Consider the following 144179-nt stretch of genomic DNA (forward strand, 5'->3'; position numbering starts at 1 on the left):
AGAGAGGCTGAAGAGAGAAAGAGGAAAGAAGAAGAAGAGGAATCGTGGAAATGGGACAGCTCAGAGGACGAAGGCAGTGACATTGAGAAAGAGGTAAAGAAGGAAGAAAGAGATGAAGATCTGGTGGAGAGATTCATGAAGGCCATCCAGAAGGAAAAGGAAGCAGAGGAGGAGGAAAAGAGAAGAGAAGAAGAAGAGGAATCGTGGAAGTGGGACAGCTCAGAGGACGAGGGCAGTGACATTGAGCAAGAGGTAAATAAGGAAGAAAGAGATGAAGATCTGGTGAAGAGATGCATGCAGGCCATCCAGAAAAAAAAGGAAGCAGAGCAGGAGGAAAAGAGAAGAGAAGAAGAAGAGGAATCGTGGAAGTGGGACAGCTCAGAGGACGAGGGCAGTGATATTGAGAAAGAGGTAAAGAAGGAAGAAAGAGATGAAGATCTTGTGCAGACATGGACACAGGAGTTTGAGAAGGAGGCTAAGAAGATGGACAAGTCAATCTCCTCCTCAGCAGAAGATGAAGATGAGAGCTGTGCCAGTGAGCCGGTGGTGGAGATCATAGAGAAAAAGCCTCCAATGGTTAAAAAGAAGGAGGTAAAGGAAGTGATGGGAGACAATCTGGGCTGGGCGGTCCCCCGAGCCGAGCTGGAGAGACAACAGAGGCAGGAGGAAGAGGAGACAAAGAAGAAGCTGTCCTTCAAAAGTATGGACAACTTGTCCTTCTCCTCAGAAGAAGATGAAGATGAGAGCTGTGCCAGTGAGCCGGTGGTGGAGATCATAGAGACGAAGCCTCCAATGGTTAAAAAGAAGGAGGTAAAGGAAGTGATGGGAGACGGTCTGGGCTGGGCGGTCCCCCGAGCCGAGCTGGAGAGACAACGGAGGCAGGAGGAAGAGGAGAGAAAGAAGAAGCTGTCCATCAAAAGTATGGACAACTTGTCCTTCTCCTCAGAAGAAGATGAAGATGAGAGCTGTGCCAGTGAGCCGGTGGTGGAGATCATAGAGACGAAGCCTCCAATGGTTAAAAAGAAGGAGGTAAAGGAAGTGATGGGAGACGGTCTGGGCTGGGCGGTCCCCCGAGCCGAGCTGGAGAGACAACAGAGGCAGGAGGAAGAGGAGAGAAAGAAGAAGCTGTCCGTCAAAAGTATGGACAACTTGTCCTTCTCCTCAGAAGAAGATGAAGATGAGAGCTGTGCCAGTGAGCCGGTGGTGGAGATCATAGAGACGAAGCCTCCAATGGTTAAAAAGAAGGAGGTAAAGGAAGTGATGGGAGACAGTCTGGGCTGGGCGGTCCCCCGAGCCGAGCTGGAGAGACAACGGAGGCAGGAGGAAGAGGAGAGAAGAAAGATCTTAATGCAAAGGAGGCTTGAGTCGCTCTACTTAGACAGAGAAGATGAAGAGGAGAGCAGTGCCTGTGAGCCGGTGGTGAAGATCACAGAGAGGAAGACTCCAGAAGCGGCCAAGAAGTCGAAGGGCATCAAAGGTCATATGGTAAAATTCTGTAAAAAGGCCTATCAGAAGGTCACAGATTTAACCAAGAGTGACAAATTCCAAAGCATACAACACCACTACAACCCGAAGAAGAAGATGAGCCAGGACGACATCCAATGGCTGCATGTGCTGGAGCTTCTGGAAAAGAGAAACCAGCTTCAGACAGACAACACAAAATATATGGATTGATCAGTTAACTATCTAATAAAATCATTGTAAAAAGTTTAAACATTGTAATGTGCAGTTTCTTTTATTAATCGTATTAGTAGATCGATAGATTAAATAAAAATTATAATACAGTACTATAATATGCATATCTTGGTATGCTTAAAATAAAAAAAAAACATCTGATATGATAAAAAACAAGAAGAATGACATGAAAGGCAGATGGAGAAAGGATGTGGTGGAGGAGGAGGAGGACACCCTGAAGGGGCTGGAGAGATGTAGAGGATGAAGAGGATGGAGGACGAACATCTGAGGAATGCTCTCAGAAAAGAGAGAGAAGCAACTACCTCAGGATTCAGCATGAGTTTAAAATCATTAATAAAAAGAGCAGATTAGACTTTACCAAAAAAAAAAAAAAAAAAACAGAAACATCTCAAGACGCCAAACCAGTTTATTTAAAATTAATTGTACTTAAAACATATTGAGAAATGTCTAAGGATGCTATAAATATAGTAACAGATTTAAGTACCTAATTAAAATCCAAAGTACATTAACATTAATTAATAATAATACAATGCTTTCATCTGCGATGGATTGGCGTCCTGTCCAGGGTGTATCCTGCCTTCCGCCCAATGCCGGCTGGGATAGGCTCCAGACCCCTCGCGACCCTTAACGGATAAAGCAGTTGACGATGAGTGAGAGTGAGAGTAATGCTTTCATCAAATGTTTGAAAGTAAACTTTGATCATACTTTTTAAAAAGTACAATATAGTATACTTTTAGTATAATGTAATTCAAAATACTTCTACAATACTTAACTACCAAATATACTTTTGTACATTTTTAGCAAAGTGTGTTAAAAACAACTGAACTGTTACAGTAGTTCACTTAAAGTACAATGTATCATGTAACTTTTTAGTAAGTAAATTAAATTACTACTACTAATTTAAAAATTGTAAAGTAAATTTGTAACATGCTAAAAATTGTAGTAGAGTATATTTAGATTTATTTTTATACCCAACAAAGTACACTAGAAGTTTAATACATGTCTAATATACCTGGTGTATAATAGTGATACAGTTTTAATACTCCTTAAATGTATTATAATTTTACTGTATGTATAATTAAAATATAGGGTTACATACATGAAGTAGTGTGTTTGAATGTTACTTATATATATTTAACATGGTTCCCTTTTAGTACAGTTAAGTACACTCAGACTTTTGTACTATTTTTATATAATTAAAGTTTAATAAGTACAAAAAAGTTGTTCCATTTTATCACTCTTTAAATATACTGTTCAATAATATGGCTACAAGTGCACTTAAGTGTGCTATAGCATAATAATGCTTAGTATACTTTAATATACTTTTTTCACTAGGGTGTACATGGTTGTAATGCCAATTTTTTGTTCCTCATTCGTTTCATTTCAAATCCAGTGTTTTTTTTTAAACTAACTGTTCTATTCTGAATTAAGTTTGGCTTTATGAGATTTACAAATGATCACATTCTGTTTCTGTATATACTTATTTACACAGTGTCACATAATTGTTGGTTAATTAATCCATCATTCTTCAATGTCAATTTACCACTTATAGATTCAGACCTGTTGTCAATCAGAATAGATTTCTTTTATTTACCTTATCTTCTCCCACTGCATTGGAAAAATACAGATCTGCACATAGATGTAAGGCATTGGCAGCATCCCAGCCCTATCATGTTGGTAAATTAGTTTATTTAATTGGATAGGGATGAATTGTTAAATAAAATAAGGTCTATAAAATGTATTTAAAATAAATATAACAATTAATTAAATTATAACACAGCAGTAAATATAGAAAATGCAAATTACATGGGATTTTCATTATTATTATTTTTTTTTTACTGAATCATTTTTATACTGTGTGCATAAGAGAGAGAAAACAGCCCCAGCTGGCACACAACCGACCTTCAACGTTGAAAAGTGGTTGAAATATGACTAAAGTAATGTATGTTGTTGTTTCAACGTTGAAACAACATTTAATGTTCAATGGTTGTGCTAACGTGGAAATTGTAACGTTGAATCAACATAATCTCCTCACCCTTTTGCCTTTTGAATTAGCATTTTACATTTCATCACCATATCATTTCTAAAAACAGCTGGATGGAGGAATGAAACAGTGTTTTATTTCTATTTGCAGTAACTGCTTTTTAATTTAACACCATGCTCATGTTGTAATAGTTTTACTGGTTTAGTGTTTTTGAGATCATATGTTGAATTAGATTGGTAGTGTTTCGCGCAGATTTACTGCAGTGATGTAAGTTTGTTGTTAACACTCTGTTAATCATAGTATTTTCTCATTTTGTGAGCTACGTTTTTTTTTAAAGGTTGAACGTATGACGTTGAAACAACGTTGCTATATCAACGTTGGTTCACTTTTCAAAATCAACAGTTGATTCAACGTTTATTCAATGTTGAAATGCCAGCTGGGGCATTCTTATATATTTCATCACTGAAGCATAATTCAGGTCTGAAAAGGTGGATGCAACACAGACCGTTAGAATGCCATTCATAAAGAGACTGTCTGCCCCCTTGTGCTCATAGATGAGCATGACAAATCAAGCAAATAAAACAGAAATCTGGTATTTAAAAGAGTTTATTATTATTTTTTCACAACAGAAATGCAAAACAAACTAGAACAACTGTTGCCCTGACACTATTATTAGGTCTGCACGATATAGGAAAAAATGTACATTGTAAATGTGTTTTTTTCGGCAATATATCTATCACATTATTAAACAATGCAGGGCCCATGACGTCACCAGCTCCGCACTCACCCGTGTGCTGTCTGGTGTCAGGACTGATCACGAGCTGAGTCTGAGTCAGCGCCGAGCACTGCAGCAAAACAACAGTAGTCTGCCCTTTAATTAGGCAATTAAATGGCTTTTTAAAATGTAAATTAGAGCATTTTTCTGCCATTAAAAGCGTGACTTCAGCTGCAACTGGAAATATCTGTGCAAAACTGTGCTGGACTGAGGTGCGAAGCTTTCGACACGTGCTCACGTTTACAAGCACGTGCCCAACCATGTGGATGGAGGCCATGCGGTTACCTCGTGTTTACTCCTGCAACCCACCCCCTCTCATGCTTCTCAGGCAGCAGCAGCCTGTCACTCACACACACACAGAGACAGCACTGTGTATCTACTTCTTGTGTCAAGAATCAAAACATTGCAACATGACGTGTTTGATTTAATTGCCTTAAGTGACATCACACCTCCTGTGATGACGATGCTTAAACAATATATCGTGCAGCCCTAATTATTATTATTATTATTATTATAACATCTGAATCCTCCTGGGTGTATATTAACAGCTGAGCTTCCAGTATAAAACACACAGTCTGCAGCCTTAACAGCTTAAAAACAGACTTAAACTATTCCAGCATCAACATTCACATTTAATCAGCAAAAACAAAGAACAAAATAATTACACTCAGTCAGAAAACGTTCAAACTAAATAAATACAAGATCATCACATACACTGCAATGCAACTGATCAATCACTGTGAAGTAAAAAAAATAAATAAAGTAATACATGAAAGAGCATGAACTGTATAAAGTAACATAGCAGGACAAATGGAGGTATTTGAGCAGATGATCATCTGGAAGTGTAAGAGTGTAGTGGTTCTTCATCACGCCTGAATAATGGTCTTGGCACTGAAAGCGAAGTAGTAGACCAGGATGCCGATAGCTGCAGCCAGGACTTCTGTAGACACCCAGGGGCCACTCCACGCTCCCTATAAACACAAACATAAACATAGGTATAGATTAATACTGTGCTCCATTTAAACACTGATATTTATTTATAGGTATATGGTTAAGTAAAATGAACATTGTTAAATCCCATTCCATCTGGAATATAATCAGACAGACAGACAGACAGACAGACAGACAGATAGATAAGGAACACTCTGCGCAGAGTCAACCCACGGAAAGCTGCAGGACCAGACAACATCCTCGGTAGAGTGCTCAGGGAGTGCGCAGACCAGCTGACAGATGTTCTCACGGACATCTTCAACATCTCCCTGTGCAGCGCCACTGTCCCAACGTGCCTCAAGTCCACCACCATCGTCCCCGTGCCGAAGAAGTCCACAGTGTCCTGCCTCAATGACTACCGTCCCGTTGCACTTACACCCATCATCATGAAGTGCTTCGAAAGGCTAGTCATGAGGAACATCAAGACACAACTGCCCTCTTCACTGGACCCCCTGCAGTTTGCGTATCGTCCCAATCGCTCCACGGACGATGCCATCACCACCACCCTTCATCTCTCCCTCACCCACCTGGAGAAGAAGGACACTTACGTCAGAATGCTGTTCATAGACTTCAGTTCAGCATTCAACACCATCATCCCACAGAACCTCATCAGGAAGCTAAGCTCGCTCGGCCTCAACACCCCCCTCTGCAACTGGATCCTGGACTTTCTGACGGGGAGACCCCAGTCAGTCCGGTTTGGGGGCAGCACCTCCAGCTCCATCACACTGAACACTGGGGCCCCCCAGGGCAGTGTCCTGAGTCCTCTGCTGTTCACCCTGCTGACTCATGACTGTGCTGCAAAACACAGTTCTAACAGCTTTATCAAGTTCGCCGATGATACAACCGTGCTGGGTCTCATCACCAAAGGCGACGAGTCAGCATACAGAGAGGAGGTGCAGCGGCTGACAGACTGGTGTACAGTCAACAACCTTCACCTCAATGTGGACAAGACAAAGGAAATGGTTGTTGACTTCAGGAGAGCACAACACACCCACTCTCCACTCAACATCGACGGGTCCTCTGTGGAGATTGTTAAGAGCACCAAGTTCCTTGGTGTCCACTTAGCAGATAACCTCACCTGGACCCCGAACACCAGCTCTACAGCCAAGAAAGCCCAGCAGCGTCTCTACTTCCTCCGGAAGCTGAGAAAGGCCCGTCTCCCTCCACCCATCCTCACACTCTTCTATAGAGGGACCATTGAGAGCATCCAGAGCAGCTGCATCACTGCCTGGTTTGGGACCTGCACCGTCTCTGACCGCAAGACCCTCCAGCGTATTGTGAGGACAGCTGAGAGGATCATCGGCGTCTCTCTCCCCTCCATCACGGACATTTACACCACCCGCAGCATCCGCAAAGCAACCAGCATTGTGAATGACCCCACCCATCCCTCACACGAACTGTTCTCCCTCCTGCCTTCGGGAAGAAGGTACCGCAGCATCCGGTCCAGCACGACCAGATTCTGCAACAGCTTCTACCCCCAAGCCATCAGACTCCTCAACTGCAGAGACTGAACTGATGGTTTTCTGTACATGCACACACACTCTTACCCCACTTACCCCAGAAAATGGAAAGCACTAAAAACCCTACTACCTCACTGGACTCTATTGCACACTGTGTAATAGAGTAATTACTACCTCACTGGTCTTTTTTGCACACTGCATAATTTGCACACTGTCTTGTTATTTATTATTCTTTGTCTGTATTGTGTTGTATTGTCTGTCTGCACTTTTGTACTGTTGCACTATTGTTCTGTCTACACTGTGTTTATGTGCACCATGGTCCCTGGAGGAACGTTGTTTCGTTTCACTGTGTACTCTGTATATAGCTGAAATGACAATAAAAACCACTTTGACTTTGACTTTGAGATACTTTATTTATCCCAAAGGAAATTTAGGCATCCAGCAGCAACAACACAATACAATAAGAAACATACTAAACATAAATTAAAACACAGAAGAATAGAAAATATATAAGGCTATAAAAAACGTATTATACAACGTAAAGATCTATCTATAAACGGAGCAGTGCAATAAATAATTAAATAATTAACAGAGCAAAGTGCAATGTGCAATGACATTGATTATAAAACTGACTGATGTGCCATAGAAATATAAATATAAATATGCATATGTTACAAAATAGTTCTGAGAAGTGAATATGTGAATACCCAATCATGAGTGAACGTACTTGAAATTAATTGAGGTTGGAAAAGTGAAGGTGTAAAGAATTAAGAACTAAGTGGTTGAATAATAAAACTCAGTCAGCAGCAGCGTCCCGTCCCCGATGGGAGGAGTTAAAGAGTCTGATGGCTCTCGGAATAAAGGATCTTCTGAGTCTGTCTGTTGTGCAGCTCTGTGACAGCAGTTTGCCACTGAACACACTCCTCTGCTTCATGATGGTGGTGTGAAGTGGGTGACTATCATTGTTCATGATAGAAATCAAGAGGAAGATGGATGATCACAAGCCATCAAACAAAGCTAAACCGCTTGTATTATTGCAGCAGTAGTATATGGCATAAGGTCACCCAAAAGCAGTGTGTATGACTGGTGGAGGACAGCATGCAAAGAGGCATGAAAACTGTTATTAACAATTAGGGTTACATCAACTATTGAATTTTGAACTCCTCCTGAGTCAAAGCATTAGTACTGTTGTTTCTAAATTAATATGTACTTGTTTTCTTTGCATTATTAAGGTCTAAAAGCTCAGAATCTTTTGCCTAATTTTGATCATCTCATTTTCTGTAAATAAATGCTCCAAATTACAAAATTTCTATTACGAATCAAAGTCTTAAAAGTTCAATAAAATACCTTGTAGAATAAAATTCTTTATTTGCTCCTCGCTTAGGATGCCACTTAAAAATGACAAAAATACAACAATGCCAGAAATAATAATCTACATATAAAAATACTAAATTGTTGTTAAATGTGCATAAAAGATTGTAATATGTACATTTTTACAGTAATATATGACATGGATATTATTTTGTCAATATTTTGGTTTGTCAGGAATGTTGTCAGTAGTTTATAAAATAAAACAGCAATGTTTATTTCACTCATTATTTACCTATAAATAGTCAAATCAGAGAAACTGATAATTTTAGTTGAAACTGATCATTTTTAAAGTGCGATATTACACATTTCACCAGAAAAAAAATCAATTTGTGAATGAGAGACTGATTAATAAAATTCATAGTATTTGATAGAAATGCACTAAAATTATAATTTCTGGCCAAAACAAACAAAACGAAACACAAGGAATTTTTTATATATATAAATTTTGCCACATTTTTTACTGTTGCATGAATTAAGTAGGGGACTAACTTATTATTATTAATAGGCAGGTGGTGCTAATGTTATGGCTGGTCAGTGTATATTGACAGTACGTGAGATTAAAGTAAGGGCTCATGTTAAACTCACTCTGTGATCCACGTTGACGGAGAAGAGGGGTTTAATAGTGTCTATGTCCTCATTATTCCTCTGTGCCTGGAACACACACACACACACACACACACACACACACACACATACGCATTATTTCACACTGTAATAAAGGAACGTTATGCATACAAGGCATGTGTTGTGTTGCCAGACTGTGCCAGCCTACCTTCCGCAGGGCACTGTAGGACTCCTCGTCAAAGAATTTGACCTGGTACGTTCCTGAGCTAGCCTGCTTATGAGGGAGACTCCATGAAACCTGGTAGAAAGATAATCAGATTCAGATTTAGACATAGTGTACACGCAAGTACATTAAGGCTATGTTCACATTGAAGGTAAAAGTGGCTCAAATCTGATTTTCTGAACAAATTCAATAGTTATTTCTGGCTGTTCACATAATCCTTTTATTTTGGATCATATCTGACATATGTCTGAATGGTGCACGGTTTGTGACACGCATGCAAAAAAAACAGAAAGTGCTCTACCTAAAGTTGAGAGTTCAGATTCTCTGCCCAATCCCAGCCCGACCCGAGGCCCGAGTTGGGTCGAGATTTCCCACCACTTTTCTCAGGTCGGGTCGGGCTCAAGAAAATAATCTGTGACATAGGCGTCTGTTTTTAATGCTATTTTTAATTTTCTACAAAGTTAATGAGTGATACTCATAATATAGCAAAGTGACAAATCAAACTAAAAAAAATATATATATATTTTTTTTATTTGCACAAGTGCACAGTTTGTATTACCTACTTGACTTGCAGCACTGTTCTAATTTTTCATGAGAGAAATCTGTGTAGATTAACATCCAGAGCTCGTTTAACTTTTCTGACTCGTCCAAAAATATTTTTTAAGAATTACAATTTTGTTTACTAAACTTAGCCAAGTCTCACCCCCCAGGGACCAGACTTGCTGAATTAGAAGGGAAACATGGTGACACCCCTGTTCCTTACTAGTGCTGCTTAAAATGAGCTTTATAGTTCGGTGCGCCACATGTATAAAGGTAGACCAGAAAATAAACATTTGGTACTAGACTTGATCCTACGTCTTATAATAATAAAATGTGTTTTGCAAAAAAATGATAAAAAAAAATGTATAATATTCAGAATTTGTGAGGGTGCTTTGTATCAGCAGATACTTAAAAATCTGACACTGGTATCAGAGCATCCAAAGTACACATAAAAACGTAAAAAATAACTGTTTTTCAGCAGCGATTGTCTCCAACAGGTGCACAGACACACCACTGCCAACTAGTGTTTAGGTGGTGTAATTGCAGAATGACGCACATGCACCAATGCACAAGTATAAACGCTTACAACAGCGTAGACGACCAGCACAGGTTACAGCACAGAGTCTGAGATAACCCGAATTAGAAGCATAAATAAACAACAACAGTACTAAATACTGTCCACTAACCTGGAACTTTCCTACATCCTGGCCTCTGGTCACAGGAAACTGCCTTCCATTTACATCAGCATACAACGCCACACTCTACAGAAAATTAAAACAATACAGTTAAAAATAACCAATTATTTACAGACATCCTCCTTAAGCTGCACAGATATGAAGCAAATCCCAAACTACCTGAACTCCATTAGCACACGCCAAACTGAGCTCCACGATGAAGACTGACTCAGAGGAGATGACTGCATCATTAGTAGTGTATGTGGACGGGGTGATGACTGGATCCAGGCAACCCTCCCCTAAACACAGGTCAAAAAAAAAAAATTAGGGGAATAAGTAGAAACATTGGGTTAAAATTAACTATCCACAGTGAAATTGAATATGACTTTATTGCGCGAAGTGATATTTTAAATATTTGTCTATTTATTATAATAAAATAAGTGAAATATTTACACCAAACAATAACAATGTTTCCTATAATGCAATCATATTGCAACCAGCTGTAATAGACTAATTTCAAAAAGATAAAAGGGGCTACAAATGTTCAATGTTCAATTCCGTAAATATATATTTAGTTTAGCTTTGTCTTTGCGCTTTCTTTAAGCAAAAATTTAAGACTACATTTAGTACATATAATATCAATCACTAAGGCTTTAAATTAAGGTTTTGATTACTATTGGCCCATTTATTTACTTTGTCCCACAAAAGTACACAATATATGAAGAAATCAGACTTCATTATCAGAAAAAAACAGCTAAAGACTTTAAACAATAGACCTTAAAAAGAGATAGGCCAACAAATGTAACACGACTTCCTTTACAAATTAAATATTTTAAATGCTATAGTTCCACAAAAAGTATATATTAAACTAAAATACTGTTTAATTCACTGTTTATCAGTTTATCACATTTCCCTTGGTTCTCCAGTGAACAATTATATTCAGTTCAGTGTGTATTAATATTATCCTTTAAGCTACAGTATTAATATGTTCAAAAGGGCTTTATTGCAATATATACTTATATTGCAATAAATATTTTTAGCTTAGTTTTGTCTTTGCGTTTTTTTGTGAGCGCAAAAATTGAAAAATACATTTATGCTATTTAATTTGTGTATTAGTTCAAAAAAGTGGATGAAAACAAGTTTGAAAAATGAAATGACTTTGGTGGATCCATAATGGCAATAACATCTGTAATATTTATTCAATATTGCTATCAGGATCCTAATATAGAGATTAGAGATTAGGGAGCAGATGTGATATTTAGTGTTAAAAAGTGTAAAAAAAATAACTTTAAATTAACTATAAAATACTGCAAGATGAACAGCAAAAGGATGCTGAATCAATGTTATTTTTTTGTATCTCTAATGCATGAATTCACGTGTTATGGTTGTATATGCATGCTTTGTATTAAACTTTACTTACATTAAATATGTATTAAAAAATATACACATACAGTACCAATCAAAAGTTTGGACACACCTCTTCTTTTCATTCAACTATTAACGTTAATTAAACAGTGCAGTGCTGCAGTGTAAATGCCTGTACAGTACAGTACAGTACAGTACAGTACAGTATATATGAATCAGTATTGCAGTAAAACTCAACGAGGCTGAAGTTGGTTTGATATTCGCAGCTCCAGATTCGTTTGGCTCGATATTCGCAGCCTCGTATTCCCCGGCTGAAGTTGGTTTGATATTCGCAGCTGCCGCTTCACTGAACCACCGTGAACTAAAGGGAGCGTTCACAAACACCCGCTGTTTATATTAAACACCTCACAGATCAACACTGAAGGAGACAGAATGAAGAAAAGCAGTACATCTGTTTATTAACAATGTAAATATACAATATATTATTAAATATGATTTTGTATATTGTAAAATATTTATTTTAATTACTGAATTTATAATTATATATTACAATAAATAATTAAATATATATTTAATAAAATTATATTTTAAAAGCCATTGCGCTCAAATAATATGAGGCAGATGTTCAAGTGTGATTTTGAAGAACTTTTTCATGTTGGGCCAGACCAAATACACATGATCTGAAGAGTACTAGTCTTCTACTTTAAGAAAAACCTGGAATTAGCCTGGCCCGAGCTGATTTTATATTTTAAAATGAACTGGCAATCTTTGAAAGACTTTTTCATCTTGGGCCAGAACACATACACATCAGATGAAGATAACTACTCTCCCACTTTGAGGAAAACCTGGAATTAGCCTGGCCCGAGCTGATTTTATACTTTAAAATGAACTGGCAACATAGCATACCAATTCATAATGCACAATTTTTTTATGTAAAGCTGATGTTCTAGTGTGATTTTGAAGGACTTTTTCATCTTGGGCCAGACCAAATACACATGATCTGAAGAGTACTAGTCTTCTACTTTAAGAAAAAGCTGGAAATAGCCTGGCCCAAGCTGATTTTATACTTTAAAATGAACTGGCAACATGGAATACCGATCCATAAAGCACAATTTTTTTATGTAAAGCTGATGTTCTAGTGTGATTTTGAAGGACTTTTTCATCTTGGGCCAGACCAAATACACATGATCTGAAGAGTACTAGTCTTCTACTTTAAGAAAAAGCTGGAAATAGCCTGGCCCAAGCTGATTTTATACTTTAAAATGAACTGGCAACATGGAATACCGATCCATAAAGCACAATTTTTTTATGTAAAGCTGATGTTCTAGTGTGATTTTGAAGGACTTTTTCATCTTGGGCCAGACCAAATACACATGATCTGAAGAGTACTAGTCTTCTACTTTAAGGAAAACCTGGAATTAGCCTGGCCCAAGCTGATTTTATACTTTAAAATGAACTGGCAACATAGCATACCAATCCATAATGCACAATTTTTTTTTTATGTAAAGCTGATGTTCTAGTGTGATTTTGAAGGACTTTTTAATCTTGGGCCAGACCAAATACACATGATCTGAAGAGTACTAGTCTTCTACTTTAAGAAAAAACTGGAATTAGCATGGCCCAAGCTGATTTTATACTTTAAAATGAACTGGCAACATGGAATACCGATCCATAAAGCACAATTTTTTTTATGTAAAGCTGATGTTCCAGTGTGATTTTGAAGGACTTTTTCATCTTGGGCCAGACCAAATACACATGATCTGAAGAGTACTAGTCTTCTTCTTTAAGGAAAACCTGGAATTAGCCTGGCCCGAGCTGATTTTATACTTTAAAATGAACTGGCAACATGGCCTACCGATCCATAATGCACAAAAAATTGAATATAAAGCTGATGTTCTAGTGTGATTTTGAAGGACTTTTTAATCTTGGGCCAGAACAAATACACATGATCTGAAGAGAACTAGTCTTCTACTTTAAGGAAAACCTGGAATTAGCCTGGCCCGAGCTGATTTTATACTTTAAAATTAACTGGCAACATAGCATACCGATCCATAATGCACAATTTTTTTTATGTAAAGCTGATGTTCCAGTGTGATTTTGAAGGACTTTTTCATATTGGGCCAGACCAAATACACATGATCTAAAGAGTACTAGTCTTCTACTTTAAGAGAAACCTGGAATTAGCCTGTACCAAGCTGATTTTATACTTTAAAATTAACTGGCAACATGGCATGCCGATCCATAAGGCACAAAAAAGTTTAATTTAAAGCTGATGTTCTAGTGTGATTTTGAAGGACTTTTTAATCTTGGGCCAGACCAAATACACATGATCTGAAGAGTACTAGTCTTCTACTTTAAGTAAAACCTGGAATTAGCCTGGCCCAAGCTGATTTTATATTTTAAAATGAACTGGCAACATGTAATAACGATCCATAATGCACAAAGTAATTGAATATAAAGCTGATGTTCTAGTGTGATTTTGAAGGACTTTTTAATCTTGGGCCAGAACAAATACACATGATCTGAAGAGAACTAGTCTTCTACTTTAAGGAAAACCTGGAATTAGCCTGGCCCGAGCTGATTTTATACTTTAAAATGAACTGGCAATATGGAATACCGCTCCATAATGCACAATTTTTCTTTATGTAAAGCTGATGTTCCAGTGTGATTTTGAAGGACTTTTTCATCTTGGGCCAGACCAAATACACATGATCTAAAGAGTACTAGTCTTCTTCCTTAAGGAAAACCTGGAATTAGCCTGGCCCGAGCTGATTTTATACTTTAAAATGAACTGGCAACATGGCCTACCGATCCATAATGCACAAAAAATTGAATATAAAGCTGATGTTCTAGTGTGATTTTGAAGGACTTTTTCATATTGGGCCAGACCAAATACACATGATCTAAAGAGTACTAGTCTTCTACTTTAGGGAAAGCCTGGAAATAGCCTGGCCCAAGCTGATTTTATACTTTAAAATTAACTGGCAACATGGCATACCGATCCATAAGGCAGAAAAAAGTTTAATTTAAAGCTGATGTTCTAGTGTGATTTTGAAGGACTTTTTAATCTTGGGCCAGAACAAATACACATGATCTGAAGAGTACTAGTCTTCTACTTTAAGGAAAACCTGGAATTAGCCTGGCCCGATCTGATTTTATACTTTAAAATTAACTGGCAACATAGCATACCGATCCATAATGCACAATTTTTTTTTATGTAAAGCTGATGTTCCAGTGTGATTTTGAAGGACTTTTTAATCTTGGGCCAGACCAAATACACATGATCTGAAGAGTACTAGTCTTCTACTTTAAGAAAAACCTGGAATTAGCCTGGCCCAAGCTGATTTTATACTTTAAAATGAACTGGCAACATGGAATACCGATCCATCATGCACAAAGAAATTGAATATAAAGCTGATGTTCCAGTGTGATTTTGAAGGGCTTTTTCTTCTTGGGCCAGACCAAATACACATGATCTGAAGAGTACTAGTCTTCTACTTTAAGAAAAACCTGGAATTAGCATGGCCCAAGCTGATTTTATACTTTAAAATGAACTGGCAACATGGAATACCGATCCATTAAGCACAATTTTTTTTATGTAAAGCTGATGTTCCAGTGTGATTTTGAAGGACTTTTTCTTCTTGGGCCAGACCAAATACACATGATCTGAAGAGTACTAGTCTTCTTCTTTAAGGAAAACCTGGAATTAGCCTGGCCCGAGCTGATTTTATACTTTAAAATGAACTGGCTACATGGTATAACGAGCCATAATGCACAATTTTTTTTATGTAAAGCTGATGTTCCAGTGTGATTTTGAAGGACTTTTTCCATCTTGGGCCAGACCAAATAAACATGATCTAAAGAGTACTAGTCTTCTACTTTAAGGAAATTTTGGGATTTGCCTGGCCAGAGCTGATTTTAGACTGCACAATTAATTGGCAACATGGCAGCACAAAAAAAATATTATTTAAAGCTGATATTCCAGTATGATTTTGGACTTTTTTTTTCAGACCAAATACACATCAGATGAAGAGTTCTGGTATTCTCAAAATCAATGCTTTATACTCATTATTTCTGTGCAAAATGGCTTTCATGTCACGTTGCCAATTCATTTTAAAGGATAAAATCAGCTCGGGCCAGGCTACTTCCAGGTTTTCCTTAAAGTAGAAGACTAGTTCTCTTCAGATCATGTGTATTTGTTCTGGCCCAAGATTAAAAAATTCTTCAAACTTGTACTGGAACAGTGGCTTTTTTGTGCAAAATGGCTTGTTATACCATGTTGCCAGTTCATTTTAAAGTATAAAATCAGCTCGGGCCAAGCTAATTCCAGGTTTTCCTTAAAGTAGAAGACTAGTACTCTTCAGATCATGTGTATTTGGTCTGGCCCAAGATTAAAAAGTCCTTCAAAATCACACTAGAACATCAGCTTTACATAAAAAAATTGTGCATTATGGCTCGTTATACCATGTTGCCAGTTCATTTTAAAGTACAAAATCAGCTTGGGTCAGGCTAATTCCAGGCTTTCCTTAAAGTAGAAGACTAGTACTCTTCAGATCATGTGTATTTGGTCTGGCCCAACATTAAAAAGTCCTTCAAAATCACACTAGAACATCAGCTTTACATAAAAAAAATTGTGCATTATGGATCGGTATGCCATGTTGCCAGTTAATTTTAAAGTATAAAATCAGCTTGGGCCAGGCTAATTCCAGGCTTTACCTAAAGTAGAAGACTAGTACTCTTTAGATCATGTCTATTTGGTCTGGCCCAAGATTAAAAAGTCCTTCAAAATCACACTAGAACATCAGCTTTACATAAATACAATTGTGCATTATGGATCGGTATTCCATGTTGCCAGTTCATTTTAAAGTATAAAATCAGCTTGGGCCAAGCTATTTCCAGGTTTTCCTTAAAGTAGAAGACTAGTACTCTTTAGATCATGTGTATTTGGTCTGGCCCAAGATTAAAAAGTCCTTCAAAATCACACTAGAACATCAGCTTTATATTAAATTTTTTTGTGCATTATGGATCGGTAGGCCATGTTACCAGTTAATTTTAAAGTATAAAATCAGCTCGGGCCAGGCTAATTCCAGGTTTTCCTTAAAGAAGAAGACTAGTACTCTTCAGATCATGTGTATTTGGTCTGGCCCAAGATTAAAAAGTCCTTCAAAATCACACTAGAACATCAGCTTTATATTCAATTTTTTTGTGCATTATGGATCGGTAGGCCATGTTGCCAGTTCATTTTAAAGTACAAAATCAGCTTGGGCCAGGCTAATTCCAGGCTTTCCTTAAAGTAGAAGACTAGTACTCTTCAGATCATGTGTATTTGGTCTGGCCCAAGATTAAAAAGTCCTTCAAAATCACACTAGAACATCAGCTTTAAATTAAACTTTTTTGTGCCTTATGGATCGGTATGCCATGTTGCCAGTTAATTTTAAAGTATAAAATCAGCTCGGGCCAGGCTAATTCCAGGTTTTTCTTAAAGTAGAAGACTAGTTCTCTTCAGATCATGTGTATTTGTTCTGGCCCAAGATTAAAAAGTCCTTCAAAATCACACTAGAACATCAGCTTTACATAAAAACAATTGTGCATTATGGATCGGTATTCCATGTTGCCAGTTCATTTTAAAGTATAAAATCAGCTTGGGCCAGGCTATTTCCAGGTTTTCCTTAAAGTAGAAGACTAGTACTCTTTAGATCATGTGTATTTGGTCTGGCCCATGATTAAAAAGTCCTTCAAAATCACACTAGAACATCAGCTTTATATTCAATTTTTTGTGCATTATGGATCGGTAGGCCATGTTGCCAGTTAATTTTAAAGTATAAAATCAGCTCGGGCCAGGCTAATTCCAGGTTTTCCTTAAAGTAGAAGACTAGTACTCTTTAGATCATGTGTATTTGGTGTGGCCCAAGATTAAAAAGTCCTTCAAAATCACACTAGAACATCAGCTTTATATTCAATTTTTTTGTGCATTATGGATCGGTAGGCCATGTTGCCAGTTAATTTTAAAGTATAAAATCAGCTCGGGCCAGGCTAATTCCAGGTTTTCCTTAAAGTAGAAGACTAGTTCTCTTTAGATCATGTGTATTTGTTCTGGCCCAAGATTAAAAAGTCCTTCAAAATCACACTGGAACATCAGCTTTACATAAAAAAAATTGTGCATTATGGATTGGTATGCTATGTTGCCAGTTCATTTTAAAGTATAAAATCAGCTTGGGCCAGGCTAATTCCAGGTTTTCCTTAAAGGAGAAGACTAGTTCTCTTTAGATCATGTGTATTTGTTCTGGCCCAAGATTAAAAAGTCCTTCAAAATCACACTAGAACATCAGCTTTAAATTAAACTTTTTTGTGCCTTATGGATCGGTATGCCATGTTGCCAGTTCATTTTAAAGTATAAAATCAGCTTGGGCCAGGCTAATTCCAGGTTTTCCTTAAAGTAGAAGACTAGTTCTCTTTAGATCATGTGTATTTGTTCTGGCCCAAGATTAAAAAGTCCTTCAAAATCACACTAGAACATCAGCTTTAAATTAAACTTTTTTGTGCCTTATGGATCGGTATGCCATGTTGCCAGTTAATTTTAAAGTATAAAATCAGCTCGGGCCAGGCTAATTCCAGGTTTTTCTTAAAGTAGAAGACTAGTTCTCTTCAGATCATGTGTATTTGTTCTGGCCCAAGATTAAAAAGTCCTTCAAAATCACACTAGAACATCAGCTTTAAATTAAACTTTTTTGTGCCTTATGGATCGGTATGCCATGTTGCCAGTTAATTTAAAAGTATAAAATCAGCTCGGGCCAGGCTAATTCCAGGTTTTCCTTAAAGTAGAAGACTAGTACTCTTCAGATCATGTGTATTTGGTCTGGCCCAAGATTACAAAGTCCTTCAAAATCACACTGGAACATCAGCTTTACATAAAAAAAATTGTGCTTTATGGATCGGTATTCCATGTTGCCAGTTCATTTTAAAGTATAAAATCAGCTTGGGCCAGGCTAATTCCAGGCTTTCCTTAAAGTAGAAGACTAGTACTCTTTAGATCATGTGTATTTGGTCTGGCCCAAGATTAAAAAGTCCTTCAAAATCACACTAGAACATCAGCTTTATATTCAATTTCTTTGTGCATTATGGATCGGTAGGCCATGTTGCCAGTTCATTTTAAAGTATAAAATCAGCTTGGGCCAGGCTAATTCCAGGCTTTCCTTAAAGTAGAAGACTAGTACTCTTCAGATCATGTGTATTTGGTCTGGCCCAAGATGAAAAAGTCCTTCAAAATCACACTAGAACATCAGCTTTACATAAAAAAAATTGTGCATTATGGATTGGTATGCTATGTTGCCAGTTCATTTTAAAGTATAAAATCAGCTTGGGCCAGGCTAATTCCAGGTTTTTCTTAAAGTAGAAGACTAGTACTCTTCAGATCATGTGTATTTGGTCTGGCCCAAGATTACAAAGTCCTTCAAAATCACACTGGAACATCAGCTTTACATAAAAAAAATTGTGCTTTATGGATCGGTATTCCATGTTGCCAGTTCATTTTAAAGTATAAAATCAGCTTGGGCCAGGCTAATTCCAGGTTTTTCTTAAAGTAGAAGACTAGTACTCTTCAGATCATGTGTATTTGGTCTGGCCCAAGATGAAAAAGTCCTTCAAAATCACACTAGAACATCAGCTTTACATAAAAAAAATTGTGCATTATGGATTGGTATGCTATGTTGCCAGTTCATTTTAAAGTATAAAATCAGCTTGGGCCAGGCTAATTCCAGGTTTGTCTTAAAGTAGAAGACTAGTACTCTTTAGATCATGTGTATTTGTTCTGGCCCAAGATTAAAAAGTCCTTCAAAATCACACTAGAACATCAGCTTTACATAAAAAAAATTGTGCATTATGAATTGGTATGCTATGTTGCCAGTTCATTTTAAAGTATAAAATCAGCTCGGGCCAGGCTAATTCCAGGTTTTCCTCAAAGTGGGAGAGTAGTTCTCTTCATCTGATGTGTATGTGTTCTGGCCCAAGATGAAAAAGTCTTTCAAAGTTTGCCAGTTCATTTTAAAGTATAAAATCAGCTCGGGCCAGGCTAATTCCAGGTTTTTCTTAAAGTAGAAGACTAGTACTCTTCAGATCATGTGTATTTGGTCTGGCCCAACATGAAAAAGTTCTTCAAAATCACACTTGAACATCTGCCTCATATTATTTGAGCGCAATGGCTTTTAAAATATAATTTTATTAAATATATATTTAATTATTTATTGTAATATATAATTATAAATTCAGTAATTAAAATAAATATTTTACAATATACAAAATTATATTTAATAATATATTGTATATTTACATTGTTAATAAACAGCTGTACTGCTTTTCTTCATTCTATCTCCTTCAGTGTTGATCTGTGAGGTGTTTAATATAAACAGCGGGTGTTTGTGAACGCTCCCTTTAGTTCACGGTGGTTCAGTGAAGCGGCAGCTGCGAATATCAAACCAACTTCAGCCGGGGAATACGAGGCTGCGAATATCGAGCCAAACGAATCTGGAGCTGCGAATATCAAACCAACTTCAGCCTCGTTAAAACTCACCGTTACAGAGGCAGAAGAGCAGCGCGAGGATCAGCCCGGGTTTAATCATTATTAAGGTTTATAGTGTTTATTATTAGATCAGTACAGTACAAATCCAGCAGCGCTTTTCTACAGGGAGCAGATCACAGCAGCACACCGGGGGAAAGCCACATCAGCTCCGCAGCGTCCAGATGACGTATAGCTTAGCGCTGAGAATTCTGGGTAATGTAGTTTTAACAGAACTACAAAAAAAAATACAGCTCTGAAAAATTAAGACGACTTATGTTTCTGAATCAGTTTCTCTCATTTTGCTATTTATAGGTTTATATAGTAAAATAAACATCGTTGTTTTATTCTATAAACTACAAAAACAATTTCTCCCAAATTCTTAATAAAAAATATTATAAGGAGAAATTTCTGAAATAAGAAAAAAGATGCAGAGCTTTCAGACCTCAAATAATGCAAAGAAAATAAGTTCATATTCATAAAGTTTTAAGAGTTCAGAAATCAATATTTGGTGGAATAACTCTGGTTTTTAATCACAGTTTTCATACATCTTGGCATCATGTTCTCCTCCACCAGTCTTACACACTGATTTTGGATAACTTTATGCCTTTACTCCTGGTGCAAAAATTCAAGCAGTTCAGTTTGGTTTGATGGCTTGTGATCATCCATCTTCCTCTAGATTATATTCTAGAGGTTGTCAATTCGGTAAAATCATATACTGTATATGGGTAAAATTAAAGAAACACATCATTTTTGAGTGGTCTCATTTTTTTCCAGAGTTGTATGTCATATTCCACTGAATAAGTGCCATTTCTGTCCCCAGCAAATTACATGTATTAATGTGCATACAAAATAACTTGAAAATACATTTTATTACTAAGCATAGTGTCTTGCACACTGAACTAATAGCAAAATAAGATATTAAATTAAAATAAAAATAGCATTCGTTAGCTGTCCCCACTCTCTAACTTTAAACTTTACCATGAAATATAATTATTAAAATCCTTTTTTTTTTGCATTGTTGTGTGACTCTAAATTCCATTTATGCTTTAAAACTATTTTTGTCATTATAAATCCATAACGTTTAATTTAAAATACACATTTTAGTTGTGTCCCTGTGTTTCACCCAGTCCTCTTACTGTAACACATTACCCATCTGAAACACCTACAACCAGAAATTGCATCAGCTGTTTCTTCGGAAGATCATGAAAGACCAAAATTAAGTTCACTCATTTGTTTTTCTGTACTTTTGATCTTATTGTAACTATGACTGATGAGGTAAATCAACACTCTGTTCTGTTACCTAAATTAATTCTTAGATGTTATTTATTTTATAAAGTGTAAATTTTGGGAATATCATTAGAATGTGCTCGGTGTCCTCATGCTATTAGCATAGCTGCCATTTTTATAGCCGCCAGCTATTTTTCATGTTTTTGCTTATAAAATAAAAGACTTACGAGTTCCAGTAACAGGAGTGAGTTCCAGTAACAGGTTTAGAGATAAAAGGGAAGTGTCCCAATTCTGCATACAACTCTCCAGTGTCTTAAACACTTACAACCACTTTACTCATGCTGCGATTACTTGTGGAAAAAAGACCACTTCCAAGATTTGGATAAGGCCTAAACGTTGTATAATCCAGTGGTAGACTTTATCCATGTGTGGGGAAACTAACTCTGGAAAAAAAAAAAAACTAGATGAGAATACAGAAGAAAAAACAGTCCTCTGATGCATATTAATAAATATTCTTTATTATGTAAATTTTGCACATTTCGCTCAACATTACACCCAGACCTCCTTATAAATGGATGTTTTTTTCTTTCTGTAAAATCTTTATATTCAGATATTATTTCTGTACACATTTATTGGTACAATTGATTTTTTTTTTGCCACTAAAAAGCGTCACAGTCAGTGAGACGAACTGGGAAAACAAAGAGAAATGTTATAGAAACGATAAGACAAGAAGAAGACTACCATTACCTAACCCTACAGTCAGAGCACGCAAAGCTTGATCATCAATTTCACTGCGCTCCTAATTACCCACTTCTTAAATCAATAAATCCAGAAACAGAAATCAAACAGAAATAAACCACCAGGTTCAGTGAGTGAGGGAGGGAGGGAGGGTGGATGAGTGAGTGATGAGAGAGGGGGTGAGAAGGAAGAGACTGAGTGGGAAGAGGGATGTAGGGATTGAGAGGACAGATGTGTGGAAGGAAGGTAGACCTTGAACATTTAAACCTTTCCCAACAAACAAAAACAAAACCTTTCCATTGAACAAGACAGAGCTCAGATTTCATTCTCTTTTTGCATTTCATTTCTTCTTTTTCTCTTTCTTGAAAAAAGCGGCTCAGCAGTGGTAATCGTGAGTGTTTTTCCCATCCGTAGAAATTGTGTGTTTGAGAGAGGGTGTGTCGATTATTTGACACTGGTAGTAGGCAGCCACTCTCCTCCACACACGTTCGAGTGGCAGTATTTGGTGAAGCGGTCCTTCAGGTGCTGCCGGTACTGGTCCCGCTGGCTGTAGAAAGACTTGTTCTCCTCCACAAACGACTGGATCTCGTCCTGCGTCAGGCAGTTCTCTTCATCTGATGACGCTTCTGCCTCATCCTGCTTAAACATAAATCATGTCCTCATTAGAAAAGAAAAGTAAAAAAAAAAAAAAAAGTTGATATTTCTGCTGCAATTTAATTATACTGAATGACTGAATTTTATTCGTAATATGAGTGCATCAGTAATCAGTACGCTAACAAGAGGCTGTGTGCAATAAAGTATATTCATCCTTAAATTTTAAATATGTATACAAATATGAACTTAGTATTCACTGTATATCCTGCACTCATTTTGTCCACATTTCAGTGAAGCCCTCTGTCAATGTGGCTCAGCCAATCAGTGTTTCAGTGCTTTGAGGAAAATGACTCGTTCAGCAAGAGATTTATTTAATAGGGATTAACCAATGCAGGAATTCTGTGCATATAAAGATTTACAATATCACAGGTGCACATATCTGCCAATGCCAATACCAATATACTAGTGGTGTCAATCGATAAAGAAAATAAAATAAAATCAGATTATTCATGTCAATATTCTGTGATTAACTGTGATTAATTGCACTTAATCTTCACAAGAGGCAAGTTTTTATTGTGGTTTAAATGCAAATGAACCAATGAATGTAAGAAATGTAAAATGTAATTATATGTACATTAGTGGTGTTATTTAAATACTAGTATAAACTTGAGGAGAGATGAAGACAATGTGGGGCGCTGGAATAAAGAATGCATGATAAATTAGATAGACGATTTTACCTTTTTGTAAACATCTCAGCTTGGCAGTATGTATTTCTGAATTAGAATTTAATTTGCTAAGTACAAGGATCTCAGCAAGTATTTGGTATTGATCACATGCAAAATGGAATGGGGGAAATATGTAACAGCCAATATTCAGAAATGTGTACACTGTCCCTTTAAGAGACTCTTAGTGTGTTGGTACTGTGCTGAGACCATAGAAAACCACAGTGTGTGTTTTAATGCTGCATTAGTTCTTGTATGAACTAATAAATAAGCAAAATTTCTACACATTTCTATCTCACACCATGGTACTCAACTTTAAAACCAATATAAATAAATAAAAAAAATAAAATAAAAAAAGCTTAAATCCACAGATTTTAAAAGTAGCGTGGCCAGTGTCGAATAATTGAAGTAGCGAGGTCAGCAATACTTTTCCATCATACAATAAATACATTAGTAAGTATCGGTTAAAAATTTAGGCCGATACCAATGTAATTCCAATATCATTGTGCAGCCCTACTATTTACTATTTTTAGATCACAAAAACGAGGTCTTTTCTTTCTTTTTTTTACTCGTTTTACTGCTAAACTTAGCTTTAATTACTGTAACTGAATCAGAAATTACGTAGCCATCCGGAACTCTAACCCAATGTCAGCTCACTTACCAGCAGCTCCATGAGGCTCTTGGTGGTGCCCTCTGCCTGCGTGCAGGTGTCCGCTGGAGGCGGCTGGCCGAGGACAAGACCCCCGCTGCCCTTCCGCTGCTGATCGGCTCGGGGCAGCTGCGGGGATTTGCTGGTGAATGATCCACAGCAGGTCTTTGAGCGTGATGTTTCTTCCCTCCGACAGCTGTGTGTGGACGAGGCAGTGGAGTCACGGGTGCTGTTCATGCAAGGGGAGCCTCTCCGACTGCTTTCTGACGTGCAGCTCTCTGACTTTAAACCCTGCTGGAGCAGAGAGGCACACAGATTTAGAACAAACATGAAATGTAGTAACCTAAAATAACTAATTCCAGATTCTGCATATTAGCATTATCCTTAAAAGGGAGCGTATTTTTGCAGACACACTTGAGAATCTGGAGATACTCACAAACCACAAACCATGAAATAATACAACTGTCAGTTTTTTGAGCTGCCTAGGTCAGAAATTAAACATTGTTTAAATGTAACTGTAATTAAATGTAATGTAATTGTTTAAATGTTACAACATCATAGGCACTTACGCCCCCTTTTTTCTCCAACACAGCCAACACACTGGGAGTAAAGTGCTTCAAGGACACTTAAAACTTTTTATTTCTAAATTTTATCCCATTTTATCCCCAATTCACATGGCCAATTACCCAACCCACTCATTACGACTCCCCCAATTACTAGAAATGCCCTTAACACCAGAAGAGGGGAATACTATCACATGCCTCCTTGATACACGTGAAGTCAGACTCTGCCTCTTTTTCAGCATTGCAGAGTAGCATCTCAGCTCACTCTGAGAAAAGCGCAGCAACGCTGTTCCAATACATCAGCTCACACATGTCGTTTTCTGAGCAACACCCCATTTGGAGTGATGAGGGGAAGGAGTGCCATCTACCCACCCAGAGAGCAAGGCCAATTGTGCTCTCTCAGGGCTCTGGCAGCTGAGGCAAGCTGCATGACCGGGATTCAAACTAGTGATCTCCAGATCTTCAACTGTCACTTACATGTTCGTGCCCACACAGCGAGCCCTTGCTCTTTCTTTTCTTCTTCTTGTTCTTAATGCCGTCAGTGTGCATCTCAGAGTTGGCCCAGCACTCCACACAGCTGTCCACACAGTCCTCCTCTTTCTCTTCAGAGCAGTTGTGACTGCATAAGAACTCACCTGCAGGGACACAATAATGGAGAGGAACTTCAGACCTTTATCTAGCCAACAAAATAAACTAAATACGCTTTATGCAAGCTTTAATGTGTTAGAAACGCGAGATCAGAGAGACAGTCCTAAAGAGCTAAAGGAACTAAGTACGGAGCTACTTTGAGCTTGTTCATGGTGTAAAAAAAGTGATTAAACATTTTATTTGTTAAGAAGTAAAATTCACAGCATAATGCAGCAGTAAAAAAAAAACAAAACAAAAAAAAAAACATACCCGATTCATCATGGTTACACATGCCCTCAGTGCACGCCACGTCTGAACCTTCTCTGGAGCCCGTCTCACTGCCCTCCATACTGGAGGAGTAGCCACAGTCGCTGCCGTTGCTGTGAGACAGCCCTACACATACACACACATACAGACAGACATACGTATTGCAGCCATTGTACAAAAGTAGCGAAAAGCTGACGATAGTGCTTCTTACCTTTTTTGGTTTTAGGTGAGCCCAGAATGGAAGAGGAGGCGGGGCAGCTACAGGATGAGTTCTCGAGAGGGGCGATCGCCTCCACACTGCATCCAGACTCTTCCCCACTGTGACACGACTTACAGCCTCCATTCACAGACTCCGTTGAACCCTAGAGAGAGCATTAAGACAGACCATGGAAATAAGTTTAAATGCTCTACAGAAACACACTTTTGCACAAGTTTAAACTTTTGATTCTTTTACCAAAAATAAATTGGAATTAAAATGTGATGTGTGAAAAAATGATGAACACAAGCCATCAAACAAAGCAGAACTGCTTAAATGTTTGTGCCAGACATAACAGGTCACCCAAAAGCAGTGTGTAAGACTGGTGGAGAGCAGCATGCCAAGACGCTTAAAATCAGTGAATCAAAATCAGGGATATTCCACCAATATTCCAGTTAAAACATTAGTATTGTTGATTGTAAATAAATAAGAACTTGTTTATTTGTAGTACCTAAGGACTGAAAGTACGGCATCTTTCGTTATTTTAGCCATTTCTCAATTTCTGTAAATAAATACTCTAAATGAAAATATTTTTAACTAGAATGTTGTCCGTAGTTTAAATAATAAAACAACAATGTACATTTTACTCAAACATAAATCTATAAATAGTAAAATCACAGAAACTGATCATTTTAACATGATCTCTTAATTGTTCCTTATTTGTTCCCATATTTACACTTCAATAAAAAAAAAAAGTGTAATTTGATCAGAGGCACCAAAACGTTTACATAAAGCTTTAAATATGTATCTTATTACTGTGAGATAGCTAAGTGCATATGTTGCATTTTCTTCGTTTTCTGCTGCTAATACATTAAATTAAAAATACTAATTAAATTACAAATATATCTTTAAAAAAAAAACATTAAATAAAGCATGATATTACAATGCATGAATGTTAACATTTTAAATATACAAATATTTTTTAGCAATGGAATTGAGCATAATTAATTAATGATCCATGAATCATTTATTTCATATATTTAATACGCTGTTTTATGTGATCATACAGTATTAGAAAATACTCAACAGTTCATGAGGCTTAGATTAGACAGATAGAATCCATATTAAAAGACAAAATAAAGGGACATACCTCATCCAGGCTCTTCTCTTTGTCTCCCTCAGCTTCTTGTTCAGACATGTCGAAACCACACTTGTTTTTGCGTCGGTTCTTGCGTTTCTGTCTCTTCTTCTCCTGCTTCAGCTCTTTTGCACGCTCCTCTTCCGACAGTTCCTCACAGAGCTGCTCCAGCCGGCTGATTCCCTGCACCTTCTCCACGGCCATCTACACAGACATACACACAGAGATATGAGATATGAGCACTGGAGAAGACCTCTAACTGAACATGGAAGTCAGACTAAAAATATTCTATTCAAAGTTATTTTAAAGCATTTCTAATGGCCAATTCACCTTTAAATATATTTGAATAAAATGTAAAGAACCACTGGCAGATTTAAGGGCATTAAAACTGAGACAATGATATACAATAGAGGGGAAAAGGAATAAGATATATTGAGAATCTGTGCTGTAAATACCTCAAAGCTTTTGCGTAATGCATCGATGCCAAGGTAGAACAGAATCTGCCAGGTCTGCTCCTCAGCCCGCAGCTTCTGCCAGATTCTGTGAAGCCGCTCGTACAGGTGGATCCCCAGACAGGTCAGCACCTCCTCCTGTGCTATATCTATAGTCTTGGCATGTCTTTCCCTGCGCCTGCAATCAACCAAACCATTCATTCAGTCTGGAGTACAGTAAAGACAGTCCATCTCAGTTAAAAATCTATACTACGCCAAATGGTTGTTTTAAAGTGAAGTTATGATACACAAACCATGATATAAAGCTGCCACAAGATCTGAGATCATTTATTACTGTGTGTGCTAAAAAAAGTGTTCTTATAAAGCAGTGACCTGGTAAAAGGTACAAACTTGACTACAAGTTGTACTTGTAGTTCTACTTAACTATTTTAGTTCTACTTGTAACTGATTTTAGTTATTTTTAAATCATTGAAAGCCATAATATCAACAATTTTATATTCACTTGCCGTAGTGTATTCTTCTTAGCTAGCTCCTTAAATGTTTTGCAACTTTGCGCAAACCATACATCATTCAAAGTCATAATTTCCAAAATCATATTTTCCGTAGGGTAATTATTTGCACTGCTTCTGGTCATCTACAAGAATACTGCAACATACTAGTGCATCGCAAACATTTTGAATATCAATGAAAGTTACTTTATTTCAGTAATTAAGTTCAAAATTTTAAACTCATTATACAGATGTATTACACAGACAGATTTTTTTAGCCTTTATTTATTTTATTGTTGATTATGGTTTACAGACAATGAAAACCAAAAAATCTGTATAATTAGAATATTATATAAGACCAATTGGTACTTTCTGCAGTGTGGGCAGTGTGCCAAGTCCTGCTGGAAAATGAAATCTGTATCTTTATAAAAGTTGTCAGCAGAGGGAAGCATGAAGTTCTGTAAGATTTTGTGGGAAAACAAAACTGCACTGACTTTAGATTTGATAATAAAACACAGTGGATCAACACCAGCAGATGACATGTCTCTCCAAACCATCACTGATCATCAGTAAATTTTACATTTTATCTGTAAATCAAGGGAGCAGAGTCTGGAGGAAGAGTGGAGAGACACACAGTCCAAACTGCTTGAGGTCTAGTGTGAAGTTTCCACAATCAGTGATGGTTTGGAGAGACGTGTCATTTTGAACTGAATTACTAGTATTAATAACTACAGTATCCACGAATGTGTCCTGTGTAAAAATGCAACTCACTCATAGCCACCAGCAAACTCCGGCTCTGCCCGGCCCAGCAGGTGAGCGATGAAGTCTGTCTCGCAGCAGACATGGATGTGGCGCTCGTGCGGGCAGCAGCGCAGGCCTTCATACAGAGCTGCACAGTAGCCCTTCTCCTTACTGCAGTCCAGCTCACCAACCAGAATGTTGTAGGCCCTCAGAACCTTGTTCTTGCAGTCTGTGCAGAACCTGGTGAACACAGCACAGGAGATAAAGCAGTTAGAGGAGGAAATGTGCTGATTGTGCTGTACGATGCATTAAAAAATATTATAATCAAGGCATTTTCCTGATGCACATTATTTACTGTATTTTATTATTTTTTACATGCACAGTAGAGATTTTTAATACTATTTTTTTGCAATATACCATGTATACACTGACATTTTATCACACATGTAAAAAATTCAGTGTTCTTTAAGCACTTATGATCTCTGATACTCTTTAAACGGTCTCACAATACAATAACAAAATATTGCCTAGTTTTAACTGAAACATACTAGAAAATTAGCCTTAATTTGGACCCAAAAAAACTGCTTAGTTTAGAACAAATTTACATAAAAGCCATTCATTTAAAACCATTCATTCAGTCTGTAGAACAATACTACTACTACCGTATTGTTTTGCACTATAAGAATTAAAATTCTGTTACATTAATTTCACATTTGCTTGACTCAAAAAAAGAAATAAAACAAAATAAAATAATAATAAATAAATACATATATAAATAAAAATATTACACACCTACTGCTCCGTTTAGTAAAAATAAAGTCATAATACAGTCAGAGTAAAAATACAGTCATAATCTTTAAAATTCCATTTTGTGATAGTGGTATTCTGTCTAGAATGAAGTCCGTTTTGCGTTAGTCTTTCTATTTATTGTGAATCTTTGCAAAAACTCCATGTGTTGTGGTAGTTCTTTGTGACATTACATGATTTTTGTTACAGTCTTATAAATGTATACAAAATGTAACTCTTGGTAAGTTACTGTTACAAAACAGACAAAATATTATGTGTTACAGTAGTATGCTCTGGGGATAAAAATAATAATAAATGTAGTGTTTTGTCACATCACCAATTATACCATATAAAAATAGCCTGAAATATTGTGGTGATTATTTAGGGCCGTGCTGCCCAACCCTTACACAAAACTTTCATCAAGAACACACGACATGGTCAAGCTCAGCGAGCAAATAAAGCAAAAAGATTTCATTTACATGCTGATTTGCACTTTACAGCATGCTGTGATAAGGGCGAACAAATGCTACGTTGTGAGGCTCTTCCTTTATGAAGACTAGAGGATTTATTTTCCCATGAAACTACATGATTAACCTGAACACAAAGTAATTAGTTAATTCGTAAGGCCTAATTAAATATCACCACTGGATTTCATATCAAGGATCCTGTGTATCACTAAAAGGACTTCACAATTACGGATGCTAGTTTTAAGCAGATGGTGTTTATGAGCAGTACATCTACCTGTGTTTCCGCAAGTATGTCTCCAGAGTCTCGAGCAGACAGGCGCTGTCGATAAGAACCACCTCGTCCCGGCACTCCTGAGACATCAGCTCCCACACGTCCATCCAGCTCCCCCTGAAACACAGCCAGTCTCCACAGTTACAACAACAACCAATCAGCAAGCAGACACAACACAAACTGAACAGGCAGAGAGGACATGGTGTAACAGCAGAGAGTAAACACTACATTAAGGGTGTTTTCACACCTGTAGTTCATTTCTCTGCTCTGTATCAGTTGAACTATTTTTAAATGGATGGTTTTCCCCTGTGGTTTGGTTTGTTTTCACACACACAAAAAACCTAAACACTTCGAAACGCACCCCAGATACCACACAAACACATGGTCTCCTCTGATTTTTTAGAGCTTTCTGGTGCTGGAGCAAGAAGGTAAATATTGCTAGAAAGTTCTGTAGGGTTCATACACTTTTTAACCAATAAAATTCCATTTTTCTTTATGACTTTTCCATGCCTTCATGGCAAATTTTCAGAACTATACGATTTTTAAAACATCAGTGCAGTCATAGACAATAAAACCAAAAATCAACCAAAACTAATCAAAATTGCCAAGTCTAAAATAAATCTGATGAAAATAATGAGACATAAATGTTTAATAATAAAATGTTGTGTAAGCCTAAACTACGGTAATAAATTTGAGCTGACATATTTGTTAGCTTAAAATAGATTTTCTTTGTCGATAAACTGATGCACAAAGATTTGTAAACCAACTAAACTTTTTTAAAACTTCCTAGGTATTTTTATTTTTTCTAAACTTATTCAGGCCTGGAAATTGCTCATTTCGAATTACATTACTTTTCCAGGTTTTTCCATGACCGTACAAACCCTGCTATATCTGTGTGAAGTTGCTTTAACACTAAATGCTTAAAAATTGTTGCTTTGCTTGCAAACAGTGTTTTCAAGTGGAGTTGTGAGAGTATGAGTTAGAGTTAAAGCAGTAACCAGCTTAGCACAGAGCAGCAGCAGACAGAGAAGTTTTTTCAAAGTTGCAGTAATTATCTATTTATCTTTTTATTTTATTAATCAGGTTAAACTGCACCTGAACAGCCGTGCAGCTCAAACCTGAGGAGTATATTTGATAGTCAGATTGAGGTTGGATCACGTTCTCAACACAAAGAACCGCTTTAGAGTTGATCTCAAAAGGTCTTGGCGTGGTTGTTTTAGTCCGCACTTGAGTGTGATTACTGTATACAAACCAGTTTAAACGAACCGTGCAAATTAATCAGTCCATTTTAACTGAACCAAATAGTGTTGGTGTAAAAACACCCCAAGTTGCACCCCTTGCTGATACAGATGTGCATATACAGCCATACAGCTTGTGTAGTCCCTGTAAAGAAGTACTGAAAAATATATATAAATCCATGTTGAACCTTATGACACCATGCCTAATGCCAGGAATGATATGGGTATAAGATGACCCCAGCATTGAGCTGTGAAGCAGTGGAAATGTTTTCTCCTAAAAGTATCTGATGGTGCAAAATCTAAATCATGTCAGTAATGTTCAAATATCTAGTAAAAACCTTTGCGGACAGTAGAGACAGTTACTACAACAAAAGCAGGTAAAACTTATATTAATACCTTAAACTTTGGTTTATTCAGACTACTCCTGGACTCATTTTGCTAAAACGTGATTTATCCAAAGATATTTGAGATGCCTATAAACCAGTTTTTGGCTGTTCCAACCCTGGAAAGGTCACCACACCCCTCCAAAAAGTTGAACATCCAGTTCTGCTGCATCTGAAACTCCACCTCAACTGATAATGAAATGGAGAGTTTTCTCCCTGCTATTACATTACATATTACACAGTGGGTAGCGCCTTCTCCACTGTTGACACTCATTGGAATCTAAAAGCTCTCTAGCTTGTAATCCCACTCCTCTCCAAGTCCCGCCTTTTTAAGATATCTGCATCACTGTGCAAGAGAGTCCCAGGGCATGACCACGATACGATATCACAATACACTGCCAATAACAATGACATCACAATAAAGGACATGCTCTGTCAGGGGTTAAAACTAAGCATGTTTCCGTAATATCTGATAATATATACTGATCATTTTTCTACAGAAAATACAATCCTTTAATGGTCATAAAATACACAGCCTGGCCCAACAAAAAAAACTCCATGATGTGGGGATTGATGCTGCAGTTGGTCTGCAGGTCTAGGTTCAGCAATAGTACATGCTGAAAGAATGAGGTCAGCTGACTACCTGAATATACTGAATATAGACCAGATTATTCCATCAATGGATTTTTTCTCTACTAACACGGCCATATTCAAAGATGACAATGTCAGGATTCACGAGGCTGGAATTGTGAAGAAGTGATTCAGGGAGCATGAGATCATCATTTTCACACATGGATTGTTCACCACAGAGTCCAGACCGTAACCCCATTGAGAATCTTTGGGATGTGCTGAAGAAGTGTAAATGAGAGCAGTCACATATTTCCCCTGTTAATATGGACCATTGTTTCATTGATTTGTTTGCCTGTGAAATTCCTCCCCAACCTTGTGATGCATTCTAATGAATACCTGAACAGTGAGCTCAGTATTTGAATACTGTCACCCTGAGTAAATATCAGAAAAACCCACTCAGCCATTCATAGTCACCTGTCTGAGAAGGAAACATTGCCAGCATTTTATCTAACAAGTTCAGTCCTGAAATTTTAAAAATCTTACTCTTATTCGCAAACACTGTTTCTTGTTGTCACCTAGTAACTGCTGCACCTTGCTGCTAAGACACAGATGCTGTGTTTTCTTCCTGTGGGGGGATCTGAAACAGCCAAATTAGAAAAGGACGCTAAACCCTGACCTCCTCCTTTCCTGATGCTGCAGTTTTCTCTTTCTCAAGCACTAGAACTTTTACTGCTCTCTCCACTCTAGTCTCTCTCACACACTCATCCACATCAGATGCTCAGAACTCAAACATCAACAGAGCTGACTATGTATAAATGTGCAAAACTTAGTGTAAGAAAATATTGTGCTCTTGAACTTACCCCAAGGGCTTGGGCTTGTGCGTGTCTAAAGAATGCAGCTGACAGCGTTTGTTCTTTTTGCTTTTTGGAATAGAGTCAATTATGTCATTTAGCTTCGTCCTGTGAAAGAGGAAAAAAGGAACAATTAAAGTCATTAGTGATGTCAGGCCACTAACAGAGTTAGTTACAACACTACAGTATGTTGTATCCATAAGTACTTAAGTTTGTACCTCTCAAATAACAGATATTATGGTATTTGCCTACAGTTATTTGTATACTTTCTTAATGAATACATAAGGGATATAGGGAATTGTGGGTAAACTGAGATGCTGGTGCTATTTTCCTGCCCACTGCATGCGATCACTTAGGTTTGTGGATGGTGGAGTGGGTGGATGCCAGTGCTTTATGGTGCCTCCATGTCTATGTTACCTTCTGGCTAGTTCCCTTTAGTTTGGCTGTTATATTCAGATCTGAGTCATTAGCCAAAGTCTGTCTGTCTGTCTGTCTGTCTGTCTATATATATATATATATAAGCCTTGGTTCTTCCCATGGTTTCTTTTTCCTCCATCTATGAGGTTGTTTTTTCCTACCTCTGTTGTTCACTAGAGGTCATGTATTGTATGTTCAGTGTTTTGTCTGCTCTTAGCTAGTTTCCTCAGACCCAACACTAGTCTTAGAGCTGCATCGTCCTGCATATTTTCTGCTATGTTTCCTTCTTTAATAACCACATTGACATCAGCCACATTAAACAACCACAACAAGCAGTCATTAACAGTACCACACAGTTAAAAAAAAAACAGTTTTTGTTTGTTATTGCTACATTTAGCAATATTTTTACAAGTGTTGCTCTTTTTATTCAGCCAACAAATAGAAAATACCCCAGTTTTGTAGCATAGCAAACCTTTACATAAAATAAAATAATTTATATTTTTATTTTAGATACTACACTTAAACTTATACTTGTTAAAACTAGGAAATAAATTAATCTTTGTAAGTTAAGCAGTATGTAGGAATTTTTCAGCAACATAGTGCAAGAAAAATACTTAAAAACGGCCTCCACAGTTTTCCCATGAGCTGGAAAAATTAAAATATCCATGAAGCACCCATCCCACGCTCTTACCCATGGACATAGAAGAGTGCGTAGAGTTTGCGGGGGTCCGTCAGACAGGCTCTGGTGACAGACAGCACTCCCGCTGAGCCCACGGTCAGAGGCTCCAGGGCAAAGTAGCCCGAGTCTGTAAGCTGGGAGAAGAGACGCTCCACGCTGCGTCTGCAGCCCACACACGGCACCAGCTGTGAGAGAGCACTGAACACCTCGCGTGACATCACCATCAGCGCCATGTTCAGGTCCTGCTGCTTCAGCATGCTGTGGTGCTGCAAGGGCAACAACAACAAAAAAAAAACATTAGTGGAATCAGCTTTCAGACACAGTTGAACTGAAGAGCAGGACTTTTAACCTACAAGAGCACATGGCGAAGTATGTGTATCAAAGCTGTGGAAAGTTTCTTAAAGAACTGTCTCTTATTTTATCTCATGAAGTCCCTAAGTGCATATAGCTACTGAACGAAAGCATCACAGCTGTGGTTAGTGCTGAAAATAAAGTATACTTTTTTAAAAAGTGTATTTTAGCTTTTACAGATCAGTTCCAACCAGTTGAACATATCAAACACTACCAAAGTTAAGTTATTACTGATAAAATATAAGTTAGGAAATTGTGTCATTTACGTTATAGCAAGATTTTCCTGATTTAGTTTTTACTTTTGCATTAAAATTAAGAAATAGGTCTAAGCTCTTAAAGGTTATTGCTGTTTTACACTTCGACACATGGAAGTTGTTTTTCAGTGACTAGCACTAATAAAAAAACATAATATTCCTGATAAACCTTTTTTTTAACATGTGAATCCACAAACATCATGAGAAATAAAACAGTAAAGTTTCATCACACAAGCCAGAAAACATGAACTTAAGCTGCCCTGGTAAAGGTCTGGCATGCAGCATGCCTTACGCTCATGATATATTTTGGCCAAAAGTGATTCACTATTTTTAGATAACAAAAATCCAAGTTTGGACAAAACTAAGCCTAAAGTTACCTAGATCAGCATTTCCAAAATAAGCTCTACTACATACTATTAGAGGCCACAGGTGTCTAATTTAGTCTAAATAGTCTATTATAAAACGAAAGAGAAAAGGTACAGTCTGTTGACTCATCAAGATACTGTTAACAATGCCCTCCCAAGAGCACTCTGCACCCTGGCACTGCCAAGAGAAGCAAAGCAGTATTCTGATACAGTGAACCTTACCTCAATAAACTGCTTCATTTGTGAACTGTTGATTTGATGACTGTCAAAGTCCAGGACACTGTCAGGAAACTCCATCACCATCTGTACAGGAAATACAGTAGGTTAGGAGGAGCATGCAAACAGATTACTGTTAGACTGCACACATTCACAAGCTGTGTCGGCAATATATACACTAGGGACAAAAGTATTGGGACACCTGCTCATTTACTGATTCCTAAAAAATCAAAAAGGTACTGGTATTAAACCTCTATGGCATTAATTATAATTTTCGGAGGCTAAGATTATCCCTGTGGATATCAAATATGAATTTCTATTTTGACTTTTGATAAACTGATCATTTAAATCAGATATGGCACCCAAAACATGCAGGAGGGTCTACCTGCATAACGTTGCCCAAAGGCAATGAATGAAAAAACACTTTTTTTGCAAGAAAAAAACAGTTTTGCAAGAATGCACTAGCCAAATATACTTTTTCACATTTTACATTTACGGCATTTAGCTGACATTCTTATTCAAAGCAACCTATTACAGAGGAGAGAAGCCACAGATATACCTTGTATAAAAAAATAGAATAAAAAAAATAGAAATAAATAAAATAATAATAATAATAATAATAATAATAATAATAATAAAGGTAGGCTGACAGACATCATCTTTCATTTCATTAGGGCTGCAACGATTAGTCAATATAATCGACAAAGTCGATTATTTAAATTTGTCAACTACAAATTTAATTGTCGACTAATCGTTAATTCATAACAGTCCTGCATTAAACAAAGTGCTGAGGACAGAAGCGCAATGGGAGATGGGTAAATTTCTCACTCACACAGTTTACACTCAACTTAGACTGTGTCTCCAAAAGTGCCCAAACTCAACAGATTACATATTTACTCGCTAAATATCAGTATTGTACACGTTTAAACATCAGTATTGTACACGTTTAAACATCTATACTTTTAAATGCATTTAAATTCTCATGTTCTGCTGTTTCTATCATTTTTAGAGATGGAGGACATGACAGAAATAATCACTGACGAATCGATAAAATATTCAACAGATTAGTCAACTACCAAAATAATCATTAGTTGCAGGCCTAGTTTTCTTTGTAATCTGCAAACTCTGATATTTTATCAAATCTACTTTGCTTTGTAGCTGCCATTCTGGGTCAATCCACAACAAAAAGAGAAGCTTAAACTGCATGTTTAAGTAAGCATGCCCACTCAAAAGCAGCTGATAAGTGAATAACCTACTTTCACAATATTATAAACATTGCTTTCAAACTAAAATCATTGTAGCTTTCAGAATACACCATTTCAATACTGCCACTGTCGCAGGTAAATTTACCATATCTGAATAAAATAATGTGAGCCTTGCTAGCGAAACTGCACGGTCTCTTTGTCTCAACCATTTGGCGTAAGGAAGTCAAGATGACGAGTCTCTTTCTCAATTCGGCATTAGAAGAACTGAGTTTTATTCACAGGTTTTTACCCATGGCTCATTCAATTGGTCACATCACTACAGTAAATTACCATTGGGTGAGCTCTGTTCAACGCAAAAACAAAAAAAGAAAGAATTCTTCTTGTTCTACAGTGGACAACATTACTAAAACAAATGCCCACCAAGAGCATGATGAAAAATAATCTTTGCAGACCAATCTTTGCAGAATTACAGAGAAATTCATCTCACATCAGCATGCAAACCAAGCTTGATAATGTCAACATCTTGACTTGTACCCTACTGTGACATTTACACTTTTTTTTTTTTTTTTTAAACACCAATTACTTCACATTTTTAAGCACATCTCTCCCTCTCACCGTGAGTGTGTCATCAATATACAGGGGAATCTGTCTGGCGAGAAAAAGGTAGTCCTCCTCGCCATCTCTGCACACAGCTACCAGGCGCGCCATGTCTTCTCCAGCAGGCCAGGATCGTCGCAGATCTTCTCCTGTGCACAAGAAAGCTTTAAATTAGTGAAAACTAGTCACTCTAATATCCTTCATAAAGTCTTCTGAGACATGGAAGCATTCTAAAGCACAAAAGACAACATTCAAAGTCAGCAGACAAGAAGAACTTTTCAATATAGCAGAACATCTAATGATTGCTGTTGACATCTGGCAGATGTTCCTTACGACATGTTAATTTTTGCTGAATGGACCAGCAGCATTGCTCCAAAATTAACTGGAATAAAATTGGAAACGTCTTCCATTGAAAGCAAGGTCTATTCTTTCTTTCCAACACTGTTCCAATATTTTGTTCATTATCAAGTAAATAAGCACTATTAGCGCTTGTTACAAGCTAAACAATGTAAATATGCACAAAACCAAACAACCAAAAAGAAATTAATGTGCATCTGTTATCAACTTTGACCTTAAAATAAAATGGTTGTATAGTTTCTATTTATATATAATATGTTTCTCCAAAAGTAATTTACATGTGTAAAATAAATCCTACCCTGGACACCATCTTTTTGAGCTGTTACCTTCAGGTAGACGGTACAGAACTTAAAAAAATCTAACAAATCGACTTAAAGTTTATACCCCACTGCAGTACGAGAACTAAATAGTACAACACAGGACTTGTAATGTAACATTGAATTGTGCAATATTTTTCATTTTGAACAGTGCAGTGTGCAATTTGTCATCATTTGACAATTTAGTTACACTTTGTAAAATGACAAAGATATTCCAATCTATTATATTCTATGTGATAGAGCCCCTCACACATTATGAAAGGTAAAGACAGTGAATCAAAAGCTCGACTTTCCCAGGAAAGGTCTGGAAGATGCTAGGGTTAGCTAGATACCTCTTGAGGTTTAGCTATAGTGTCTTCTTAGACATTACAAATCCTCAAAACACCACAAAACATCTAGTTACATTTCACTCAGCTAAAACAGGCCTAGAAGATGCTAGTTAAATAGCCTGTTGGGGATTATTAGCTTTCTGAAGACACAGTCCAGCTGGCCAAAGAGGCTTAGAGCTGCAGCTACTTAAAGCTGTTAGCTAGCTTAGCTAAGCTATAGGTTATCTATCTAGCAAGCTAGCTAGCTGGGTTAGCTAAGTGGTGACGCCCAGCTGCAGCTTAGTGTTCTACTTTTTTTTTTAGATATCTAACTAGATTATTTTTCTATAAACTGTCTTATAGTTAATACACACATATTGTCTAATAGGTGGGAATGATATGCAAGGGCATTTGGGCTAGCTGTAAATGTGTGCATGTATTTAAGTTAGCTAAGCTAGCTAAAACAATATATTAAAAACTGAGGCAAAGAATCACCTCTATGTTAGTTAACGTAGCTAGCTTAGCTAACAACTAAGCTAACGTTAATGTTTCTCTATCCTTGGAGTCTATCTAAAGGCCCACTGCCCTCCACTTTTTGTGTCTCCTTGCTTCCAACGCCTCTAATCAAGCAATTTAGCTATTAACGTGTATTAACAGTCTATTACTCATTTTAAATGGGTGTAATAAAGCAGGAAAAGTGCTAAAATGTGCAGGAAAGTGGGCCTCCAGAAACAGGGTTGGGGAAACACTGATAGTTAGCTTAGCGTAGGTTAGCCAGCTTTAGCAACCTTATCAAAGCTAGATAAATACATATATTCACGAATTTACGCTACTTTTATCCACGTTAGCAACATATTTAGTATCTAGTTTAGTATATTCACACACGACAAGCTTTAAATTATGATTAAATAACCTATTTTAGCTCAAAAATAACAGTTATAGTTAAGCACACTCTTTAAAGAAGCAGAAACAGAAAACCTGAGCTAGGCTAAGATCAGATAGCTCGCTAGCTAACACGATAAGACGCCTTATCGCCGTTAAACTAGTCTAAATAAATAAACAGTGAATAACAGCAAGTACAGCATATTTTTAAACATAAAAACTGCATATTTTAGCTAGTTGCTGCATTTAAGCGAGCTTAAAATCATTTAAGCTAGAGTTAACTAAGCTAGCTTAGCTAGCGTACAGTGACAGCTAACTTATAGCGTTAGGTTAGCCAGCTAGTTGGCCAGCAAGCTAAAACTAGCCCCAGCGAACGAAATAAAGCTTTAAAACACTAATTTCTGCAGCTATTCGCAACCTGAGCTCTTCAATAATGCCAAAACAATCCAAATAGAACCCAAAACCAATCAACAAGACCTTTAACGCCGTTAAATCGTAGCTAAAACGCCACTATCACAGTCAGACTGTGACCTAGGTTAAGGTAGCTAGGTTAGCTAACGCTAGCTAGCGCTCTATTACCTTCACACGTCTTCAGCTCTGAGACCCACAGCACTGAAGCCGCTTCCCCCCGGGAAAGTTAATATTATAAAATAATGAAAGCCTGCAATTTAATAAGACCCACGCTAATAGTATAATATAATAATATAATAATATATAATATTATATAATAATATATAATATAATAAGGCCCTATAAAAGCAGGGCACTGGCGGTAATCGCGCTCACCCACCTCAAAACCCGCCGGTTTCTGCGATAATAAACAAGTGCGACACGGAGGCGAAGGTGGCGACCGAGTCTGCTGGTAACCTTTGCACTCAGAGACGTAAGAAAAGCGAAACAGAGAGATAGATAGATAGATAGAGAGAGAGAGAGAGAGAGAGAGAGAGAGAGAGAGAGAGAGAGAGAGAGAGAGAGAGAGAAGCCCATTCCCGTCACCTAAAAAATAAAATAATCCAGCAAATATTTGTATTATTATTATGTAAACTGCTATCTCAATATTTTCAAAAAGTAAGTCATTATTTTGAGATACTATCTCGATATTTTGAGATACTATCTCATTATTTTGATATACTAGTAGACTGTACAGAGACAGAAGCAAGTGAGACAAAGATGCAAAATGGACACTATCATTAAGGACCACTTCAGACGTGGATTCACAAATCATGAAATATTGTTGCTTTTAGAGGAATCACACAGTATAAAAATAAGTCTCCGAACCTCAGAGAGAAGAGATTCATTTAATAACACACACTGGACTTCTATTTTAGTGTGTTGAAGAGTGTGGCTGTGGCTCAGACTGTATGCTATGTATGGGAGCTTCACTGGAGGAAAAGTTTTTTTTCCTAAAAGCAAATACATTTGCTATCTCAAAGTATTGAGATAGTATTTTAAAGTAATGACTCAGTATTTCAAAATATTGAGATAGTATGTCAAAATATTGACATAATATCTCAAAATATTGACTTGCTATTTCAAAATAATGACTTAGTTTTTTAAAATAATGAGATTATATCTCAAAAATATTGACTTAGAATCTCAAAATAATGAGATAGTATCTCAAAATAATGAGATAGTATCTCAAAATAATGACTTACTATCTCAAAATAGTGACTTACTATCTTAAAATAGTGACTTAGTATCTCAAAAAAATGAGATAGTATCTTGAAATAATGACTTAGTTTGTCAAAATATTGATTTTGACAGTTTACTTTATAATGATAAAAAAGTCTCAATTTTTGCATCAATATTTTATTTGGAATACATATAATATTCAATATAAAAACAAATCATTATTTTATTATTGATTTATTATTAATGATGTTCAGATGCGAAACCAAAATACCATCTACTTCAACACCTGTTGTTGACCCAATAAATCCAAATGACAAGATATGCTTCCCTCCAAAATTAAAATATATTAAAAAATAATGAATCAATTAGAGCTTTGTTTGAGAAAGATATTGTCTCAGTTCCTCATGTTATATTTTACTGGAACCAATATATGAGAGACTTAGACTGGAGCAAGATTTGAATCTTACCTCATAAATTTCTATTGACTAATAAAGTAAGAGAAATAACATTTAAAATATTACATAGGCTACCCAACAAACCATTATTTAACCAAATTCAAAAAAGATCTTAGTTCAAATAGCTCGTTCTGTGATGTACACCCACAAACCCTATTACGTCTGTTTTGACATTGTGAGTTTGTTCAAATATTTTGGATAAACTTGATTGATCATATTGATGTTGAATTGTCTTCATACATGGAACATGTCTTAGTTGGTTTTAATAGTGTTAAAGATAAGATAGATCAATATTATATCATTAATTACAATGTTAGCTAGATTTTATATTCTTAAATGTAACGTTAAATAGAGTATCCCAATGTGTGCCCCCCCCCATTTCATATATGTTTATGTATGTTATGTTTTGTGCTTTACTGAATTGTTTATACATATATAAATATATGTATATCCAGCTGTTTTTTATACAGCTTACTTATACAGCTTTTTATTGCCACCTCCAAATTTGTTGCAGATGCATTGCTGACATTACGTTCTAAATAGGTTTTACGACATTTTTTATGAAATGGTAAAAGGTTTCACATTTGATATGTGTCATATGTTCTGTTGTGAATAAATTATAAGACTTGAAATTTGTTGCACTCTGTTTTTATTTACAATAATTTACATTTTACACACTGCCTCAGCTTTCTTTTAGAATTAGGAATTTGTATATCCATATCAAACAGGCTCTCAGCAGGAAGGTGATAATAAGGGAGTTTAGCATTTTATTCATGTTTGCATAAGTCACTTTTTCACATCCCAACACCAACTTTTCTTATACAGGTATAAAAACAGCCACACATGCAGTAAGCTTTATAAATTCACCTAAAATTGATGCACCACAAGCTTAATCAATGCGCAGCAGCTTGATAATAATTATTCAACAATGAATACTGTTGTCACCCAAAATTTGTATCTCCAAAATGGTCAATGAAAAAACTTCTTGGAAGTCAATGTAAAAATATCTTATTCCAAGACATTTCAGAGCATTTCTATAAGACCATTCATCATGTTGTTTTCAAACAATGTGAATGACACCTGTCAAATTCACATTATGTTAAAATGTAAAAAAACAGCAAAAATGGAGACACAGTGATTTTTAATTGACAGTGATGACATGAAGTCTTGTAAACAGAACCCATCAATCCAAAATAAAATAAATAAAAATGTATAATCATCACCAAAACTTAATTGTAATGTTGTTGATATGTAAAATAAAAATACATAAACTGTTCATTAACATGTACGACTGCAAAACACACACGGAAAAGAAGTCGTTACTTTTCAGAGTGTCCACGAGTACGTTGGTTAAACCAGTCATTAGATTTGCCAGCAGGAAAAACAACAGCTGATTTCTGTTCACAGACTGAATTAAACACAACTCGTCCATTTTCTTCCTTAATTTCCCTTCTGTTTGTGAACTTCCGGCTGGATTCCAGGAGGTCGACACTAGAGAGAATTTGGACATTGTTTTGGCAAAAAGCAAAACGACATCTGCTGTGCTTAAGCAAGCGAGGAAAAACAAGGACTGAGCCACGGTCCAGATGCAGAATGAGAGATTGGCCATACGACGTGAAACTGGCTCAGTGTATGTCTGGCATGCATATAAAACCAGCCATAGTCCAAAGCTTCCTAACAGAAGGTTTCTGACCACCAGTATCCAGTCTTTGACCAAGGTTCTTGTCCGCATCAGATAGAGGCCTACTTGAACTCCGGCCATGTAGATGGCAACGTAGCCCACCACTGAGAATATCCCCTCTCTGTTGGCTTGTAGAAAAGTAGTGCGCTCGCTGCTATGTATGATGAAGGATTTCAAATCAGTGGTTTCCAGCAAGAACTGGTAGACTCCACTTATTAACAAAGCTATGAGCCAGGAGCTGCTGATGGGAAATACACTGAGAAGAGCAGACGCCACCACTCTTACTATGGCTAGAGTGAAGAAGAAGTTCCAGTGGACCCCGTACTCCGTCACATGCTCGTGATAGCCCGTTGACTTCACACTTGCTAGACGCACCAATCCGAGGAGCACCAGGGGCCACACTGAGAGAAGCTGCTTAACCACATACTTGAACTTAGAGCCCTGAATCTTCTTCCCTCTTGCTTCTGGACAAACCAGAGCATTGGCCATCACATAGGCTCCAACACCAAAGTCCATGACCCCAGTCCCGTAGGTCTCAGTCTTGGCATAACGCCTGGGGAAGACGCTGAAGTCCACCGCCAAGATGCTGATGGCCGTCTTCACATTCACCAGCACCCGGAAAGCAGTCACAAAGGGGACCAGATTGGTCTCCATATGGATGTTCATAAAGCTGTGGAGTGAACCACCAAAGGATCCACCAGTGTGAGCCTTTTTGTTCCTATACAGAAAGTACAGAACAAAAAGGTCAGCCACAGCCAGACCGACAATGACCCAATGGAGGATGTCGCTGAGAACAGTACACGAGAGGACCATGGGCATGATCAGTGCGGTGAAGTCCAGGACGAGGTGGGCCCCCTTGGCGAATGGGAGAACACCCCGGCAGAGGTGGAACACTATCAGGAACAGTCCTCTGCTTAGAATACAGAGCGGGGCGAGGAAGGATCCCAGCGACACTTCGGCCACAGTCGTGCCATTGAGGTTGCTGACAAACGCAACCTTCACTAAAGCCTCATCCATGGTCTATCTGAAAGAAGAAGGATAAATAAAAAATAATGAAAAATCATTTAAAATACATTTATTGTAAAGATATTACCCCAGGAAATGATTCAGTGTACATCTGAATGACTGTTTTTATTATACGTGTTCTGCATGTTTTGGGACAGCCCCTCTAATAAATGTATTCAGCTACTTTAATAAAAGTTCTTCAGTGATACATATGTACAAATGCACACATATCTTGTTCAGTCCTTGTAGCTCTACAGTGTAGAGAAATATTACCAATAGAATAAGACTCTCTAGATCAGATAAACATAACCTATTGGCACCATACCAATTGCCAGAGTATAAAGCATTGAGCTGTGAAGCAGTGGAACTGCTGGAATGAGTTTGAGATTTAGGGATGAGGTGGGGTGGTAAATCAGCCATTTAATGTGTTTTCTTTCTTTTTATGATTTTTTTACATTGTAAATGTAATATTGAAGACTATATTAAAGCTATACAGGAACACATGCAGTATTATTTAGTAAACAAAAAGTGTTAAACAAACCAGAATATGTTTTATACTTTAGATTCTTCTAAGCAATCACATCTAGTTTTGATGACAGATTGGCAGGCTATTGGTAGGCCTGTCACAAAATTTTTTTTTCGTCTCAGAAATAATTGTGATAGACTACATTATATTCTACACTAAAGCCAAAACACATATTTTTTATTAATAGCTGATATGTGTTCCTTAGAAGTACTGAAACATTCCAGTCTTGCTTCAAATTTTTATAAACATTTCCTAACCTTTTAATAACTAATTTATTGCGATCATTTTTGTCTCTGCAGCGCCCTCTCGGGTTCAACTGTGCTATGGGTGTGGGTGATGTTTGGTACGCAGACACATCACAATATGCAAATTTGTCAATCAATAACAAAAAATTCTACATTTATGGACATTAATCATTCATGCTCATTTTATGGATGTGTTACCTTTGTGTAATTATTTTTCCAGTGTGATATAACTAACAGATTTTGGTTATAATTGACGTCACACCTTTTTTTCCCCTTATGAATGTTAACTACACTTGTACACATTAAGATATAATTTGTTATAACAATACATCGAATAAACCTTTAGAATATATTGTAAACTTTTATATTCTACTCGCGAAATATTTCATTCACAAACAAACATTTTCAGATGCAAAACTGAGCTTTTCTATCTATTTAATTGAGTTTAATGCATCTTCCCAATCTTTAAGTCGAATTTAAAAAAAATAGCATGTTGGGTCCAATAATTAACTGTGTAAAAAACTTCACTAGCTTAGTGCACTCAAATTGAACAAGCTCCATTTGGGACTGAACCATAAGCTGTATTAGCAGGACAGAGCTTTTAATAAAGATTAATAAAGATTTAAAGCATGACATTAAAAACTCAAAATGAGGAAAAATAGAAATGTTACCTACCTTCACGTTATTGAGGCGCGGGGAAGATTTGCGAGTAACTTTCTCGGAAAGATTTATTTCATTTTACCAGTTAGCATTAGTCTCCTAGCTAGCTTTGCTAACTGAACACCTGAGCTGAACTAACAGTGCTAGCTTAGTAGCTGATCTGGTGGCTAGGTCAGGCTAGCTACGTGAAGGGAAATCTATTAAGAGTACGAGTATGAGAGATTTAGGCGATTTCTGCACACAGACCCGGTTAAAACTAAAAAATAAAGCTAATAACAGCGTTTAAATTAATTTAACAGCGTTTCGTTTCCGTGTGTGGATGCCCTGCTATGCTTCCGGGGGGCGTGTCGTGCGTGCTGCGTCAGCGCGGGGGGCGTGTCCTCGGTGACGCAGCGCGACTGGTGTGGGTTAGTGATTCGGTTAGGGAGCGAGTCCAGTCCTCACTCAGGAATTTTATAACTCACACAGAGAGAAATACACCGGGTTTCCTCAATAATGGCGGGGTCCCTGGATTAATCACAACTTTTTACGTGTTCTCTGGGGAGCTGTGACTCTCGGGGTCATGGCGAATGTGAAACAGAAGCTGTTATTTCGGAGTAAAAACGGAGTTTGTGGGGACAGTGTGGACGGGACCGCCGCCGCTAAATCCATGAGTTTTGAAAAACGTCACGGAAAGGTAACGTTAGCTATACTCCAATGTCTTAACCTAAATAACTAGTCACTAACCTTTAAACCAAGTATATAATATAGTACAGGGCTGTTAGGAACAGTTTTAAACTGTGTTTTGCACTTTATTTATTCCATATCTCACTATACTGGCACACTCCAGCTTATACTGTTGCGTGGTGTAACGTTAAGTGGAAAACTGGTCATACACATTTTATACCATACAAAGTTGGTATGCTATAATTTTACATTATTCAATTTTATGTATTCATGTTTTTTGTCAATATTCTCCTCTCTATAAATGTATTCTATCAGTATTTCATTTTTTATTAGTCTAACATTTATCTTACTGGTCTTACAATTAGACATTTAACTAGTATTCTTGTCTCAAACTGTAATTGTAGTTTGGTTGTATTTCAGTCTGTATAGCTGTAGTTTTATTGTATTCCAGTCTTTTGAATTGTTATTTTAGAGTATTCTATTTTCCAAATTTGTAATTTAATAGTATTGCTGTCTTTTTAGCTTTAGTTGTACAGTATTGTAGTCATTATAACTGTAATTTAATAGTATTTCTGTCTTTATAGCTATAATTGACAATATTCCAGTCTTTAGAATTAATTTGGAGTATTCTGTTGTCCATAATTGTAATTTGATAGAATTTTAGTCTTAATAGCTTTAGTTTTACAATATTGCAGTTATTATAGATGTAATTTGATAGTATTTCAGTCGTTATAGCTGTAACTGACAATATTCCAGTCTTTAGAATTATTTTAGAGTATTCTGTTGTCCATAATTGTAATTTGATAGAATTCTAGTCTTTATAGCTTTAGTTGTACAGTATTGCAGTCATTATAGATGTAATTTGATAGCATTTAATTCTTCATAGCTCTAATTTGATAGTATTCCTGTCTTTATAGCTTTAGTTTTACAATATTGCAGTCATTATAGATGTAATTTGGTAGCATTTCATTCTTCGCAGCTCTGATTTGATAGTATTCCAGTCTTTATAGCTTTAGTTTTACAGTATTGCAGTATTTATAGCTTTAATTTGATAGTATTTCACTCTTTATTTCTTCAAATTGATAGTATTTTAGTTTTATAGCTGTAGTTTGACTATATTCCAGTCTTTAGAATTGTTATTTTAGTCTTTGTACTTGTTATTTTAAAGTGTTCTGTTTTTCATAATTCAAATCTGACATTATTCCTGTGTTTATAGCTATAGTTTTAGAGTATTCCAAGCTTTTTTGCTATAGTTTGACAATATTCCAGTCTATAGAATTTTTATTTTAGAGTATTCGTGTTTATATAATTCTAATATGACAAGTTTCCAGTGCTTATAGCTGTAATTTGCTAGTATTCCAGTCTTTATACATGTAATGTGACAGTTCCCAGTTTTTATAATTGTTATTTTGGAGGTAATGTGGTATTTTTTAATTGTAATTTGACAGTAATTTGTAATTTATCATTGTAATTTCACACTATTACAGTATTTATGACTGTGAGATAACATTCTGTTTAAAACTGTAATGCAACAGTATTCTGGTCTGTGTAATTATAATTTGACTATAACTAATGTGACATCATTTTGTTCTTTATAGTTAACAATACTCTGACTGCATTCTGCTCTTTGTAAAATGTCATTTAATCATTTTCTGGTCTTTAAAACTGTAATATGTTGGCATGTTTGTCATTGTCAACTAGTTGGAGTGTTCTAGTGTAATTTAACAATATTTGGGTCTTTATTACTATAATTGTACAGAATTCTAACTTTCAGACTTGTTAGATATTCATTCTAGACAAATGTCTACTGGTACTTTATATTTATTTAATTTTTATTGTGATGACATGGATTATTGTTACAAATACAGTCTCTTAAGCTTTCAACCTTAAGTTTCATATTTGTGTTTTATGGGTCATTATTCAATTTGCTATGAAAAAATGTTTTAATTATACTAAGGCAGAGACTAGACAACAGACTTGAGCAGGTGAGCTAAAGCATGCAGTATTGTAGGACATGTGCCCACAAGAAAACAGAGATGAGGGCATGGCAGAAATAATGACAGATTAGTTGACTACAAAAATAGTATTAAGTATTATCATCAACATCATTATTATTAAAATGATCACTAGGCTTAGACCCGACCCTGAGAGTGTGAAAGCCGGGCTTCATGTGTGTTTGTTATTTTTTTAATAGGACAGCACAATATTTGGGGGAAAACTTTTTTTTTTCTTGCGATATTACATTATGCATTATTTTTTTGCTGCTATGTGCAAAAACGTGACATGACATATTTTTTACTGTTCTTGGTCAGTTAAAATGATTGCAGTGTATAACTGTGATTACTGTGATTAACTGAGTTCCTGCTGCTGGATTCCTGTATGGCGCACCCTTGTTATCATTCCTGTGCTGCACATGGAGTAAGGTGTTGCCTGGATTAGGCGGCTGTCAGTCTAATCTCACCTTGCGCATGTTGCTTGCATTCGCGTTTCCGTCTAGACCCAGATTATTGGATTCAGGTGTCGCCCTGCAATGTGAGAAGTGTCCACATAAACATGCTGTATTGTGGATAATAAACACGGCTACCTAGTAAGGATCATAGTTTGGAAACTCTTTTGTAGTTTGGAAACTCTCTGTAATGTTTGAACTGTTCGGTCACCCTAAAGTGAAATGTCTTAATTTGATCTATAGAAGAACTTCTATAAAATACAAAAATATTCATTTATTTGTGTAATTATTAATTTATGTATTCATTGTTTATTGTGTTAGTACAAACAAGTTGAATGACTTATAGCTTGTATCCACAAATCCAATTAAAAGACTTCTGGAACATCTCAATGAGCGTCGCCACAGATTAGGACCGGTAGTTGTTCCGAGTGCCTAATCAAATTAGCCTACTCAACTCAGGTGTTGCTGAGAACCAGCCTCCAGACTCCAGTGTTGTGTTAAATAAGGACACATCTGTTTGATAACTCCTTCCACAGCTCTGGTGGTAACATGACCTGAGCTTCTAAAGCAGCTGGGTACCATTGCTTAATCCGGAACTCAGATTAATGAACGTGATCTACATGAATCTGATGAATCTGTACATGATTTGTTTGATTATCAGTTACAACAATGTTTCCTAGGGCTTTGTAATATGCTAAATGTGATATATTGCAATATTTAAAAGATTTATATCGTATTGCAATGTTTTGACACACAGACAGGTGTATCAGTAGTGGCATATTCTTAAAAACTGACAATTAAATAAAAATTGCATAGAACAGTGATTTAAATTCAGATTTATGTTGCTTCACTTCATTCTGTTAAACATGACTTATTTTGGTCTATGTAATAAAACACACAGTTCCTATTTAAAACACAAAACTCCAAAATGTGCAGGACAGATGGTTCCATCAGAACCAGGGTCAGTAACTCGCTGAGATACAGGATGTCAATTTATTATACTCAGAATAGAAACAGTGTGTTGTGGTCAAAACAGCTCGTTTGTCGTGATCATGTTGGATATTATGGTGGTAGAGCCTAAAGGTCTCGGTGATTAAAAGAAATAGAGCATAATGAACTCACCTCTATATGAATATTTGCCTCATATTGTCTACAATACTGTGTATATTACTGTCAATGAGTCTGACATACATAGTATTTCATATGTATTTCATAATTAATGGACCTAAATAAATTCTTTAAAATAACTTGAACAGATTTTGTTTTTGCATTGACTTCCATGTTTCCTTATCCTGTGAAGTGGCCAGTTTAAAATTGCATTTTGGATCCTTAAATTTTTGCTTTTTTGTTTTATTGCTGTTTATTGTTACACCTTTTTGTACATATGCCCAAACAGTGTGTGTGTTTTGTTGTTCCTGTGGATTACACAGGTTGAATTTGTTCATCAGGATGAGTGTATAATTAGCCTTGTCTGGAGCATGTCTTGCCCTGTTCTGATTTGGGCTTGCCTCACAGCATAACTGCAGCGTGTCATTACAGGATACTCCTCCACCTCCTCCACATCCATCTCCTTCGCTCCTTACCAATCATTATTATTCAAAACAAAATAATATCAGGAATTATGAATCAATTAAGGCTGGGCAATATTGTATAAAATATGTTTTTTGATATCATTAAATATATTGATTCATTAAATTTAAATTGTGATTCTTACACAAGTTCAGTTTTAATTTGTAAACAGACATCATCATTTAAACCGATGAGCAAGCTATTGTTTCCCCTAACGTTTTTTGTACGAATAGTACGCAGCCCCACTTCAACCTTAAATGCAGCTTTTATATTAAACACAGTGCAAACACAACATAGTTGTATTTTAGTTAGGGAAACATGTAAGTGTGTTTCTGACAAAAGCAAAAGTCTTATTTACTGAGATTCTCTCTGATATAGGTAAAGATATACAAACTTTAATTTGATTAACCTTAGAGCCCTTGTACATATACTTAAGCTATAATACACGAGAGGGAGTGCTAAAACGTGTAATATTGGCACTGCTGTGCTGCGGTCGTAGACATTAGGCTGCAGGCCGATTAAACCACAATTCCAATATCGCTGTGTACTGAAAAATTTTGGGTTAAAAATTATCTGTTTGGTTATAAAAACTCCATGAGTTAAAATAGTTCCATTACTGCTCTGTTTGTTGCTGCACTGTTTGGCTTGTAAGCGCTGCATCATTGCTAGGTTACCTGTATGTTGTGGAGTAACACATGGAAAGCTTTGGTTACAGTGCATTACCGGCTGATAATGGCACTCCTAGAACACATCTCAGAGTCAGAACTGTGGTATAATAGTACATATATATAAACAAATATACATGAGCAAGTCAACATCATAAAACAGTCAGTTCAACCCACTTTAACTGAAACTGAATCAGAATAGGGCATAACACCACCTCGTAGCCCCTATGCATGACTTTGGTTTGTGAAGTTGATTTGTGCCCATTCACTGTTTTTTAAATTAAAAGAGTTTAGCCTGCTTTTGCTGGATTAACTGCCTTTATTGTCCAGGGAAGACTTTTGTACTAGATTTTGCATAATTGCTGAGAATTTAGTTGCATTCAGCGACAGGATTGTTAGTGAGGTCACAGTTCCACTGCTTCACAGTGCTTCACAATGCTGGAGACTTTATACCCCTCTAGCCCCGCTAAATAATCCTGTTTTGTTGGCAGTACTTCTGTGCATGGACTAGACAATCTGTGTATGTGCATTTGCACCTCAGCTATAGGGGCATCAAAAATTAACTGAATGCATTTATTAGCAGGAGTGTCCACAAACATTTGGCCATATTGTGTATTATTATTTTATTTCACATATAGAAATATGGAAACAATAATATAAAGCCATATAAAGTAGTCACTGCTTGTGCTGGGCCTATGTGGCCACCTATCAAGACACCACTGGCAGTAAATACACGTGTGCTTAAGCCTCAATTAGGCTCATCCTCCAGACCAGCCATGTGCTGCCCTCCCGACCCCTACACACATAATCATGCAGACTCACTCTGGCTCTTATGTAATAAATTATTCCAGCCCCCTGTGGCGCTCTGTGGGCAGAGCTGGCACTGTGCTGCTGTGTATTTGGAGTGTTGATTGTGTTGTGCTGGGATTTTGTCATTGTATCCAAAACCTCATGAACACAAATCCAGAAGAAGTGTGAGGTCATCAGAGGTACCAGTCTTGGCTAAGTTCAGACTTGTTCCTGGAAAGCCGATGAATGAATAACAAACACTGCACACGTTCCAAACACTGTTTGTGAAAGAAAGGTGGGAGAGAATGCCATTATGATTAAATTAAACCTCAGGTTTTGTGTATTTTGGAAGGTACCAAGCAACTGCACACAACTTTATATTGTGGTTCAATAGATAAGGATGACTGCTGTGTTGTAACTGCATTCCAAAACTTAGGCTGCAGCTGAGTTAGGGCGTGTCCTTGGTTGAACTTTCTTGTTATTATTGTTATGGGTCCATCGGGCCTCACGTTTACGTTTTCAATTGCAGGAGCTGCGATTTGAATTAGCCCAATAGCCTGCAAGTGTGTGTGTTTAGGGCGCCGAGTGGTCCAGCGGTCTAAAGCGCTGCCACTATGAGCAGGAGGTCGCAGGTTCGAACCCCAGCTCATGCAGCTTTGCCATCAAGCTGCCGGCGCTCAGAGGGAGCAAAATTGACCCTGGAGTGATGTGGGGAGAGAGCGCCATCTACCCACTCAAAGGGAGCAGGGCCAATTTTGCTCCCTCTGAGTGGGTAGATGGCGCTCTCTCCCCACATCACTCCTACGGTGATGTCTGCAGCACAAGGCGTCTGTGAGCTGATGTATCGGAACCAAGTCGTTGTGCTTTCCTCTGAGTGCAATGCTGCATCAGCAGCAGCGCGAAACGATGCAGTGGCTGACTTCACATCAGAGGAAGCATGTGCTAGTCTTCACCCTCCTGGTGTAATGGGGTCATTACTAGTGATAGGGGGAGTCCTAATGAGTGGGTTGGGTAATTGGCCGTGTAAATTGGGGAGAAAATGGGAAAAATTTTAAATAAAATTATATTAAAAAAAGTGTGTGTGTTTAAAGACGCAGCCTGCTCTTCTGGAGATGTGTCACAACGTTGTGGCAAGTGTGCCATGATGTCACCGCATTTGTAGTTCGTAGAGTGCTGGGGATTGTAGTCACTCCCATGCCCAGCGGGAATGACATAAGGCACAGAATGAGCCGTGGCCAGCATGATAATGTCTTAATATTTATGTCTTGCACTTAGTTCTGTCCAGTAAAAAAATTACATTGCAAATTTTCATTTTTAATTTTTTTTGACTATATATATTGTGATAATAAACAATGCAAGGCACATGACGTCACCAGCTTGACCCCTACCCGTGCGCTGTCTCACGTCCGGACCGATCAAGACCTGATTCAGCACCGGGCTCAACTCAAAACCTGAGGAAAACAGCAATACACAGTAATCAGCCCTTTAATCAGGCATTTAAATAGCTTTTTAAAAGGTAAATAAGAGCATTTTTCTGGGATTAAAAGCGTGAATTCAGCTGTAACTGGAAATATCTGCACTGCAAAACTGTGCTGGACTGAGGTGCACAGCTTTTGACGCGTGTCTGTCACTCACACAGACACAGAGACAGCACTGTGTATCTACTTCTTGTGTCAAGAATCAAAACATAGCAACATGTAGTGTTTGATTTACTTGCCTTAAGTGACATCACATTTCCTGCGATGTGACTATTGCACATGCACACATCACGATGACGATGCTAAGACGATATATTATGCAGCCCTAACACACACTCACACACATACACATGCATTTACACCTTTAGTGCTCCTCTTATTACTACTATAGTTGACGAACTGTCGTATGCAATTGCTCTACCAGATCATAACTTCAGCAGCTGGCGCAGTGTGTCATTCTATAGCAAGGGCAGGGAGGGCCCAGCACATAAGTCCATGATTGTTGTTCATGACACCATTGCAGACGAAAGCATTGGTGGTTGGCTGACCAACAGCTTAGATGGCAGACAGTCTGGGCTGAATTTCTTGATTTGAGTATGTTGTACAGACATGTCTAGCAGCCAAGGATCTCTCACCAAGAGGTACGCTACCCAGTCATCATTTCTGGTCATCATTGTATAGAGCCTTTTTATTGGGCAGTGTGGGAAGCACTTTTACGGTCTATTGTAGCAAGGCTTAACTGCGTTCCCAAAGGGATAAATATTAAATTTTTAAATATTTAATTTTTAAATAGATTCTAATTGGGTTTTACAAAAATGGTTAAACTGTCCACCCCTAATTTATATGTACTCATTTTTCACAGGTCAATGCAGGGAATGGACAAGTCCCGGGCCGGAGGAAGTCTCTCAATGACTCACTGGAAGGAGACGTCAGGGATTTCTTAGTAAACGAGTCTGAGCTCCACACCTACGATGACCTCACCAAAGTTAACCCAGTAACCCCAACCACAGGTACACGGCTATGCTTAGACTGTTCACAGACCTACTGTAGTCTGTGTTTATCGAAAGACTGAAAGACAGTATTTATGTTTAATACTGTACCAGTCAAAACCTTCTCATTCATTTTTTTTTCTGTGAATGAATGCTCAAGCTGTGTTGAGAAAATGCCAAGATGTGCAAAGTTGTCATTTAAGCAGTTTATTAGGAATTTGCTACTTTGAAGAATCTAAAATAAAAAAACATATTTTAGGTTTGTTTAACATTTTTTTGTTTACTAAATAATTTCATATGTTTTTCTTCATAGTTTAGTATTAATCTACAATGCAAAAACATTTAAATAATGAAAAAAAACACAAAATTTAAGGTGTGTCCAATCATTTGACTGGTACTGAATTTAGAAACAGCATTTTTCTAGGAATGTCTATCATTTCGATCAGCAGAATGGAATGGCATTCTGTAGGCTACTGGCAAATGACAATTGTTATTTCCTGTGTTGTGTAACAAACACGTCAGCTCTTTTGTTACATTTTATCCTTTATTTTGTAAAAGCTTTCTACTGGATATTTCTAATATTTTTTAATTTATCGTCTGTTTGTTAGTGCTGAAATGCCTGCAGGCACGCTACAGTGCGAGGGTCTTCTACACTCATGCAGGCTGCACCCTGGTGGCCCTCAACCCCTTCCAGCCCATCCCTCACCTCTATTCTCTGGATATGATGCGCGAGTATCACTCTGCTCCCCAGCCTCAGGTAATCACCCAGCCTAAATGTGAATAAACCTAAAACATCCAGGGAACATCCCATCTGTGTATTGGCTTACAGCATATACATTATGTGTACTGAAACACATGTTCATTTAGTGATTCTTCTGAAATCAAGGATTTAACATTGAGTTCATTCTGCTTTTGTTAGAGTAATAGTCTCTTCTGTCTGTGAAAGACTTTTTACAAGAATTTGGAACATTGCTGGGAGGATTTGATTACATTCAACGACAAGATTATTAGTGAGACCAGGATATTGGATGAACACCTCCACATCTCATCCCCAACTCCCCAACTCATTCCAAAAGTATTGGTTTTCTCAAATCTGTAATTTGAGCCATCACTAAAGGACATACATTACACATGCATTTCTGGACAAGCTGAGAGATAAAGAACTGTCACTGTTCATTTTACTCAAACATATACCTATAAATAGCAAAATCAGATAAACTGATTCAGAAACTGAATTGGTCTCTTAATATTTTCCAGAGCTGAATATATGTATGTATATCTACTGTTAGTTCCATAGGTTTGGTTCTCATGCCTGTAATATTTGTGCTGAGCAAATATTTGTGTGGCCCACAGTTTGCATGAGCACAGACTAAACAATGTGACATTTCCTGTGCTCTGTAATCTTTTTCAACCTCTTTTTAATTGAAGTGGAATTGATTATTAATGATAGATGTTATTAGTTGTTGATGACAGAGCGACCAAGATCAGGTAGACATAGACAATGAATCTGTGTCAGTTTTGGAAAAAAAAAAAATAAAACTTTGGAGAACGCAATGTCAATGTGATTTAGCTTTGATCTGTTATTTGTGTGTACTTTGTAATAAATGAGCTAAACTCAGTCGTTCACTTAAACCACATTGTTTGGTTATATATTACCCTGTGCTTGGCCTTTTGTTTCTGCACAATCTTGATGCCCTTCACAGACTCGCTCTAGTGTTTTTCATGTCCAGCTAAGCAGCCCACATAGTGTTTAACCTTGAAAAGAGTGTTTCCTAGCCTCAGGTGAGTAAGGAGAGTTCGCTGCTATACTTTATATTATATGAGTTAAACACCTCATATTAGATTTCAAATGCATTTATGGTTCAGGGTAAAGGCGAGTCCCAGGCAGTGTTAATTGGCTTTAACCAAAGTCCTAAATTGTGGATTGATTGATTTAAATTACAGTAGAGTAGACATAATAATAATCAGAAAAAAAGAATTACCCCATTCTGGGTCTTTTTTTTTATAAGCTTCTAAAAATATATAAAAATAATAAAATGTACATGTTGTAATAGGATCTACAGGTACCAATTACCCAGTTGATGTGTGAAACTGAGTGATATGGTTAAAATATTGTCACAATATCTGTAGACAGTGTTTATTGCATTAAAAACTGGATTTGACCCAACTATCAGCTGTATTCCACAAGTTTAAGCTAAATAGCTTTGTAGGTTTACTTTAAGCTGGGGCAGGACGATACAGGCTAAAATATCTATCACAATATATTTTTACATTTGAAAAAGTTTGGTCAATATTATATAATTCCAATATCGATATGGCCAGTATAAAAGCCACTGGCCATGGGGTATTTAATCACACACTAACAGACCTGGACGATATGGTAAAAATATTATATCATGATATTTAACAACATTTTCACAATACACTATAATACACAATACAATATAAACAAATGCAGTCTCTGCCGTTGCTCCATTTTAAACTGTACAGAAATAGTTTACAACTAGTCCAGAACACAGGACCCTCTTCCTGTATTTACTTTCTTGCTCCGCCACAAACAGCTCTGACCAGTAAGAGGGAAGGACATTTTCACATGGTTTGTTGTGATGCATTTTGGAGAGCTTGGATTTTTCCCTGTGTGAAAACAAACCAATCCCAGAGTTTTTACAAACTCGTTAACTGATTTTATTTTACAGAACATATTCTGTGTTAATTATTTGTTAATGTTCTGTGTTAACGTCTGTTTTGCAGGAATTTAAGCCACACATTTTCATCGTAGCAGAGGAGGCGTATAGGAACGTGCAGGGCCAGGTGGAGCCTGTGAACCAGTCACTTGTGGTCTCAGGGGAGAGTGGAGCTGGGAAGGTGGGTAGAACCACTTTTAAAAAGGGTACTGTTTTCTACATAGATGCATATAAAATTAATATAATATATGTCATACAATATACTTCTATTTAAACTAGTAAACACTAGAAAATAAAAGCATTGGTAGTTAGAGCTAACTAGAACTAATTTGTTTCTCTCCAGACATGGACGTCACGCTGCTTGATGAAATACTATGCCACTGTGGCCGTCTCCTCTCAGAAGTGCCAGGACACTGTTGAGAGGATAGAGAGACGAGTGCTGGACTCAAACCCTGTCATGGAGGCATTCGGTGAGGGAAAGAGAGATTAAAAAATAAAAGAAAAATAATATGATAAAAGTTTAAAGTGTGACTTAGGTCGAAAGACAGAGGTGTAGAGTGATAAATAGACTATTTTAATCAGAGGTCAGACACGTATTTTAAATGAGAAGGCCTGGCTCACAGTCTCCGCTCTAATTCATCCCAAAGATGTTTTATTGGGTTGAGGTCTATATGGACCATTCTCTTGGAACAGGAAGGGACCATGCCCATACTGTTCTCATTATTAGGTTGTGCGTATGAAATTGTCCAAAATATATTGGTGTGCTGAAAAAAAAAAACAACCCCACACCATGATCCCCCTCCACCAAACTTTACACTTGGCACAGTGCAGTCAGACAAGTACCGCTCTCCTGGCAACCTTCAAACCCAGAGTTATACATTGAGTTGGAAAACATAAAAGCACGATTCATTAGAGCAGTGGAGGTGTGTAGTTTTATTAGAGTCCAGTGGTGGCATGCATTACACTAGAGATCTGACTTGTCAGAATATCTTGCTGTGCGGGACAGAATTTAATTGTTATTGGCGGGCGTGGGACTTTTTAATCAATCAAGGTGATGCGGGAACAGGACTGCATATGCATGTAGAAAAATCCTGCAAATAAATAAATAGTCTAGAAAATTATAATAATAACGCAATGATTTCCACGCATAACGAACAGAAGGAAAATAACTAATCAATCAGTAAGATAAATTATAAAATAATGCATATATTGAGTTATTTAATTGAATTAAATAATTATATATAAATATATTATATATATATATATATATATATATATATATATATATATATATATTTATTTATTTATTGCTGAATCAATCCCTTCATCCAGTGTACAGGCTTAAATTCACCACTACTACTAAGTTTCTTCATCTGGCTGCAGTCAAATCTTGATCAATGCATTTGAAGTAATTCTAAAACGAACTTCATGAGTATAACAGACACACGACTGGCACTCAAGGAAAACTGCAAAGAAAAAAGAAAACAGAAGCAGTTTCCAGTTTATAGCCAATGCAAGCAACAAAAAAACCCTCAAGTTATTACTGATACATATCAAAGCGGATGACGGACCAACAGACACACACACACACACATGCTAATGGGACAATTTCAGAATCTCCTATTCACCTAACGACATGTTTGGACTGTGGAAAGTAATGGGACAGCACTATCCAGCACTATATTGCTGTTTTAAAAAATAAATAAGTAAATTTCAAGCACTAAATTTAGTGAATTCAATTCATATTGGGACTGTGGGTGGGAGTGGCAGAAATGTGTACGCGGCGGGCAGGTACGGGATTAAAACAAGCAGAAGCGTTCAGGAATGGGTTTGTAAAAGCAGTCCTTTGTAAACCTCTACTTTACACTACTGCAACTGACGTGTGGTCTACAGCTTCGGTGCTGGGGTGTACATTATTGTGCAGGTTGCTTGAATGAGGTACTGTATGTACTATTTAGGTTTAAGACAGAAAAAGAATATAGAAGCAACAATCCTGCAGAGATAAGAATAAAATGATAATATTTAACACAGATATTTAATGTTCATCTCTGATCATCTCCTATTTTTAACGTTTGCTTTGTAGTCCAAGCTCTAAAGTCTTTTTTTTTTGGTTTTCTTTCCCCTTCCTGTCAGGCAATGCTTGCACTCTGCGCAACAACAACAGCAGCCGCTTTGGGAAGTACATCCAGCTCCAGCTGAACAGGTCATTCCCGTTACTTTACTACTGTTTATTTACACTGAGTTACACTTGTTTTAGAAAGTTGTATATTGACACTAGATAATGCCAGTGATAATCAGTTATAATCTGTAATAGACGTTGTTTCCTCCTTGTGTTTTACAGTTCACAGCTGCTGGTGGGGGCTTCGGTGCAGACGTACCTGCTGGAGAAGACCAGGGTGGCCTTTCAAGCTCCTGATGAGAGAAACTTTCATATATTCTACCAGGTAACAATCCAACCAATCAACCAACCAAGGCCCATGTTTGGATAGAATGAACTTTATTGATCCCAAAATAAATTGATACAGGGCTTCTGACTTGGAAGTACTCTGTTTAAAGAGGTTTGGACACACCTTCTCATTCAGTGTTTTCCTTTATGCCTTTATTTAATTTGTTTTCTACATTGTATATTAATATTAAAGACATGAAAACAATTAAGGGACACATTTGGAATTACATAGTGAACAGTGTTTAAAAAAGTGTTTATCCTCCACATTAATCCCCTGATCTAAACCTGATGAACTGATATGGTGATTTGAGGTGATTTAATTGGGATGAGCTGGAGCTTCACATCCTGAAGGAAAAGCAGCAACTATTGTTCAGCACCTCCAGGAACTCCTTCCTTCAAGATGCTGAAAAAACTATTCCAGGTGATTCTCCCTCATGGAGACACTAAGATTAAAATACCAAGAGTGTGCAGATCTGTCCTCAATGATAAATGTGATACTTAGAAGAATCTAAAGTAAAAAACATGTTTACAGAATAATTCTGTGTTCCTGTATTGCTTTAATATAGTCTTCAATATTTAATTTACAATGTAAAAAATTATAAAAAAGAAAAAAACCAAATTGAATGAGAAGAGATGTGTCCAAACTTTTAACAGGTACTGTATAATGATTTAATGAGTGGAATTACATTTATATTACTCATGTCAATCACCTAGCAAATATACTTGTATTCTTTACAACAATATTCTGTGTTCATTCATGATCTGATTCTGGTATATATAAACTAATATGACATCTTTCCAGGTAATATATATTTTTGTATTTAACTATAATAAATGCTTCCCCTGCTTAATCTGTTGTTCAGATGATGAAAGGGGCAACAGAGAAACAGAGGCAGGAGTGGGAGATGCCACATGACCAGAAGTTTACCTGGTTGCCAAATGCAGACAAAACCTTAGAAGGTTTGTACTTGTACTTGTACTATGTAAAATGGTCTAAAATGGTTTAGGAAAAGATTTAGTAATAGAGTAATAGTAAAGTAATGTTTTATTAAATATCTCTACAGAGGATAACCTCCAAGAGACCGTGGATGCCATGATCAGCCTGGGCATCGAAACAGACAAGCGGGCACAAATCTTCAGGGTGAGTTCTAAAAGACAGTGCTGATTCTTAAGAACATTAATTTGTAGTATTACAGGTACTGTATTTTAAAAGTGTTTCTGCTCTCTTCCTGCCTTTTCATCGTTTTTATTTAATGTTTAGATCCTAGCAGGTATTCTGCAGCTGGGGAACGTGAACTTCAGTCCTGCCTTGGAGTCTCAGCCATGTGACCTGGACGAGCAGTCCAAAGGTAGATAGATGGGCAAGGTGGAAAGATACACAGACAACCCAGTTTTTGCCTCAGAATGAAGTACACTGTTTTTCCTTTTATAGACAACTCATTAAAAACTACACAGGCATGTAAAGGTCATGGGACTAGAACTAGTATTGTCTTTTCACTTTTGCCCTGTTCCAACCTTAAAATAAATGCTACACTGATCTGTGGTGGGTCTTGTGCATTGAGTGTGAATGTGACTCTGCCAGAGTCGCTTGCCTGTTTGTGTGGACAGTTCTAACCAGATGCTACCAGTCACAATCATTACCACCAACTGCACTGTCCACTGTGGGTGGTAAAGCTTTCTATGACAAATTCAGTGGTAGGATGGTCTCCCCTTATATGTGAACATTGGTCCTCCCAAGGTTTCTTCCTCCTCCAGCTCTGAGGAAGTTTTCCTTGCCTCCATTGCTCAATGGGGGTTCTTTGTTGTATGTTCAATGTTTTGCCTGATTCTCTGTCCTGCAATCAAATTTCTGTAAAGCTGATCAGTTGTAAAAAGTGTTATACAAATATATTTTGATATTCCATATGTTACTTTGTTAAAATCTCTCAAAGCTTCAGAAATCGAATTTCTTATCCATCTGGCACCCACTATCAGGCCACACTTAACCTCCAGTAATGCACATAATCTCGCCTCACTTTTTGATTGAGCTGGCACGGGAAATATCAGTCACAAGTCCTGTTTCCTAAATCAATCTGTGTTCTCATAACTAGCAGGGTTTGGAGGTGAAGAGCTGCTCTTCACTATCAACAACAGATTGTAGCAGAGCTTTTGCAAATGGACTGGGTTTGTGTAGATATTGAGAGCATTATAAAACATTATAAGTCAAGACTGTTATGTAACAGTTTTGGGGTTTTCAGATTGGCCTGTTTTCCAGCTCTGTTTTGTGTTTTTATAGATTTTATAGATATAGATATTAGGGGTGGACGATATGGCTCTAAAATAATATCACGATATTTCAGGGTATTTTTGCGATAACGATGTACTTGGCGATATAAGAAAACTAAAGTAATTAATTCATTTCAGAAATATAGTATAATAGTATAACAGCATAATCATAATGTGGCAAAATAAATAATATATCATAAAATAATATAATGCAGCAAAAAATATTGCAGAATATTTAGTGCATGTATATAAACTGCAAACTAAAATATTATAATATACAATAAATACACCTAAAGCTTCACAGTAAATAATTACTACTTTTAAGACAGAACAGCCCTATTATCACAATATGGATTTTTAATATCATGATATTTCTGTGTCACGATATATTGTATATACGATATAATATTGCCCAACCCTAATAGATATATTGGTTCCACATATGCCAAGGAAAATACTTTTACATTCAGAGTATTCTTAAGCATATATGATTACAGTGGAGTTACTGTTGTTAACTTGATCAAAAAATGAATAAATCAAAATTCTACCATCATGCTGCTTCTTTTACCACATAGTATGATCAGGATATGTACCTTCCCAGTGTTTGTCATTGCTGTGTGTAACTAACTGAGTGTGTGTGTGTGTGTGTGTGTGTGTGTTAAGATTTCCTGAAGAAGACAGCATCTCTGCTGCAGGTGCCGGCGGAGGAGCTGCAGGAGTGTGTGACTGTTCGGGCTCTGCGTGCTGGAAAACAGAACGTCCTGCTGAAACCCTGCTCTCAGAGCGAGTGCATCATCCGCAGAGACTGCCTCGCTAAAGTCATCTACGCACAGTGAGTCTCACTACACTTCCTCACTGCATTAGTACAGGGTGTATGTTGGGGCAGGTTTAGCTCCAGAGATATCTAATCCATTTAGGACTATTTCTTAGTAATTTTAGTAATAGTGTGCATGTCCGCCTACTTTCTGAGAATTTTGAGACAGTGAGCAAACTTTTGTCCATATAGTTTACAAAGATCATCACGCCCATCACAGTCCCTCTATTAGCGGATGAATTGTCTGGTTATTGTTCTCCTCCAAGCATGTTGAGCAGTCTGTATGATTATGTTTATAAAATAAAAAACAAACTTTCTTACCTATAGTTTCTGCCACTTAGTAATACTAATATATCAATTGCATATACTTTGTTTGTTGAGTAGCTCAAAAAGATACTTACTGTCACTTTAAACCAGTTAACAGAGAGCATTAGAAGAGCATTAGAAGAGCACCAACACTAAACGCTTTTAAATCCAGACAAAAAAGGCCTTCAGCTCAATTTAAAACACTGCAGCTCCGAACACTTTTATTCTGTAACCACACTTTTATATTATGTTTTATATATGCTTTATTCTTATTTTATTTTTATTTTTTAATTCCTTGTTGTTCTTTTACATGTTTTTAATTTTACTTCTCTTTGTTTTAATCATGTTTAAATCAATCATGCTTTATTCTTATTTTAGTTTTTGTTTCCATTTTTACTGTTATTTTTTTACATGTTTTTTAATTTGACTTCTCTGTGTGTATTCTAAATTATAAAGCACTTTGAATGAAAGGTATGAAAGGTGCTATATAAATAAACTGGCCTTGCCTTTAAAATCATCTAGGATTTTTTTTAAGTATTCATGTGTTGATGAGCATATGTGATCATTGAGGTTGTATTTATAATCTGTGTAAATAATTTGCATGTTTTTATTTTTGTCCTTCAGGCTCTTTGAATGGTTGGTCACCTTCATCAACAACAGCATGTGTTCAGACAACTCCAAGTGGAGCAATTTCATTGGTATATAACCTTCTCATCTCTGACCATCTGCTTCTTCCCCAGTTATATGCTGTGTCTGACTGCTTCAGACTGGATGCTCTATTTGTTCCTAATCTGATCCCTGGCTGGCACTCTTTGCAGGTCTTCTGGACGTGTACGGCTTTGAGTGCTTCCTGCTGAATAACCTGGAGCAGCTGTGTATTAACTATGCCAATGAGAAGCTGCAGCAGCATTTCGTGGCCCATTATCTGAAGGCCCAGCAGGAGGAGTACGTGACTGAAGGCCTGAAGTGGTCCTTTGTCAGCTACCAAGATAACCAGAGCTGTCTGGATCTAATTGAGGGAAGTCCTACCAGCATATTCTCCTTACTTAATGAGGTTGGTATTCTCTCTCCATTCTCTCATATCAACTTTTTTAAATAGAGTTTTCCTGCCTTTGTTAGAGTAACTGTCTCTACCAGCCAGAGAATATTTCTATAAATATTTTGAAACATTGCCTTGAAGCTCAATGCTGGGGGTTTATACAGATCATATACAGCTCTGGAAAAAAATTAAGAGACCACTTAACCCTTGTGTGGTGTTCATATTTTTGTTACTCGTTTACTTTGTTACTTGTATTTAATTCAGCAAAATTAAGCAATTCTACATTAAAATGCTTTACATGTGCTTGCTTCACCTAAATTGCAAGCAATATAAACAGCTTACATGGTTAATAATGGTTAAGAGGGGGGTGGGGGTTTGGGGTGTACATTGTGTGTTTATCGAAAATGTGTTTTGATATATGTTTTTCACAAAAAATGAACCAATGCCAATAAGTTTGAGTTAGAAAAAAATATTGTTTTAGTATCATTTGATGAAAAATGAAAACGGATCCCACAGACCCGAACACCACACAAGGGTTAAAATTATGAGTTTCTTTGATTTTACCAAATTGAAAACCTCTGGAATATAATCAAGAGGAAGATGGATGATCACAAGCCATCAAAGCAAGCTGAACTGCTTAAATGATTGCACCAGGAGCAAAGACATAAAGTTATCTAAAAGCAGTGTGTAAGACTGATGGAGGAGAATATGATGCCAAGATGATGAAAACTGTGATTAAAAACCAGGGTTATTCCACCAAATATTGATTTCTGAACTCTTAAAACTTTATGAATATGAACTTGTTTTCTTTGCATTATTTGAGGTCTGAAAGCTCTGCATCTTTTTTATTATTTCAGACGTTTCTCATTTTCTGCAAATAAATGCTCTAAATGACTAATATTTTTATTTGGAATTTGGAAGAAATGTTGTTTTGTAGTTTATATAATAAAATAACAATGTTTATTTTACACAAACATAAACCTATAAATAGCAAAATCAGAGAAACTGATTCAGAAACTGAAGTGGTCTCTTAACTTTTGTCCTGAGCTGTATATAAATCACTTTTTTACATCATTCTTTACACCATTAACAAGCTCAAAGTAGCTCCACACTTCATTGGTAGAATTCTGAGGGTCCTGACATTTAAAATGAGGCACTGAGAACGAATGGACGATAGAGCCAGAGCTCTAAGAGGTCTACCAATGAAGTGTGGAGCAACTTTAAGCTTCTTAATAGTGTAAAAATAGAGATTTCTGTGCATGGACAACGCTATGCCCCTATCGCTAGCATTGTAAGCCTGTTTCAGCTAAAAGCTCTGTATTTCAGAATGCTGGGATGAACAGAGGTGGGCTATTCAACAAAAGTTCATACTGGTTATCATGTTTCACTACAACCCAAGTCCATTTAACACCAGATTTCTCTATTAAAAATAGAGAATTATATATCATCAAGCACTGATTCTATGTGTTCTCTATTTGGGAACTCAAATGATCTCAGAGTTTGTCACTAGAAATGACAAACCTTAGAAAATAGTAATGTACAACTTCCCAGTCAGGAAGAGTTTTACATTGAAAGGAAAGTAGAGTCTATGACTAGGCTTCAATTGCTTAAGTCAGGGAAATGACCCTTAGTGTATAAGGACGAATGGACCAATAGAAATGTTCAGAAATTACTTAGAATTTAATCTTTTTACACTTAAAGTTAAGTTGCAATTTGTGGTACAGTGTGATCTTTTATGAATGAACTTTCCCTGTGCTGACCCTCTTTCAGGAGTGCCGTTTGAACAGAGCATCCGATGCTAAGCAGTTCCGGGTCCGTCTGGAGAAGGAGCTCTCTGGCAACAACAGGATGAGTTGGGACAAATTCAGCAAGCAGCCGCACTTCATTGTAGCTCACTATGCCGGAAATGTTAGCTACCAGATCGAGGGCATGATGGAGAAGAATAAGGTAATGTCTGTGTATATATTTTTTATTTAATCGAATGGAATCATTGAGTATTTCTGAGTATTTATATTGTTTTTTTGTTGTTTAATTAGTATGTATGTGACTGTGGTTAAATAAAAAATGCTCAGATACAGTTTTAGTTACTCTAGAGTCTCAAACACACTAGATAATCACTTCAAACATTTATTTGTTCTGCCTAGCATTAACTTTTAGCCAGTCCAGCATGCAAATCTTTAGCAATCTTTATCCTGTAGTACAGGGGTGTCCAAATTACGCCCTGCAGGCCATTTGCATCCCGTTTCCTTTTTTGGAACGGCCCGCAAGGTATTTTAGAAATAAAATGAAAGTTGACCCGCTGTTAAGCAGGTTTTCATAATGTGAGATTAAAAAATTTAAAAACACTAGGTGTCGCTATGACATAAACCCATTCTAAAGCACTTCTTGTCTTCTTCCCCTCCTTCATTATGCCTACATTAATGTACCTTTTTGGGAGAACATGGCAACTCCAAAGAAACAAAAATAGACAGCGAATACAAAAGATTTCAGACGTGTTGGGAAAATTCAGTTTATAGGGAGCTGTGTTTGTTTAATTCGTCAGGAATCAGTTGCCGTAAGTTGGATAGTCTGTGGCTCATGACTGCACATATATTTCTAATTCTGGACCCTAACAAGCAAAGTTTGGACACTCCTGCTGTAGTGAGTGTAGCAATGCATATGGTAGTGAAGACCTAATGTTACGTGTTCTGATTATAAGATGTGTTCTGTTGTGTACCACACTTACACCAAGATGAATACGTTTTTCCATCGAAAAGTACTTTTAAAACATTGTAACTTCAAAGCCTCAAACCATAGTGTGTTTTATGTGTTAAAACTCTTGCAAGCAGGCTTTTAGCTTTGGGGTACATTAACAGTGCTCTGCAGTATTTTGTGTTTCTTTTTCCACTGACTGATTTTTCTCAAAACATTCAGAAAGAATCTGTGTGCATTATACTAATGAAAAAAAAAAGCGGTAAACATAGCAGCATGTACAGGAGCACAAAGGCATCCTTAAAGAAGATCTTTTATTCTGTTGAGTTGTGATGAACCACTCTTTTAATATCTACTGACCATGAGTTAATGTGTGTGTCTGTGTGTGTGTGTATGTAGGATCCAGTCCCGCCTGAACTCCTCAGTTTACTTCAGAAGTCAGAGGATCCTCTGCTGCAGAGTCTGTTTGCAGCCTCAGACACAGAGGGTAACAGCTCCCGGCCTCACAGCAAAGTCGTCACCGTCGTCTCCAAATTCAAGGTAAAGCCACAGTAAAATATTATATGGGGTTTGTGCAGTTTGGCTTTGGTTGACATTTGTTGCAGCTGTAATTCAGGCAGTCGTTTTAGCCTCTTTAATTCTGACTATTGTTTAAATAAGCATTATGTGAAAATTGGTATTGGCTCTTTGGCTCCCCCTACGGTTGAGAAATGTACATTTTTATGCCACTGCAGTAAATACATAAAATAATTGCAGTAAATAATTGCCCTGCGAGTGGTCACTCATGCATGGACAGTTGTACACATGCGCTTATTGAGGAGCTGATAGATACAGAACCATTGTGTATCTGAAAGTGAAAGTGTGTGAACAGAGACGGTAGCATAATATTACAGAGTATTACAAAAATCCAATTCTGGTTATGCAGAGTTGTGCCGTTCTGTGTAGACGTCTCGTGGAGCTCCATGTAATAGCAGCGGTTTAAACTAACATACATGACTCCTATATTCATATAACAGTCAGTGAAACATCAACAAGATTTTAAACATGTTATTTGAAAGAAAAAACTTCTACATAAATCTGCTTTAAATATACTTGACAAACTGCGTGTGTTTGCATGTATAAAAACTCAAACTCAAATCTATCTGTAATGTAATTTGTGCAGAACTCATTGGAGTGTTTGATGAAGATTCTGCACAGCACCACCCCACACTACACTCGCTGCATCAAACCCAACCCTGACTGTAGGCCACTCACCTTCAGGAAGGAAGAGGTGAGAGTGACCAGTTTGTTTTTCTTTTTAATCTTCTACTGAGAATGTGGATTGCATGAATTCCTAAAACAGACCATGTTTAATCAGCGTACCTTATAGTAAAGTGAATTGACATGTTTTATGTATTTTGTAAAACTAATGATTCCAAATGTACAGTTTTCAGTACTATGAATTACATTTGCTTACAGGTGCAATACATAAACTTATGCAAATCTAACAAAATTACTTAAAAATTAATAAATCTAAAAATAATTAAATACAAGAAGGGTATTTCCATGTAAATATATATAAAAAATAAATATTATATGTTACTAGTGTAAATTTAAGTACTAGTATAGTAAAGAACGCATGACAAATTGAATAGAGGACTTTTTTTTTGTTATAAACATCCCAGCTTGGTTGTGAGTATTTCTGAATTACAGCTTAATTTGCCGAATACAAAAAAAGCATTTTCACACCTGTAGTTGGTTTCTGTGGTCTAAATACATGGATGATTTGTTTACTTGTAGTGTTTCTCTCTCTGTTTGGTTTAGTTTCACACAGGCATAAACCTAAACATACCATAATGTGCACCAATAAACCAAGCGAACAATCTGATTGGTCAGAAAAAAATAAATAAAGAGGGAAGATTCTCTGTTTCAGTGTGTATAGCTGTGCCGTGGGAAGCTGTTTTAACACAGAACACTGAAAAGTTGCTGCTATACTTTTAAACAGTGTTTTTTTAGTGGGATGCCCTAGAAAAAAAATCTGCACCTTGGGCTGGGGCAGGGCAGATTACGGCAAAAGTTGGGGTCAAAATTGGTGGAGTAATTAATTTGTGGAATTTCTGGATTAAGTTCAGAAATGTCTCAATTGTGCTGTTTTTACTCATTTGCCTTATTTATTAAATGTGTTTTCAGGTGATCACACAGCTAGAGGCCTGTGGTATAGTGGAGACGATCCACATCAGTGCAGCAGGATTCCCCATCAGGTAATATACAACATACCGTTCTAACCAGACCTGCAAATTTTACAATATGACAACAGCATACTATTAAAAACTATTACGGTTAATATTTTGCCTGTGCACACAGTTATTCAGACTGCAATTTATTAGGTGCACTTCTTTTCTAGGTACAACTGTTTTCCATATTACAAGATACTTTGTACTTAAATAAAATGGCTAAAAATAGAAAAGATTAGTGTATAAACTGACACATTCAGTTCAGTGTGCACACATTCACACAGATAACAAAAATAAATAAAATGAATTATTTGTGCAGGGTTGCTTATGACAGTTTCCTCCAGCGATATGGGCTGATAATCAACACCAGGCTCCCTCAAGCTCAGCTAAATAACAATGAAGGTAAAGGATTTTTTATTTTTAAACAGTTTTACTTTGTGCAGCCCTGTTTTCTTCAGTAGATCTGTTCCCTCATTCTCTTTTACTCAATTTCTCTCACTTTTCTCCTGTTGTTTCTGTCTGTCCACTGTCATCAGACATTATTCAACATAATCTTGTGTATAAAATGGGACCGTGTGTAGTATAAACAGGCTAAAAGCTGCTCCAGGTAAAAGACTGCATGCGTTTATGTAGATGTGCATGTAACACAGACATGTGAGTATGCAGTGCCTCATGTTGTTTGTGTGTGTAATGGTTGTGTTGTTCACATCACTGAAACCATGTCTCTGCTCTAACTGTTCTTCAGTGTAAGTGGCTTGGTTTCACACATGCTGGCATGCACAATAGTACGAACATGATGTTGTGTGTGTATATAATGGCTTTGCTTGTCTTTCATATCAAATTAATCAAGCAGGTTCATACAAATAAATGAGACAATAAAACTGGGGTAGATGAGACTGTATATGTATCATCCTATATATTCTTCATGAATATATGTAAAGGGTTACTTATAAAAGATAAGATGACACAAGAGAATGCTTTAATTATCCCACAGCGGGGGAAATTTACAGTGTTAGAGCAGTACAGAGAACAGAACAGTGTCAGGAAATATACAACAATATTAAATACAATACAGTCTAAATATAGATCTAGAAAAACTAAGATTAGCGGAAACATGGTAACCTATTATGTATTATGATAAGCATTGGCAAATAAGATTGCACATATGCTGACAGTAAATAAAGAGTAAATAGGTGGTGATGTAAGCAGACTATTGTATATAGTACTAGAGCAGTAATAAGTAAACAGTTTGATGTATCTATGTTAATTTTAGAATAACCAGTGATTTCAAGCAACACTTTAGTATTGGGCATTTAAATTCCTTTAAATCCAATCAAATGGAGAACTGTTATTAATTTATAATGATTATTGAACTATTGAACTATTCCATAGTTTCGTTAATGCAATTTATTTGGCAAAACATTATTCTTATCTATCCAGTAATTCCATGAAAGTTCTACTTATTTGTGTGGTAAACTGAAACTTTGGTAGAGTTCACCAGTTTGTGATTGTGCTTTTCTGTAATCACTGTTTTTCTGTCCTCCTGTTTAGGATCTGAGGGTGGAGAGGAGGACAGTCTTGGTCCTGCTGTGCAGGCCATTCTGAACACAGTCCAGAAGAACTCGAATCGCTTCACCAACCTCAACAACAATCTGATGGTGCACTGTGGGAAAACCAAAGTGTTCCTCACACATGCCATGGTAATACCAAAAAAACTGATCTGTAATGACATTTGTTTAGTGTATTCTCATTGAAAGATCATATGCTCATTCACCACATGTTTTAGTACTATGGTTATTGTTCAGTACAAGTAAAAAGTCTAGAATCAACAATACTAATGATAATATCGAAACTCATTTTTTGAGTTTTTTCAGGAAACTTTTGTTTCATGTTATTATGGCTATTTAAAAATTATCAATATTTTAAGAGGATAGTTTATTATAGAACCAAACAGAAACAATTCTTATTAAACATTCTGAAAATATTGATTGTAAAGACATAACAGGTTAACATTTATCAGTCAGAGCATTTCTAGCTAAATTGATGGACTTAGCCATTGTGCAGACTAATAGTGCAGACTAAAAACTCAATAAAACTTCATAATAAAACTAAATAACTATGCAAAATTTAAAGACTGTAGAATTTATTTATAAGAAATCGACTTTATGTGACAGTAAAAATCTCTGGACTTTCTGATTGGGGACAAGCCCTGAATCACGGAGTCTTGGAAAGTTGTTAAAAATTCGCCATTTTATTTTAAAAAGTCACATTTTATTTTGACTTAATAAATAATAATGTATGTGCTACATTATCCTACAGGAGTAGAATCAAATGGTCTGATCAGCTGAGGTTGTAGGAGCTTTTATCACAGGTGCCCATGCAGCATCATAAGGAGATTATTTAGGCAAAATGATTTTGGTGATTATTTTTAGAAAGTTGACGAAAGATAGAAACTTTATTTTATATAGAAGAATAAAGCTTTACAGAGCATTTATCAGAAAATGTAAAGGTCAGTGTTAAAATGAAGAACTAGCTGTACATGTAATCCTCCAGTTGAAACAGTGAGTGCTGAAATATCTGCTGCTGTGTTTCTTACTGCAGTTAGAGCTGTTGGAGGAGCAGAGAGACCGGGTGCGCTCTCAGAAGGCCTTCTCCATCCAGTGCTGCTGGCGTCGGCACCAAAGACACCAGAGGGCAATCAGGACACAATCTGCCACTCGCATACAAGCAGGTACGCCATCCACACTTACAACAGTTAGAAATACAATCAAGGATTCAGGATGACTGCTGTTGTTTCTAGTTTTATAGCATTTTATCATTTTATTCATTATAGGCTGTTGTTTAGGGCTGCACCCGACCCAACTATTTGCTAAACGACTATTTGCTAATGTTTTTCCTTTCTATAATTATCTAATAATCCTGAAAATATTTGTGCTTGCAATACAGTGCTGATTGGCACTACATTAAGAAAGTCAGCAGGGTCACGGGACATATTTTTGAGCATTTAAAAATCAGTAAAAGAGCTACAGCATATGATGCATTGTTAAAATTGCAGACTTATGACGTTGGCATATAATATTGAGCCATCATTAGATGGATTAGTGGAATAATGAGACAGACCGCTTACATATATTATACATACATATAAGACCAGCCCATGTTCTTACATGATTTTTGGAAGTCAGAGCCAGAGTCAGAAACAAACACAAACAATCAACTTGTCGATCAAATGTCATCCCCTTACTGTGTTAGAAAAATAAAAACTTAAAGCAACAGTCCTTATGATTTTTTCTTTTAAATTGAAAACATAAGTGTTCTTGAGTGGAGAGAGGGCCAAATATTTTAATAAATGGCATCAGTGTGCTTCTTCTACCATTTCTGCAAAGCAAAATATGTGTAATTCTAAAAGCAAGGCGTCTGGTAGGTCCTGGGACCTTTTTCCAGGGATTTCCAGGGGGCTGCCCTATTTATTTCCATCACACACTTGTAACTTGTGTCTGCTATCTGTATTTTTCTGTTTTCTCAGTGGTGAGGGCCTGGCTGGTCAGAAGAGAGGTGAGGAGTTGGCACAAAGCTGCTTCAGTCATCCAGGCTAGATGGAGGTCTTGGAGGGTGAGTACTTCAGACTGTTTTAAGATAAGGTCTAATTTAAAGCAACAGTCCCTAAGAATATTCAGATCAGTGGTGTCAGTGTTTCGGCATGAACATCCCTTCAACGTCTTATATATTCATTCTAAATATAGAGTGGTCTGGTAGGTTTGTTGGATTTTATTGCTCTCAAGACTCTCTAGACAGTTTTATAAATTGCAAAACAAGATACTCCAAAACAATTATTTACATTTACCTGCATTAACAGTACTCTTTCACATGCTCTGTGCAATTACACATTTTCACCAGAGGGGTCTCTAAATCCCTAATTCCCTCAAACATACAGACTGTTGCTTTAAAGTAGCTGAATGCATGCTCTGTTCAGTTACATAGAGTCACCAGAGTAATCTTTAAACCACAGAATCCCTACAACGTACAGATTTATGCTTTAAAGTAACTAAATGCTTGCTTGCCCTGTGCAGTTATGCATTCTCACCTGAAAGATCTCTAAATCCCTCTATCCCCAAAACATAGAGACTGTCGCTTTAAAATTGCTACCATAAATGCATGCTCTGTGCAGTTAGATATTCTGACCAGAGAGGTCTCTATATCCCCATATCCCCAAAACATGCAGACTGTCGCTTTAAAGTAACTGAAGGCATGCTCTGTGCAGTTAGATATTCTCACCAGAGTAATCTTTAAATCCCCATATCCTTAAAACATGCAGATGGTCATTTTAAAGTAGCTAAATGTATGCTCTGTGCAGTTAGATATTCTAACTAGAAAGGTCTCTAAATCCCAATATCCCCAAAACATACAGACTGTCACTTTAAAGTAGCTGAATGCATTCTCTGTGCAAGTAGACGTTCTGGCCACAGAGAATTCCTCCCCAAAAGAAATCTTCCAAACATACAGAATGTTGCAGAATTTATTTTTTTTATAATATATATAAATCTAATAATTATATTGTTGTTGTTTTGCTCCTGTCTCTTCAGTCTCAGATGGACGCTCTGGCTGATGCAGAGCTGGACGATGCTGAGGACCTGCAGGAGGAAGAGGAGATCTGTTCTGTTCCTCCTCTGGATCCTCTGCTGAAGGAGCGAGGCTCGGTGCAGCTCTCCAGCATCCCCGAGCCTGTGACGGTACGCAGCTGGCCCCTGGGCCTGGCTATGGCCCACGCCCCCAACATCACAGTGGCCTTCACTGCCACCGGCTTCCAGAAGGTCATGTCCCTGATGGCCACACTGAAGATCCCCTTCAGGCACGGAGAGTACAAAGTGGAGACCAACCAGTTCGACCAGGGCGTAGCCTCCATCAGAGCACAGCCACGGGTGAGAACTGAAAGTGGATTTATTTGGACAGATAATTGGGGTTCTCATTTATGGAGATAACAGAGATTTAGTTTGATTTTGTACTGAATTTTTGAAGGTGCAACAGTAAATCAGTTTGTTGTGATAAAATGAGATGAGTGCAGTTATTGATATAGTAATAAATGAATTTAAATGAATGGAAAATCAAGCAAAGACCAAATTAAATATAAAATTTGGTCTTTGCTCGATTTTTGTAACCATTTTATAACCTTTTGTTTTATCCTGTTTTAAAATAGCCCAAAATCATCTCAACAGTGTCCCAAAAAGACTATGTTTAAATATTTTCGAGCTATTTTCATACTGTTTAATGGGTGTATTGGTCTTGAAAGTGTTTTTTTTTTTTTTTTTTTTTAAATCAGAATCTCAACTGAAAATTACATACCTATCTTTTTGCCCAGAATTTAGCCACCATATTGAAATTCCCGGGTTAGGTTATTTTGGCCAAAATATAGTTTTTGGAATATTATTATGTAATGTATCAATAATGTAAAAATCAATTAAGGAAAAAAAAATATATGCAAAATACAAATAAAAGTTTATTATTTATGAAAAGGTCATTCTTGCATTTGGCAAAATAATCCAGTCAAATTCAGGTAACTGTAAGATCACAATTTTGTACAAATAAAATAAATAAATTAATTAATTAAATTTGGCAAAGGATTATTAAACAAAATATATAGGTTTTATTAGGAAATGATTAAGCCTATTTATTAGTAGACTATATTTTCCGGACTAGGCTTAATCCCTGTCTGTTAATACTCTTTTGTAAGTAACTCTGTTGTGTTCTCTTGTCTGCAGGGCTCAGTGAAGCTCCACATGCGACGCTCCCCTCTGCGCTACGCCGACATGCACCCCGGGAGCGATCCTGACGGAGTGACCGGTTTAAACCAGATCCTGCTGGACAGCGTGTAGTCCTTATCCACCAATCCTCATGACTCACGTCTGCAATACCAAAACAAGCTTTAGTCCAATCAGAGCACTTCCAGAGGCACGAGTAAGAGTGCAGAACACACTGTGGGAGAAGATTCATGATGCTGCCTTTATTTGAGTGTAATATATATTGCTGTGTTTGACTGTGTATGTGCCTTCTGTTCCAGGTGGATTGTTAAGGTAGTAATGTACTGTAGGATTTTTATATATAGAGAGATATATTTATTCAGAATAATGAAAGGTTTTTAAGCCAATGACAACACTAAGATTAATTTGATAATAAAATTGTAAAAGGTTGTTACTTATCACTCCTGTTTGGGTATAAAATGTCTAGTCTTTTCTAGTTAGACTTGATATCTGCAATGCTTTTCAGTCAAATACCAACTGTGTATGATTTTATTCAAAAGAAACAGTTAGTGAAAGGGATGTACTGAAATGAAACTTAACAAAAATGAAACATTGGGCTGAATAGCAAATACTGAAAACATTTTTTTTATTTTATTTGTATTTATTTATATCATTTCCCCCCCAAAATTGCATAAATAAATAGCATAGTTACTCAAATACAATCTAAAAATGTTTATTGAACACTGAACATTTTTACATGCCAGCAGACAAATTAACAAATTACAATATGACTTATAATTAATTAAAAATAAATGAAACATTGTTCAGTATACATTATTCTGCCTTTTCACTTAATGGCATTTTTGCCAAAATAATTTCGGTTGCCAAATATTCAGTGCATCCCAGCAGAGGAAGTTAAGACTGCCAAGTGTTGTAAACTTGTATTAATAACTCATTTTAACTCAGTGATGAGGGGAAAAAAAACATGGCATTGACTGGAATCTACAGTATCTGCACTGTTTAGTACTGTGTACTTGATTTCTACTCTATTTCAGGCTCATTGCACACTAATTTTATAAGGAATAATAATAATAGTATTTATACTGTAGTCTTAATGGCTTTAGACAAACTTGGGAGAAATTATCATTTTGCATGTGTGTGTGTGTATGTATGTGTTTTTCATTTTTACTCAACTTTCAGTTGCTGCTTTTTCTGTTTTTCAGGTTATATATTTCTTTTTTACTGGAATCACAGACCAGATCTTTATAACACTAAAACAACAAAGAAAGATCTGGTCCATTAAGTACTGTTTGCCTGGGTTTAGACTGCAGGTTTCTGAAATCAGATCTTTTGAGATGACTGTTCACACTGTTCTTTGCAAGTGATCAGATTGGGTTTGCATGTCTGGACATCACAAATGTTGGTGTGGTTGCTGTGGTAACAAGATAGGCATCGATAAATAGCTTTTGGTGCTCTTCTGGGACCTGCGAACTTCCATCACTCTGGATTTAATAAGGTCCTGATTTGCTTTGTGAATGTCCAGACTGTGTTTGGATCTAATTAGCAGAAAACCAATTTCTTGTAGTTTCTGGCTGTCCAGATTATGAAAAATAAATCTGGATAGAACCTAAATTTAGTATGCCAAAATCTGATTTAGGCTGCCAGTCTGAACACAGTGTTTGAGTGCTGCTGAATGATGTGAACATGCATATTCCTGGACAGTGTATCTCAACTCTGGGTTTGGAGTTCCACTACCCTTTTACTATCCTTTATTTCTAGTGTTTTCCCTGATTTAAACACACTTGATTCAAAAACTAAAAAGCTTATTAAAGGAGAACTCCAGAGTGAAATTGAATTTTGGTGTAGTAAAACATGTTAAAGAGTACCAACTTTTGCTGAATAGCCCACCTCCGCTCTCCCACAGCTTTCAGAGATCCAGCAATTTTATTCTGTTTGTCCAAACACCCTTTAGACTAGATAATATGGGGCATATTCTTGCCCCTGCAGATAAATCGCTTTTTACACCGTTATCCAGGCTCACAGTAGCTTCACACTTCATTTGTAGAATCTGGAGAGCTCGGACATTAAAAATGAGGCGTTAAGAACTTTAAAAGAGCACAAGAAAAACACTGTTTACATCCCATAGCCTTAGCTACATCTCCGGACACCGCCATCATAAAGTAAAGTCATGATCAGTTAAGTGAGAAGCACATAAAGTTGACAGAAGCAAATGATGTACATGTGAAGAAGGCAAATGGAAAAGAAGACAGAAATGCTGCAATATTACGTGCTCGTGACTCTACTAATCATGACTTTACTTTAAGATAGCAGCGTCCAGAGATGTAGCTAACGCTACGGGGTGAAATGAATGTTATTAATAAGCTTCTTGTGCACTATTTAAGTTATTAATGCTTCGTTTTAAATGTCAGAGCTCTTCAGATTCTACCAGTGAGGTGTGGAGCTACTTTGAGCCTGGATAACGGTGTAAAAAGGGATTTATCTGCAGGGGCAAGAATATGCCCCATATCACCCAGTCTAAAGGATGTTTGGACAAACAGAATAAAATTGCTAAATCTCTGAAAGCTGTGGGAGAATGGATGTGTGCTATTTAACAAAGGTTAGTACACTTTATCATGTTTTACTACACCCAAAGTCAATTATACACCAGAGTTCTCCTTTAACAGCCTATGGTATTGTTGCTGAGGGTGTGTTAAAGTAGGAAAAGCACTAAAATGTGCAGGGCAGTGGGTCTCCAGGACCAGGGTTTATATTTACACTGATGTAGGCCAGTTCTTGAGTACTCGACATATCATTATAATATTATGATATATTTATCTCAGTCTTCAGGCATTAATCTGTAAACTGCAAATTATATTGCAAACTAAATTCTGTCAGACTCAGGGCATTCAACAAGCACCGAACAAATGAAAGACCAAAGTATATCAACGAGATCATGATACTTAAACCAAATCTCTGTTTTCATAGATCTTATGTAGTAGCAACAAATAGAGTACATACAGTTTTGTAACCATGTAAGTGTTTTTGTGTTTGATCTACAATTTGAATATTGCTTATATATTAAATATGCAGTGTTAAGTTGCATTAGTTAAATGATTAATGCTAAGCACTTCATGCCTCACTTAAATCAACAAAGACCAGTAAGTATGAATACACAAGGATTTCTGTTTATGATGTTCTGTAAATACATGATTCTGATTCTTGATAAAATAAATACATTTTTAAAAAATACTAGATTGAAGCTGATTCTTTGACTTACCAACTACATTACTGTTTTAGGTTAATCAAATGCACTTTCTAAAATCACAGTGTCACTCCACATGCTTCTTTCACTTCCAGCAATGATTCTGTATCTCTCAGCTTGTCCAGAAATGCATGTGTAAAACGTGTCCTTTAGTGGTTTCTTAAATTTTCCATTGTGTTGCAATTTTGTGAGCATTTAATGATGATTAACTGCCTTAATATAATACACAGCTCTGGAAAAAAATAAGAGACCACTTCAGTTTCTGAATCAGTTTCTCTGATTTTGCTATTTATAGGTTTATGTTTGAGTAAAATGAACATTGTTGTTTTATTCTATAAACTACGGATAACATTTCTTCCAAATAAAAATATTGTCATTTAGAGCATTTATTTGCAGAAAATGTGAAATGGCTGAAATAAAAAAAAAAGATGCAGAGCTTTCAGACCTCAAATAATGCAAAGAAAACAAGTTTATATTCATAAAGTTTTAAGAGTTCAGAAATCAATATTTGGTGGATTAAGCCTGTTTTTTAATCACAGTTTTCATGCATCTTGGCATGTTCTCCTCGACCAGTCTTACACACTGCTTTTGGATAACTTTGTCACATTGGTGTAAAACTTCAAGCAGTTCAGTTTGGTTTGATGGCTTGTGATCATCCATCTTCCTCTTGATTATATTCCAGAGGTTTTCAGTTTGGTAAAATCAAAGAAACTCATAATTTTAAGTGATCTCTCTGATTCTGCTATTTAAATGTATATGTTTGAGTAAAATTACCACTGTTGCTTTATTCTATTATAAAATAAATATGATTAAAGGGAAGAGGCTGTCTCAAATATAGCAAATATAGTCAATTATCAAATATCAGACAATTGTTTTATTTTTGTTTTACTTAAATGCACCTGTAAATACAAAAAAAAAAACTTTTTAAATGTACATGTGAGGGTACTGTGTATTGTGTCTCTTATAAAACTATTATAACTGCTGTGTGTGGAGGCTGTACGGTTACTGTAAAATACATCAGTATCTGGAAAAAAAAGCACTCTTAATCAGTGAGCCATGAAGTGTGGAACTATGTAAAGTTCCAGAGTAAAGAGTCCAAAAAGTGTCCAATACTCTGCTGATGAATACCTGCAGAGCATGAATACTCTGCTCCACACCTGCTGTCAGAGCTGTGAAAGGGGACCAACTCCAAACTAATGACAATAGGTTAAGAATGGGAGGTCATTAAAACTCCTTTAAGTGTCCCAATACTTTTGTCCATATGGTGCATCTCAATTATTATTGCAAAAGATAAACAAATTAAATCATCCCATCTCATCCATACCCTAATACAGTTTAAGTCTCTGATCAGGTCAGCATTCCTCATCACTTCCTTCTTCTGTTGGTTCAATAATTTTCAAGCACTGATCAGCAAACTCCACAAACAGCGGCTCCTGCATGGCTTTCTTCATGGCCTTCGCTTTGTCCTCAGCAGAATCCACCGCCATCATCAGCTGCCGGAGGTGTGGGTTCTGCAGCACACTCCTGAGGGCCTCCGATTCACCTGCATCAACACAACATCGCATAGCAGAATATCACATTACAGCTGCACAGTGAAACCACTGGAAAAAAGAGGGATTTTCTGCATGGATTACTATCAAAATGTGACCTGATATGTATATGCCAATTCACAACTATAGACAAACACTATCTAATAGGGGTGTGAAATATTGTATTATCAACATTTCTAAATATTGTGAATGATATTATACCCTGAAATATTGTGCCAGATCACCCACCCCTAATTATCATACCCCTAACCATTTTTTCCTGTTTTTAAGCAAAATAAAAAATAACACTGTTCTCATTTCCCATTATACATCTACTAGAGACAGATTATATCTGTCCAGTATCATTTATTTCACTTTAGTCCTGGATAAATGGAGATATCTGGAGTCCATTATTATTAGTATCATGACATTCTGGATAAAATACTTTTTTTTTTTTTAGGAGTGTGTCATATGTCTTATGCAATAATAAAATACAATTTTTATTTTGTTGCAGTAGTGTATTCTTGAAATTATTTTTTAAATTTAGTGTTTTGTCATATCGCCAAGAGTATCGTTATCGCAAAAATACCATTAAATATTGTGATATTATTTTAGGGCCATATCGCTCCACCCTACTATCTAACTAAACTAATAAAACACAGACAGTTGAATTTCTTGCCTCTTAATGTGTTTGAGAGCATCAGTTGTAAAGTAGTGAAGAGGTAGAGTTACAGGTATACAGTGAATTAAGCTCTATTTGAGTAATGTTCTAATCCAGATTATGAGAAGCAAGAACTGCTCAACTAAGTAAAGAAAAAAAATACTTTTTTTTTTTCTTTATAATTTTCCCATTTTCTCCCCAATTTACACGGCCAATTACCCAACCCACTCTTTAGGACTCCCCCTATATCACTAGTGATGCCCCAACACAACAGGAGGGTGAAGACTAACACAAGCTTCCTCCGATACACGTGAAGTCAGCCACCGCTTCTTTTCAAGCTGCTGCTGATGCAGCATTGCCGAGCAGCATCAGAGCGCACTCGGAGGAAAGCACAGCGACTCGGTTCTGATACATCAGCTCAAAGAGCCCTGTGTTGTGGACATCACCCTAGGAGTGATGTGGGGAGAGAGCGCCATCTACCCACCCGGAGGGAGCAGGGCCAATTGTGCTCCCTCTAATTGATGGTAAAGCTGCATAAAGGTGGTTTGAACCTGCGACCTCCTGCTTATAGTGGCAGCGCTTTAAACCGCTGGACCACTAGGTGCCCGCGAAAAAAATACTTTAAGAAAAATGAAGGTCAGTCAATCCTCAAGTGCAGTCACAAAGACCATCAAAAACATTATGATGGAACTGGCTCTCATCAGGACTGCCCCAGGAAAATGAGAGCAAGAGTCACCTCTTTTGTACAGGATAAGTTTATCAGAGTTACCAGCTTCAGAAACGAGCATTTTGGTTTGTTTAACACTTTTCAATTATTACATGGTTCCTTGTGTGTTCCTTCATAGTCTGGATTACTTTAGTATTCATTTATAATGTAGGAAACACTTTACTGTACCAAATATACAACCATGACAAACTGCCAACTAATTAACCAAAAACATACCTAATTGTTGAAGTCTTTCAAGAGGAACTCTGTCTGACTGGCTGTCCTCATCCAGGAGATCATCAGCAGTCCAGGGCTCCTCAGCTGAAATCACATTTTAATTAATTAATTAATTTTTTAAACAACCAGTTCAGAGTGTGAAACCTGTTTATAATGCTTATTTGTGGTTTCTGGAGCTCTTCACACACTCACCAGTGCTCGCACAGACTTCTGGAAGTGGTGTGGTGACAGGAGGTGTTGTATCTTTCACTTGCTGACAGGAATCTATATAAAACATACAGAAAAGTATTATTCATCAGAGTTAGGTTTAGGGGAACACATGTTACATGTTATATGACCAACTCTAGTAAAGCTGAACAGATCATTTACAGCAAAAATAAACATTAAACCAGAAAATTACTTACCATCAGTTTTGTGTTTCTTAAAGCAACCCAGTGAACAGCTACGATCAAAAAAAGAACACAAACGTTATTATTTGGTTTCAGAGCAGCCAATGCAGAAACAGCTTCTTCCCTCACGTCATCAGGCATCTAAACAGCGCTTAGTCCACCATCCACCTTGCACTTCACTTTAGTTACTTTTCATTTACACTGCATCCACCAACATTGGATTCTCACATATGGATTCCCACATAACCACAGATATAGTAGGCATACATGTGTACACAGTTCCTATATTTATGTCCTGTCTGTTTAAGTCAAAAGTAGACAAAAGGACTTATGGGGCACAGTTTGGGACAAGTCCTTAGCACCTTTAATTTTCTCTTATACCTGCTATTATTTATTGTCTGTATTAATAGTTGTTATTATAGATATGTATTGAGTCACATACATATATCAGCCAAAAGTTTGGACACACCTTCTTATTCAATGTTTTCTTTATTTATTTCTTTATTTAATTTATTTCCTACATTGTAGCTTAATATTAAAGACAGGAAAACAATTAATGGGCACTAGGGGTGGGCAATATTATATCGTATACAATATATCGTGACACAGAAATATCATGATATTAAAAATCCATATTGTGATAATAGGGCTGTTCTGTCTTAAAAGTAGTCTATTATTTACTGTGAAGCTTTAAGTATATTTATTGTATAATTGTTTTAGTTAGCAGTTTATCATCACTGTCCTATGAAAAACACTTATCTCCATTTTTGTTCATTTTTAGTTTACTACATAATTTGAACAGACAAACTGTCCCTTACACTGTGCCAAAATTTCTTAATGCATAGACCAATAGAAACTCTTCAAAATGACCTTAAATAAACTCTTTTTACATTGACTTCCACTGAAAGTTTACAAGGTTTTTTCTGTTTTGGAGATCAGAGTTTTTCATTGGACAGCGACAATATGCATGCACTAAATATTCTGCAATATTTTTTGCTGCATTATATTACTTTATGCTATATTATTTATTTTGCCACATTATGATTATTCTGTTATACTATTATACTATATTCCTGAAATGAATGAATTATTTTAGTTTTCCTATATCGCCAAGTATATCGTTATCGCAAAAATACCCTGAAATATCGTGATATTATTTTAGAGCCATATCGCGCACCCCTAATGGGCACATATGGAATTATGTAGTAAACAGTAAAAAAAAAAAAAAATTGTCCTCCACCTGACCAATCCCCTGATCTAAACCTGATGAACTGAGATGGTGATTTGAGGTGATTTAATTGGGATGAGCTGGAGCTTCACAGCGTTAAGGAAAAGCAGCAACTATTGTTCAGCACCTCCAGGAACTCCTTCCTTTAAGATACTGAGAAAACTTTTTCAGGTGACTCTCCCTCATGAAGACACTGAGATTAAAATACCAAGAGTGTGCAGATCTGTCCTCTAAGATGAATGAGCTACTAAGAATAATCTAAAGTATAAAACATTTTCTGGTTTATTAAACACTTTGTTTACAGAATAATTCAGCATGTGTTCCTGTATAGCTTTAAAATATACTTCAATATTAAATTTACAATGTAAAAGATTAATAAGAAGAAAGAAAACAAAACACACTGAATGAGAAAAAGAGGTGTGTCCTAACTGTTGGGCTGGTACAGTATGGGAGTGTATAACTGTGGTATACTCACTATCTGATCCTGCAGGCTGGGCATCTGTATTTAGGGAGATTTTCACTGCAGATTCCGCACAGCTGCATCACTCCACAACACGCTGCTCAACATACACACACACACACACAGTTTACACCGGAACAGCGCCATTATCATATAATATAACACTGTACATTAAATATTACACTGTTAATACAGCCATATACTCACCCACTTCTCAAATAACTTAAAAAAAGGAGGTTAAATGACTTGAAGTAACTTCAGCCTCTTAAAACACCTCTTCTCTCACTAGCAATGTGGAAACACCACTGAAAAGGGGAGGAGGCACAGCATTTCAAAATAAAAGTTTACAGAAAAAAAATATTTCAGCAAGACCTGACATAAAAGGAAACTATTTTGATATGCCCCTAAAGTCCTATCATAATTATTTAATTTAAATTAAATGTATTACTAGTAAAGACATCTAAAAAAAACCCTAAAAACTAAGAACAAATAGTGAATAGCGTTTATATATATATATATATATATATATATATATATATATATATATATATATATATATATATATATATATATATATATATATATATATAAACATTTTTCAGATTTTTGATGTTTTATCATTTTTCTTGCTTAGGATGAAAGGATGATTTAATCCTTTATTCTTTTATATTAATCAATTATATTTATTTCTTACAACATGTTATCGAATTATTTAACAAATTTTACATATGTTTTAATTTAATTTAGCAATTTATTTATTACATTAGGGACTGGCCTAAGCTTCTGTTGCCCCAGCTGAAAATTAAGTACTGATTTCGTTTCTTTTATTATATCTGTATATGCAATGTACACAGTACTAGTCAAACGTTTCTCATTTTATGTTTTTATTTATTTTTCTATAAGTTATTTTCTACCTTGTAGATTACTAGTTAAGACATCAAAACTCTGTAGCAACACATATTATGAAATTAGTTTTTTTTACTTTAATTTATTTATATTATATTTTTTGTATTGTTATAGATTTTTTTGCTTGTTCAAAATGAATTTCACTTTTTGCCAAACTTGAAATATTTAATAATGTGATGCCTAAACATTAAATTATGTATTTTATGAATATGATATTTTTAATGAATTACGCTGTTAAATATTTAAAGTTAAAAGTGAGACACATATAATTCAATTATACAATAAAACAGTGTATATGTGAGCAGTGACTTTGAAACTCAGAGACTTTTATTTTGAAAAGAGCCCTGTGATCAGCTCCGGCTTCGCACTCGGCTCCGTCCCCTGTCCTTCCCCACGTGTTTCCAGGCTATTCAGTCCTTCACTCTGCTGGAGATCAGGCCGCCATGCTGAAGTCCCTGAGCCGTGCTGTGAGCGTCGCCGCTCGGCTTTCTACCAAAGCCCCGGCCGCCAGGGCCGCGCTGGCGAGCCCGGCCCTGTGCGCTCCCAGCTCGGCCTCCACTCGGCCTTTTACCCGCTCCATCTGGATGCTGTGCAGCAGTAACGGCGCGACCTCGGGCAGCAGGCCGAAGCTTCTGAGCACGGAGCGGGGGCTGCCGGCGGTGCCCTGCGGCTGCGGGGGTCTCCACACTGAAGGTAACCTGTCTAATTTATCTGAAGGGGGATTATCCGCTTATATAACGCCGTGTGTCTGGTTTCATCAGCCGGTTAAAGAGAGACACAGAGGAGCCTGGGGCCAAGGCTGGAGAGGGAGCTGACTTATTATCTAGTTTATCTTTCTATAACTAAGATTTACTGTAATACTATGAGATATATAAATATAGTAGCTATTATATAGTCTTAATTTTGGTTTGCCTCTCATAAATTGGACTATACTTCTTATTTTTTATACTTTAATTAGATCTAACTAATGTAATATACTTGTAGTATACAGAGACAGAGCGTGACTGTAAATGTTGGTGTATGAGTTTGACAGCTACCCAAGTTAAAAGGATATTATATCTGGTTATTTGGGTTAATTCTATAAAAAAACTAAATGTAAATGAATGGTACTGAATGTGTGATTCTACTTCCGTTCATTTCTACAAGGAATGTGACCTTGATGAAAGTCAGAGCAGGGTTGAGGTTGAGTACTGTAGGTTAACTTGGATGACCATCTCCATCCAGATCAAGAACTTTTGAGTGGAGGGCATATTTAAGGATCCAGTTTAAGGTGCTTTATAAAATTAGTAACTGTAAAAAGTACAGTAAGGTAAATAATTATTTGATCCCTTGCTGATTTTATAAGTTTTCCCACTGAAAAAGACATGAACGGCCATTATTTATTTTAGTCAGAACAAAAAATTTAAGGGTAAGTTATTTTTAACAGAGAAAGAAAGAATATCAAAAATAAAATCCAGAATTATAAATATAAATTGTATAATTTTTTATTGTATTTCGTAGGGAAAAATATTGCGTATGTTATCCCCTAAAAACCATTAAGAGTTTTGGCTCCTACAGACTAGTTAGACGCTTCTAATGAACTCCTAATTACCTGCATTAAAGACATTTTAAAAGCCACAAGCTGTACAACATTTTGCTGATTTCTAAAATGAAACAACCATGCAATAATTATTGCATATTAACTATTCTTTTCCAATTATTTACACATGTACATTCATGTACATGATTTGTTACATCAAAATATTATATAATATAATAATAATATAATATAAAATTATTAAAATAAAAAGGAGCTAATGTCAATGCTTCTTGTCATTTTTAATAGATAAGCATTTTTTTATGTGTGGTGGTGATCATCCCTCTCTTCTCTTCCAGGCGATAAAGCGTTTGCAGAATTCCTCTCAGATGAAATTAAAGAGGAGAAGAAGATCCAGAAAAGTGCAACTCTTCCCAAAATGTCTGGAGGATGGGAGCTCAAACTCAACGGCACAGAGGCGAAACTCATTCGCTCCCTTTCTGGAGAGAGGTACGATTTTTATGAACAATTATTAAAATCATGATTGCATATAAAATGTCATTCAGGAGATCATGTGGTTTGAATCCAGGTCATGCATCTTGCCATCAGCTGCAGGAGCCCTGAGAGAGTTTGTCTTGCTCTCTCTGGGTGGATAGATGGCGCTCTTTCCCCTCATCACTCCAAAGGGTGATGTTGATCAGCACAAGGTGTCTGTATGTGAGCTGATGTATCAGAACCTCCTAGTGCGCTGTGATGCTACTCAGTAATGCTGCATCAGTTAGAAAAGAGGCGGAGTCTGAATTCACATGTGTCGGAGGAGGCGTGTGCTAGTCTTCACCTTTCTTGTGCTGTGGCATCACTAATGATAGGGGATATACAGCTGAGTAGCAGCTGAATGGATTGGATATTTGGACTAGCCAAATTGGGATCTTAGACTTACAGATTTATTTTTCCCTTAGGGTGACCATCACATTCAACATTAACAACAGTATCCCCCCAACCCTGGAGGAAGAGGAGGAGCCAGGGCATGGACAGAAGGCAGAGGAAAAGGAGGTAAAGCATCCTTCCATTTTTCACACTCTAAACTTATTTACAAATGGTTACCAAATTCCAATATATATATATATATATATATATATATATATATATATATATATATATATATATATATATATATATATATATGTATTGGTAATGCATGAATGTATGTTGTTTTTCTGCCATTTACACCACATTCTTGCATGGTGTTTTAGGTCTTTCCCCAGTATACATGCACAGATTACAGCACCATCATTTCTGACTTGTGCACTAAAATAAACCCCTATGATTTTTAATGCAGTTAAAACTAGAAGCCACAAACAGAAGCATGAAATTATTGCAGCTTGTTTCTGGAAGAAATTTGCTTAATAATTAGATTTTCCATTCCACCTTAAATGAAAGAATAGTCACATTCTACCACCTTAAAGTATCTTTAAGGGTAGATGAGAAAACAGTAACAGCACACAGATGCGAACCAAAATAGTGGATATATATATATATATATATATACACACACACACATACATGCACACTAAAAAAGACACTATAAGAGCATTATTTTATTATTTTGATTGTATTTTTTATTTGTGTCTTATCTTATTCATTCTTTTTTTTGGAACGTCTGTGTACTGTGTATACGTGCTGCTACTGAATGTCGAGAATTTCTCCCAGCAGCTTTTATATTAAACACGGTTCTAACAAATCTTTAATTTGATGTTTTGCTTCTTTTGTTGTTTCTTGCTTGTCTTTTAGCCTGAAATCGTCTCGACACCTAACTTTGTTGTTGAAGTCCTGAAACAGGGGGCAAAAAATGCCCTGGTGTTCGACTGCCATTTCCCAGAAGATGAGGTAAGACCTCTTAACTCCTGAACACTCAGACTCTGCTGGTTAAACCAGTCTAAGGTTAATATACAGTACAATACTGAGTGCTGTGTTGAATATTACTATATCTAAAGTTGTTTGTGCTTGAGCAGATCGGTCATGGTAAAGGGCAGGAGGAGAGCGATATCTTCGCAATTCAGGAAGTGAGTTTCCAGCCTGAAGGAGATGAAGACTGGAAAGAGACCAGCTACACCCTGAACACAGACTCTCTGGACTGGGTAAGAATACACCTGAGTGCCTGTAAATTACTCTTTAGCTTGTATAGATCTGGTTAGTGTGCCCCCTAGAGGCTCAGTCCCAGCTCCCACAAGCCAAAAGAAACAAGACATCCTTATATGTCCAAATTTGTTTGGTTTAAATAAACTGATACACAGAACATAGATAAGATGATCCAACAAACATCATCAAACTTCCAACTCTTTTATTTTTTCTTTCATTTTGTTTGGTATGTTTGTTAATAAATCGTTCCTTTTAGATACAGCTCTGTGGCATCCCTGGTACCATTTTTCATAATATGTAAAGAAAATGCATTTTTTTTTTATTAATTTGTGTTTTGGACATCTAACTCTGGCTGTTGATTGGCTTTTAAAAAAATAGATTGACCTCAAAAAGTGGTCATGTGATTGGTTTTAATTTAAATTGATTGACATGGCCACCACCCTTTGCTTACGCCCAATGGTTCTACAGCCTTCACTACTGAAATTCTGTCCTCTGGTGCTCAAACAATGCAACTGCATGTACTTTTTCTAGAAACAGAAAATGTAATTTTCAGTTTCACCCCTATTGCAGTTATAAATAATGATGTTTTCGCTGGTGGTTGTATTAGTGGATGCAAAAAGCCTGTTACTGGTTTCAATATCTCCTCCTACTCCTTTCTAAGCCCCGCCTCTACATGGTCATTTTTGCGCCCCTGAATTACAATTTTCAAACATGCCAAAAGTGGATAAACTCTTTAAATAAAAGAATTACAGTTGCTAAATTATGTCACACAAAGGTTGATAAAACATCCTAAAACCAGAATATAGCTTACAATCAACCAGGAAGCACTAAGTTATATAAAAGAGACTAATCTTAAAAAAGAAAAAGTGGGATTAATTTCAGACAGGGTTCGTACGGTCATTGAAAACCTGGAAAAAAATATGGAATTTTTGAAAATAGCAATTTCCAGGCCTGGATAAGTTTTGGAAAATTAAAAAAAACCCAGAAAGTGATGGAGAAAATCTATTTTGAGCCAACAAATACGTCAGCTCAGGGTTAATTAAGTAATTTAGCCCTACACAATGGAGCCTTCAGGATCTGACACAATTTATCATTTAAGATTGTCAACCTTTTTATCAGATTCATTTAAGACCTACTATAATCAATTTTAATTGTTGTAGTTGATTTCTTGTTTTACTGTGCATGTTTGCACTGGTGTTTTAAAAATCATTTGGTCATGAAAATTTGCCTTGAAGGCGTGGAAAAGTCATGAAAAAATCATGGAAATGTATTGGTTAAAGCGTGTATGAACCCTGTACAGAATTCGTGTTAATTCATAAATTAAATTGATTGATCCTTATAAATAATTAAATCTATAGTAGAAGCACTTTTGGTTATAAAAAAAAATTATATATATATATATATATATATATATATATATATATATATATATATATATATATAATTGTGGCACTCAAAATAAGTATGTGTATATTTAATGTCACCAATTGTTATATATCATCTCCACAGGCCCTGTATGATCATTTTATGGACTTCTTGGCCGACCGGGGAGTCGACAACACGTTTGCAAATGAGCTGATTGAGCTGAGCACAGCGCTGGAGCATAAAGAGTACATCCAGTTCCTGGAGGACCTCAGCAGCTACATCAAATGCAACTGATGTCCGTAACTTTTGCACAGTCTCTATATTTCTCTCTATTATTCCAGCTAATTTGAAATACTAATGTAAGGACAAAATAAAGACAGTACCAGACATGTTTTATACTTTTTTATATTATTTTGAAATAATTTAAACACAGTGTACATTCTTTAATGTGGAGTTTGACAGATTTGTGTGTTAGCCTGTTGTTGCTCAGGTGGTTTACAGAAATCGGAGACATTTGAGAACAGCAGATCTCCAGTGGCAGTTCAATATAGATAAATGGATTTAGGGCTTGATGTGTCTCAGAAATCCTTAGAAATTATACAAATGTATAAAGCCACCCAGTGATGTGTGAAAATGAACATTGTCCAGCCATTAAGAAATGTTAAAGAAAAACGTATGTATTTTTCTGATACAGTTATCAATGATGTTCTACAAATAATATAAAAAAATTGTACATCAGCTTTGACTGTTCTTGGTTATTTCAATTACTTGATTTTAATAAAAAGCAAACAAAAAAAAAAGTTACTTTATTTCAGTAATTCAGTTCAAAATATGAAACTCATATTATATAGATGTATTACACACAGAGTGATCTATTTTAAAAGTTTTATTTTATTACACAAAGAAAACTCAAAAATCAGTGTCTAGAATATTAAAAATTAGAATATTATTATGAAAACAATTGGTACTTTTGGCTACAGTGTGGGCAGTGTGCCAAATCCTGCTACAAAATAAAATTTGCATCTGCATAAAATTTGTCAGCAGAGAGAAGCATGAAGTGCTGTAAGATTGTCTGGGAAAACAAAACTGCACTGACTTTAGACTTGATAATAAAACACAGTGGATCAACACCAGCAGATGACATGTCTCTACAAACCATCACTGATCATCAGTACATTTTACATTTCATTTGTAAATCAAGGGAGCAGAGTCTGGAGGAAGAGTGGAGAGACACACAGTCCAAACTGCTTGAGGTCTAGAGTGAAGTTTCTACAATCAGTGATGGTTTGGAGAGACATGCTTCCTTCTGCTACTGAAAACTTTTATGAAGATTTCATTTTCGAGCAGGACTTGGCACAACGCCCACACTAGCCGAAAGTACCAATTGGTCTTATATAATATTCTGAGTTACTTGTTTTTTTTTTTTTTTTTGAGAAATAAATTCTTAAAATAGATCACTGTGTGTAAAACATCTATATTATGAGTTTCACATTTTGAACTAAATTACTGAAATAAAGTTTCAATGATACTCTTATGATCCTTTTTTTTTTTTTTAGATGCACTAATATAAAACGCACAAGAACCACATCACATCTTCACTGCAACATATATTTGCAAACATTTATAAGTTTGAGAAATTTGAAGTCCTAAAATTAAGAGACCAGTTTCACATGCAGGGATTAGTCAAGTGTTTATTCACCTTTATTTAAAATCAAGTGCAGTCAACTGAGCTTCAACCTAGTTCCTAATACCACTTCTAACAAAAAGACACGTCATATTGGGAAATAACATTTGCACAGTAATGGAAAAAAAAACACTGCTAGAGCTGATCAGCCAGAACATTAAAACCACCTGCCTAATATTGTCTAGGTGCCTTTTATGACAAAACTGTTCTGACCTTTTCAGACATGGGCTTACATTAAGATATTAGCAGCAAATCTATTAAATCCTGTAAGTTCTGAGGTGGAGCCATCATGGCTATCATTGATCTGGAGTGTTGGGCACAATGACCCTGTTGCTGGTTCACTGGTCGTCAGTTCTTGGAAAATGTTTGGTAGGTACTGTCCACTAGGGGTGGGCGATATGACTCTATAAAAATAGTGATATTTAAGTGGATTTGTGATATTTATAGGTATATGTTTGAGTAAAATTAACATTATAGAGTAAAAACTACGGACAACATTTTTTCCAAATTCCAAATAAAAATATTGTCATTTAGAGCATTTATTTGCAGAAAAAGAGAAATGACTGAAATAAAAATATGCAGAGCTTTCAGACCTCAAATAATGCAAAGAAAACAAGTTCATATTCATAAAGATTTAAGAATTCAGAAATCTATATTTGGTGGAATAACCCTGGTTTTTAATCACAGTTTTCATGCATCTTGGCATGTTCTCCTTCACCAGTCTTACACACTGCTTTTTGATAACTTTATGCCTTTACTCCTGGTGCAAAAATTCAAGCAGTTCAGTTTGGTTTGATGGCTTGTGATCATCCATCTTCCTCTTGATTATATTCCAGAGGTTTTCAATTTGGTAAAATCAAAGAAACTCAAAGGGGGTTCAGGCTTGTTTATGCCTTTTTCTGTTTATATGCTGCCAAATACTGTATATCTACCCCTCGAACCCATCCCACAGAAGCAGCATAATTGATCCTCTAGGTCACATAAGTGGTTTTAATGTTATGGCTGATTGCTGTATTCTTGCATTCATAGAACTGCAATATACTTTAACATATCATGAAGTTTTTTTTTCCCTAATGTGATGTGCATTAATATAAGCTTGACCCAAGTAGCAGCAGCTTTAGTGCTTTAGAGCTATACACCAGCAATACACACTGTACAATAATGTATTTAAAAAGTTTAAAGTGACTAAATAGAGCTTTATTATTATTATTATTATTTCACAGAAATAAAATACAAATATTTAAAAAGGAAACCCAAGGATAGGAGGGCACCACATCCCATAATGCTCAGCGTGATTCAGGATTGCATCACAGGACGATGGAGAGGTAGTCGCACACCTGTACAAAAGAGATCTTCAGTTAATGAACGGTATTAATTTCAAAAGGTTCTCACTCATAATGTACACACTTTGATCACAAACAACTTCCTGTTCTTGTGAATCAGTCACCATGGCAACTGGTATTACACATACAGTACCATTTATAAGTTAGTTCACAGCTCTTATCATTTCAATGTGTTTTATTTAGTTTATGATTTTGTACACTGTAAATTTAATATAGAAGACATTAAAGCTATATGTTTAAAACTAGAACTAGTTTAGTACAGTGTGCTGCGCCATTTGTGTAGCGTGCTGCGCAGCCTAGAGGGAGGGATCATCAATCCTCTTTTTGACTTTGAGGCTCAAGACCATGACATAATTTCAATCGATTTTGATGAAATATCGAAATCGTGACACCCCTAATATCCTGAGATCATGGTATAATCTTGCTAGGTGGTTAAAATGTGGTGTTATGGTGTTTCTAGGTGGTTGCTCTGGTATCCAGTACTAATGGAGATGCGCATCTGAAAAACGTACTGTGTGATCTTACCTTGCAGCTTATCATAAGGTTAGCTGAACCGTCTATGTTGGAGGCCACTGAGAATGTGGGGTTCTGGAAACACTCCTCCATGTGTTCAGTTACTCTTGCCTCAAGTAGATGCTGGAGGACTTCTGGTGTGACATTCCTCCCCTGTGAGGACAATGAATTACAGTCATTAGTACTAACTGGACAGGAAATCAAAAGAACCACATCACTAATCATACCCAACTGGTTCCTACACTAAGTTTACCCGAGACTAAAATTCAATAAATCGTCTAAACTATAGCAATGATAAGAAAGGTCATATCAGATAGCTGCTATTCATTTTACTGCTTAACATGGCCAATAATTACTTACTTTTACATGTGGAGAAGAACAAAAACAAGCAAAAAACAAAACACTAATTTCACTATCAGAATTTGTGATTTTCTTCATGTCAATTTGACTCACCACAGTGTTGATGTAAAGACCACAAACACATGACGTGAAGTGACTGTTCACGGTCAGATTATTTCTGCAACACAAACAGAAAATATTAAGTTTATACAGTACCAGTAGAAAGTCTGGACAGACCTCCTCATTCAATGTTATCTTTATATTTTTTTTTATTTCAAATTTTGTTCCCATTTTCTCTCCAATCTACACAGCCAATTACTTAACACACTAATCACGAGTCCCCTTTTCAGTAGTGATGCTCAAACACCAGGGTCCTCATGTACTAAAGGTACATATTTCACGCTCACGGTCTGATGTACTAAATTTGACTTGAACGTGTGAAAGTGCGTTCCCCCACGGAAGTTTTGTTTTGGGCGTACGCCTTTTCTTTGTGCGTATGTATTGTGTTTTTGTCATTTGGCGACACTTAGAGGCGATGCATTGAAATTACAACTATTAAGATATCCTTTATGCAAACATTGAAGTAAGCATTATTGGGTAAAATAAAGTAAATTAATCAGACAGTTTCATTGTCTTACAGAAATAATCGTTTAACGTGTTTCCACTTAGCCTAGATCAGGTTTGCGCTGGAGTTGTTGGAGATGCAGCGTTGGCATTACTGGAAAATACTGCTAATGGCCGAATTCATTGAGCGCGCATTTTCCGTGACCATTATGCTTTTTTGGCCCATGATGATGACTGGCTTATAAGCAGTTTTAGATTTCCAAGAGCATAAGAAAACAAGCTAAGTGTGTGACGTGTGTCTTTTTGGTAGGCAACTCATTTAAAGCATTTAAATGAAAGCATTTATCTTAGAATAATAAAACTTAAAACATGGGTAATTATACGCTATGCGTATATAATATTATTATTATTATTATTGTTATTATTATTATTATTGTTATTATTGTTATTATTAATAATAACAATAATAACAATAATAATAATAATAACAATAATAATAATAATATAACATTATACTCTGCGTAATTGAGGGAGGAGTCGTGGCAAGTGTGATGCTTTCGTGCATTTGCGCTTGATTTCAAGCTGATTGTGATGTACTAAGAGAAAGTACGTGGAATTCTGCCTACGCACGGTGGACTTCCTACTAAAATGTTCCGTACGCTCAGATCTGAAAAGTTCCGTACGCACAAAAAAATCCGGATTTATCAAACCGTGCGTAGGCAGAATTGCACGTACTTTGTTAGTACATCGCAATCAACTTGAAATCAACCGCAAGTGCACGAAAACATCACACCTGCCATGTCTCCTCCCTCAATTACGCAGAGTATAATGTAATAATAATAATAATAATTATTATTATTATTATTATTATTATTATTATTATTATTATTATTATTATTTATAAATGAATTAATTATAAATATTAATTACCCATGTTTTAAATTGTATTATTCTAAGGTGGATAATAAATGCTTTCATTTAAATGCTTTAAATGAGTTGCTTACCTAGAAGCCACACGTCACGCACGTTTTTTATCCTTGTATGCTCATGGAAATCTAAAACGGCTTATAAGTCAGTCATCATCATGGGCCAAAAAAAACATAATGTTCACGGAAAATGCGCTCTCAATTAATTAGACCATTAGCAATATTTTCCAATAATGCCAACGCTGCCATCTCAAACAACTCCAGCGCAAACTTTTATGTATTTTTATATAATCTAGGCTAAGTGGAAACACGCTGAACGATTATTTCTGTAAGCCAATGAAATTGTCTGATTAATTTACTTTATTTTAACCAATAATGCTTACTACAATGTGTGCATAAAGGATATCTTATTAGTTGTAATTTCAATGCATCGCCTCCAAGTGTCGCCAAATGACAAAAACACAATACATACGCACAAAAAAAAGGTGTACGCCCAAAACGAAAGTCCCGTGGAGGAACGCACTCTCACGTTGAAGTCAAATTTAGTACATCTGACCGTGAGCGTAAAATATGGCGTACGCAATGTTTTTGTGCGTACGCACCTTTAGTACATGAGGCCCCAGGAGTGTGATGACTAACACATGCTTTCTCCGATACATCTGAAATCAGCCACCGCTTCTTTTTAAAAATGCTGCTGATGTAGCATTGCTGAGAACAATCACAGCGCACTCTGAGGAAAGCGCAGCGACTCAGTTCTGATACACCAGCTCACAGACACCCTTAGCTGCAGACATCACCCTAGGAGTGATGTGGGAAGAGAGCAAGGCCAATTGTGCTCTCTCAAGGCTCCGGTAGCCGATGGTAAGCTACATGAACAGGATTCAGCGATCTCCTGTTCCTGATTACAGAAACACCTTCAAGATGCTGAGAAAACTATTCCAGGTGATTCTCCCTCATGAAGACTCAGATTAAAATACCAAGAGTGTGCAGATCTGTCCTCAAAGATAAGTGTGCTACTTAGAAAAATCTAAAGCTTAAAACATTCTGGTTTGTTTAACACTTTTTGTTTTCTATATAAACCCCACACGTGTTCCTGTATAGCTTTAATATATAGTCTTCCTTATTAAGTTTACAATGTTAAAAAAAAAAAAAGCAGTGGACTGATTATTATATTTCTGCTTACATGTTTTTAGGTTTGTTTGTGATTTGTGCCATATCAGCAACATGTTGGCTATTTTATGCCATTAACAATGTTAATGACTTGAGCATCACATACTGAAATCAGTGTCTTCATATGAAGGACTTGCAGAAAATTAAGTATTTTAGCTGGTGGAATCTTCTCGAATAGGTCTTTCAATTTTTTAACCCTTTAAAATTTATTTCTGGTGGTTAAAAGTGCAGGACAGAGCAATATGTACAATTCAGCACCTAGTCATGATTGTCTGCTCTACTTACACGTGACATACAGGACATATGAGCTTTCCATCTTCCTCCATTCCCTCCACGACTACATTTAAATACTGTTCTTCATACTGCTGGCTTTTGTGGTACTCCTCTATGATGGAACGTTCTGAAAGACAAGCAAAAAAAAAAAAAAAAAAAAAACATGATTCTCTTTCACTTTTCTAAATGCCTTATTTTTTTCCTAAGAGAGAGAGTTGAACACTGCTTTATATTAACCTTGAGACATGAGCTCCTGTTGGATTTCCTCTAGAATTGCCAGTTCGTCGTACTCTTGCGGGTCACTGTACATCTGTACAATCAATTAAACACAGAATCAAGATCAAGTCTGAGATTAACTCAGACGTTCTTTGGTAGAACAAAAAATATTAAATATCTCCTACATCTTTAACGCCAGTTTTCTTCCACAATGACGGCAGTGACTGGTTGGCAGACTTCAAGGTATTCCACTCCATCTCCATCACCTCCTGGACCAGCAAAGAGCTCTCTGAGGTCCCAGTGCACTCAGACATCTCAGACATCTGACGATACTTCTCCAGTAACCGAGAACGACTGTTCTTCAGCCTTTCCATGCAGCGCTAGGGGAAAACAGGGCCGTAAGCAACTGGGACAATAAATGTACAATTTATTAATTGAAAAAAATGCATTAGACTATGATATCAAATACATCACTACACAAAAAAGGTACTGTCCCTTTTAACCACACAAGTTTATGTACATAAAATCTTTGCTATTGGTCACAAAACACCTTAAGATCTGCATAATGTACAGCCGGAGTCTGTGTGTATATATGTATGTTATTTTCAGTTCAGTAATGGCAGTGCTCGGGGATGAAGCTAGTGTTACGGGATGTAAAAAGTGATTTTAATAAGCTTTTTTGTGCACTTTTTAAGTTATTAATGCCTCGTTTTAAATGTCAGGGCTCTAGCGAGGAGGTGTGGAGCTACTTTAATCTTGGATAACAGTGGAAAAAACTATGTATCGGGGCAAACTATGCCCCGTGTCACCCAGACTAAAGAGTGTTTGGACAAACTGTTCAAATTTCTGAATCTTGGAATGCTGTGGGAGAACAGAGGTGTGCTATTCTTTAAAAGGTAAGTACTTTTTATTATGTTTTACTACAACAAAAGTCCACTTTACACCAGAGTTCTCCTTTAATGGACTTAATTCCCAGTGATTTAAAACTAAAATAAATTTGATACATAAATCCATTACTATTAATCATTAATCCATTAATCAGACCACTTTCCTAAATCCCTATAAAAAAGTCCTTTACATCAACATGTTTGTCAGCAAGTGTCCCTAAATAGAAGTCCTAGGCAGTGGTCCCAGTACTAATGGAGGATAGGGGTTGAGTTACTCTGGGAGGGAGAATCAGGTCAGTTTTTAAAAGGTTATAGTTTGCAGACATACGGGTGAACGTGAATCACTTTTACAAATTAACTAAATCATTTACTGCAAAAAAAAAAAAAAAAATCAAGGTTCTACCAATAACCAAAAAGTTTGTTAGTACTAGCTTTTATAGTCATATCTCAGATTAAAATTAGTCATGTGTAAAAACACAGTCACTAAAGCGCCATGTTTAAGGTATGGTTACTTTAAGCAGTACAGCGGAGTAAGAGAAATGAACTTGCTTTTATAATGTTCGGAGAATTTAAAGCAAAAATACAGGAAAAAGCACCAGATGGATGCCAGATACTCTTGTTTGGACTGAAAAGCTGATACGCCATTTCTGCTGCATCCAGCCTCTACTGGTACATGGATATTACAAATATTTTACAAATCTTATTTACAGCACAAGTGTTTAAACCTGTGAACACTTTTGAATCAAGCCAATAAAAAAACTCAGATTTTTATTTCCTGAGTTTATGTAGGCCTTTCATGATAATTACATTATCGACTTATCATACAAATCAATGGAAATGACCTCAATAATATTTGATAATGGTAATATCTGTTGCCTATTGTGTTTATTTGTATGTTTGTTCACATATATAACAGTACTGAACAGTGTTTTATCCAGTCATGCAATCCCAGACACATGCTTCAATAACTGTGACTCTATACACAGTGTGCACAGACTGCAGTATATGAAGAAAAGTGAAGTATATATTTTAACTGAACCTGTCATGAAGCAAAACAAATATTTACCTAAGATGTGAAGATTAATTGCTGCCTTTAAAAACTTTATTCTTCCCAAAGAAAGAGAATATTGTGCTTATGGGAAAACAAATGTGTTTATTATACATGTTGAAACAAATTAAACTGTTACGTAAATAACCCAATAAACAGAGCAAATAGCTTGCTATCTTGTCTTTGGGGACTATTTTTTTTAAATAATTTGTCACACAAAGCTCTGCACATATTCCTTTAATATTTAATTATATATGGACCCTGAATACATCTGGCAGTGTATTTAAAGACATTTAGTCTAAAAAACAATTATATGAGGGAGTTGTTATAGGTTTAGACGTATTGAAATGTGTAACTAGAACAACAGACTTAAGCTACATTACATTTTACTAAACTAAACAAGGAGTTTACTAGTTAACTAGCTAATACATAATTTTTCATCTGTAACAACCGCGAATATAGAGTATATTAGTTTAGTCTTGTGCGATAATAAAACAGAATCAGCAGCAGGAGTCTGAATATCCGAGTATTTAGACCCAAACTCTCAGAATCTCAGAAAAACCCTGATTAGCGCAGATTAGCTTAGCTTAGAGGAGCTAGCCTAGGTAAACTAGCCAAACAAACAGACCAGCCCGGTCTAACCCTCTCCTCCCGCTCCGGATTCATTACCTTTCTGTAGGTCTCCTTCCACGGCGGAGTTGTGCCCTTATACAGGGATCTGTGTCTGTGTACCGCGTCCATATTCCACAGGTTAAACTCCGGTTATAAACTATATAAACTCTATAAACTCAATAAACTCAGTAAACACTCAAAACAGAAACACAGCGCTGTCTCCGCTCCTCTCCTTCAGCTCAACCGCTCCGCCAATCAGCCTCTTATGAACCCTCAGCTCGGAAGTGCTTCAGGGGCTGCTGGGAAATGTAGTTCAGTCCCTCCAGTCACTCTTTTTCAATGGGTCTGATATACTTTACTAGTTATTTTCCAAAATTCCTTTTCTTAATCCTGTTCAGACACATTTTAATAGACAACATCTGTTGTCTCCTTTTTTGTATTCCTGCATTTATTACAGATTGAAGTCTGTTTGTTGTTTAACAGAATTGACAAGTTTATCAGCCAATCAAAAACAGCACCTTAAATTTAAAGAGTTATTTTTACTGCTTAGGGATTATCTAACCACCTTCAGACAGCCTGTAACTGTTTTAGCTAAATTTGCTTTTTTTTTTACTTTTTTATAAATTTTGCCTTTTTAATTATTTATCTAATTTTATGTTCTACCTTTTAGCCATTTTATTTCATTCATTTCATCCTTTTAAGCATTTTATTACTGGTTTTACTTTTGGCCTTTTACCTTTTTATTTAATTGTGTTTATATTTTATTAGTCCATTTATTTTTCTCTTAGTTTTTTTTTTTGCTTTACATTTTAACCTGTCTGCATATCATTTTATTCTGAATTATTTTATTTCTCCTTAATTAAATCTTTTTTTGTTTGCTTATATTTCAGTCTCTTTAATTTTGTATATGCTAGGCTGCATTGGAAATACAGGTTGATTGATTGACTGTTTGATTAAGTAATTGTGAAATAAAAATAATAACAATGTTTTATTTATGTATGTTCATTTTTTTGTAATAGTTTTCTTTCTTCTTCCATGACAAAAGAAATATTCTGCCTTTGAAAAACAAATGCATTTATCATACATGTTAAATGTACTGGAGGAAATTGAAGTTAAAAACCCCAATAAACAGAGTTAACTAATTTAAAATATTTTCACACAAAGCTCTGCACACATTCCTCCAATATTTAATTATATATATTTAATTTCAGACCTAAACTCTCAAAACTCTGATAAAACAGTGTATTTATATCTATTTAGTGTAATAACTTTTTATGTGAGACTTCACCTGCTTTACATTTCACCCACAAAGATAAATGCTTTAAAGTTAAGCCACTTTACTTCACTTTTTTCTTATTTTCTATTGCAAAGCTCATAGATTAATGCAGAATAGAATATAATAGAAAAGAATAGAATTAGTGGTGTCAATCGATGAAAAAAAAAGAATCGCAACAATATTCTGTGATTGTGAAGCTAAACCCAAACTAGTATTTTAATTGACACCACTAATATAAATATAACTGCATTTTGTATTTCTTACAGTTATTATTTTGTTTACATTTAAATTTCCACTATAAAAACTTCTTTAGCATCTTAAGAAGAACAAGTGCGATTAATTGCAGTTAATCACAGAATATTGTTGTGATTAATGTGATTACATATTGTATTCGATTGACAGCACTAAATATAATATAATATAATATAATATAATATACTTTTTTAAATTAATTGTTTTTTTATTGAAGATTATATTAGAATCTACACCCTAGCTTTTGGTATGTTTTTTTTTTCTTGTCTTCTTTTATATTCTATTTATTTACGTTTGCTTGCACCCACACTTTTCTTTTACTTGCAGTACTCTTTTGAATTGCACCTTTTTGCATGTATGCGTATTGTTTGTACAATAAAGTTAAAAGAGAAAGAGAAAGAGGGGGGGGGGGGTGATCGACCACCAGAGGGCGCTCTCGAGTGTGGCATCACTTGTAATGGGGCAATATGGGAATATAAAGCTGAGTAGGAACTGATTGGGTAGGACAACTGGCAAGATAATTTAGGAGGAGAAAAAATGTCTGGTTAAAACTGGGTTCGGGCTCAGGACAGGTGTTTTGGGTGGATCTAAGCTCTACTGGTTGATGAGATCTATTTATAAGAGATTAATTATGAGGAAAGAACTTTATGAAAAAGTTTTGTAGAGTCTATAGACCTATTCTAAGGTGTGTCAAAAGAGGTGCAAAATGTCCCTTTTAACTAATTAATCTTAGGTAAATGTTCAGTAGTGATTTTTCTCGTGTTGAGGGCTGAGTGTATTGATCAGGGTTAGAGGTCGGTCAGTCTGAGGGTTATATAACTCAGCAGTGCAGGTTTAGGATCGGATCTCACTGGTGAAATCCAGTAAACTGAGTTGAAACCCCGGGGGCGTGGTTCAGTCCCGGCGGCTCTCCGCCCGTTTAATCCGGCGCTGCTGCAGAACCGCTGCAGAACCGCTGGACTCCGGTAATAAATAAACCCAAACTCATGATGGCGAAGCTGGACCGGACCTCTCCGCCGAAAGCGCCTCCCATGGCGGACTCGGAGTCGGACTCGGACCCGGAGGACTGCTGCCAGTGCGCCGGGGCGGTGTGGACCCCCGCCACCCGGGCTCAGGTCATCCACAGCGGCCACTTCATGGTCTCCTCCCCGCACAGCGACTCCCTGGCGCGGCGGCGCAGGAGCGGAGCCCCGGCGGACTACGACTTCGACAGCGTGAGCAAACCGGGCTGCCACACCTACAGCTTCGGCCCGTTCAGCTCCCGCAGACTCAGCATAGACCCCACACTCACTCACCTGTTCGAGTGCATGACCCTGGCCTACAGGTGAGCACAGGTGAGGGGACTGACTGCCTGCGGGGTATAGTGTCCTGTAACCAGTGCAGTTTACCTGCTGCTCTATTCAGATACATATAACGTCAGTTTATTTTAATTAATAATAATAATAAATAATATATACTTTTTCATTTAACTTGATATGCATTTATTTACCTCACTTTTAAATAAGTAATAATAAAAAGTGTAAGTCTTTTATGTAAATAATAATATATTTACCTCACTTTTTAAAAAAGTAATAATAAGAAAGACTTTTAATTTTCAAAATGTTAGCAAACTTTTTATTACTTTTATATTAATGGGTTTTTAAAAGACTATTTTTTTTTATAAGTAAACAAATAAGTAAACAATAATAATAAATTATGTATACAATTTTGATTTTTTTTAATTTTATTTTAAGAGCCATTACATTTATTTAACTTACTTTTTCTTTTTGTTTAAATTTTTATTTGGGAAATAAAAAAAGCCTTACATTACACATTTTTACATCCCATCAGAGAGAACCTCTGATACAGTAATACAAGACATATCTACCTCACTTTTACATAAATAATAATAAAAAAAGACTTTTAATTTGATTCGGATTGTATCACCTTTATATTAATAGATTTTTAAAAGTGTAAATAACTATTTTATATGTTAATATTATTAATATTAATATTTTAAGTTAATTTTAATAGCATTACATTTATTAACCTCACTTTTAAATAAGTTATAATAAAAACGACTTTTAATTTGAATTTTTAATTACCTTTATTTTCTTGGATTTTTAAAAATGTACATAATTACTTTATATGTAAATAATAATAAATATAACAGTAATAATAAAAATAACAATAATAATATAATTAAATATGCACAATTATATGAAATATAATAATAAGCATGTTTCATTTTAATATCCAATAAAAGTGTTTGGTTTGTATTTTATTTAGCTATGGCTTTAAAAAAAGATATAGACAATAAAATAGTTCAAGGGTAAGCAAAAGAAACTTTATCCTTTTAAATTAATGTATGTGAATGAAAATATCCAAGGAAACACTCATTGTAGTGAGACCAAGTTAGACCACCAGTATGACCCAACTGATTAATCAACATGACAAGCAAGACCAAGTATGAGCAAAAACAAATGCATTTATAAGAGCTGTTTAACCAGCTGGATTACCAGCATAAGGCATGACTTTACCTGGATGAGTAGCTTTTTAACCACACTGACCATCAAATACCAGTAATTTTCAGCACAATGGATTTATTTGTAATGCTTGTTGGAATTTAATTCTGTTTCTTCCAAAGTGAACAACCATTTAGGATGTGTTCTCACCATAAAATTTGACTAATCGTGAAAAAAAGTCATTATTTGATCTTTATTTTATTGAAGTCAAGCCACTTTTCATTTTCTGCGCTTCAGTTAAGCATGAAAACACTAAATACTAAATATAAACTCATTTTGCATGGCAGCCTTGAGAAATAGCTGATAGAAAGTCCACACAGACACTCAGATGGACTTTGACTGTAGTTGGCAGCTGAACAGTCAAGCAAGGGTTACAGAGTAACTGAGGTCAGGATAAGAGTCTCTCTTTCTCTCTCTTTCTCTCTCTCTCGTTTGCTCTAACTGAAGCCCCTTACTCACAGTTTTGAGACAGTTTCAACACTCACATAGCTCTCTGTGTTGTCTTAACTGTCTCACCCCTGCCCTATATACCCTGCCACTGTCTAAAAGGCTTGGATGGCTATAATGCACTATTCTGGGAGTAAAAGCCACCATTGCAAGACTTATGTTTACACATGCGTCAAAACTTTTTACAACTGATGCTGTCGCATAGCTGTTTTTAAGCAGAAATTGAGTAATAAGACAAAAGATCAACAAACCATACAACATAAAACCCCTATTGAGCAAACCAAGAGAGATATTGGTGAGGAAAAACTCCCTCAGGCAAGTTTGGAAGGAACCAAGGGTCACAAGGGGGGACCCATCCTCCTCAGGGACATAATATAACTATTTTTATACAGTTAGAAGAGGTCTTAGGGCTGTACAAAACATGTTCATAAAGTTATGTACACAAAATTATTCACATAAAGATCTGTATCTCACCAGCTATATTTTTGGCACTTTTTAAGTCCCTTTTAGAATGAGCCATTTAAGGGCTCTGCCACTTTTATGCAAATAAGCTGTTTCTGGCCATGCCACAGGTTAGTGTCAGATTGTACTAAATGGCAAAATAGGAACAGTCTAGTTTATGCTTTACTGCAATATAAGCACAAACTTCAATGACACTTAACCACAGACAGTAGGTATAGATCCCTTCCACAGACGAAGTCTGCTGACTAATATTGCTGAGTCTGACTGTCTGATGTTCTCAACCAAAATTACTGAAATGGACGGTGAGGCTCTGGTGGGGGTTGACAGGTATGGGGTGGTGTCAGGGTGGTTCTATGCACATTTTCTGTTGTGTTCTGTTCAGTGTTTATAGAAGCAGTCAGGACCCAAGTGGAAATGCAAAAGCACAAGTGAGTTTTGCATAATATACCTCCTTTTATAATTGTAGTGATAGTAAAAATAATGAAAGTAGTGATGCTCATGAATAGTGGTAGTAATAGTTGCAAATATGCAGCTGTCCACTCACATCTAGTTTTTTCCCTCACAGCCCTGTTCTCCTTTTAATTGACACAATAAAACCTCCCAATATAGTTATTGATTTCCATGTATCAGATTTTACTACATATTGAAATGAGCGACATTTTTTTTTTGTTTGTTTTTCTCATTGAAACCTAAATGACAAATCTGTGTCACAAATGACATAAAACATTGGATATTCCTTTGAGAATCAGGTTGATATAAATGTGATGATTTGTGTGAGTCATTTGCATGATTGTGTGTTTTGTTGTTGCTCTTGACGTCTTGTTTTATTGACGTTACCTCGTCCCTAAATAGAAGTTATCAAGAAGTGTAATCAAGTCTTATCTAGTAATCCAGCAATTCAGTTGGCACTGCCGCTACCATTGATTTTTAAGTTGCAACATGTGGGGAAAATCCAGTCTGTGAGGTACATGGAGAGAAACATCAACTGGCAAATCAGGTTAATTACCTGTAGACCAGATCTATGTAGTATCCACAGCTTATTGCTTTTGCCATGTCTTATTAAAGGTACAGTCAAAGCCAAAAGTATTGGCGAAAAATGATTGAAGTTACACACGTTTAGTATGTAGATGTTTTTTTATTTTCATTTGTGTGCACAAAAAAACAGAGAAAAAAAGGCAAATTTGACATAATTTCACACAAAACTCCAAAAATGATCTGTCCAAACTTACATTTAAAACGTATTGCCTTTACCTTGACGATTTGGGGGATTTAGGTCCCTCTCTGGTGAGAATGGGTAATTGCACCGAGCATGCAGAAGAATCATTTTAAACTGGGTGGGTGTGATGCGGTCTCCTTTCACAGCTTTCAAAAGAACTCCGGTGAAAAGCGACCCGACACCCCAGTTTATAGAATGAATATATTAGGCTTAGCAGGGATGGTCGTTTCAGCACACTGGTAGCATTAAACACAATATTTTGTCCCTTCTCCACTCAGAAATGCTTCTGCTTTTAGTTTAGAAACAAAATAATACTATAAAGAGTAAAAAAAATAATTAAAAGAAGATTAGTCAATTGTTATGACCAATTATTATTGAATTAATATTCAGGGGAGGTTAGTTTGTGTTTTTAGTTCCTAATACAGGATAAAACATCCCTCCTGTGTATTTTTTCATTGCATGGGAACTTTAGTCCTGCATTAAAGTTCTCAGGGGATTACCGACACTTTATCACAATGTACAATTCAGACAGTGGTAACTTGCTCTTATAGCCTAAAACACATTGGCTAGGCAATATATAAAAGTATATAAAATAGAATGGAATACCCATTTGAGGGTAGCCCTGGTGGACAAGACTACACACTGATGGTATGCTAGGATTGGGGGGACACGCCTATTATGCAAATGTAAAAGTTTAATTTGTTGGTTAAATTAGTTGGGCAGTATTTATTTATTTATTTTTTCGGTTAACACTAAAATATTCAACTCATATCATATTGTAAATTATATTATATCCTGAAATATTGTGCCATATCACCCACCCCTAATTATCACATCAGGATACTGTTTTGATGTTTTCACCAATGGAAAAAATCACACTGTTCTCATTTCCCATTATATCTCTACTAGAGACAGATTATATCTGTCCAGTATCATTCATTTTACTTTAATCCTGGATATATGGAGATATATGGAGTGCATTATTATTAGTATCATGATATTCTGGATCATTGACTTCTGTTACAAATCTGAGAAAATCCTTGTATTTTTAATATCTCAGTTAGGGGTGTGCCATATCATATGATAATAAAATTAAATTTATTATACTATTTATTATACAATAATAAAATTAAATTTTCAATTTGTTGCAGTAGTGTATTCCTTGAAATATTTTTTTTTAAATTCAGTGTTTTGTTATATCACCAAGAATATCGTTATCGTGAAAATACTATGAAATATTGTGATATTATTTTAGCCCATATCGCCCACCCCTACTATCAAGTAACTCCAACACTGAACTACATTTAAATCTGATTAAGTTTAAAAATTGAGACACTTTAAGAGTGAAAATCAACTCTCATCTGTTTAATTCTGAAATTTTAACTCTCCAGTTTTTGCTGTGTATCTTAGTTAAGGTTAAGGGCCTTGCTTAAGTCAAGGGTCTCAACACTGGCAGATTTGGGTATTGATCCCTCAGCCCTGACTGATAACCAGTGATGGTATAGTTACTTTGAAAAAGTAATCCGATTACTGATTACTGATTACTCCTTTAAAAAGTAACTTAGTTACTTTATGGATTACTTGATTTTAAAAGTAACTAAGTTACTTTACAAGTAACTTTATTAGTTACTTTCAGCAGCTGCAGACACCACCTCCTGCCGCCTTAACATAAACATTATAACCAGTTTTGCCAATACTCCCTTTATTGGAAAATGCATTTTTAACAGCAACAATTTATCTCTATTAAGTTGAACTATTTCCTAAAAAAATAAGTTTTTTTATATATTTTTTTTTAAATAAAAAAATTAACTTAACATAAATATATTTTTTATAAAAAATAAAATATGGTCTTTCTTGATTTTACTAAACATAAATACTTGTTTTTATAAAAAATATATAAAATAAAGAAAGTCTTTCTTGACCTGACATATTTAACACTGTAAAACTGAACATTGAACTTGTTGTTCTCTGCTGGGCAGCAAAGAGTGGTTTTATAAAACAGAACCGTGTATATGGTCTAGACCAGGGATCACATATTTGCAGACTGCGGTCCGGGTCCGGACCCAGACGTTGTCCAATACGGACCCATACCGGACCCAACTACTGAGAAGGATTTAATTCTGACAGTGTTCATTTAAAGCACCGGAACTTTTCTTGTCTATACGGTATGTGAGCTCTGCGCCATAGTGAACTTCCAATCACGTGTGGTGTAAAATCTTTAAACGCTCTCCTCTGCCAATCAAATTTGTGGCAGACCGCTGCCCTGGCTAGTGAATTGGCCGCAAAAAAACGCCTTTATAAAGAGATAGGGCGCCGAGAACTGGCGAAAAACGAAAACGGGCGGAAACTAAAGACACGCCGAGCGCGAGAGAGAGAGAGAGAGACAGGGGAGAAAGCGAGACGCGTGTGATTGGGGAAGAGCGGAGGGGGAATGGGTAAGGGAGCGGTGTGTGTGTGTGTGTGTGGAGGAGATGAGGTGGAGAGAGAGAGAGAGAGTAACGCACAGTGACTTAAATAAGTAACTTTAATCTGATTACTGGATTGGAAATAGTAACGCGTTAGATTACTCGTTACTGAAAAAAAGGGTCAGATTAGAGTAACGCGTTACTAAGTAACGCGTTACTGACATCAGTGCTGATAACCACTGAGCGACCACAGACCAGGTCAAGGCCTTCAGACGTATGTTAGTGTTTACAAACGGTCTCCTCCCCCAGAGTTTATGGCAGGGCTTTCTGATATAACCAGCTATAAAGTTGTGGCAATGGCTTCAGATTATGGAGTGAGATTAGGGTATGAATTACTTACCGTAGACATAGTAAAGCACCTTAAGGGACCGTAAGTACTGCTTCTTTTACACCCGTTGATAATCATAAGGATTTTCGCTAATCAAAGGGTTTTTCTAAGATAAAGCATTTATGCATTTATTAATTAATTAGCTGTTAAGAATATGAACATCAGAGGGGTGTTGATACACGATATGTCCGCATGTTTGGGAACACCTTTTACACACCAGCTTGTGTAAACCCTGAAGTGAAGCATTGCCAATAGAATAGGACTCTCTGGAGCAGATAAACCAGAACCTGGTGGCACTGTGTTCTCTGGAATTAGGGTGGAGCTGACGGAGCTCCATGCAATACTTTTAGGAGGAGTTGGGAATGAGGTGATGTGGGGTGGTGATCATCCAACATCCTGATCTCATTCAAACCAATTAAATCCTCACAGCAATGCTTAAAAGTCTAGTAAAGAATCTTCTATGGACAGTAGAGAAAAGCAGAACTCTTTTTAATTTGCTTAATTTGCAAAAAAAACAATGACTTTCCATGTCCTTGTAGTGTATGCAGTGTTGTTATGTATGAACGTATGTATAAATAGAGTCTGGTATTAGTTTTTTATAAAATCATATCTAAAGTATTTGAACAAGGATTCATTATACTATTATATAAATTATTATATTATTTTTATCTGCACATTTCTTCTGCGAATGAAAACACAGTCTTTGTTTTCAGCACCTAACATTTATAAATAATTAAACAGTAAAATACTGTACTTTTTGCACTTTTAGGTGCTTTTAAAATCCTTTAATTTTCCAAATCAACAGTGTGACTTTTAATCTGGTGCGCCTTATTTGTGAATATAAGTACAGTGTTATACGGGAGTTTCAGCTTAGTTCTTCAGCACAGAGTCTGGAGCAGAATTAGCATTAGCCACTTACCCTGCTAAGCGCTAGCTCTTTCAACGTTCAGAGGTGAGTATATCGGACTGTAGTCTGCGTGTTTACCGTGTTAAAACAAGCTACGTGGGGTGAACCGGTAGCTAATATCACCCTGCCTTACCCGAACATTTACCGGAACCTCCAGTGGTTAGCCACTAATGCTAATGCTCCAGCTTTAGTGGAAATCTGGAAATCTAAGTTTACTGTAAATTAACCAAAGCATTTTACTCACCCAAATAAACAGTTTTCAGGAGAGAATCTGTGTAGATTAACACCCAGCACTCATTTGACTGTTTTTTTTTTTTTACAACTTACAGTTTTGTTTACTTAATTTAGCGTAGCTTTACTAATAAGAAGGAAAACATGGTGACACCCCTGTTCCTTACTAGTGCTGCATTTAAACACATTTTACACATACTGTATCTGCTTCCAAATAAATATGATTACTGCAGGTCTCTCAAGTTTTGAAGTTTGGTGGGAGTGAGGTGGGGGGGGGGGGTGGTTGGGGTGGTGGATCCGCACTGTTCTTCTTCAATTGTTCAACGGGGGGGGGGGGGGGGGGGTTTGTTGTTGGGGTTGCCGCTGTTCTCCTTCAGTTGTTCACTGACGTGTGTTTCAGAGGTTTCGATTCAGACAGTTCTTCGTGCCTGACATACTGGCTGAGACTCCACCCTCTCTGACTAAGTCTGCCTAACAACAGAGCGATCTATATTCTGATTGGCTCAACAAGAGTACATTATAATATACAGCCTATGGATTGGCAACATGAGAAATACCATGTGTGGCGTGTGAACTCGCTGAGACTTGAGCGTGAACTCGCTGAGACTCAAGAGTAGATCAACTTTATTGGTCAAGAAGGAAATGGCTTTGGGAATAAGCGGTACAGCTGCTTTATACATATCAATAAACGTAATCCGGCCTGTAAAACCACAATAAAAATTCCTTGCATACAGTACTAGAGAGCCAGACTATCAAAAAAGTGTCTTGAGAAAAAGTTAAAGTCTTTTTAAGCTCCACACTGAAGTGGAAGTACTAAAGTATTCAACATTTCTGTACTTAAGTATTGCAAGTAGTTTATCGTAAAATGTAGTACTGAAGCAGTGAAAGCAAAATTAAATTAGTGTGTTATGTTATATCATGTAATTACAGAAAAGAAGTGGAAAAATTAGAGTACTTGGACCTGTCAGATTTAACTATTTTAACTATGGCTCAATTTACCAGACTGGGATTAATTATATTTTAGGGATTAATACTGTATTACCTTTCAGTGTGTCAGTGTTTTTTATATGGTGTCTTATAGGCACCAGTGGTGGCTTGTTGGTTAGAGTGCTTGTTGTTGGTTGAGAGTTCAATGAACATATGGGTGAACCACAAAGCAAGGCAGTGTACAGTGGCGTGAAAAAGTATTTGACCCCTACAGATTTCTTTTTTTTTTTTCGTTTTTGCTTTTTTGTCATACTGGTATTTTTCTGATTATTAAACACACTTTAATATTAAACAAATATAACCTGAGTAAATATAAAAAAACACTTTAAATGATAATTTATTTAATCTAGCCCTCTGTGAAAAACGTGGTTGCCTTCTAAACCTAATAACTTGGTTGTGCCACTCTTGGCAGCAAAAACTGCAATCAAGCTTTACTGATAATTGAATATGAGTCTTTCACATCTCTGTGGAGAAATTTTGTTATTTTCTTCTTTACAGAATTGTTTTAATTCAGACACATTGGAGGATTTTCCAGCATAAACATCCTGTTTAAAATCATAATACAGCATCTTAATCAGACTCTGACTAGGCCACTCCAAAACCTTCATTTAGTTTTTTTTAAGCCATTTAGAGGTGAACTTTTTGTGTGTGTGCTGCAGAACCCAAGGACTGCAGAACCCAAGGACACCTGAGCTTGAGGTCCCAAACAGATGGCTGGATATTCTCCTTCAGGACTGTCTGGTAAACAGCAGAATTCCTGGTTCCATCTATTACAACACATCCAAAGCCTGAAGCAGCAAAGCAGCCCCAGACCAACACACTACCACCACCATGTTTTACATTCAGTATAATGTTTTTTTTTGATGATGTGTTAGTTTTACATCAATTTTTCAAAAGGTGCTGGATTGATTTGGATAGTTTCTTTTCCTTTAATAAATAAATCATAATTTAAAAAGGGATTTTTATATTTACTATATTTTCAAACGTTTATAGTAAAGTTTGTTTGATAATCTGAAAAAATGTAAGTATGACAAAAATGCAAAAAACAAAAGAAATCTAAATTATTTTTTTTAGCCACTGTATTTTCAGTCTAGTGTTGACTTTTTTAAATCAATAATTTATAGTCTTGATTCATTCCAAAGAATGAGAGAGAGTATTTTTACTGGTGTTGCCTTCGGTTTCCTTATTTATTTTTTTTGTGTTGTATGGTTTGCTTATATTTTGTTTTATTTCCAGATTTCTGTGAAGCTGTTTTGCAACAACATCATTTGTTAAAAGCACTATTCAAATACATTTTATTTTATTAGATTTTTATAATGGACAAATCCTACTTCATGGTATTCCCCTCAAGTTCCTCGATGCTCTATTTAGTGTGTCCCAGGCTTCTGGTCCATGGACCAGAGCGCTTAGCTTTAGCGTTAGCTTTAATCTCTTCTGCATCAGTGCTCTGCACTTACCGGCTTCCTCAGAGCCAGATGTGTCCTAATGACTTCCCCCATTTGCAGCTTCTCAGTTATCATCCTCAGCTGAGTCCTAGCAACACACCGAACTGAACGCAGCCTCGGTCCTGCACACATCAGCTCCTCTGTGAGTGTGAGCTGTTAAATGCACTGTAACACTGGGTGAAATGGTGCAGAGTGTCAAAAACATGCAGCTGGGCAGATGAGCAGCCAGGGCTGTGCTTAATTGTAGTCTTGTGATTAGGATGGTAAAAGGTTCCGTTTTTTCATGATTATTGTGTTTAATTTTTTTCCTGTTTTTACTCAAATTCACTCATTGTCATTACCAGTTCCCACCCACTAACTAGGACTCCACATCACATGACAACACCAGGGTTTGGAGGGTAAACACTGATTTGTTCAGATTGGCCATTGTGGTGGCTTAGTGATTAGCATGTTTGCATCCCAGCGCTGTCTTGAGTCTTGGGTTCAAGTCTCTATGTGGAAGAAGTTTCCATGTTCTCCTTGTGTATAAAAAACAGGTAGATCAGGTAATTTGGATACTCTAAATTGTCCTTGCGTATATGTGTAGATGTAAGTATATACAGCTCTGGACAAAAATATTAATAGACCACCTCAGTCTCTGAATCAGTTTCACTGATTTTGCTATTTTTAGGTTTATGTTTGAGTAAAATGAACATCGTTGGTTTGTTCTATAAACTACAGACACCATTTCTCCTAAATTCCAAATAAAATATTGTCATTTAGAGCATTTATTTGCAGAAAATGAGAAACGTCTTAAATAACAAAAAAGATTCAGAGCTTTCAGACCTCAAATAATGCAAAGAAAACAAGTTCATATTCAACATATTCAAGTTTTAAGAGTTCAGAATAACTCTGGTGGAATAACCCTGGTTTTTAATCACAATTTTCATGTATCTTGGCATGTTCTCCTCCACCAGTCTTACATAATGCTTTTGGATAACTTTATGTCACTCCTGGTGCAAAAATTCAAGTAGTTCAGTTTGGTTTGATGGCTTGTGATCATCCATCTTTCTCTTGATTATTTTCCAGAGGTTTTCAATTTGGCACAGTCCAGGAGGACAATTGTTTCCGGTAGAGAGTATGCTGTGCGAGATTGGCTGCTGGGTGTATAATAGTTTTGTGTAAAACATGATTGTAAAGCTTCATTCAGTGTCTGTATGGCCATATACTGTAGAGTTGCATGAAAAAGTTCATAAAAAGAAATGTTACGCTTTCTGATGGCACTAACTCAAGGATAGCAAGACTAAACTAAAAGGAATTTTAGTGGTCCTTGAACTCATACTTGTGGTACACCCACACCACTGGTTTTATCATAGGGGCAGCTTTTAAAAAAGAGATTAAGCCTAGTTTTGGACTGCACATCATTTTTATGTGAAGATTTGTTTCTTAAATCGGATTTGCCTTTCTAGACATCGCAAACAGTTCTGTGTGGGTTGTTGTGGTAACAACGTCATAATTATTAACCATTAATAATTAATTAATAACCATTAATTAATAACCATTAATTAATCATCATTTGATGCTACAATTGCCAGATTTCTCAACTGGAAATGAAAATAAACCCGGGGACAGATGTTATTTCTGGACTTTTACTGAAATGTTGTCTGATTTCATGTGTTTTTTTACTATTCAGACTATAAAAAATAATTCTGTATACAATCTAGATATGCCCAAAATCAGATTTGAGTAGATTTGTAGATATTTAAAAAATGGTGTACAGTAAATCCCTGTCTGGGAAACTGACCTATATTGTTTGGTAGAGTGTTTATCCACAAATACTAAAAAAAGGTTCTTTCAGAATGAGGTAACTGATGGGTGAAATGAGGTAAGATGAGTATACAGTATTGCATTGGTATTTGTTGTAGTAGGTTTCTGGCACAGTCTGTATTTGCTGTGGTCGTCCAGTTAGCTATTAATAGCTCAGAATTTGTTTTCTCAGCTGGAGAGAAAAAAGGTGTATTACACCTTTGAACAGAGCAGAGCTGATCAAAACCTGGTGATATTTTGCTGAGTTGGGGATTAGGTGGATTAGGGAAGATCCAACATCCTGACCTCGCTAATGCTCTTATCACTGAATTCAATCAAATTCTCCCAGCAATGCTTCAAAATCCAGTCTAGAAGTCCTTATTTAGAAAAAATATAATCAAACAGGTGCCCCAATACATGATGTCTGTTGTGTATATATAAAAATGTCTCCCAGTATTAAGATTTTGGGCCCAATATTGCACCCTTCGCAAAGTCACATTACGATGCTCATTGCTATCTTACATTAAACTAATAGCTGCGGTGCTTGTGAATATATCTACGCAGATGGGTGTGGTGGTCTAGAAATGAGGTTTGTTCAGGCAAATTTCTTGTGTATTGCTATTTTGGCAAAAGAAAACACAAGTGCGGCACTGACTGAAATAAACCTAGACAACAGTCAGACGTTCATTGCTATCTTGGCAGTGAATTGTCAACACAGGCACATTTTCCACCCATAGCACCCAAGTTTACATCAACTATAAACAAAATACAAAATAAAAGAACATTATTCTACATCAACACAAAGTATAGATCATTGTCATATTACTTGTCGTATTATTTGTACATTTTACTACTGGCTGCTCCCCTGAAATAGCAATTCGCCAAAGTGAGAAGGCACCTGGCTCTTAAAGGGAATGGCAAGTGGCATGCTGACTGGTTTATTTCACGCTACGACAAAAAGCTATGCAAAACACGCCAATTAATTAAGATAATTAGTACCTGCCTTTTGCGTGTTTTGAGCTGCACAAGGTGTACTTTTCCTGTTGTTACGATAGCAAAGACACACAGGCACGCCCTAAATCAAGCTGAATGGTGTGCAGTTGACGTCTTGCCTATAGATACTGTTATATTTGTAAGCTTGTATGGTACTTTGTCCTTATCATCCAACTTTAACTAAACCATATTAAACTACAGTAATTCAGAAACACATTGAACATGATTGAATGGAAGGCAGCTGAACCTAATCTGCTGTTTTTCTCTCTGCAGTGGGAAGATAGTGTCCCCTAAGTGGAAGTCCTTCAAGGGCCTGAGGCTGCTGTGGAGGGATAAAATCCGCCTGAATAACGGCATCTGGAGAGCCTGGTTCATTCAGTGTGAGCTCTTATAGGCTGCTTAATACAGAGAGTACCAGATTTGTGTCTGAGAGCGTGAAATGAATGACTGGTCTGAGTGATCTTGTGTTAGACAGTGATTATGCCAAGCTTTTGTGATTCTACAGGGGATGGACAATGAAACTGAAACACCTGGTTTTAGACCACAATAGTTTATTGTGGTGACGGACAGTTCTGGTGGAAACAGGAGAGTTGAGGTGCACATTGAATTCTGCCGTGATTTGATCAGCCGTGGTTTTATGTTTTTTTGGATACAATCCGGGTTAGCACCCGAACATCCCTTTCAGACAGCTTCCTCCTACAGCGTCCACAGTTAATCCTGTTGGATGTGGTTCATCCTTCTTGGTGGTATGCTGACATTACCCTGGATACCGTGGCTCTTGATGCATCACAAAGACTTGCTGTCTTGGTCACAGATGCTCCAGAAAGAAGTGCACCAACAATTTGTCCTCTTTTGAACTCTGGTATGTCACCCATAATGTTGTGTGCATTGCAATATTTTGAGCAAAACTGTGCTCTTACCCTGCTAATTGAACCTTCACACTCTGCTCTTACTGGTGCAACGTGTGATTAATGAAGATTGGCCACCAGGCTGCTCCAATTTAGCCATGAAACCCCCCACACTAAAATGACAGTTGTTTCAGTTTCATTGTCCAACCCCTGTATATCTATAATAAAGAGCATTTCCTATAAATACGTTAATTTAAATGTATTAAAATGCTTTTATGCTTTATCAAAAATTAAAGCCAAATGTTAAAATTCTTAGATGTGGAGAAAAGGAAAAACCCTGTGTGTGGGTTCATCACGCCCTTGGAGGGATCTGAAGCAGATGCCCATCGCAAACCTGAGGTGGGTTATACTGAATGCACGTATACTTTCAGCATAAATTGTAATGGATAAACTGTGATTATTATAGTTAGGCTTTTAGTTCAGGTAAAACATGTACCAGGTAAAAACAAGTACCAAAAGTCAAAAGTTTGGACACACCTTCTCATTCAGTGTTTTTCTTTTATTTAATTTATTTTCTACATTATAGAATAATATTAAAGACATGAAAACAATTAATGGATACATAATAGAATTACAAAGTGAACAGCAAAAAAAACGTGTTTGTCCTGATGAACTGAGATGGTGATTTGAGGTGATTTAAATGGGATGAGCTGGAGATTCACCGTATAAAGGAAAAGCAGCAACTATTGTTCAGCACCTCCAGGAACTCCTTCCTTCAAGACGCTGAGAAAACTATTCCAGGAGATTCTCCCTCATGAAGACACTGAGATTAAAATCTCACCAAGAGTGTGCAGATCTGCCCTCAGAGATAAATGTGCTACTTTTATCTAAAGTATAAAACATATTTTTGACAGAATTATAGGTCCTGTATAGCCTTAAAAAATCATAAAAAGAAAAAAAAACCCTTTGAAAACACATTGAAGAAGAGGTGTGTCCAAACCTTTGACAGATAATATACATCAACAAACAAACACAGAGATTTAATCCTTTCATATACATTGTCAGTGTGGACATTTATGAGTCTAGATCCATCTGTGCCTAGACCATTATAGTTTTATGACTTACGTTTAATATATTAGGAGGATTTGAGATTCAGCCAGAGGCATAAATGCTTAACAAGCATGAAAGCTCTGGTTTTGAGTTTTACATTTAAACATTAAACATTATATTATATTATATTTTTAAACATCAATTAACTTTCAATTATTAAGAATAATCAAACCGATATTCAGACAGATATTAGATCCGGAATACAATCTGTTTAAATATCCTACAGAAATAATAATAATAATAATAATAAAAAAAACGTATTGTTTTGCAATATTAAGTTAAGCATAAATGATTGTCAGGATGAATGATTGTGGTTATGTCCATATAATGTATGATAAGTCATGAAGGTAATTATTGTGACAGGCCTAGGGCTCTGTAATTAATCACTCCTTAATTTATCTGTGTTTTTGTTAAACTCCCAGGCGATCGTGTTGGAGGGAAGCTACTGGAAGAGACGGATAGAAGTGGTGATTAAAGAATATCATAAATGGAGGATTTACTACAAGAAGAGGGTGAGTGGTGACCAGAAGCGACAGCCAGTCTTTGGTCATATTTTATGGTTATTAGTGCAAACCAAAGAGACCAAATCTAAAATATAAGATTTTATTTTCTTTTTCTGGTTTAGAAACACAAAGATCTGATGCCTGTTCTTCAGAAGGTAGGAATTAACATCTTTCAGTTGGTGTTATGAAATCGTATTTCTACAGAATATGTGTATTGGATTTATTCCTAAGGTAGATCAGTCATTCAGACTATGGAGGAACACCTAAGGAATCATGTAGTAACTTAAAAGCATTAAACAAACCAAAATACTCTGTGAAGACGCTTTTAGGTGCTTTTATTTGGGGAGATGTCAACTTGTGGTTTCTGAGGCTGGTAACTCTGATGAACTTATCCTGTGCAACAGAGGAAACTCTTGCTCTTTCTTTCTTGGGGCGGTCCTGATGAGAGCCAGTTTCATCATAACGTTTTTGATGGTCTTTGCAGCTGCACTTGAGGATACTTTCAAAGGTCTTTACTTAGTTGAGTAGTTCTTGACATAACATGGATTAGAACATTACTCATATATTCACTATTCACTGTATACCTGTAACTCTACCTCTTCACTACTTTACAACTGATGCTCTCAAACACATAAAAAGGCAAGAAATTCAAGTAATTAACTCTTGACGAGTTCAGCACAGCTGTTAACTGAAAGCCTGAATTCCAGGTGACTCTACCTCATAAAACTGACTGAGAAAATCCAGCCAAGATGTGTAAAACTGATCATCTAAGCAAGAGGTGCCTAATTTGAAGAATTTAAAATATAAAACATATTCTGGGTTATTTAACACTTTTTTTGTTTAATAAATAATTCCATATGTTTTTCTTCATAGTTTGGATGACTTTAGTATTAATCTACAAAGTAAAAAAAATGAACATAATGTACCTGCACAGTACGACTGCCTGTTCTGTTAGCTTAACTAGGTTGATCAGACCACAATTTATTAGTAATCAGAAAGAAATCCAGGTCACTCCTAGGGGTTATCTTACTGTTTATTGCAGATATGTGTCATCAGTCTCTCTCTCTCTCTCTCTCTCTCTCTTTCACGCTTGATCTCACGATCCATAGTAAAGCTCTTCTGATTGGTTCTGGAGATCAATGACCTATTAGTATTGTATTTGCTTTGGTAGGTTAGCGGCACAGTCCGTATTTGCGGTGGTTCTCCGGTTAGCTATTATTAGCTCAGACTTTGCCTTGCTCAGCTAGACAGTGAAAAAGTGTGTGTGATCTTTTCAACACAGCAAATCGAAGGTAAAAAAAAAAGGCAAAAACGTAAACACGGCGCTGCACTTGCGTCACTGCGGCTCGTATCTGTGAGAAATAAGTCACTCGATTGCTTTCTGTGACAAAAGGGCCGAACTCCGGCCCGTGTTCCTCCCAGCTCTAGGAGAGATGCAGATTCACTCTTAATGGCGTATAATCAGAGCTGACCCACTTGCGCGTATTGTAAATCCCTTTTCATGTTTTTCATGTATTTTTTTCTACCCATCTGTGTAGATATGAACTTGATACTGTGACAATAGCAGCGCAGTAGGAAAACACTAACTAGCTGCACGTTTTCTGAATGTATCCAGTGTGTGTTTGTGTGTGTTTGGAGTTCCGGGGAAACTCTTTTCCAGTGACGCACATAAAGATGTAAATGGTGTTTTTCCTCTGTCTGTTCCTCACGTTTTCATCCTAATGTCTTTTTTCTAGGGGTGTAAGAATATATAGGTAACACTTTACAATAAGGGTCCCAAATAATAGCACAGTAATACAAGTTACAGTATTAAACATTGTTAAATGGTTAATTGGTAAATGTCTTAAGTAATTATTACAGGTAATAGACACTATTTAGGCATTATTAAACATTACTAAATTTTAATGCTTAAGAATGTTGTATATAATAAGAATAAATTAAGACATTAGTTTAAAATGTTGTTATAGAATTAGGGGTACGCAATATGGCCCTAAACTAATATCACAATATTTCATGTTTTTTTTCGCGATAATGATACTCTTGGTGATATGACAAAACACTAAATAAAAAAACATAACTTCAACAATACACTACTGCAACAAAATAAAAACTAAATTTTATTATTGCATATAATCTGATATAGCAGACCCCTAACTGAGATATTAAAAAATACAAGTATTTTATCAGATTTGTAACAGATACTAAAAATGCACTCCTAATATCTCCATATATCCAGGAATAAAGTAAAATAAATGATACTGGACATATATAAACTGTTTCTAGTAGATATATAATGGGAAATGAGAACAGTGTGAATTTTTATTTTGCTTAAAACAGCTTAAAGAAACTTAAAGACTTAAAAAAGTAGTTCCCTGATTTAATTAATGTAATTAATAGGGGTGGGTGATAAAGCACAGTCTTTCAGGGTATGAAATCGTTCACAATATTCAAAAATGTTGTCCAGAGACATGCTGATGGGTTTATTTCACGTTACACCTAAAACACACCCACAAGTAATTAAAAAACTTATTACATGCCTTTTGGATATTTCGAGTTGTGCAAGGTGTACTTTTCCCATCGTTACAATAGCAAAGACACACTGATGCGCCCTAAATCAAGCTGCATGGTTCACGGCTCACCTAAAGGTCGCTAAAATAGGGAACATAGTATCATATGATGACATTTTATTTTAACTAATTGTAACAATTTTATTTACTAGTTTACATGCAAAGATTGGTGTCATTCTTTTGATTCAATGATTTTTTAGCATTAGTTAAATGGTGGTTCAGTGCTTTAGATCTGATCAGATCACTGAAATCAAGACTTGGTCATGTATAGGTGTCAGTGTATCAGTAGGGATGGATGAGGCCGTCTTCCTTTCCTCTTTCTCTCTCTCTTCCTCTCTCTCTCTCTCTCTCTCTCTGCACGTGAGTATGAAGGGTAGAAGTGGGTCAGGAACAATAGAGGCCCGCTGCCTTCACCGGCACCGTGAATCCGCAGAGCACACGGAGAGAAATAAAAAACGTAAATGACTTCGGCCAGGGGGGTTTCTGTCTTTCACACATCCCCGTTAAACTGCTCTCGTTAATGCCTCCCAAGTACGCACACAGACTCGTACACACGTGCCCTCAAACCTAATTTCACCTGGCAGAAACACATCCAGAGCAATACTATAATTTGCCTTCTTTTGTACGGGCTGAGCACACAGCATGGGTGGAAAGACGCAATCACTGGCATTTCCGGCTGATTTCGGGAGCCCCTATAAAAGTACGGGCCCAGTGATGGGCTTCAGTCTGCATGAGGAAGGGGTGAGGATAGGACTACTGTCCAGACACACTTAATGTACAGAGATGAGGTGTAGTAGATGACACTGGTACCTGTACTTGAGCTGGATCTATCATCTATCCGGAGGTGTCTGTACTTACCTGTGAGTACTGCACACTTTCATTGTTGTAAGTGCATGTGAGTGTGTGTATTCAATCTGAATCTAAATGTGTTTTTTGGGCCCACTGTGCCAGTGTTGGGCTGTGTTATTTGGGGCCCACTTTGCCAGTATTGCCAGTAGTGTTGGGCAGTGTTACTTGGGGCCCACTGTGCCAGTGTTGGGCTGTGTTACTTAGGGCCCACTTTGCCAGTATTGCCAGTAGTGTTGTGCTGTGTTACTTGGGGCCCACTGTGCCAGTGTTGGGCTGTGTTACTTAGGGCCCACTTTGCCAGTATTGCCAGTAGTGTTGTGCTGTGTTACTTGGGGCCCACTGTGCCAGTGTTGGGCTGTCTTACTTAGGGCCCACTTTGCCAGTATTGCCAGTAGTGTTGGGCAGTGTTTCTTGGGGCCCATTGTGCCAGTGTTGTGCTGTGTTACTTGGGGGCCACTTTGCCAGTATTTGCTAGTATTGCCAGTAGTGTTGGGCTGTGTTCTTGGGGTTCTCTGTGCCAGTATTGGGCAGTGTTTCTTGGAGCCCACTATGCCAGTATTTGCTAATATTGCCAGTAGTGTTGGGCAGTGTTTGTTGGGACCCACTGTGCCAGTGTTGGGCAGTGTTTGTTGGGACCCACTGTGCCCATGTTGGGCAGTGTTTCTTGGGGCCCACTGTGCCAGTGTTGGACTGTGTTACTTGCTCCCCATTTGCCAGTATTTGCTAGTATTGCCTGTAGTGTTGGGCAGTGTCCTTGGGGTCCTCTGTGCCAGTGTTGGGCAGTGTTTGTTTTGACCCACTGTGCCAGTGTTAGGCAGTGTTTCTTGGGCCCACTATGCCAGTGTTGGGTAGTGTTTGTTTTGACTCACTGTGCCAGTGTTGGGCAGTGTTTCTTGGGCCCACTATGCCAGTGTTGTGCAGTGTTTTGTGGGCCCACTATGCCAGTGTTGGGTAGTGTTTGTTTTGACTCACTGTGCCAGTGTTGGGCAATGTTTCTTGGGTCCACTATGCCAGTGTTGTGCAGTGTTTTGTGGGCCCACTATGCCAGTGTTGGGTAGTGTTTGTCTTGACCCACTGTGCCAGTTTTGGGCAGTGTTTCTTGGGCCCACTATGCCAGTGTTGGGCAGTGTTTCGTGGGCCCACTATGCCAGTGTTGGGTAGTGTTTGTTTTGACCCACTGTGCCAGTGTTGGGCAGTGTTTGTTTGGACCCACTATGCCAGTGTTGGGTAGTCTTCCTATAGACCCACTGTGCCAGTGTTGGGCAGTGTGTTTGCAATGATTAATTTAAAGTTTAATTTACTGTGGGGAAATTTGGTACCAAGTACTTTTTTGTTGCACTATTGTATTCAACAATTTATTTGGCTGCCCTAAGACTGTATTGACACTGTATTGGCACTGGTGTCTAGGATAAAATCATAATTTGATTGGTTGATTGTCACCCTTAAGGCACCTAGCCTCAGGACGGGTCTGGAGAAATGGTCGGATCAGATGTACCCTGAACCCGAAGTGATGCCAGAGGAGGTGCCCATGTTTGACCTGGACTGCTTCCTCTCGGATATTTCAGACACACTCTTCACCATGACCCAGAAGCCCTGCCCGTGGTCTGGAGACCGCCACAACAGTGAGTAGTACTGTAGGAATTGCTCCTGAACTAATTACTTAGTTCAGGAGTTGGGTTGATGTTATTGGTGTTACATTGACCAGCGATTTCATTAAAACCATTGGTCCTACTTTAAAAAGTGTATCTGCATCGTTGCTAGGTTACCTGTATGTGGCGGAGTAATGCATGGAGAGCTTCAGTTACAGTCCATTACCGGCTGATAATGGTACTCATAAACCTCCTCTCAGCCAATCACATTGCAAAAATTGTCTACAACTGTAATAAATCTGTAACAATGTGTACTTCACCAGAAATGACACTGTTATTAGATAGATTGTTAATGTGTAACTACACAGTTATTAGAGATACTTATTGTATGGTGGGACCAAACCATCTCCTTGTTTCTGCACTTAATTTTAAGCTATGAAACCCTGTGAAAACGTTTGTTGTACTATCTTTATTGCCTCTGTTTCGCTCCTGTGTAAATAGTTCCTAAAGCCACGTTTGTATTTAACACCTTTTTAAAAAATCGTTTGTAGCACTGTTTCCTATCCAGTGGTCATGTGAGTTTGTAAACTTCATTCAGGAAGACGCCGCCCCCAAAAACAAGGAACCTAAATGGAAAAATGAGTGTGTGCGAACACACACACACACACACACACACACACACAAACACCGATGTACTTATACCCAGCACCATATCCCTAATGTGATAACTTTTCTTCCTCAGCCTACACGAGTAACGCAGACATGATCCAGCCTGGTTTAACTCCTCTTCAGCCCAACTTGGACGATCTAATGGACACTCCAGGTACGTCTCTTCACTGTAATCTATATGTTATATTTATATATAAATTAATATATAATTTATCTACAAAAATCAAGAAAAAACTATATATATATAGTTTATACTCTAATAAAAAACTCATAATGCATTTATTAAACTACAACATGTAGCTATTTTACCCTACATGATGCATTGGGCTGGATTCATATATGAGAATATCTAACTCAATATATCATGTTTGCACATTAAAACAGGTACATTGTCAGGTTTACTTAATTTGCATTGATACATTTGATTGAATTAATGTCATATATAAAATATACAGTAGTTTTCCCCATGGAATGTGCAAACCTTAAACAAGAGATTTCAGTTTTAGAAAAAAAAATCAAAGAATTTAAAAGGCCTGCAAAGCTGCCATTTTATACTAATCGTATAAAATATATAAGTAAGTCGGTCACATTCAGTGACAGGACAACTCTGGTTTTTGTCCGGATCTGATTTTCTGTACATTTTATTGAGAAAACACGCTTAATTAGTGACCATATCAGGACTATGGCTAAAAAATGGAAGTTCAATACCAAAAAGGCAACCGCCGCAATGTCTCGGTACTACTGAGAATCGAAAGGTGCCTGTTTTCCACTTTGCATAAAACGTGTATAAATGCTCTAAATGTGGAGACCTTGCGTTTGTCGCTTGTGGGCGTGTCAAAGGTCAACGCACGTGTGTATCATGGTCCAGCTTCCGACAAGAAAAAAAGGCACAAAAAAATTATTAAATGTATGTTTGTATTAAATATGTATTTGTTAACTTAATTAAGATCACTAAAATGGTAAAAATAAATTGATTTTAATAAGACATGGTAAATTTCACTTTATTCTGCAGCTGACTCCCGAGCTTGCTAGACTCTTGGCCGTTTCTGTTTGGTAGGAAGGTAATGCGAAAGGAACCAAAAGTATCTCGGACCACCCTGTATGTGATTGGCAGAGGAGGAAAGTAATGAATTACATTTACTCACACTACTGTAATTGAGTAGATTTTATGAGTAATTTGTAATTAGTTGTAAGTAGTTTTTAAAATAGGTAATTTTACTTTTACTCAAGTACATTTTGACACAAGTAATTTGCTTCGATACATTGGAAAACTCCTTGTTACTGAGTAAAAAGTAAAATGCTGGGAAAAAAACTATTAATAAATAGGCGTGGATGCGCCGGCGCACGGATGATCGCACGTGGAATAACGAGGCAATTACATCCTCATGCAATGCAAAATGTGCTCCACCGCATAGAGCTGTAAGCTTTCAAAACTTCCACATCAAACCTGCATAAGCATGTGGTGGTAAGTATAGTATATATTTATTCTAAATTCAAAGGTTATCTGTGGATTTACTTTACAAAGACCAGTAATCTCCGTTCATATGCAGCTACACAGATTATACAATCTTCTGTATTTAGTAAAATATCCAGCACAATAATACAACCTGTACAACCTAAGCAAATTCTTTGATAGAATTCTGCCTTCAGGTTAATGGAGATGAAAGGTGTTTGTTATCCTGTATGTTTATTAATCGACTAACCTGTATAAATGCCTAAATTAATAGTATATTGAATTCACTAAAAGCTGTATGAAATGCATCTGTCGGCACGATGTTAACAGGCTATTGAGGCAAATATAACTTAAATACCTTAGCTAATGATGATGGGGTGGTCTAAACAAAAACTACCTGAAAGGTCTAAATTATTATGTGGAACAATAGTTAATTGAAAACAAATTTAATTTATGATTTGTTGTACTCTTTTACATCAAATTATTGAAAGTAACTATGTAATTTTTACTCAAAGTACATTTTAAATTGAGTACTTTTTTACTTTTACTCAAAGTAAAGGTACATTTACTTAATTACAAATTTTCAGTACTTTTTCCACCTCTGGTGATTGGTCCACAGAAATGCTAGAAGCCAATCGAGTTAGAATGTCCCTTCCCCGCATCATAATTCATTTGCATAAAGTTGAGAACATTTCAACTCCGTGTCGCTTGCCGCTCTGCCGCTTTGTCGCCTCTCGAGTGTCTCAGCGACAAAACGCCCTACCAAAGGAAATAAATGGTCACCTGTCGGGTTGTTGCTTTCCAGTGTGAACGCAGGGTCACTCTCACTGTCTCCCCCCTCCCCTCAGATATTATAATACAGTAAAAAAGCTCTAGTCTGCCTGACCTAAACCACACTACACTATTATTACTCCGTCCTCTTTAAAATACAGAGGGAAGTAGCAGCATTAAAAATCGTGATTCTAATTCATTTTTAAGTGATTGACACCAACAATATAATGAAATAAAATTTTGCCAAAGTAATTTTTATAAATTTGTATAAATTTCCTTCGGGATAAATAAAGTATCTATCTATCTATCTATCTATGCTGATATTTTTTTAAAAGAACAATATGTGAAGGGGAAATATTTGTAGTTTTGTGTTGTGGTGAAGTTGTACTGTTCCAAAAACACGAGAGACAGTATGAGGATGAGATCACTCATGTTGGCTGTTAAATAAATATGTTGTGTAATAATTGCTTACAATTTAGAAAAAAAGTATCGAATAAAGTATCATTTGAGTATGGTTATGGTATTTTATTACATTTTAAAACAATACCCAGCTGTAATCAGGATCCCCTTGTGGGGTCACGAGTCCCAGGTTACGAATCCCTTCAGTAGAAGAAATAGGGGTAACACTTTATTTTAAGGAACACAAATTAGGCGCTTATTAATGTCTTATTATTTGCTTAATAAAGCCTTAATTAGACATTTGAAAATGATTTATTCACTACTTATTAGTCTTTATTCTGTGTTTTAAGTGTTATTGGTGCTTAATTAGGGGTCTGTTATGTGGAAATGATTAATAATGGCTGTATTAGTTGTTATAGTGCACAATAAACAGTGCTGTTAGCACCCAGTTAAGCAGATTATTAAGCATTGACTATTAGCTAATCCTACTTTTTATTAGAGTATAACTGGCAGCAGTTTGATCTATTTGGCAAGGTTACGACTGTGCTGGAGTTTATTGAGTTAATAAGGGGTTAATAAGTCACTAATTAGACCAAGAAGTGTACCATATTTTAAAGTGAGGTTCTGTTGGAATTAGCTGATAGTTAATGCTTAATAATCTTCTTAACAGGGTGCTAACATAACTGTTTATTGTGCCCTATAAGAACTAATACAGCTATTATTCATTCATCATTTCCACATAACAGACCCCTAATTAAGCACCAATAACACTTACATTCATTTACAAATGTCTAATTAAGGCTTTATTAAGCAAATAATAAGACATTAATAAGCGCCTAATTTGTGTTCCTTAAAATAAAGTGTTACCGAAATAGGAACTAAATCTTAATGAGGAAAATGTAAAAAATTAGAGGTACTTTCATTTCCTCATATATTATCTACTTGAGTAGAAGTAGAAGTAGTTCTGAGTGCTGAGTATACTCTATATTACTTGTTACTGCTCATCTTCAATTATGTGTGCATGCTAAATGGTTTCCATAGCAAAATGTGAATACAGTGGATTGCATTTAGGGAAGTGCAGAAGTTCACTTTTTTAGTGTAAGGAGACCTATTCATCAAAAACTCCATCTCTTTATTGTTTAATTATGATGTTTTTTATAGTTTATTTCTAAGGGTTTGTCCTCGATCCTCTGTTGAGGTCACCTTTGCACCTTTGTTGTTCTGTAGTCTTGTAGTTTAAAGGTAAGAGGTCACAGAAGAGGTCGGGCAGGGGTCAGCTGGAATGAAATGTGGAAGTTGGAGGGGATGTGGTAAATCGTGAATGGTCATCTGAAGCTCTTATGGGTGCCACCACAGGAAGAGGGAGAAGATAGAACAGAGCAATAAAGGCAGGAGTTTACTAGAGGGCAGCTTTAACTGCTGACTTCATCTGATTATCTTCTCTCTGCTCATCTGTCAATCATTAGTCTACAGCGGCCTCTATGCATTTTTTTCAGGGGAGTTTAGAGCTGCATTATGTGAGATTTAGTAATATTTCAGGTTTTAACACTAATATGATTCAATAGCTTTGACCCTCCTGCTTTACAAAAATTATATACAGCTCTGGAAAAAATCAGAGACCACTTAATGATGATGTTTTTCCTTGATTTTACCAAATTCAAATCCTCTGGAATATAATCAAGAGGAAGTCATCAAACCAAACTGAACTGCTTGAATTTTTGCACCAGGAGTGTAAAGCATAAAGTTATCCAAAAGCAGTGTGTAAGACTGGTGGAGGAGAACATGCCAAGATGCATGAAAACTGTGATTAAAAACCAGGGTTATTCCACCAAATATTGATTTTTGAACTCTCAGAACTTTATGAATATGAACTTGTATTCTTTGCATTATAAGAGGTTTAAAAGCTCTGCATCTTTTTTGTTATTTCAGCCATTTCTCATTTTCTGCAAATAAATGCTCTAAATGACAATATTTTTATTTGTAATTTAAAAGAAATGTTTGTAATGTTTGTTTATGTCTGTAGTTTATAGAATAAAACAACAATGTTAATTTTACTCAAACATATACCTATAAATAGCTAAATATTTTTTTTCCAGAACTGTAGTACAGAAATTGGTGTGCCAAACCAGGAGGAGCAAAGATGTGTAAAAACCCGTTCCAGATTTGACTTTTCTTAAGGCAGTACCAAGAGCTGGAGCTCACATAATTGAACAAATGAAACTACAAACATTTCTTGTGAGAAAAAATGTTGTGTCATCCTGTAGTCTAACAGCTGGTACTTTTCCTATTTGCTCAAATACACTCAATTGGATGTTTCCTATAACTATTGACCTATAACCATGTTTCTGACATCGGATGGAGTAATGTTTTTCCCACTCCTCCATGCAGAATTCTTTCAGCTGTGTGATGTTTGAGGTCTTTCTTTGGACGTACAGCATATTTCTAATCATCCCACAGCATCTTGATAGGATTAAGATTGGGGACGTTCCAACTCTCCATTTCTTTCCTTTGAGCCATTCTTTGGGTCGTTATCATGTTGCATGGTCCACTTCCTATCCTTCACTTTAGTAAAAATTCATAGTGGATTCTATGGTGAAGAACTTACTAAGTCTAAAACCATGACGTTTTCACATGCATGTAAGTTATTAAGGTCTTGCGCTCAAATGCAGTGTTTGGTTTTCACCATAATGTTGACTTTCAGAGGCCCTGCTAAATTCCTGAATGAACAGACAGCAAACAATTGCTTGGATTTTTATTCATGCATGCTCTTTTCGAGTAGTTGGGCAGCTATTGGTCCCACCAGGAAATGCTAAATGGGGGTACTGAATGATGAATTGAAATGTGTGGTGCTTGAAGTGGAACGCTCCTGGTCTCAGTGGGGTCTGCTGTCAGGTTGCCAGGTTGGCGTGCTGAGTGGCGATATGTGGCTTGACTGGGCAGGGAGCTTCAGATGCTTCAGATTTTATTATATTGTGCCAGACCACTGGCTCTGAATAGCAGCAGGCCTGGGCAGACAGCAGGCCTGTGCATTTAAATTGGAAAGGAGGCCTCGGTGGCACCAATCAAAAGTTTAGATGCATCTGCTAATACAGTTTTTCATTTGTACTGCTTTACACATTTTAGCATACTAGTAATGAGAAGTGAAATGGTACTTTATTAGAATTCTTCAAGGAAAATATTGCATTAAGAAAAGCATTGCCAACAGAATTGGATGCGTTAAACTAATTATACCAAACAAAAGTTTGGACACACCTTAAAATCAGTGTTATTATTTAATAAAGAATATGTTTTACATTTTAGATTCTTCTAAGTAGCACAAGACAAGAGGCTTTAATTGACTTTAATTGACCCTATCCAGATGTAATTAGTTTCTCGGGGGTCATCTGTGAAAAATATTTTACAACTGCAATTGAAAAAACAGGAGGACCAGTGAGTTTTTTAGGCTTTCTCAGTCACATGACATTCACACACTTTCAGTAGCTCCTTCGTTTCCACTCGCTGTTGTGTTTACATGGATCTCCTTGGCAACGCGCACCCAAAGTGTAATTACGGTGCGTGGAAGTGGACAAATAGCTATTTTATTAATCGCGAGGTGACAAAACTCAGAGATGTGGATCCTGACGGGACTAAAATTATTGAAGGACCACGGAGTTCAGCAAAAAACAGTAGATAATTCAGCCTGTAGTTTTCTCAGAGGACATCTGAGAGAAACACATACATGGTCGCTCTGGATGGAAATAAAATCACAGAGGACCCCCCTAAAAGATAAAATTAACCCTGGACCCCCTGAGAAACTAATCTCGTCTAGATAGAGCTTTTGACAGGGCTTTTTTTTTGTCTGTTGTCTATTTTGTCTGTATTTCTGCTCTTTCTTGCAGATATCTTTGTGAATTACCGTGGTCAACCTCTGGATCAGACTGACTACGCTGACTGTGGCTTCTTTGAGAGTTCATCCAGCGCTCCGTTCTCCTCCAGCTCCTCTACTGTTTGTAGTACGCCTCTGATGCACACAGGACCTCAGCTCACACAGGTACACAACACACCTGGAGATATAAGTATACAGTGATCTGTAAAAAAGCAAAAACAGTGCTCTAAGAAGTGTGCTAATAGTGCAGTTGATGGGTAAACTGTGTTGTAGCTGTGCTATAGAACATATAATAATAGAATAATAAGTTAGTTTGCATAAATCCTTGTTATACATGCAGGTTGACTGTGTTGCGATGCTCATTGCTATCTTACACTCCACCAACAGTCTATTTTTACACCTTGCATCGGCATCTAAATAGCATTGAAGCTCGTGAATATATCTATGCGGATGGGCGTGGTGGTCTGAAAGTGAGGGGTGTTCAGGTAAATTTCTGGTGAATTGCTATTTTTATCTTGGCAACAGAAAACACAGGTGCACCACTGACTCAATACAGCCTAGGCAGAAGCCAACAACCAAACGTTCATTGCTATCTTGACAGTGAATTGTCAACACAGACATGTGCCCAATGTGTGTATACTCCCACTTGTTAAGCACACATTAACACGCAGCAGTGCACAAACCCACTTTTACGTGAACAAGAAACAGGTTTGAGCATGAACGAGCAGGTCAGTTTCCTCTTCTGAGAAATGTTGGACACGTCCAGAAAGCTGCACCCTTGAAATAGCAATCCGCCAATGTAAGAAGTGTCTCTTTAAGGGAATGGCAAGTGACATAATAATTGGTTTATTTCACATTACGCCCAAAACACAACCATGATTAATTAAGAGAATTAGTACATGCCATTTACACATTTTAAGACGTGCAAGGCATACTTTTCCCGCCGTTTTGATAGCAAACACACACTGACATTCTTTAAATCAAGCTGCATAGTGAGCAGTTGACACCTCGTCGATAGATCGCTAAAGTAGGAGATGCAAAATGTTATATAATATAATAATGGTAAGTATTTTCTTATATACCATGTCAACAAGAAGCCGATCAATTGCGGATCGCGCAGCTGGATTTAGGGCTTGTCGGTACACCTTTTAATTAAATATGGGTGTGTTTTAGGCGTAATGTGAAATAAACCAATCAGCATACCATTCCCTTTAAGAGGCAGGTGCTCTCTGTCTTTGGCACGTTCGTTTCTAAACTGTGCTACAGGAATGGACTCTGACGATTGACTGTTTTCAGGGTTTTAATCAGTCAGTGGAGCTCCTGTGTTTTCCACTGTAAATATAGCAACACACCAGAAATTTACCTGAACACATCTCACTTCCAGACCACCACACCAATCAGTGTAGATTTATTCCTAAAGTCCAACGCTATTTTTATGGCAAAATGGCGGTATTTTAAGGGGTAAAAATAGACTGTTGATGGGGGACGTAAGGTAGCAAAAAGAGCATTGCGACACACCTTTTGCAGGGTGTACCATAGGGTCCCTAATGTTTAACCCTCCTGTTATGTTACGGGTCAAATTGACCTGTTCAAAAGTTTGAAGATGTAGGAAACATAGTTAAAAGTATTTTTCCGTATAAAACGTTTGCTTGCATTAATTAGTGTAATCAACATATAACCCCCTGCAATAAACGAAAACTAAAACAAAATTCAATGTCATGTTTTAATGTTATGTAAAGATATTATGTCTAATATGTTGGTCTTTCAAAAGTAAAGTGAAGTAAAGTAGTGAAACATTAAAAAAAAGTTTGAACATGACTTTTTTTTGGAAAATTAGTGATAATCCTGATTGAACCATTACCTGTTAGAGGTAAGGAATACCACTGCACTAAATATTGATAGAATATTTAGCAATGTAGTTATTAATAAAATATTCACACTGCTTGCTTGAATATTTTGAAAAAATATTATTTTCAACTGGGAACACCATTGCTGTTCCTGAAAAATGAACATAACAGGAGGCTTAATAAAGCTTAATAAAGCCTTTGAAACACATTTTGGCATATTTTACCTAGCTATTGTGTATTATTTATGTCCACAGCCCAGCTTGACAGCTGAAAGTCTGACACAGCCCTCCTCATCCGTCAGTTTACCCAGCTCTGGTTACTTACGACAGCCTTTACCCACCGACATGACCTTCGATACCGGCACCATGACCTCCGACCCCAAGTTCAAGGTGCACTCAGAGTACAGCCCCCCCGGCGAGTACCCTCACTCCCTCTGCCTCCCCCCCAGCATGGACTCGTACGGGCAGCAGCAGTCCTACAGCGGCCCCGGCATAGCCATGACCACCGCACACATGGCCTCCACCTCCATGCCTCAGGACAACCCTTACCTGTATCCAACCAGCTGTCTGAGATACAGACACCCCTCAGCCAACCAATCAGGGAGCAACATCGCCGCCACCTCCACTGTCATCACCCACACAGGATCTGCTGTAAACGTCCTGCCGCAGGACTCTCTACAGGGCCAGGGATACCCTAATCTACCGGACATCCTGCCTCAAAGCGCATGCGTCTCTCTGGGCTACCAGCCGGTCAGCGTCGCCCCACCCCCAGCAGCAGCAGCCCTGCCTTCATCTGGCCACGCCCACTGCTTCTCTGTGCCACAGCAGGTGGGCCGAGGGAAGCACAAGCAGAAGACTGGAGGTGCTAAAGCCTATCCCACACAGGTAGCAGCATCTACGACCCCGCCCTCACAGAGTAGCTGCCTGGCCAAGCTGCTCTCCACCAGCTCTCAAGAACGTACGTTCTAAAGATTACTCCCATTTATCTGTTTGTACTCATCGCTTATTACAGTATCAGAGCTGAAGGTGTCACTCTTTTTCCCTTTGATTTGGTTTAGGAAAACCAGCGCTGGGATTTGATGCACTGTTTGTTGGATCAAAGGGCCACAGATCCACTTCTCCCATCTCCACAGTAAGTGCGATCGCAGTGTTAGTGTCTCACGTATTTTTAAAACACTTGAATTTACTAGTTGTTTTAGGTCCTTTTTGTTCCTGTCTTGTTTCCTTGCTTGTTTTTCTAGCCATGTTCTCTGCAGCACATGGCTCTGTTCTGATTTTCTTTTGTCTCCACCCAAGCCCCGCCCTTTTGTGACTCCCCTCGTTATCTTCTCCAGGTGTTCCTTGTCTTTGTATAAATACCCCTTCCATTTCTTTGTTCACTGTCCTGCTTTTGACCCACAGTTGTGCTTTTTTTCCGTCTGTTTCTGGTTCTGTGTGGTTTGTTATCTATATTTTGTTTGTTTGTTTGACTTCTGTTTGTGTTAGTCCTTGCTTTTTTTAGCTAGTCCTTAGTTATTTGTTTTATAATAGCTGTTATTTGTTTTATAGTTTCTGTTATTTGTTTTATAGTCATTTTATTTGCCTTGGTTTATTTTTATATGGCTTCAATTAAAACTGCCTTGCAATTGCATCCAGTGTCATTACAATATCACATTATCTAGCAATTTTCTGTTACAATTTCAAACTAAACAATACCTTTTAATAGCAAAAGCACATTTAGAACTGTCCAGAAGGGGACTTTATAGCTCAGTTTGTATGTACAATATAGGTGTAAAATTCGGGGTGGGGGCGGATACTGGTTTAAAGACACAGTACACAGTATTTATTGCAATATTTTGACCAACAATCAAAATGCCTGCTATCTAGATATAACCCATACTTAGTTCAATGGATTTTATTTAAAATGTAAAATTCTAAATCCCATCCAATTATACAGGATGTACTATGCAATTATGCACTATATACAGTAGGTCAGTGTTTTAAACATTGTCAGTGTTGGTTAATGACCACTTCTGTCCTTGCCAGGACACTGTCTCAGCTGGTGGAGAGTCTAACAATGGCTACCAAAGATACCACACATTTTTACCTTTTAAACAGCACTCAAAGACGTCATACAGTCTATAAATCATGACTGTGACAAACATTTCTGACAACATACAACAGAATTCAACTCACACTGAAAGTAGATGTTGTTTAGTTTCACTAGGATAATGCTGATTTCTGTATTTCTGCATTATAGGGAAATGTTTTTTCATCTGTTTAGTTAGCATCAAGATAATGGTGTTTTTTGTTGGCATTTTGTAGTGGCTCTTCAAAATAACTGAAGACATTCTCATCATGGGGTTTGTGAATGTACAGCTCTTAAAATAATTAAGAGACCACTTCAGTTTCTAAATCAGTTTCTCTGATTTTGCTATTTATAGGTTTATGTTTGAGTAAAATGAACATCGTGTTTTTATTCTATAAACTACGAACAACATTTCTCCCAAATTTCAAATAAAAATATTGTCATTTAGAGCATTAAAAAAATAACAGACCTCAAATAATCATAGTTTTCATGCATCCAGTCTTACACACTGCTTTTGGATAACTTTATGCCACTTCTGGTGCAAAAATTCAAGCAGTTCAGTTTGGTTTGATGGCTTGTGATCATCCATCTTCCTCTTGATTATATTCCAGAGGTTTTCAACTTGGTACAATCAAAGAAACTCATCATTTTTAAGTGGTCTCTTATGTATATATAAAGAATAAAAATCAGTAAACACATGTTACCAATGAAATTATCTTAAATAACCACATATATAACTAGGTTCTTGTTTTTCTGATCAGCAGTCCACCAGCGGTATGTCAGCAGGTCGAGGAGGAGCACAAGTATCCCAGCATCCTTCATGGCCCCCAGCAGAGATGGTATCACTGGCCCCGCTGCAGACGCCCATACTGTCCCAGTCTAGCTCCTCCCAGAGCTCCACCGTCACCTCCCTCCTCACACAAGTACCTCCTCTCCTCATCCCCAAGACTGAGAAACTTTCACCCATCCAGATCCACGCCCCAGAGAGGACCAGCCTAACAGGTGCACTGCAGGGTCTTAACCCTAATACAAATATACTGTTAAATAAAAAAAATCAACTGTTGTACTTTAGAAAAAATAAAATACAAGAAACCCCAGGAGAAGGGCTATTGAATGTAGTTATTTTTGTGTAATATATATATATATATATATATATATATATATATATATATATATATATATATATATATATATATTAGGGGTGTCAATCAATAAAAAAAATCCAATTACCGTATTTTTCGGACTATAAGGCGCACTTAAAAACTTTTAATTTTCACAAAAATTGACAGTGCGTCTTATAATACGGTGCGCCTTTTGTATGGATTTTACTCGTCAGGTTGTAAGGAGCAGTAAACACACACTCCGTGCAGCGTTATACAGAGTTTCAGTGCTATACAGAGTCCAGAGCCGTGCAGCTCCGAGGCTGAGCAGCAAATAGCATTAGCTAGCTTATTCACTGTTCAGAGATCAGTATTATCTAAATTTTACCCGTCAGGTGTAAGGAGCAGTAAACACACACTCCGTGCAGAGCCGTGCTGCTCCGAGGCTGGGGCAGCAATAGCATTAGCTAGATGCTAACCGCTTAGCTAGCTAGCTTTTTCACTGTTCAGAGATCATTATTTTCTAAATTTAGCACTTTTAATACTGCTGGAGCAGTATTATTAGAGTTAGATGCTAATCGCTAAGCGTTCACCGTTCAGAGGTGAGTTATCGGCCTGTAAGTCTGTGCTGCTTTGCCTGGCTAGCATTAGCTAGATGCTAAGCGCTAACTCTCTCAGAGGTGAGTTTTATCAGCCTGTAATCTGCTTGTTTACCGTGTTAAAACAAGCTACGGGGGACGAATCGCTAGCTAATATCTCACTGTCTTACCAGAACACGCAGGATTACTCAGTGTAACGCTGTCGTTTAAGTTTGGGTTAACTTTACTAGTTTAGGTGACTAGCTAGCGCGCTAGCGGATAGCTATGCTAACGCTGGTGCAGCAAGCCTTAGTGGACATCTGGAAATCTAAGCTTACTGTAAATAAACTGAAGCACGTTACTCACCCAAATAAACAGTTTTCAGGAGAGGAATCTGTGTAGATTAATATCCAGCACTCGTTTGACTTTGAAAGAGCTAGATTTGTATACTGAGACGCTCCACCGGCAAGCGACCACCCCCGGTGGGGGAAGGGAAACATGGCGCCACCCCTGTTCACTTTGATATAGGCACCCTTTCTAGTGTCACTTAACGCGCCTTATAATGCGATGCGCCCTATGTATGGAAAAATAGCAGAAAATAGGCGTTCTTTGATAGTGCGTCTTATACGGTGCGCCTTATAGTCCGAAAAATATGGTAATCACATTTATTCGCAGTTATTCTTTTTACGAGTTTTTAAATAAAAGAATAAATACATGAAATGTAAAATGCAATAATAATGTCTAGTGTCTATTTAAAATTAAAATAATATAAATATATAATATTCTAATTTTGGGTTTTCATTTCATTTTTTGGTTTATCAATAACTTAATAATAAAAGTGATTCTGTTCATCACCATAAGACTTCACAAACAACAGTAGATGATCCAATCATTCAGTTTATAGCCTGATAAAATATGTCTTGTTTTACAAACAGATGGATCTTTGGATTTTTGACATCCTTTACAACATCATTATTTACAAAACTATAAAAAAGCAACAAAAAACAAAAAGTCTTGACATGTAAACTAGCAGTCATTATTTATTCAGTAATTATTTCTTCTCTTTGATTTATCTTCAGTGAGCTTTTCAGGACCCTTTGGCTCCACATCCCCGACCCATCCTCAAGAGAAAACCTCAGAGTCATCACACACCTTAACCAAGACTGAGCCTAACAGGGTAATCACACACAACTGCACATACAGTACATACAGAACTGTGAACGAGTTTTAGGCACACTCTGATCCTCCTCATACTGTTCTCTGTTACAGACAGACACACGCCGGATCACACACATATCTGCTGAACAGAAGAGACGCTTCAACATCAAACTGGGATTCGACACCTTACACAGTCTGGTCACCACACTCAGCTCCCAGCCCAGTATTAAGGTAATTTTTACTGAATACACAGTGCCCAAAAGTATGCAGACGCTAGTGCTGTGCGATATGACGATAAATATCGTGGGGATCCCTATCGTTTCTACAGTAATTTCAGCAATTATTTATGCAAATATATAAAGTAGGCTACAATAAAATGTATTGGCGTTAGGGTTGGGTTTCTATCATGGTTTTCTATTCTTGGTGAGGATCTTGGACAGATTTTATGTGGTACACGGTGCTCTGTTGTGTATTTTTACATTTTAATTATTTCACTAGAACGTCACGCTGCCGCTGCTCCTTCGTTCTATAGGTGTTGCGTCTCATAGTGCTGGTAAAGCTTTAGATTCTGTCTTTAAGCTACTGCTTTGACTGTTCACTATTTCGTTTTGATATTTTAGAATTCGTTAGATTATATTTCTCTTAACATTTTGAGCTTAGTTTAGTTGGTTATTTTCCTATTTAATGTCTATTTTTCAGTTTTTATTAAATGTTGTTATTAGCTTATTAGCTTGTTGCTGCCTTCTTTGTTATTTAGAGTACAGAACATCTCCCTGGTCTTTTAAATGAATGTTGATTTATTCATATAATAGCTGTATCTAACTATTTTAAGCCAGACAGACACCGTGTGATTTTTTAATCAGGTGCGGAGAGCTCATCCGCATGTCTGAATGGTTTGTCCTGTAGGAAAACGCAGGTGATTTATATGCTGATACTGTTGTCTGACTGTCAGGCTGAGAGACTGCATGTCATGCAGCCCGTAGGCAGTAGAATAATCGCCAAATCCCCGCGAGCCGCGCACCCATTAATCCACCTGCGGAGCTTTAAACACGCGGATGAGCGTGTCACTTTCCTCATGCCAGGTCGGGCTATAATATAAAATATTATATAATAAAACATCCATATCGTGATATATGATTTTTCCCATATCACCCAGCACTAGCAGGCGCCCCTATAAAATAACAACAAAATAGTATATTCAACTACTATTTTTTAATAGTTCAGTAGCAGTGCTGTATGGGCCAGACATTTTTTTTTTATATTTTTCATCTTATCAATAGTTTTATTACTACAGTTCTTCACCTGACAGATCTCTAATTCTTCACTTCTGAATCTAAGACTTAGTTCAGTGTTTAAGGTCTCATTCCATCGTTTTTTTCATTCATGTATGAATAAATGCCATGTGAGACGCTTTTTGTGAAAAAAAAATGCTCAGGTTTTTCTGTTTAGCCCTGCTTTAGATCACTGAATTTTGGCTCCTGCTCATGAATAATTCGTACATGCAAATATATGGCCTCTGATTGGCTCAACTAAACAGCACTGGAGCAAAGAACGCCTACCTGCTTTGCCCCCACAGTCAATTTTACAGCTCTAAAACTTAAAGGACAAAATGTTTTTAGAGATACAGCCTTAGTTATAAAGCCACTATCCCCATGGCAATGGGTATAACCCCCCGCAGCCAATCGAATAACCCCCGCAGCCACAACACCACTATCCCCACGGCAGTGCGAATAGCCCCTGTCGAGTTGAATTGCCTTGTCAAACCGTGCTTCCCTGGTGTTTATTTAAGGTCTCTGTAAAACGCAAAATCAATGGAAGATACGATTTAAACCTACAGTTACTTACAGTTACACAACATAGCTAACATTAACTAGCTCTGTAAACAGAGCTGTAAACAGAGCTGTTAGCTCCTCCATAGCTATATCTCCTAATGCTCCAGCCCGGGTTCAGCGCTGTCTGTGGGCGGTCCTAAGCCAAGGTGGGCGTGGCCTTGAACTCACTGGTTGATGTCGACACCTAATGTCTCTCTGATCAACTCGTATTTCTGAGGATTTTCTTTTACAAGCTACTGCAGACAGTGGGAGCTGAAGAAGAGTTTCATTTGCAGCAACATATATAACTCAGAGAGACCTATAATATTTCATAAAGAACAAGAAAAAGTGAATTTTAGTGGAATGAGAGCTTAAGTCTGAGCTAAAGGCGCTGTTGCCATGTGGGTAAGCCAGACACGACTCTTCCTGTAGCAGTTTTCTCCAGTTTCCAAGAGTATACGAGACTTATACTTTTAATAGTTCCAGAGTTATCTATAACTAAATCACCCCCTCTTTTTTAAAACAATGATATATTTTTCCCTGTTTTTTTTACTTTTTTTCAGGTTTAAGTTCATTTGTTTTCTTTATAGGCTCTGGTAGTTTACTGCTAAATTTTCTGCACTGGATTTTTTTTTTTACCATTTTCGGTTATTGACTGTACCTGAAGAAATTAAATGGCAAAAATAAAGAGAAAACAAGAACTATTGATCTGTAGTCAAGTTTATATAAACGTATATGGTTCCCAGCAGTGTCCGATTTGTGATGGATTTCTCTCTCTCTCCCTCTCTCTCTCTCTCTCTCTCTCTCTCTATCTGTCATCCTCAGATCAGTAAAGCCACCACTCTTCAGAAGACGGCGGAGTATATCAGTAAGATGCAGCAGGAGAGAGCTCAGCTCCATGAGGAGGCACAGAGACTACGAGATGAGATCCTGGCACTCAACTCTGCCATCAAGTGCGAAAACCACTTTACCTCCCAACATTCTAAGATTCAAGGGGTTTTCTCTATTATAAAATCATTATTGATGTTGTTGTGTTTCTTCTCCATTTGAAATCCTATTATGGATGTAAAAAGTCCAGTCTCACTACTGATACTTGCAATATCAAAAACAAGCCTAAACACTACAAAGCCACTACTGTGTCAAGAGTAGTGACACTCACTGTACTGGGCTGAGTGATGTGCCCTCAAGAGGGTTATCCAGTTACTGTTCTGATACTCAATATACTAGGCTAAATAATGTACTCGAAAGGGGGGTAACTGGTTAGTGTTCTGATACTCACTGTACTAGGTTGAGTAATGTACTCTAGAGACGGGTATCTAGTCAGTGTTCTGTTACTCACTGTACTGGGCAGAGTGATATACTCTAGAGAGCAGAAACCGGTTAGTGTACTGAACTGAGTGATAAACCTTCGAGAGGGGTATCAATTTACTAATGTGAAACTCACTGTACTAGGTTGAATAACATACTTTTGAAAGGGGTATCCAGTTAGTGTCCCAATACTCACTGTACTGGGCTGAGTGATGTACTCTAAAGAGGGGTAATCGATTAATGTTCTGATACTCAATGTACTAGGTTGAATAACATACTTTTGAAAGGGGTATCCAGTTTGTGTTCTAATAGTCACTGTATATGGGCTGAGTGATGTACTCTAGAGAGGGTTATATAGTTAGTGTTCTGATACTCTCTGTACTGGGCTGAGTGATGTACTCCAGAGAGGGGGACCTGGTTAGTGTTCTGATACTCACTATACCAGGCTAAGTGATGTACTTCAGAGAGGGGTATCTGGTTAGTGTTCTGATACTTACTCTACTGGGCTCGGTGAGGTAAAAGAAATACCCTACCAGACTGACGGAAAAGAGTACAACCCTATCTTTAATGCTTTCTTCAGTCTTTATAGTTCTATTTAGTGACAACTTACTAATATGGTCTGATTTGCTCCCAGAATCTCAGCTACTATTGGCAGTGATCATATATTTTTAGCATAATCAATAGAATAATCTTCAAATATCTTTTATATTTTAACATTCATCCATGTGTTTCTGAGTAGTGTGTTTTCTGTACGCAGTGTGTGTCAGCAGCAGCTCCCCACTACAGGTGTCCCCATCACCCGCCAGCGCTTTGATCACATGAGGGAGAAATTCAGAGAATACGTCAGGATCCAGACTCTGCAGAACTGGAAGTTCTGGATCGTATCCTGCACTTTCTAATGCTGTGTGTGTCTGTTTGTGTGTGTGAGTGTATATGCATGATAGTGTGACTGTGTGTAAATTCTGAGCTATATTTCTGTATCTGCTACAAATTTCTGAGTGTAGACCTGAACTCCAGTGCCAGTTCAGTGTGATTATGGAGCCTCTGTTCGAGTCCTATAACGGCATGGTGTCCACGGCCAGTATGGAGGACCTGTGCCGCACCACCCTCAGCTGGCTGGAACAGCACTGCTCCCTGCCTGTTCTCAGACCCAGTGAGTACATCAGCACATCAATACCTCTCTCTTTGTGTATGTGCGGTTCAGTATACAGCTCTGGATAAAATAAGAGACCGCTTAAAAATGATGAATTTCTTTGATTTTACCAAATTAAAAAACATAAAGAATTTAATCAAGAGGAAGATGGATGATCGCAAGCCATCAAACCAAACTGAACTGCTTTCATTTGTGCACCAGGAGTAAAGGCATAAAGTTATCAAAAGCAGTGTGTAAGACAGGTGGAGGAGAACATGCCAAGATGCATGAAAACTGTGATTAAAAACCAGGGTCATTACACCAAATATTGATTTCTGAACTCTTAAAACTTTATGAATATGAAAAAATAATGTTTTCTTTGCATTATTTGAAGTCTGAAAGCTCTGCATCTTTTTTGTTATTTCAGTCATTTCTGATTTTCTGCAAATAAATGCTCTAAATTACAATATTTGGGAGAAATTTTGTCCGTAGTTATAAAACAACTAATGTTAACCCTTGTGTGGTGTTCGGGTCTGTGGGACCAGTTTTCATTTTTCTTCAAATGGTACTAAAAAAATTATTTTTCTAACTCAAACTCATTGGCATTGGCTCATTTTTTGTGAAAAACATATATCAAAACACATTTTCGATAAACACACACTGTACACTGTTTTTTCCAGAGCTGTATTTAATTTTCAATGTTGTTTTCTGGTTGTGCCCTAAAACAATAGATATTGTAATTTTATCATTATTAATAATTGGCCATTGTGTCTTCTCTCTCACAGCCGTTCTGAGCTCACTCCGCCAGCTCAGTACCTCCACATCCATCCTCACAGACCCCACCCTGGTTCCTGAGCAGGCCACTCAAGCGGTCACTCTGGGGCATGCCTCCCACAGTTACAACCAATAGCAGCGTCCTCTTTACAGGCTGCAACCAAGGAGGACAAACAGCTCATAATACTCTCCCTCACATCCACATCTAGTCATTATCACCATCATAAGTACATCATAAGCACACTAAACAATCACAGTTACACACACACACACACTCTAGAATGAGCATGCAATGCTTCAGTCATGCTCACACAGCCACCATCCTACAACATTGAGATATTTAAAAAAACACCCTGATGGTCGCTTTACATTGCTTTCATTGAGTAACATTCTGTATGATTTCAAACAGTCAAATTTAACACTGCAACATCTCTGCAAACAGTGTGCTTGCTGTACATTTTTAAGCATGAATCCAGCATTTCAGCATTGAGTTAATCAGACAAGGCCTTATTTAGCAAAGCATTGTAGTACATCCTGTATTGTACCTCTGCACAATGACCTTTTTTCATAGTTTTAGTAGCCTACGCTTTAAAACAGCCTGATTTAGGCTGTTTTGGAGTTCTTCTTACCAAAATGTCAGTCAGCTAAGAGTTTTTTTTTATATTTATCATGTCTACAGTTTGCTTTGGGTCTGCAGTAGAGTTAAAGGAGTTAAAGGAGAACTCTGGTGTGAAATGGACTTGGGTTTTAGTGAAACATGATAACAAGTACAAACTTTTGTAAAGTCATTTATGATTATGGAATGGCAAGATTTGGTGTTGTGCAGAGGAACGTAAAGTGTCAAGATGTAGTTAAATCAAGGCGGCAGGTAGAAATAGAAAAACTGGTTAAGGAATCAAGGTTACTCAGAAAGAAGGGGAATGAGGCAGAAAGAGAGGGCATTGAGTTATTGCAGGAGGAGTTGAGAAGTAAGTTGGTAAAATTGCGGAGAGCAGAGGCTATGAGGAAAAGGAGGAAGAAGAAGGAGCGTGCTAGGATAGAGTTCTTTAGAGATCCATTTAGGTTTGTTAAGAGTCTGTTTAGTAAGGAGAAATCAGGAAATCTAAAGGTCGGAAAGAGGGAGTTGGAGGAGCACTTTAAGAGTGTCTACACAGAGAAGGAAAGGTCTAGCGACCTGGACCTACCAGCAGACATGCCGCCGTTAGGTGATATAGAGTGGAAGATGGATGTTAACCCCCCTAGGTGGAGTGAGGTTCAGGAGGTGGTGAAGGCTGCAAAGGCAGGTTCTGCCCCAGGGCCAAATGGGGTTCCATATAGATTATATAAAAGTGCACCAGATGTTTTGAAGTTTCTATGGAAACTAATGGCTATAGTGTGGAAGAAGGGGATTATTCCAAAGGAGTGGCGCAGAGCAGGTGGTGTTCTTATCCCAAAAGAAAAGGATTCTGTGGCTATTGATCAGTTCCGTCCCATAAGCTTGTTGAATGTGGAGGGTAAGATCTTCTTTAGTGTGGTTGCACGTAGACTAGCAACGTACCTGAAAAGAAATAATTTAATTGATACGTCTGTACAAAAGGCAGGAATTTCAGGTTTTTCTGGTTGCATAGAGCATAATAGTATGATTTGGCATCAGATTCAAACAGCAAGAGCCGAGAAAAAGGATCTACATGTGGTGTTTTTAGATCTGGCTAATGCTTTTGGTTCGGTACCGCATGCATTGTTGTGGAAGGCATTCAATTTTTTTAGGGTTCCAGAAGAGATTTCAAGGTTAGTTAAAGCCTATTTTGAAGACATACAGTTTTGCTTTAGTGTAGGGGAGTGTGTCACATCTTGGCAACGACTGGAAATAGGTATAATGGCAGGTTGTACAATTTCACCGCTAGCGTTTACGATGGCAATGGAGGTGATTATTAGGGCTTCTAAGTGGGTCTTAGGCGGGGAGAGGCTGCATGATGGTACCCGGCTCCCACCAGTTAGGGCGTTTATGGACGATATGACAACATTAACGACCACGGTGCCATGTACCCGGTGACTGCTAGGGAAGTTAAATGATAATCTTAGGCTGGCTAGGATGAAAGTTAAACCGAGCAAGTCTAGGAGTGTATCAATCGTTAAAGGGAAATTGATACAAGAAAGGTTTATGATGGAGGGAGAAGTCATACCATCTATATTGGAAAAGTCAGTTAAGAGTTTAGGTAGGTGGTATACTGCAGCACTGAATGATAAAGAGCAGGTGGAAGGGTTGAGGACAGAAATGGTGGAGGCCATTAATAGAATTGATAAGTCTTTTCTGCCAGGTAAATTAAAATTGTGGTGTCTGCAGTTTGGTTTGTTGCCTCGTCTAAGGTGGCCACTTACAGTTTATGATATTCCGATTTCTGAGGTTGAGAGGTTAGAAAGGGTTATGAGCAAGGCTATAAGGACATGGTTGGGGGTGCCGCGTTGCCTTAGTAGTGTGGCGTGGTGTGGGAGAGGGATGCTGGAACTGCCGTTGACGAGCTTGGTTGAGGAGTTCAAATGTGCTAAGGTAGGACGTGAAATGTAGTTGTTAGGGTCAAAAGACGGGCTGGTTAAAGCAACAGCACCAGTGACTAGGTCTGGGAGAAAGTGGAATGCTCGAGAAGCTACTCAAGCCGCAAGGAGGGCACTGGAGCACAGGGATGTTGTGGGGCAGGTGCAAAATGGGAGGGCAGGATTAGGTTTAGGTGATTCTTGGAAAGCATTCGGCAAGGCCACATCACCTGAGAAAACGCGTATGGTTACAGGGTTTATTCGTGAGCAGGAGGAGGAAGCAAGGAGGGCAAAAGCAGCAGGGCAGAGTAAACAGGGGCAGTGGATGAGATGGGAAAGTGTAGAGAAGCGGGGAATCACCTGGCGAGAGTTATGGGGATTGGATACAGGCCGTATAAAGTTTCTTTTGGGAGCTACATATGATGTTCTGCCAACGCCACAAAACCTTGCTCAGTGGGTGGGTGAGGATCCAAGTTGTAATGTGCAGGAAGTGGCATGCTGAAGCACATTTTGTCGGCATGTAAGGTGAGTCTATCCCAGGGGCGCTACACATGGAGGCATAATCAGGTACTTAGATCTCTTGCAGGTGCACTTGATAAGAAACGGTTAGAAGTTAATAACATGCCCGTGGTAGGTTGCAGTAGGGTAATCACGTTTGTGCGTGAGGGGCAGCATAGTGGAGAAACAGCACAGTGCTTGAAAACTGCTGGTAAGTGGGCCAATGCACGAGATTGGAAGTTATTAGTGGATGTAGGTAGTAAACTGCAGATCCCAGAGTGCATTCTGGTTACAACCTTGAGGCCGGATGTAGTGTTGTACTCTGAAAGTAAGCGGATAGTGTATTTTATAGAGCTGACTGTTCCGTTTGAAGACGAGGTAGATGGAGCTTATGAAAGGAAAAGGCTGAAGTATACAGACTTGGTGGCTGAGGTGAGAGAGCGTGGGTGGCAAGCGTATATTAGACTGGTAGAGGTAGGTACTAGAGGCTTTGTTGCGAAGTCTGCCACAAGACTGCTGTCTGAATTCGGAATTAGAGGTCGTGTGCTAAGGACTGTAGTGAAGGAGTTGTCAGATGTAGCTGAAAGATCTAGTCAGTGGTTGTGGTTCAGAAGGACTGAGGCTGTGTGGGGAAGGGAGTGAGTTTGTGCTTCTACAGCAAGCTTGGAGGGGGGTGGGTCTGGGACGCCAGACTTCACTGTTGAGCCTTCTGGAGGTGTCGTGGGCCTAATTCAGCGAAACACTGACGAAGGAAGGTGCCTGCCTGATGACCCCTGAGAAGAGCTTGCACTGAAGTTTGTGTTAGAGTTTGGAAGAAGGGGATTGGTGTGGTCCTGCTCTTGTAATAATTTGTCTCATGAGTTTTTGTAGACGTCTGAGTACTTGGCAGTTGAGGCACGGACCATGAACATAGTTCGCTATGCTTCTGGATTCTTGTCGAACCAGTATCAGATAGTAGTGGTTGCTGTGTTCTGCTCACGCAACTTATAATGTGATTTATTGTGTGTGATTGTGCTTAGGTAAGTGTGTTGTTGCCATAGTTAAAGGAAGTGAGCTTAGATTAAGGATGGATTCTGTTTGTTCATAGGTTATTTTTTGGTAGGTCTGGTACTTGGCAGTTGAGGCAATGGACCATGAACATAGTGTTAGGCTGTGCTTCTGGATTCTTGTCGAGCCAGTATCAGATTGTGGTGGTTTTGCTATTGTTGTTAGTTGAGTGAGTAGTAGATCCTGGCTGAGCCCTATGCATAACCCCAGCTGTTAGGTGCAGGATTTGTCAATTTCCTGTATTATATTAATTTACTTAATAACCTATCTCCATTCACTCGTAGCATTCTGAAATACAGCGCTTTTATCCGATGCTCCCAACAGGATTACATTGATTGGGGCAT

The 144179-nt window shown here is 37.1% G+C and overlaps 8 protein-coding genes across 14 annotated transcripts; 3 read left to right on the forward strand and 5 right to left on the reverse strand.

The window, feature by feature from the left end:
• Positions 1–4267: 4267 nt before the first annotated feature.
• Positions 4268–20369, reverse strand: LOC103044981 (translocon-associated protein subunit delta). 2 transcript variants are annotated; one of them, XR_007425116.1, is made up of 7 exons: positions 20208–20369; positions 10457–10575; positions 10289–10363; positions 9048–9137; positions 8861–8926; positions 5619–5971; positions 5313–5425 (listed from the first exon to the last, which is right to left on the reverse strand). XR_007425116.1 is itself a non-coding variant. In XM_022665814.2 (6 exons), the coding sequence occupies exons 1-6, from the start codon at positions 20254–20256 to the stop codon at positions 5321–5323; spliced, it is 504 nt and encodes a 167-aa protein (XP_022521535.1). In that variant the 5' UTR covers positions 20257–20369; the 3' UTR covers positions 4268–5320. The 2 variants fall into 2 exon arrangements, 1 of the variants encoding a protein (XP_022521535.1); XM_022665814.2 differs by lacking the exon at positions 5619–5971 and having other exon boundaries at positions 4268–5425.
• Positions 20370–21918: 1549 nt separating this feature from the next.
• On the reverse strand, positions 21919–40008 carry ggnbp2 (gametogenetin binding protein 2). Of its 5 annotated transcripts, none has more exons than XM_015607490.3 (14): positions 39902–40008; positions 37266–37396; positions 35452–35532; positions 34272–34525; positions 33173–33271; positions 30125–30238; positions 28628–28837; positions 27372–27546; positions 26929–27120; positions 25794–25944; positions 25586–25708; positions 25166–25323; positions 24138–24416; positions 21919–22796 (listed from the first exon to the last, which is right to left on the reverse strand). In XM_015607490.3, exons 2-14 carry the CDS (start codon positions 37356–37358, stop codon positions 22605–22607), a joined length of 2121 nt encoding a protein of 706 aa, XP_015462976.2. In that variant the 5' UTR covers positions 37359–37396; positions 39902–40008; the 3' UTR covers positions 21919–22604. The 5 variants fall into 5 exon arrangements, with proteins under 5 accessions (XP_015462976.2, XP_015462975.2, XP_007255897.2 ...); XM_015607489.3 differs by having other exon boundaries at positions 21919–22799; XM_007255835.4 differs by having other exon boundaries at positions 24138–24419.
• Positions 40009–41830: 1822 nt separating this feature from the next.
• pigw (phosphatidylinositol glycan anchor biosynthesis, class W) lies at positions 41831–45661 on the reverse strand. Its single transcript, XM_007255831.4, has 2 exons — positions 45331–45661; positions 41831–43903 (listed from the first exon to the last, which is right to left on the reverse strand). Exon 2 carries the CDS (start codon positions 43894–43896, stop codon positions 42418–42420), a length of 1479 nt encoding a protein of 492 aa, XP_007255893.3. The 5' UTR covers positions 43897–43903; positions 45331–45661; the 3' UTR covers positions 41831–42417.
• Positions 45662–45735: 74 nt separating this feature from the next.
• On the forward strand, positions 45736–77359 carry LOC103043962 (unconventional myosin-XIX). Its single transcript, XM_007255832.4, has 23 exons — positions 45736–45991; positions 53791–53938; positions 54526–54674; positions 56669–56782; positions 56945–57071; positions 58735–58804; positions 58943–59045; positions 59911–60007; positions 60112–60188; positions 60309–60396; positions 61976–62144; positions 63057–63130; positions 63251–63486; positions 65242–65418; positions 66562–66702; positions 67325–67432; positions 68332–68402; positions 68695–68777; positions 69927–70075; positions 70977–71106; positions 71902–71987; positions 72959–73294; positions 74132–77359. Exons 1-23 carry the CDS (start codon positions 45878–45880, stop codon positions 74243–74245), a joined length of 2961 nt encoding a protein of 986 aa, XP_007255894.2. The 5' UTR covers positions 45736–45877; the 3' UTR covers positions 74246–77359.
• An 881-nt stretch (positions 77360–78240) lies between these two features.
• Positions 78241–82900, reverse strand: znhit3 (zinc finger, HIT-type containing 3). The gene is made up of 6 exons (XM_022665760.2): positions 82790–82900; positions 82598–82679; positions 80910–80947; positions 80698–80769; positions 80506–80589; positions 78241–78915 (listed from the first exon to the last, which is right to left on the reverse strand). Exons 2-6 carry the CDS (start codon positions 82663–82665, stop codon positions 78725–78727), a joined length of 453 nt encoding a protein of 150 aa, XP_022521481.1. The 5' UTR covers positions 82666–82679; positions 82790–82900; the 3' UTR covers positions 78241–78724.
• A 961-nt stretch (positions 82901–83861) lies between these two features.
• LOC103043346 (complement component 1, q subcomponent binding protein) lies at positions 83862–89246 on the forward strand. Its single transcript, XM_007255830.4, has 6 exons — positions 83862–84181; positions 85364–85514; positions 85964–86057; positions 86796–86891; positions 87017–87142; positions 88653–89246. Exons 1-6 carry the CDS (start codon positions 83932–83934, stop codon positions 88800–88802), a joined length of 867 nt encoding a protein of 288 aa, XP_007255892.2. The 5' UTR covers positions 83862–83931; the 3' UTR covers positions 88803–89246.
• A 941-nt stretch (positions 89247–90187) lies between these two features.
• Positions 90188–98356, reverse strand: rpain (RPA interacting protein). Its single transcript, XM_007255829.4, has 7 exons — positions 98141–98356; positions 95722–95916; positions 95558–95630; positions 95333–95447; positions 92502–92565; positions 92061–92201; positions 90188–91529 (listed from the first exon to the last, which is right to left on the reverse strand). Exons 1-7 carry the CDS (start codon positions 98210–98212, stop codon positions 91500–91502), a joined length of 690 nt encoding a protein of 229 aa, XP_007255891.1. The 5' UTR covers positions 98213–98356; the 3' UTR covers positions 90188–91499.
• Positions 98357–100272: 1916 nt separating this feature from the next.
• LOC103022906 (carbohydrate-responsive element-binding protein) lies at positions 100273–139920 on the forward strand. 2 transcript variants are annotated; one of them, XM_022665762.2, is made up of 17 exons: positions 100273–100935; positions 113655–113761; positions 114546–114628; positions 115762–115851; positions 115965–115997; positions 120706–120880; positions 121590–121670; positions 128018–128169; positions 130106–130808; positions 130909–130982; positions 132680–132920; positions 134676–134773; positions 134866–134985; positions 137391–137518; positions 138631–138754; positions 138897–139026; positions 139791–139920. In XM_022665762.2, exons 1-17 carry the CDS (start codon positions 100598–100600, stop codon positions 139913–139915), a joined length of 2802 nt encoding a protein of 933 aa, XP_022521483.2. In that variant the 5' UTR covers positions 100273–100597; the 3' UTR covers positions 139916–139920. The 2 variants fall into 2 exon arrangements, with proteins under 2 accessions (XP_022521483.2, XP_022521484.2); XM_022665763.2 differs by having other exon boundaries at positions 100274–100935; positions 132683–132920.
• Positions 139921–144179: the final 4259 nt, after the last annotated feature.

This window comes from Astyanax mexicanus, chromosome 1, assembly GCF_023375975.1.
Source record: "Astyanax mexicanus isolate ESR-SI-001 chromosome 1, AstMex3_surface, whole genome shotgun sequence".
Classification (NCBI taxonomy): domain Eukaryota; kingdom Metazoa; phylum Chordata; class Actinopteri; order Characiformes; family Acestrorhamphidae; genus Astyanax; species Astyanax mexicanus.

Coding starts and splice junctions, on each gene's coding strand:
- LOC103044981 (XM_022665814.2), bottom strand. CDS start 20,256: ATGATTAAACCCGGGCTGATCCTCGCGCTGCTCTTCTGCCTCTGTAAC. Junction 10,576..20,207: donor GCTCTTCTGCCTCTGTAACG/GTGAGTTTTAAC, acceptor ACCTGTGTTTAG/GGGAGGGTTGCCTGGATCCA. Junction 10,364..10,456: donor CGTGTGCTAATGGAGTTCAG/GTAGTTTGGGAT, acceptor AATTTTCTGTAG/AGTGTGGCGTTGTATGCTGA.
- ggnbp2 (XM_007255833.4), bottom strand. CDS start 37,358: ATGGCGCGCCTGGTAGCTGTGTGCAGAGATGGCGAGGAGGACTACCTT. Junction 34,526..35,451: donor AAATGAAGCAGTTTATTGAG/GTAAGGTTCACT, acceptor TTGCCCTTGCAG/CACCACAGCATGCTGAAGCA. Junction 25,709..25,793: donor CTCACCTAAAACCAAAAAAG/GTAAGAAGCACT, acceptor GTGTATGTGTAG/GGCTGTCTCACAGCAACGGC.
- pigw (XM_007255831.4), bottom strand. CDS start 43,896: ATGGATGAGGCTTTAGTGAAGGTTGCGTTTGTCAGCAACCTCAATGGC.
- LOC103043962 (XM_007255832.4), top strand. CDS start 45,878: ATGGCGAATGTGAAACAGAAGCTGTTATTTCGGAGTAAAAACGGAGTT. Junction 63,487..65,241: donor TATTCTCCTTACTTAATGAG/GTTGGTATTCTC, acceptor ACCCTCTTTCAG/GAGTGCCGTTTGAACAGAGC. Junction 68,778..69,926: donor TCAGCTAAATAACAATGAAG/GTAAAGGATTTT, acceptor CCTCCTGTTTAG/GATCTGAGGGTGGAGAGGAG.
- znhit3 (XM_022665760.2), bottom strand. CDS start 82,665: ATGCAGCTGTGCGGAATCTGCAGTGAAAATCTCCCTAAATACAGATGC. Junction 80,590..80,697: donor AGAAGTCTGTGCGAGCACTG/GTGAGTGTGTGA, acceptor ATGTGATTTCAG/CTGAGGAGCCCTGGACTGCT. Junction 78,916..80,505: donor TGAAAGACTTCAACAATTAG/GTATGTTTTTGG, acceptor GTGTTGATGCAG/GTGAATCGGAGGCCCTCAGG.
- LOC103043346 (XM_007255830.4), top strand. CDS start 83,932: ATGCTGAAGTCCCTGAGCCGTGCTGTGAGCGTCGCCGCTCGGCTTTCT. Junction 84,182..85,363: donor CGGGGGTCTCCACACTGAAG/GTAACCTGTCTA, acceptor CTTCTCTTCCAG/GCGATAAAGCGTTTGCAGAA. Junction 86,058..86,795: donor AGAAGGCAGAGGAAAAGGAG/GTAAAGCATCCT, acceptor CTTGTCTTTTAG/CCTGAAATCGTCTCGACACC.
- rpain (XM_007255829.4), bottom strand. CDS start 98,212: ATGGACGCGGTACACAGACACAGATCCCTGTATAAGGGCACAACTCCG. Junction 95,917..98,140: donor GGAAGGAGACCTACAGAAAG/GTAATGAATCCG, acceptor GTTTTCCCCTAG/CGCTGCATGGAAAGGCTGAA. Junction 95,631..95,721: donor AGAAAACTGGCGTTAAAGAT/GTAGGAGATATT, acceptor TTGATTGTACAG/ATGTACAGTGACCCGCAAGA.
- LOC103022906 (XM_022665762.2), top strand. CDS start 100,598: ATGATGGCGAAGCTGGACCGGACCTCTCCGCCGAAAGCGCCTCCCATG. Junction 137,519..138,630: donor GCACTCAACTCTGCCATCAA/GTGCGAAAACCA, acceptor TTCTGTACGCAG/TGTGTGTCAGCAGCAGCTCC. Junction 139,027..139,790: donor CCTGCCTGTTCTCAGACCCA/GTGAGTACATCA, acceptor TCTCTCTCACAG/CCGTTCTGAGCTCACTCCGC.